The sequence below is a fragment of the Thermobia domestica genome, chromosome 18, assembly GCF_964235325.1.
Source record: "Thermobia domestica chromosome 18, izTheDome1.hap1.1, whole genome shotgun sequence".
Classification (NCBI taxonomy): domain Eukaryota; kingdom Metazoa; phylum Arthropoda; class Insecta; order Zygentoma; family Lepismatidae; genus Thermobia; species Thermobia domestica.
This window is the reverse complement of record NC_137471.1, coordinates 53,448,853-53,591,180: the sequence shown is the minus strand read 5'-3', so window position 1 is coordinate 53,591,180 and position 142,328 is coordinate 53,448,853. Positions and strand designations below refer to the sequence as shown.

The 142,328-nt window shown below is 35.1% G+C and overlaps 1 protein-coding gene across 3 annotated transcripts; it reads left to right on the top strand.

Moving 5' to 3' along the window:
• The first annotated feature begins 56,853 nt into the window (after positions 1-56,853).
• Positions 56,854-139,843, top strand: LOC145675595 (jouberin-like). Of its 3 annotated transcripts, none has more exons than XM_081746126.1 (13): positions 56,854-57,115; positions 75,810-75,983; positions 78,918-78,991; positions 84,476-85,288; positions 89,157-89,302; positions 92,487-92,638; positions 95,818-96,039; positions 97,100-97,288; positions 100,796-100,951; positions 103,537-103,665; positions 104,408-104,568; positions 120,024-120,185; positions 122,246-126,310. In XM_081746126.1, the coding sequence occupies exons 2-13, from the start codon at positions 75,849-75,851 to the stop codon at positions 122,298-122,300; spliced, it is 2,394 nt and encodes a 797-aa protein (XP_081602252.1). In that variant the 5' UTR covers positions 56,854-57,115; positions 75,810-75,848; the 3' UTR covers positions 122,301-126,310. The 3 variants fall into 3 exon arrangements, with proteins under 3 accessions (XP_081602252.1, XP_081602251.1, XP_081602250.1); XM_081746125.1 differs by lacking the exon at positions 122,246-126,310 and adding an exon at positions 136,815-139,843 and having other exon boundaries at positions 56,861-57,080; XM_081746124.1 differs by lacking the exon at positions 122,246-126,310 and adding an exon at positions 136,815-139,843 and having other exon boundaries at positions 56,862-57,115.
• Positions 139,844-142,328: the final 2,485 nt, after the last annotated feature.

Genomic DNA, 142,328 nt, shown 5'->3' with positions numbered 1-142,328 from the left:
GTGTTCATAGACTTTGCGTTTAAAATTACGATTGTAGAGGGTTACGATGAAGGAAATTCACAGACCTTGCGTTTAAAATTACGATTGTAACGTCGATGTGTAGTATTTTTTACCTTGATTATTTTTCAATTATAAATATATATATGTAGTAAACTTCCTTTGTGGATTTGCGGTGATTTACGCAAATTGCACTGCAACGCACCCAGGTACGTCTATGGATTTGCGATGGTTTACGCAAAGTGTAATGTAGCTCAGTCCCTCTATGCATTTGCGGTGGTTTACGCAAATTGCAATGCAGCCCTTATGGACTTGCGTTGAACAATTCATTCTTTCGCTTCATTAGAACCTCATTTTTATTTGCATTCTCCTAATAAATTAGTCGGAGCAAATTGTATTTGCGAACATTTAAATTCCTATGAAAACTGAACAAATTCATTTGTGATTTTATAAAAAAGCGCCCCACCGCAACCATCCATAGATGAACGTAATATTTTTTAAAAAGAAATGCAAGCCATCTTAAATAATTTTAGTAAGCAAGATTTGTTAATTATAAATTACTCATAGACAAGTTAGGGGGAGAATGGGAATCTTTTTGGTATACTTTAACTAGAATTAGGCATGAAGAATGTTGTTAACATTGCAATAGCGTTGAAAATATAGGATTTTTTAACAATTGCAAAAGATTTTTTGACTCGGAAAATATTTTTATGATTTTAATATTGAAAACTGTTTTAACCTATGTTTGAGGGGCTCCTTGACGACTACAGTATTCGGGAAGGAAGTGGGTTGTAACCTATACTAGATAGGAAGGTAAGCAATACTTGTAAATTGAATTTTGGTTCGGTCGCGACACTTTGCACTGGAAGTTGAAGCTGGTACCGTCGGAGCAAAGGCGAGTACGTTACGCGAACCCCCTGAGAATTGAACCCGGGACCGTCGTAACAAAAGACAAGAGCCTTAGCGACGCGGAACCATCGGGAATTGAACCCGGGTTTGCTACAATGGAGAGCGGAAATAATAATTGTAGATTAATCCTGTTTTTAGTGAGGGTAAAGATTACAGTTTTGTATTGAAGCACACATTGCTACGAACGATTTATTATCGGTACATGGGAGCTTAATTTCAATTTAACCAAGCGTTCAGCAGTGTGGTTATACGAGACTAGTACTCTACCACCACCGGAAATTAAAGCCGCGACAGTTTGTACCAATAGCATGATTATTAGCGTTAAGGACTATGATAGGCTTCGCAGGACTGCTAGACTTTATTTAAGAGTGATATTTTTCTTATAGATTTTCAGAAAAAAATACTGAAAATTAAGCATATGTCTCACACAGCTTTAGAACTTTACTCGTGGAAATTTTAGCGCTAATTTGACCCATAAAATTCCTACCGGGAATCAAGCATAACTTCTTACATGTCGGTGAAATTTTTTGTGACGTTTACCCCTATAAAATTATACATAAGTTGTCCAAGTTAAACAATGTGATTGAGTTTGTGGTTAGAATTTTATTAGTGCGGATTATGATTTGTACTATTTTGCTGAAAATATGTACTAATAATACTTTTTATTTCTTTTATTTACAGAAGAATGGAGCCACACCCAAGCACATCGTCCGCCCGCACCTCCTCATCGTTGAATCAGTTTAACTGGTTCGACAAAATAGACTATTTATTGGATGTAGCGAAGGGAAAGATGAATTAAAAACGGAGATGAATTAAAAAATAAAAGAAAGAAATATTTTCCAATTGTAAAAATAATAAAACCGAGAGTAGCAGCACCACTGATGGAACCGGTAGTACCAGAACCACCGATGGAACCGGCAGTACCAGCACCACCGATGGAACCAGCAGTACTGACACCAGTCGGGGTGAGGGGAAATGGTGATTTATTACTTTTAGAAGACGGGGAGGACAAACTGTTGGTGAAATCGTATGAAAAATGTTAAAGGTTAGAGACGGTCAAAAAACTTAAAGAAAAATATTTGAAACAAAAAAGAAAAATGTAAATATTGTAAAATAAATGGGTGTTTTTTGGGTAAAAGGGAAAATTTGAGTTTTGTTTCAGAATTTTTATACCTCTTTTTTAAAACCCCCATTAGTATTATCATTATTCAGGTTTTATTATTATACAAGTACTTAACAGTGATGAGGTATTCTGATAATAGTGTGATGAATATACATGAGACATACAGTTGTCTTTTATCAACTTCAAAGTATACTTGAAAATTATGGTGAGTATGATTGAAGGAAAAAATTTCAACACCGAGGGTCTATGAGACATTTTCGTGAAGAACCTTCCACTGGAAAATGCAAAAAACTGATGCGCTAACCATTAGACACTTAGTCCACTAGAATGCATACGGATAGAATAAATATTTACCATTTTCTTTTCTATTGTAATAAAGTAATTTGAGTTTAACCCATTCATACCTGTTTAGTACAAGCAAAGTGAAAATTTGATTTCTCATATTTAAAAGAAAGAAAAAATGAAATCTGTGTTTTTAACATTGATTTTTAAAATTTACACTTGACCTCAGTATCCTATAGAATTGAAAGAGGCTAAAGGAGACGGCGATGTTTTTAAATGTAGTTTCGCTTTTATATGTATAGCTCTTGAAAAGTATATAAAGTGGGAGGAAACGGGAGAATTTCGAGAAAAATTAAGCAACCAATTTAAAGAATTTGAAAACTTCTTCTGTGAACGCTAAAATTACTTGGTAGCAAGGAACATGCAATGAGATCAATTTTTCTCATTCCTTGAATAAATAATTAGCTATTTCTTTTGGGTTTGAAGTTGTGGATTTGCGTTTATGTCCCCAGGCTATTTTATATGAAATCACTTTAATATTAAATCTGGTGCAAAAACACTATAATAGCTATCTAAGGTAAAGTATGGATGTCATACATGAAGGGTTTCAGTGTAGGACAAACTATAACTTGTATGTTAATTGACATACCATTTGTGCAGTTGGATTAAAGAAAAACTTTCAAAATGAAATGAAATCTTTGAGTCCCACGGTTACGCTAATGGAGACGGTGATTTGTTGTACCATCGGTTTTATAAGGGCTCTCAAAACATTAATAGAAAGTGACGGGAAAACGCTGAGAAACCACAGGCACACGGTGTTTGACCACCACAAAATACGAACTTGATATTTGTCATAAAAATGTTCAAATAATTGGCGTGAGGTGAAATCGAATCAGTAAGCCCAAGCATCAGTGCTGAACGCACGACCACTTTTTCCACTGAGCCACCGCGGCCCCAAAGAAGAACTTCAGTTCATATACTTAATGATAGTATTAATGCTGATGCTCACCACCGCGGTTATTTTTTTAAAAAAATTCACAATATTTTCTTCGTGAAAAATAATAACTGCACCCGGGAATCGAACTCTCAATAATTGTAAAGATGGAATAGAAACTGTCTCTTACAAATAAAAATTACTTACTAAGGTGTGTGTGTGCGCTTAACTATGGACAAAGTCTGATAGTGTATGGAATTATCTTAAATATTCTAACACTTAACTGTCATTCAGTTTCTTGGAATATGATTATGTTTTAAAAGCTAAGACAAATGGATAATGCCAATCCAAAACAATGGGTGACAACTACACTCTGCAAATTTACTAAACTTTATGGTTCTTACCGCCTATTTTTTCTCTATAACAATTTGATAGCTTACACTATTTATATTTCGAGAATTAATCGAAACTGAATTCCTGAAAGCAGTACCGAGTTATAGCTAACATAATGATAATTCTTTAGAAACCCTTTTCTCTTTTGAACAATGCACCACAAAGTTAGAGTTGACGGATATTGTAGGCCATATAGCTAAATCCATTACATGTTAGCAAGATGAATGGTCCCAAGAACTTAAAGTCAGAAAGTATACATAAACTAGATTGAAATTTTGTACCTACTGGGTATAAAGAATGAGTTTTAAGACAAGTGTAGGAGGAGGAGAATCACATTAGAGTACCAGTATTATATATACACATATATGTTCGAAAATACAGATCCACACGAATAAATTCCAATTTCATGAAAGAGTAATGCAGACATGAAAAGTAAGGAAGGTTGGGCGTGGGCTACAGTTATGGAAAACTTGATTATTTAAATATTATACTGTATCCTTTTCTAGGAGACTTGGATAGCGGATGAACATTTCAGTTTGCATATGGTGAGAAAATTAATTAATTGAAACATATTTAATATACAAACTTTCCTTCCAAGTTTTTAAATCATCGTAATAAAAATTACATGGAACGTTCCATGTTTGAAAAGAGCTAAGAAACCAAATGTACTACCATATTGAAAGCAGATATATAATTCGACTAACATATACTAACAGTAGTAAATTGTATTTAAAATAAATGCTGTACTTGGATACGTTGGCACAAACACGTGCCACCCACGAAGCGTGACATTGAGATGCGTCAGCTTCCGTTGCCATATTGTGGAGTAACAAGTAAGGCGCTTGACTGATGCACTAAAGGTCCGGTGTTCGATCCTCGGTCAAGATGTGATAAAAAGTTTTATTTTTATTTTTTGTTCCGTTGAAGTTTATTCATAAATAATTTTCATGGCTATTATAACATATAGATGACGGAAGTAAATTACAAGAGATGTCGCAAGACAAGAAATTCTGCATGATCACATAATTGGAAGACATAGTGGTAGTGATGAACGCCACCCCACATTGTACGTACGTCATAATATAGAACTTAGTACGTTTTTCGGAACATTCATAATTTACTTATATTATGAGGGAAATAATAATAAGAAAAAAACACTAGTATATCACCTTTAAAATAAATGCTGAAATTAAATACGTTGGCAAAAACACGTGCTACCAGTAAGCGTGGCATTGAGATCGCGTAATTATCCCGTGCTACTCAGAAAGCGTGGTTTTGAGATCACGTCATGACGTGTCCTAGTGAGTAAAGCGCTGGACTCATGCACTAAAGGTCCGGGCTTAGATCCTGGACTAAGCTGTAGCAAAAGATTTTTTCTTTCGTATTTTTACTATTTTGTAACGTGAACTGAATTCATTTATTTATTTACTTATTTATTCGATAGTTTATTATAAGTAATATGTTAAAATTATGAATTTTCATGGATAGAAGTAAAATAGAAAGAGTGCAAAAATATAAGTCATTTGGAATGGAATAAGATACTAAATGAACACTGTGTTTGTGACAACATGATTGTGCGTCATGAACATTAGAACGTGGAAAACTAATTTTACGGAGGTACATTTCTTGGAAGACACTTATAATTTACTTATATATTATGAGGTTAATAATAAGAAAAACATTAGTAAATTACATTTAAAATATTTGTTGAAACGATAATTACCTGCTAACACGCTTCGCTATTAGATTACGCTATCTTCCGTTGTGGCGTAACGAGTAAGACGCTGGGCTCATACACTAAAAGTCCGGGGTTCGGTCCTTGGGCAAGCCGTGATAGTATTTTTATATTTTTGTAACGTAAATCGATTTTAATTATTTTGCAATTTATATATATATTATTTATTTTTCCGTGGATAAATAATTTCAAAAGATTAAAATTCTTAGTTACGAGATTGTAAAAACTAATTTTTATGGACATTATTACGAACCATATCTTTAAGCTTACCGTTGGCAGAAGTAATTACAGGGGCGTCGCAAGATAAGAAACAGTGGGGGTATAAAACAGGTTTACTAACGTATGTAATAAGGAATTGTGACTTGGCAGTGGTTTTGTTTTAGAATTGGTTGAGCGAGTACAGTTACATGGGTGATATTTAATAATCTTTTGCAGAAGACATATTTGTCAAGATTATAGGGACTCAACTCTCTCCAACGGTTTTATCCTATGGGTTGGATAATCTGTAGTGCGGGATTACATACCATCAAGGAACTGAAGTACAATTCTTATGGGACTATTAAACAGGTGACAGTGTTTAAAAAGAATAGCAAATATGAACTAAGTATGGAAAGCAACACTGTAGAACACGAAAACTATCAATTGACCACAATTGTGAGCCAATATGTAATGGTGAAACGTAATTTCCTGCCTTCGTCTTTATTATTATACTATTACGATATTGTCTCAGTCTGTGTGATCACACAAGTCATAGTGGCAATATTTTTTAGCCTTTTCACTGGATTAGAACAAATTTTTGGATATTTTTACGTCCCTGAAAATATCTATCTATCTCTACGTATATGTATTGTGTTTATTCCCCATCTATGTAAGTCTCTCTACGCATATCTATGCTATTATTTCCCTTTGTATGTCTCGGTTATTTCATTCTATATATGTCTCTGTTGTTATAGCCCTCTATGTAAGTTTCTGTCTATTTCCCTCTATGTATGTCTGTGTTATTTTCCTTTGTATGTCTCTGTTATTTCTCTCTATGTATGTCTCTGTTATTTCCCTCTATGTATGCCTCTGTTACTTTCCTTTATGTATATCTATTTAGCTATCTGTCTATTTCTTTCTCATAAGCTGTATGTATTTAGCTATATCTTTCTCTCTTAAGCTATATGTATTTAGCTATTTGTCTATTTCTTTCTCTCTACATTTATCTATTTTAAGTCTATTTAGCTATTTGCTGGTATTTGTTTATTATGCTTTGTCTCTCTCTTTCTCTCTCTCCCTTCTCTTTTTCTTCATTTATTTCGTAACATTAATCGGTTCATTTACTTTGTAAATTCGGAACACTTACAGCGTAAATATATTAAAAGCTCGTTCTTAACCTAACCTAACCTAACCGTGCTCTGTATTTTCTGCTATTTGTCTCAAGGGGTAATGAAAACTCTTTCGATTTGTGTTTCTCTCTTATCTTTTTTTTAAAATTAGAATATATCCTTAGTATCATACGAACTTCTAACTCTATTATATATGTTGCGTGCAATACCGCGAATTATGGTGCGGAGACTTGTTTTCATATCTCCCACAGCACTTACTGTTAAGAATCTTTCAGTGAGTTTGATCCAAATTTAAATTCTTTTTTTTCAATAAAGCAAGTCGATGTAATTTAACAAAAATTAAGTCAGCTCGATGCAATGTTTCATACAGTTAGTTTTTCAAAAAACTCTCGTAATTTAAGGCTGCCAATTTATTATTATTATTTGTAATAGAAGTAGTAGTAGTAGTGTGAGCTTACAAAGAAAAAAACTAGGTGCTATAAAATTTTCGTAAACTGATATTGCTAAAATGCATTTCCATAACCATTTGAATAATAATTTTAAAATGTTACAGACTTCTAACAAGAGAGTTCTTGAAGAAAAAAACGTCAGATTACATTCTAAAACGGGGTCATAAAAGAGAATGAAAGCTATTGGTTACATGTTTTAAGTGGGCGTTTCCGTTAAAACCTGCTGAATGACGTCATAACAAGGTATATAAATACCGCGTTATAAAAATGAACAAATCAGTGTCTAATCTAGTCATTTACTTAGTTTTTGTGCTTGTGTATATGTATGTAAATATAAAGAAAAAGACTTTATTTGAAAACTGTTTCTACGTATTGCTGAATAGAAGACAAATCATGTCGGATGAAACGTTTTGCGTGTGTGAATGCCATAATAATAATGATATTAATATTCAATGTTTAATAAAAACGTTCCATTTGTGGCAGCCTAAGAGAAGAAGTTTGTTAGTGTTTGATGTGTGTTCAGATAATTATAAACAAAGTGCAGCGCATAAATGCTTGGTAATTCATAAAGACATTTTAAAAACAAAAGTGATATGTTTAATTACCGATATCGACATCCAGGCTGAAATTCTACAACAGTTTCAGAAATCCCATGGAGAAACATTCACAACATTACAATTTTCAATACATATGAAAAAGCAATTAAAATGATGAATTTATTAATGAACTAATAAAAATATTCATAGAAAAAGATTTTAAAAGATATATACTTGAAAACGTCGTATGTTTATAATTAGAACTTAATTTTTATCAACTTTTTTTATTATGTTCACACAATTTTTAAGCACCAGCACCGCTCTTGGATGTCTACATTCACGTCAGTGATTATTTTTTCTGCTTGCTTCAGTGGTCGTTCAGGATGATTTTTAGTTGATACGTTTGTTCATATTTATTATTGACCTACCAAGAACAGTATATGTTATTGTTCAGCGGGATGTGTAGTGAGATCAATGTACTTGCTTACTAGTAATGGTCCTCTTTTATTGCGGTGATTTAGAATGTGTACTCTAAAAATTAGTGAATCCATTAAAATGATGTGTTCATTAGTATTTAAGACGGTATGAAGCTAAATGTTGGACGGTATGTCATGTATATTGAAGTGTTTAATTTTGACGTAGAACTTTCAATAGTTATACCGATATACATATCATCATCGACGTCATCTAGCGTATGCTCTTATACAAATTCAAATAACGAGTGAATATATACTTGATGGTCTTCAATTTCAGTAGTGCGTATGCATCTTATTGTAATTTCCTTTCAACGCAGATCAAAGTATGGATAGTGTCTAGTTCTACTATTGACAATGCAAAAGCAATTCCCTTTGCCTGCACCATACAATGTAGGTTCAGGTGTAGAACATGTACTATGTTCTGGCGCAAAACTCGTACTAACCACCGGAAGAACACCCAATAACTCAACAGTTAAACCATTAGTTTCTCTGCAGATACAAAATCCCTAAATATTTCACGCGCCAATTCCCATATGTTATAAATCAATATTATCCTTTGCGGACTTACAACTTGTCAAAATAACAAGCGGGTCATAACTAAAATGCACCAATAATGCATGTAGTAACTTAAAATAACTATCATTACTTACTCGCACCCCTAACGCATGACACTGCGTTACAACCTCCCAGGTAAAGGAAACTGCTCCCGCATCATTGTATCTCCGCTTTTCCAACATGTTAGCAATTACAGATTATGACAAGTCCGTTCTTTGTCTTCATTTTCCATAAAGCGAATTGAGGAATATTATAGCTACGTACATTAGTCCTAGGTTCATTCCAATATTTTCTCATTTAATTGTATGTCCTCGTGGGAAGATACTCTTTAATGTATTTTTCTTTGTCTCCTTCATTGTGGCATGAATCAGGAAACCCTGAAGATTCGTACTGCATTTGGAGGAAGGAGCTCACATAGTCTTTAAACAGACTATAAGAGTTTTTCCTTCGCACAACCGAGTAGTTAGAATTTCCACATTTCTTTAATTTGCAGAATTTTATATCCAACTTGTATTCCTTTATGAAGTTCAGGGGTACAGAATGTGTCAGTAATGGCACGATCACTTCCGCAATGCGAACAATTGCTGATATTTTCCTCATCTAAATCTATAAACATATTCCTTGGAGTTTCTAATGATGTGATTTAAGTAAATTTCGTTGCAAGTTGTATCTTGACGGAGTTGAACTTAATAACAATATATGGTTTACATTCTTTAGTGTATTATAAGTACAATATTTATGTTACTAAAATAGTAAAATTGTTTCTAAAAACAGTATCATGTAATTTATTACAAATTGTCTATTTTCACACAAAAATCTTCATAAAGTTCATTGATAATAAAAGGTGATGTACCTGGAAAATTAAATATCGTAATGTACAGTCTTGTGCGCAGGTTTGTGAGTATAAATCAGCTCATGGGGTGATACTAATATAAAGCGGATTCTAAGTGTAGACTAAGTATATTTCACCACGTGAAAAACGTTTTGAACTTGAAAAACAAAAGAAAATTATTCTTGTTTATCCAAATGATTGATATTCCTGAAGAAAATGATACATGTAAAATTATTTTTCCTAAGCAGGAGGTCATGAAACATATTGTGTTTAGAAGAAGTTTCGGATATCCAAATGAAATACCCTTTGAAGAGGAAGTAGCAGATAAAAATACAATTTCTAAAGACATTTTAATATTCAACGAGCTAAAGTGTGAATGTTCTCCTAATGAAGTAACTGAAGTTTGTGTAAAACAACTACTAGAAAATTATAAGCTTTCTGAACCTTTACTTTGAAAAGTTGTGCAATTCGTAGTAAAAACGAAATTGTGCATAAATGTGTAAGTGAAACTGATGAAGAATTAAATACTGTTGTATGGAATTTCGTAATCAGAAAATCAACGAGTGATCTAATATTAAAACAATACCTAAAAATTCATTTGAAATATATAGATACCAATATTATTCCATATCTTATAAACAAATTTAACTATACATATAAGGAAATTACATTTAATGATTATCACATTTCTGATTTAAGAGAAACATATCTTGAGCATGATAAATATGTGTATGGACAGTCGTCAGTGGATCAGTGTATTTCCCTAAATATATACGACCATTGCGAATATAATTGTAATTCTTTCTCTGTAAATGAACAATATGTGTTAATGTCTATTACAAGATGGAAACCAGAACATAAACTTTTGTGTTACGGATGTTTTCAAAATCACAGTAATGTAGATGAGCATGAATGTATTACTTTAGACTATGATAAACTATGTTATAATGCATGGTGCGTCTTATAATGCAAACATTTCATGCATTATATGAAGAATTTACAACAGTGCATAGTAATATCGAAAGTAAAAACTAGGAATTTACATATGCATTATATAACATATTGTTAAACAAGGACAACATTCAATTAATTACTGAATTATTCTTACAAAAAGATTTACAATATAATATGCATTTTTAAAAAGTTGAAATGCAAAATGAAAACTCTTGTGTTTATTAATTACAAACCATTTTGTGTAAATTAACAAAAAAGAAAAGTAAAAGACTTTCAGCATTAAATTGGCCAATATGAAATTGTGCATATAATAATGTAAATATTGAATGTATTAAACAATATTTTAAGGAATATGTTAATGAAACATGTTATGTTATAAGGAATATGTTATGTTAAATATGTTGTATATATATATTTCTTGTTTCGTTACATAACTTTTATTCTTTCCCATCATTATCAAATTTTTAAACGTTCACATATTTTAGTGTTTTTGCATATTTTAGTATTTCGAAACATTTTTTAACAACGAGAGTTATTCTAAATAACACGAAACAATACAAAAGCTGAGTATGTATAGCACACGAACCGTAAAAATAAGAGCTTCCTACGGATTTTTTAATACGATCACAGTATTACGGTTCTATCTGAATAAATAATTAACAATGAATATGCTATGCATAATTAAAAATTAACAACGAATATGTGTAATAATTGACAAATCATACTGTTCAAGTGTTCTGCTAAATACTTAAGCTGAATGCACTATGTAATTATTTTACTGCAAGTTGGTCTTTTAAGGAAATGATTAAGTTAAAATAAAAAAGTGAAGTTCAACTAAAAAGCAAAATTAAAGTTCAAATCATAAATTTAACAACTTTCTTATTATGTTCACACAAAAAATTAACACCGAGCTTCTGATGAAACGAACCATCAAAAATGCAAGTGCAAATGATCCAATTAAAATTAACAAGGAACTTTTTAAATATTTTCACAATCAAAAATAGTTCAGTTTCCATAGGAAACGAAACGTGGAAAAAAGATACAATCGAGTTTAAAATAATTATGTTCACACATATATTAAAGAATGCATTTGCACAATAATTTTAATATACTCATGACTATGTTGTTCGTTAAGCTTCTAATGAAGCGATCCAATTAAAAATTATTATTATGTTCACATATTTTAGTATTTTCAAATTTTTCAAAGTTCACAATTTTTTAAATATTTTCGAAATTTTAACAAGTAGTTTGCATAGCAAACGATCCAATAAATAATTGAAATCGATACGTAAAAATACGTTGCTATGCAATTTTAATATACTCACAACTATGTTGTTTGTAGAGTTTCTAATGAAGCGATTGAATAAAAAATGCACAGCAAACGATTCATCAAAATATAAGTTGCAAGAGTAAATGTTACAATTTAAAATTAATGAAAACGATCCATAAAAATATTAAGAAAATTATGAAATATAAATCAAAAATAAAATTTTGTGTATATATTTATTTCGATTACATACAAACAATAACATATAATCATAGAAATAATACATATTCAAAACATAATAATACATACAAATAATAACACATAATCATAGAAATAATACATACAAATAACACATAATCATACAAATAATATATTTATACAAAACGTAATAATAATACAAATAATACACACACAAAAAAAGGAAAGTATATACAAAATTACATGTTTGAGATTAAACTTCGGTCTTTACGAAGTAATATATTGACCAACTCCTCAATATATTCCGGTGATTTTAATAATTGTTAATATTCATAATGAAACAATTGTACTACCATGAGCAAAATAAATGACGCGTCTCTTTATTTTGAAGTTTTTTGAAAATATCTTTGTTTTCTTTATATGTTCGAAATTTCGGAAGGTTTCCCCAACAGGATAGGTTAATAACAAACCCGTTTTTAATATTTGTGTTAGATATTAGCTTAAAATAAAGAAATTAGAAGCAAAAAACATTAAATCGACAGAAATCTCGAGAATTACCAACTCTGTTAAAGTGGGAAATTTTCAAGAACACGAGGGAATTCTGCATTTCAACACGAAGCAGCGACATCTATGTCATTGAGAGAAATGTGGATTAAATCTACAAACTAAACTTTTAACGAATATTTCTAGTATGTCTTATTATATGCATTATCTGCAAACTCCAAATATATGAATATATGCTAAATATTAACATAAAGATAGAGCAAATAGTGAAAATTATCTATGGAAAAGGACGAATTGGTAGGACGATCGTAATGAAATATCGTCTTTACCGGAACAGGCTCAGTTCACGTAAAAAAACAAATAGCTCAGTTAGTTAAAGCAACGAGTCTGTATGCTGAAGGTAGCGGGTTCGATCCCGTGGAAGTGTCGTTATCATTTTTATCACTACACTACGGTTATTTTTTATTTTTTTATTTGGGAAAGAATCAAATTGTAACGTATGTGTAAAACTCATGGCGATACCAAAAAAAGAAAAAATGCTGTTGTCGCACTTGCATTAGCGTCCCTAATTTTGTTTGCAAACAGTTTCGTAATTATTTCCCCTGTGCTCACTGCTCACCATATGCTCGCTGGCGCATAACGAATGTTTCCCAGTAAATGTTAATTCTAATTTGGAGAATTTTATAAAGTTTCACAATATTTCTCACTAGATAGTCTTCTATCTACGTGTTTGGATATTTTGATAACAGATTTCCCTATTAAATGTTTAATTTTCCCTAGATGTTTAATTACGGAAAAGTTTTACAATGTATTTGTATTGAATTGAAATTGTTTTGAATTTACTACATAAGGTAAGTAGACCGAAGGAGGAGAACTCATGTAATTGATATTCTACGTAAAAGCAACCTATTGTAGAATGATGATGCTTCTTACCTTCAGCACATAATCTTTACGTTAGAGAGTCAGACAGAGAAAAATCCTGGTTTTTCCTCCTCTATGACCACCCATCTTAAACCTCTACATATCATTGTTCGTCTCACAAAATTTCGGTGCTCCAAAAACATTCAAATAATAATAATAATAATAATAATAATAATAATAATAATAATAATAATAATCCTGAATATGCCATCCTTACATAATGTAGGATATCTTAGTTTCCTGGTTTAAATCTTAAATATCTTAGTTTAAAATGCTTTCTTTAGTACTTATTTGAGCAACCATGTAGGAGGGGGTACGACTTTTTATTTTGCCCCTCTCATTTCAGTAGCCTTCCAACAGAAATTAATTTTTGATAAGCAGGACAGACAAAATGAATAAGAAATATATTTACAGCATCCTCTCCCCTTTCATGATTGGAATATCACGTAATATTTTTATTCTACGAAAGATGTCCCTGTGCGGTTAGGGGTAGGTAACTAAAAAAATACCTAATATATAGCGCCCCTTGATTGTAATATTACCGCTTCTTTATTTGTACGAGGGAGCCCCTACACAATCAAGGATGACAAAAAGAATAGGAAGAGTGTCTATTGATTCCAGTGGTGGATCCAGCACGAACTCCTGGGGGAGGGGAGGGGAAGTGAAACATTCTTTTGATGATGTGAAGCTGTCACAAATTACCAGTTAACTAAACTAAACAATAGTGGGGGGAACTGAAACCCAGTCAGTTTAAATTGATGTAAAAGTTTAATTTTTGGATTCATATTAAAGTTTTGGTTTCAAATGAGAATTTCAGTCCAAGTGGTCAATGATCAAATCTCGTGGGGCTCTTCAGTGTAGGCTAATACGGCCCCCTTATGAGAAAAGGCAAAATTATTAACATGTTTATACCTTTCGAATTTTTCGTCTATTTTAAAGAAATATTTTGGTTCGTATTAAAGTGTTGGTTCCAAATGACAAACTGAGTCCGAGTGGACAATGATCAAATCTCCGGGGGGGTCTTCAGTATAGGGGGCTACGGCTCCCTTATGGGAAAAGGCAAAAATATGAAAATGCTTATAACTTCCGAATTTTCCGTCTATTTAAAGAAATTATTGGCTTCATATTAAAGTCCTGGCTTCAAATGACAATTTCAGTCCGTGTGGACAATGATCAAATCTCGGAGGGCTCTTCGGTGTAGGGGTTTCGGCTTCTTTATGGGACAAGATTCACGTAGTTGATATTGCAAAATTGTTTTGTATATATAAGTGGAAACTTGCACCATTTGGTTAATTTTATATCTTATGTTTTGCAGATTCATATTCCAAGCAATAGTTACTTCGCAGAGCTAAAAGAAGGCACTTACTAGTTTCATTAAAATGAAATGTCTTTTATGAGAGGAGCAGACGAACGAAGAGACGAATGAGTCGTACGGTTGAAACTCGTTAAGCTCGCTTCAATTATTATTATTATTATTATTATTATTATTATTATTATTATTATTATTATTATTATTATTATTATTAATAATAATAATAATAATAATAATAATAATAATAAAGCATTGCAGGGACCTTTGGTGCAGGGGGTCCGTGGCTCGATTCCACTTCGTGCCAAGTGAAATTTGAGGTGGACAAATACCGTGTGCATGGGTATGTGTTTTCTTGAGATTTTCCATTTTCCTCCCACTTTCTTCATTTCACCATTTCATTCATCATCATTCTCCCTTAGCGTAGGTGCATAATCGTCCAATGTTAAACTGGATATTGCAATTTCAATAATAATAATAATAATAAAAATTAATTCAACTGAAAGGACTGTAATTTATGTGGACAGCAATTATCATAAATATGCAACCATTATAAAAACAATGCTTTGAGTAGAAAGATAATCCTTCCCAAGTGTTAACGAATGCGCACGAGATAAGACATGTCTCGAGAAAGAGACAAGACGCGCTTTGTGACATCCAAGATAATACGAGGCAAATGCTTTTCGATACGAGATAGCTTGTAAAATGTCTCGTCTTGTCTGGAATGTCTCGAAAACAAAAGTCTAAGTTTTAAAATTATTTTTCAAGATCTATTCTCTCAGAAGTAGTTCTCTGCCTTAAAATTAATAACGACATTTGTGATTTAAAAAAAGATAAACAATGCCTAAAGTTAATAGTTAACTTTTCGAAAAGAAGCTTCATTAAGGGTGAACCTGTAAGATGTCCACAAACTTCGGGAGGTGATTCGTGACATCAAAAGGAGACAAATGGTCCTCTTGCAGTTTTCGAATTCAGCTTCGTTGTCGAGATACAGGGTTGCCAAGTGGTCGTGTTTGAGAAACTCACTGGGAATAAATTCAAGTCCAAGAATAAACTACTACTCATATATTTTTCAGGACAATTGACTTATACCATGTTGTAAGGTCAAATATTTTTTTGAAGTGTGTACAAAATTCGCCAGGGTCTTTTCTGAGAAAATCGTCGAGAAAAAGTCACCTCCAAGAATAAACTACCCCTCGTAATTTTTTCTAAGAGAAATATCTGATACTGCAATATAGGGTTGTTAATTAAATATTGATTAATGAAAAATAAACAAAATTGTTAAAACCATTTTTGAGAAAATAGCGTTTTTCGATTTTCGGCTGTTTGTAAACCACACTTATTTTAGGTGGTAGGAAAAATTGAAAAGCTCCTGTAAGAATACTAAGTAAACCCTAAGTTTAAAATTTGGTGTAGATAAGTTGAACGGTATGGCCTCTAGGCGAGTGCATATAAAAGTGTGCCGAACGGACGGACAGGAAGGACGGGTGTCGAAAAGTTACATTTTCGGTATGTAGACGCCATGAAACATGTAAATCCGTTGAAATCTGAATTTGATATTATTTTCACAATCACTATATTTTCTTCTCTCTTTTGTCGCTCGAAAAAGAAAAGCCTGAGTTTACCACAAAAAGCTAGGGAGTTTCTCAAAAAATATTCAATTACAGGGCCACCGCACTAAACTTTTTCAATTCAATTTCTTAATTGTGTTAGGCCGCAGTTGTTACTGAAGTGTGTATTTGGATAATACGAATAAAATTATCGTATTATTCAAATACATCGAATGTCAGATTATCGAATAAAAAACTTCGATTGAAGAAAATCCATACTACAAAACTAACTCACACTTTGAGCACATTTTCATTAGACATATAATAGACCAATTAATGCAATCATTGTTTATGAAATATGAAAAAAATCAAATGAGTCACTTTGGGAAAGTCGTTCAAAAAGAACACGTCAGGAGTAACCTACCTCTTGTGAATTGTTTCGAACAATGAGTTAAGATATACTTTTGGTTATTAATGAAATATTTATTTGCGAAATTTGAACAAAATCGCCTGTCGTTCGAGAAAATTGTCGGGGAAAAAACCTTGACCCCAAAAATAAACTATCCGTTGTAATTGTTTTTCATAGAAATGACTTATACTAAAATGTAGGGTTATTAATAAAATACTTCTTTATGAATTATCAATAAAATTGTCCGAGTAATTTTTGAGAAAATCGTGAGGGAAAAATAACTCCCCGAATAAACTATCTCTTGAGGATTCTTTCAGGGTAAGCGAGTTATTCCATATTACTAGGTTTTTAATGAAATATTTATTTCTGAGTACGAACAAAATTGCTTGACTCATTTTTGAGAAAACCGTGGAGGAAAAACACCCCCAAGAGTAAACTACCCCTCGCATATTTTTTCAGGACAAACGAGTTTTGCCATATTGTTCGGTTATTAACGAAATATTTATTTTTGAAATATGAATAAACTCTTTTGAGTCGTTTTTGAGAAAATCGCCCAGACAACACTCCACCAAGAATAAACTACCCCTCGCATTTTTTTAGGACAAACGAGTTATGCTATATTGAAAAGTTATTAATGAAATCTTTATTTATGAAATATGAACGAAAACATTTGAGTCCATTTTGAGAAAATCACTGAGAAAAAACTCACCCCCTTAGTATAAACTACCCTTTGTAGATTTTTCTCAGATAAATGCCTTATACCACAAAATAGGGTTGCTAATTAAATATTGATTTATAAAAAAAGAAAGAAAACAAGATCGTTAGAGCCAGTTATGAGAAAATATATTTTTTTATTTTCATCGTACAGGAAACTACCCTTGTTTTGGGAGTAGGAGGGAAATAAAACTATAGGAAATACTACGAAAATCTTAAACTAAAATTTGGTGCAGATAAGTTGAACATACGGTAAATTTTTCAACTAATTTACGGTATGTTCAAGTATGGCTTCTAGGCGAGGTATGGCTTCAGGTATGGCTTCTAGGCGAGTGCACAGAAAAGTGTAGCGAACGGACGGACGAACTGATGGATATGTATCGAAAAATAACTTTTTCGGTGTTAGGGGCTAGGCCTATAATACGTGTAAACTCGTTGAAATCTCAAATTTGATTTTTTTTCGAACACCATACTTTCTTCTCTCATTTGTCACTTCAAAGTAAAAGGAACTCAGAACTACAGATAAAAGACACCTACTTTTACACATAGACATTTATTGATTTAAAACTGTTTTAGTTTGTGTCATTTCACTTCCAATGGAAAGGTTTTACAATGATTAACGGCATACCAATGACGAGACGGAAGTTTTCAGGAAGTAAATGCATTCAGAAGTCTAGACTGCATTACAGCCTGTTTTTATTTCTGCAATTGTTAACAGCTGTAATTTCGTCCAAACGCTACATGAAATAATTTTTGGTTGACGTCATTGTATTACTATTTTAGTATTGTTCTCTTCAGACTTGGTTGAAGTTTTGTCTTAACGGTTATACATTTTTTCTTTCTTATTTCATCGTTACACATAAGAACAAAATGTTATGGTGAGTGGATAGATTCGAACCTACGAACATTGAGTTTATATTCTTCCAACACTTTACCAATGGACCAAGCTTTGTCTTCACGTTAACGCCCGGTTACAGGGTTTACTACGATTTAAATAAAATGGCTGGCTGTTAGAATTCGCTGCTCACATATTTCGATAAATAATTTTCATTGCTTCGTAGATACGTAGAGCAATGTTTAGATACATATTTTAGGAGAGTGAATTTTGGTGTATATAATAATTTCATGCCAGGTAAAAGCTAGATAAGTTTTGATAAAATGTTCCATATGTAGTTCTCAATAATAAGCTTGCTGTTCGGAGTGAAGTTCCAAGGTTCAGCATTGCCTAGCAGTTTTTGCTATTAATAACACTTCTAACAATATTGGCAGTGGACAAAAGTTAGCCCGTGTTGAAGCTTTTTGCTCCTAATTTAGTTATTTTACTTATTTCAGGAATATATTGAAAATTGTCAGCAGGCACGTATGCAGTAATTTATTTCGGGAGAAGTCCGACTTCAATATTAGGATAAATTATAATAAAATTTAAAAGATAATCCTTAAATTTAGGCTAAATTTACAGAGAAGGTGGGATTTCAGAGGGGAGTCCGGACCACCTGGACCCACCCCTAAATGCGTCCTTGTTTGTCAGTAACGTTTCCTCATTTTGAAACCCTCAAAAACTTCGGATATATAAAGGAAAACGAGTTATTTTCGATAAAATATCACTTCAGAAGACGCGACAGTTTTATTGCACATGGTGGTATCCCAAGTTCACAAGGGCAAGAATTCATTAATTTTTATTCTCTGTCATTGTGCTCTATCGAAAGGTTAGGTTTGTAGCATATTACTCCTACGAACAAGCATGACTGGCAGATAGGAATACTGAACACAACTCCAGAGAAATGCATGCTGAACTTACGTTTATAGTTACGCTTTGGTGATTTGCCCTCAAGGTCAATCGAGTGGTAATTCAGTTCCGTCCCTGTTCTTAAGCCATGTTCGTATTACTTCGAACAGTTTTGATAATGAAAAGCATGCCTCTTAATATAACATACTTCTTTCGCGTAAGAAATCGAAACTCAGCTGGTCAGAGCAACTAGTCTGTAAGAATTAGGTTGTTAGTTAGTTAGGAGCCCAGTACGAGTAAGGGTTTTTATTACTATTGTTTTTATCTTTTTTATGTGAGGAAAAATCAAATTGTGACATCGCGATATCAAATGTATTTGATTAGGTAGCTTTGTCTTAGCTAAACTTTAAACATCAGTAACCGTCGAAATTATTTCACCAACTGATCACTTACTGAACATTTCAAACACGTCAAACCAGTGGCATAACATGAAGGTTAACCTCTCCTCCGCAGTCCTTAGTTATGCGTCCGTACTTTCAAGGGCGGACTAAGGGCCGGGCGACTGCCCGGAGCGCCAGAGAAAGAGGGGCACCAAAACGAGCCTCAAAAAGTAAATTTTATAATGTGCTTTCTACTGACGTTTTTGGTTTATATTCTTGTAAAGTAGTGGCAATTATATGATCTTTTTCCATTTCACTATGGAAGAAGAGATTTTCATAGTACTAAGGGGGCTGTATCGAAAAATTGAGAGATGGCATGTAGAATAAGGAATTAAGTATTGTTTGTTTGTTTGCTTGAGTTTAGCGTTCCACGGTTATGCCTTAATGGGCAAGGGAGATGTGGATACTAATTATAGTGGAATCCGAACCACTTTTATCGTTCAACAGTAATCCACCGGGAATTGGACCCGGTTCCACAGAAGGCAGGCGTGCTAGCCACTAGACCAGGGGGGGTGGAGTTGGTATTGTTTATAGCGGGCCATATTCTTTGTGAACTTTTCCTAGGTAATGGATTTCTTTTTGAAAATGGGTTTAAAACAGGGGCGTCATTTAGGGAGGGCAGGGAGGGGCATTTGCCCCCCGTGAGTTTGAGATGTATATAGATTTTATCATTAGAATAGTAGTAAATCAGTGAAAAACGCGAAATTTTACTTATATCAAGAGGTCTTGCCCCCCAAAAGCAAAATCTGAAATGACGCTCCTGGTTTAAACTATTAAACACACTATGATAAAATGTAAAATATAGGCTACTACTAGGGGAAGGGCGCCAAAAAGTCACTTTGCCCGTGTGAAAATTTGGCCTGCTCCGCCCCTGCGTACTTTCTGTATATTTTTTGGCCTTGCAGCTTGTGCGGTCCCCACGCCACATTGTTGCGGGGGCGCTATTTACGCCTACCCTTCGAACGTAATTCAATAACTGTTTAAGAAATTCTACCATCAGCGTGGAAACGGGATTATATTTTTCTAATAGTCCCATAGAACTTTCACTCAGAATGCCAGATGCAATTTTTCAGAGTGGGCTCTGGCTAAGTAGAAGGAAGATCTGTTTCCTAAGTAAGTTCCTTTCAGAAAGTTTGATATTTCTTTAACAGTGATGTAAATAAATATACTTATCGTTATTAGCTCGACACCAAACCATCGTGGACAAATCCCTCTAGAACAATGATCGGCAAAAGTTATTCTGCATATTTTTATAAGCGACTCAAGGGTGAAACACTTGTTAACGAAAGCAATGTTGTGTATATACTGCCTTGTTTCTGACAAAATATAAAGTCTTTTGTTATCTTTAGACACTTTTCCTATTCTTTTTGTAACCCTTGGTTGTGTAAGGAAGCCTCGAACAAATAAAGAAGAGGTAATATTACAGATAAGGGGCGCTATAAATATATTAGGTATTTGTTTTGTTACCTAACCATAACGGCCTAGGGTCGTCTTCAGTAGAATAAAAAATGCTACGTGATATTACATTCACGAAGGAGGAAAGGATGCTCTAAATATATTTCTTATTCATTTTGTCTGCCCTGCTTCTCAGAAATTATATACCTTCTGTTGGAGGGTGCTGAAAAGAGAGGAGGGGAAATAAAACGTCGTGCCCCCTCATACATTTTAAATTTTGTGACGTGGTTGCTCAAATTATTACTAAAGAAAGCACTTTAAACTAAGATGTGTAAAGTTACAACATTATCTAAAGGTGGCATATTCATTAATAATAATAATAATAATAATAATAATAATAATAATAATAATAATAAATATGAATGTCTTTGGAGAGCCGAAATTATGTGAGACGAACAATGATATGTAGAGGTTTAAGATGGGTGGTCATAGAGGAGGAAAAACCAGGATTTTTCTCTCTCTAACTCTCTAACGTTAAGATTATGTGCTGAAGGTAAGAAGCATCATCATTCTACAATAGGTTGATTTTACGTAGAATATCTATTACTTGAGCTCCCCTCCTTCGGGCAACTTTGCTTATGTAGTAAATTCAAAACAATTTCAATTTAAGACAAATATTTATAGAGAAAATTAAACATTTAATAGGGAAATCTGTTATCAAAATATCCAAACACGTAGATAGAAGACTATGTAGTGAGAAACATTGTGAAACTATAAAATTCTCCGAATTAGAATTAACATTTACTGGAAAACATTCGTTATGCATCAGTGAGCACAGGGGAAATAATTACAAATCTGTTTGCAAACAAAAATTAGAGACACTAATGCAAATGCGACGATATTTTCTCTTTTTTTTGGTATCGTCATGAGTTTTACACATATGTTACAATTTGATTCTTTCCCAAATAAAAAAGAAATAAAATAACCTTAGTGATAAAAATGACAACAGTACTTCCACGGGATTCGAACCGTCTACCTTCGGTATACAAACTCGTTGCTTTACCTAACTGAGCTATTTGCTCTCTTACGTAAGCTGAACCTGTTCTACAGTAAAGACGATTTTTCATTACGATTGGGCTAACAATTCGTCTTTTTCCATAGGTAATTTCCACTATTTGCACTATCTATACGTTAATACTTAGCATAGATTCATATATTTGGAGTTCGCTGATAATGCATATAATAAGACATACTAGAAATATTTCGCTAAAATTTTCGTTTGTAGATCTAATCCACGCTTCTCTGAATGACATAGATGTCGCTGCTTCGTGTTGAACTGCAGAATTCCCTCGCGTTCTTGAAAATTTTCCAGTTTAGCAGAGTTGGTAATTCTCGAGATTTCTGTTGATTTAATGTTTTTTGCTTCTAATTTCTTTATTTTAAGCTAATATCTAACACAAATATTAAAAACGGGTTTGTTGTTAACCTATCCTGCTGGGGAAACCTTCCAAAATTTCGAACATATAAAGAAAACGGAGATATTTTCAAAAAACTTCAAAATAAAGAGACGCGTCATTTATTTTGCTCATGGTAGTACGTTCACTTTACTATTGAAATGTTCTTTCATATAAGCATCAAGCACTTCACCACTTGCACTATTATTAATCATCACGTACCATTCTTCCGCTTCAAGTGTAAATTCATTGAATAAACACCTATGTCCCAGTTGATTAAAATGGTTTAAGATACACCCTTCACAAAGTAGTACCCTCTTTGGTTTCCACTTTACGGTACTTTTTTCATCACACTTTTTGTCCACATTATCACATTTACACTTACACTTTTCCAATTTCGAACGTAATGACAAATCCAATGGTTCCTTCTGTTCTACTGATGGACAATCCATTGGTGAAGCACTCAGTGAAGGTGTGAGTTGTTTAGATTCGTCTAATTCATCGAATAAACGAAGAATTTCTTCTTCTTCATCATCCTGGAATAAATCTGTCGATCCATCCAATTCAGGGAATACATCTTGTGATGCTGCTACCTCCACGTCTGGTGATGATGCTAGTCCATCCAATTCAGGAAATAAATCAGGAGATGGTACTACCTCCACGCCTGGTGATGATGCTAGTCCATCTAATTCTGGGAATAAATCGGGAGATGGTGCTACCTCCACGTCTGGAAATAAATGTGGTGATCCATCCAGTTCAGGGAATAAATCAGGTGATGGTGCTGGTCCCTCCATTAAGCTCCATTTTAATGCTGGTACTTTTACTGCTGTACCATGTAAGGAAGCTGGTGATCCCACTGGAGATGTGGGAATTATTACTGGATCGTCCCGTAAATCAATAACCTCCTTTTCGATAATAATATCTGGTGATTCCAGAGAATCCTCTGAAAACTTGAACTTCTTTTTCGAAGGTTCAATACTATTAACCGATGAATCCCAATCCAGCTCGATTTGTCTCTCTGCTTGACTCTTAAACGCGTCCATGATGATACTATGATCAACTTCTCTTCAACCCCATATATAAACAAAATTTTATCATATCACATTGTACTTTAAACAGTTCTATTACTACATTTTTCAAATATTATTTCGAAAACAACCAACATTCATAAGGAAAACATGTAATTTCTTAAACAATAGCATGATATCATGTTCCGGTCATTCACATTGCCGATGATATCATATCATTTGATATTTTAAACCATTTTATTACTACAATTGCAAATATTATTTCGAAAACAACAAGTTTTCATCAGGAAAACACGTGATTACTTAAAACACCACGATAACGCCATGTTCCAGTCATTCACATCTTCTCTATGTCTTATATTGTTTGTAGACGATCCAAGAAAGCTTGAACAAGAGTCTTGTTAAGCCCATTCAAGACTATTTGATGAAAAAGACGTCAGCACTGACGTCATTTTTGTCTTGAATTCAATAGTTTCGTTCAAGAAATTTCGTTTCGGTCCTGTTCTAAACAATCCAAGGCAAGAACGTTCAATAGACAATCAGCGCTCTAGTTGAGTGCAGGAAAATACGAAAGAACTATGATGGCGTTGTGACAGAACGGAAGTTGTTGAATAAATATCTTTTCATTATACTCTTCCATAATTATCTGATGTTCAAAGTGTGAAAGTCTAATATCTACGCTGGAAGATATTGTTAGTATTTTTGTTGATAATATATACGATTTATTAGTTACAGAGCTTGCATGCCCATAACAATTGTTAAATTTTGTGGCAATGATATAAGTATTAATTTGAGAATTTAATATATAAGAATATCGGGTGTAGATTAAGAAAGAAGAGTCCAACAAATAAAATACATATATCTGACTTTTCTTGCTTTAATCAGACGTTTTATGCTGTTATTAATCTGGGATAATTAAAAAAATAATTGCGTACAGATTGAATATATGCTCGCAAACTGAAGTACCGTGGAAATGATTACATGTTATCCTATTATAAGATTACAATTATTTTATTACGGAATTCACACGTAGCATTTCAGAAGTTGTTTCTTAAGATAGGATTTGCTTTCATGCGTGCAGGTTAATTTTACGAGGACTTTCCCGTAAGGTACAAATGCGCATCCAGACGTATGCCACATATACAAAAGTGAAAAAAACACTAAAATCGAGAATGCTGTTTAACAGAACAAAGGGAAGCAACATAGAAAGGGGCCCACGCGAGAATACGATCGTAGGGAACAGGCGCGTCATCGACGGATGTTATACTGCAATAAACATAAGAATAAGAATAGTGCAACAAACCCTTCACATCGTATTCACTCATTTGAACTTAACTATAGCCCTTGTAATGATTTGATACTGGTAACATTAAACTTCTAAACATTAAATACTTTTGTCCTACATTATACAGGCATGTTCCGACAGTGGAAATTATTATCCCAAATTATTAGTCCTCTTTCATACGCACTTACACATTTTAACAGTAAAATTACTATTTCTTTGACGGGTTATTCTTAACCACTACTAAATATGGGATAGGTTTGTGAAGAAAGTGTGATGCAGATATGGGCGGTAAGTTCAGTGGCTGAAAAAATTATGTTATCATTGCACCGTTTGGTTTTTGTGCTTTTTCAGCCTTTTCTCTAAACAGTCTTCGATGCCATAGCACAAATAATATCTAAAGGTAGTCATTGCCTCGTTATACAATTTTGGGAAACAGTTTGATTCTTTCTTTTTGAGTGTGGTTCTTCCATCAGTACGCCATTTGAAGAATCAGATTTTTAAAAGCTTAGTACAGGGATTTTATCTCTAAGCAGCACTTTACTCTTTTAACTTAAGCTAACCTAACTCGCATTTAATGTAAAAGGAGGAAAATACTTAGTAAAAATTCGAAGGGGTTTGCTATAAAATCAATTGACCTGTTTTCTAAATGATTTAATATACTGGTAATCTATTAAATTCCAAATGCTTGCAGAAAGTTAGGAAAGATATGCTAATGTTATAGCTATTCATGCGTAGGTATGAACTACATCAAAACGCAGTTTCGCTTTCATTTGTTTTCATAGTTTCAGTCACTTGTTTTGAACTGCCACCTATCAACAAGTATATAAAACATGATTCGATACCTCTATGATCGTGTAAAAGTTGTTTCAAGACCATTTGAGACTCTCGTTCAAGTGTCTTGAACAATACTCCTTTGAACGTGTAAATTTGAGATATTGAATGGTCTTGTTCAAGCCTTCTTGGATCGTCTACAAGCAGCATTAAGCAAAAACAATAATGTTGTTTACTTCATCAAATAGATATCATCCATTTAGAACATATTAATTTCAAAATAAATCTACGACCTACATTAGATTGTTCTTGTTCACGTAGAGAAACTACGTTTCGAAAATACTAAAAATTGTCATTCGTATTCTCTGTCAGCAGAGCTTCCTACGGAATTATTTAATACGCATTACTGTTCTATTTTAATAAAAATTACATCATAATAATGTTTAACTTCTCACACAATGTTCGAGTAATTATTACGAGGTATTAAAAGATACAAAAGAATAAATAATATGCTCACACAATGTTTGTATGTCTTATTTTAACAAGGAGCTTCTAATGAAGCAAAAGAATGAAAAAGATACAAAAGAATAAAAGTTACAATGAACTTCTAATGAAAAAAGATACGAACCAATTAAAAACATTACAAAAAAATAAATAATTATCAACGAGTATTATTATAAATAATACGAAAGAATAAATAATTATCAACGAGTATTATTATAAATAATACGAAAGAATAGAAAAGGTCAATACCCTAGCACTCTTGTTTAGTAATGCAGCGATGGTTTTCTTTTGATAATTACTCATCATGACGTCAACGAATTTCTCTAATGGTCACATGTTGTTTAGTCATGTATCAACGGTCATGATTACTTATCGTTGTGTCATCAGGTTTCTCTAATCATACTAAGGTCAATACCCTAACAATCTTATTTACTCATCGTGGCGTCAAAATATTTCTCTAATGATCACATTTTGTTTAGTCATACGTTGGCGTTCATGATTAGTTATCGCATCAACAAATTTATCTAATGGTACTAAGGTCACTTCATCCGGGTTCCAAAAGCGCGCAAAAACATCATTTCGTTCCTTCAATTCGTTGGAGACGGATGTGCCAGCGTTTTACTCTGCATTTTTAACATTTAAATGTCTCGGAATTATTAATAGGTTCACAGCGTAGCTGTTCTTACGAGTTTTTAATATTTCGGAACTCTTCATCACTTCACACAAAGTGTTCGAATAATTATGAGGGAAATAATTTAATAAGCGAGAGAATAAAAGATACGATCCAATTGAGAAAAGAAAACGAAAGAATAAAAGATTCAATCGACTATGCTATGCATCGAAGTTAATTAAATTTAATAAACTCGCAATTGCTCGAAGAGCTTTTAATGATGTAAATGAATGAACAAATAAATGAATGAAAAATAAATGAAATACACCTATTCCTTTTTCTCCCCTACCAATCCTTTTCCTATACACTGGGGTCCATATATGGGTTGTCATTTTAATATTTTCATAATCATTGGAAGGGATTAATTTTTTTATTGTTTCACACAATGTGTTCAAGCTTTTCTTTACTACACTCACATATTGTTCGAACATGTTATTTTAACAAGAAGCTTTTCTTTACTACACTCGCATATTGTTTGAATATATTATTTTAACAAGGGGCTTCTAATGAAGCGAAAGAATGAAAAAGATACAAAAGAATAAAAGTTACGAGGGATTAAAAATAAAGAAGGGGTCCTGCACGGGGGCTATCCGTTGTGTACGTGGAAACCAGGGGCAATCTTCAAAGGTCATATTAGGAAAGAATAAAAGTTACAATTTATTTACAAGATCGGAATATAATTCCTCTGTATAGCTGGGGGGCAGGGGGCATATTTTAAACAAAGAGTAATATTTTACATATTACGAACCATTAAAAAAGCTGGGGGTCATCCGGTGTGTCCCTGGAAACCAGGTGCACTCTTAAAGCACCACAAAGTTCATTCAACTACCTCGAGGAAAAAACCTTCTCCTATCCTAACACAATTTCATCATCCTCTTTCATCAGCTTCCTGGTTGTGAAATACACTACGTATCAACCTTATCCATATTCAAACAATAGATTACTTATCTTATCAAAGCGCGGTCTCTTTTGTAGGATACAAAACTAAATGTATCTACTTCAGTTTTGTAAGTTTAACAAAAAGTCCAAAATAAGCCTCTTGAAAACAGGTTTTATTTGTAAAATAATAGACAATGATCATTTTTGGCTGTTGCAATAGTCTGTTCAAGCAGCATAATAAAAATTCAACGTAGCATATCAACAGCGGTTTCTCTTATTTGTAAAAAAAAATATGTTTGATAAGGTGAGTGTAGGGGCGCCAAATTCTACTTCGCCCCTGGCGCCGAAATCCCTCGCTACGGCTCTGTTTTTCATCTACTTTCTAAACATTTGTATTGTTTACTAACGCTTATCGATTCGACTGTGATATTCCTCATTGTTGTAATATATATATATATATATATATATATATATATATATATATATATATATATATAATTTTTCGAACTTTTAATATTCCCCTTCACCGGACGCAAATTCTTATTAATTAATACACTGAGAAAAATCCGTTATCCGGACAGCGGTATATGCTACAAATATACGGAATCATTATGTTTACTACAGAAATCTGTACGGAACATACGTTTTCCATATGCTACAGACTTTCCCTTCTTAGATGTTACATCATGCCGTTGCAGGATGTATGACATATAATAGTCTTCCATATATCACATACGTATACGTATGTTACATACGCCAGTTGTATGTTACATGCGTATATCTGTATGTGAGATCCTGATCACCTATATACAGTTCTTTCGTTCGTACAGAAAGTACGTCTATTCGAAACATGTATGCGAAAAGTATGTATAAAATATACTTTTTTCACTTATACTTTTGCTGTACGTTGTCCTAAAACTACATGATTTACACATGTAATCTACGTTTTTACGTACGCCATATACATTTTTTTCAGTGTATAATTTCACAATACGCCCTCTGTCCGCCTCTAATATTAATGTATAAGATATAAGAAATTTACAGCATTCAATGTAGGGTCTACTGAAAACCTTGTGACACAGTAAGCAGACACTTTTGATCGATGAAACCAACTTTTAAATTTAAAAAAATGATTGATTCTAATGACTGGACCAAACCATATGTTCAAATTAAATATAACAAATTTGGTGTTTTTTTAAAAAAATCATTTAGTTAATTGTAAACAAATTAATTTAAGTTGTTGGCCAATGTAATGACTATTAGTGAATATTCTACGTTTGAACGCATCGTTGGATGATTAACAGTTAATGAAAATATAATGAAACTAATTGTAGATCTGAAATGAAGTGATTCAAATAAGAGCGTATAGATCTAATTAAATACTACTAAAACTATTCCTCAACATTTTTTTAAAATTCACTTAAATTGGAAATATTATTAACAAGTGTGCTGTCCATCGGCGATTAGGGGCGTGGAGGTAATTGCTGCCCCCACTTTTTTTGGCTTCACACTATAACCTAATTACATGCCCTCTTACTATTAGTAGTGTTTTGTCCCCCTTTTTAGTGTTCATACCCAATTGCCTTCACTGGTACTTTCCATTATAAGCGAATAGATCTATGTTTTTGCGAGACTACAATTGATTACGGAAAGTAGGATAAATTTAACGCTTTATTAAAATGATTATAATTATTTAGTATACTAGGTATTAAATTTGTCTAAATAAAGATTTGCACGTGTATGTTATATGGGAATATAAGAAACTGCAAATAATAAAATGTAGGGTTGTTACAAATGATTGTAGCTGTTTCATGAATTTGGCGTAGCTATGATATTTGGCATATTATCACGAAGTTTTACCATAATATAGACCTTAATTTATTTAATTTTGAACTTATAGTAGTCAAATTCAGTCCAAACATTAGCTATTCACAACTCTATATTCTCCAATTCAACTCAGACTAGGTTATTTTCAAACAAAGTTAACCTATTCTGAACGACTAGTTTGTTTAAATTTTACTACATGTTGGTACAAACATCCAACTGCTTATTAAAATTAACTGAGAGTACCCAATCTTACTCTAGATTTCAGCGTTATAGACCCCTGTGTTTAAAGCCTTGTTATGCTAAAATGGCTGTCAACTATTCTTTACATTATACCTTGTTTTAATCGTTAAGGTATTTGCTACAAATTGGTGTATATTTAAGAGCTTTACGTGTAACTAGGAAAAAGTTATGAGTAAAAATGTACTCAAAACTGTGTATTTTTTAGCCATTTTCATAAACTAACCAGTTTCACATTATATATTTCAGAAACGACGGTCCTCTTAAAAGCTCCATTCACACAGTTCAACATGTGATTATTACTAATTGCAATGAGCAAGTTTGGTTATGTTTACTCCTTTCATCTCTATACAAATACCGATATTGTGATCCCATGCGATTTCCGAATCTAACAAAGCTGCAGGCATATTAAAACGATTTAGATAAAATATGTTATATCTATAAAACAGAAGTTAGTGTAATGTTGTAATATCGCAAATAATAAATTATATATTTAATCAGAAAGTTCCGAGCTCTTTCGCGGAAAAAAAAATCACACTGCCAGCTGATTCCCTTTGTTCGACGTTGTTACAGAATTCGCCTACGCAGAAGGCTAACGCATAACCAGTATGGGAGAGGGGCTCTCTCCGACTTCGCTGTGGCAATGCTACAGACCCTCTGTTACCGGACATTCTGCCTCTTGTGAGAAGGCTAGCGTGATTTAACAGGAGAAAAAATATGTAACAAATTCTACTTTAATAAAGCGCTGTGCATAATTCTATAAACATTTTTTTCAAGAGAATTGCACACATATAATCGAGCATACATTTTTAAATAATTGCTTTAAATACTTGTTTATTCGTCCGAATCCGAATCCAGGATTTCACTGTCACTACTACTGCTTGAAGCTTCATCCGAATCTTGTGTGTTGATTATAAAGGGTTCCAAGGCAACGTCCAAATACTCTTGCGTACTGTAATAGTGATCTATTTTACGTGCGTGACTAACTGCAATTCTCCATACACAGACGGGAACATTTTTAAAGGCATCTTTGCAAAGAACACACACATCATCGACACGAAACGTTTTATTTTTCTTTGCAACCTCATTCTTTATATAAGACCATATCAACTCTATAGGCTCAATTCGCAATGTGCCACAGGGAGCCACAAAAGTTTGTTTGTTTTTTTGCAGTATTTCGCACAACTGTTTCTAGAAGACGTTCCTGCTCTTTGAAATAAGGCCTGCCGATATTCAATAGCACACTTTTGTGAAGTTCACTGAAAGTTTGAACGTAGTACGGAATAGGAACTTGATTTTTCTCCAGCCATTTAATTATATCGTCTTTTTAACATCGCATAGTTGGATTTCGAGTTTCAGGATTCAGCATAGTATGATATGGTGCTTGATCTAAAACCACTACTGATTTGTCCGGCAAAAGCTGAATGATGCGTTGAAACCATTCTGTATAGTGCTTGGCGTTCGTCTCGGAATGGTAATCCTGAGTTCCCTTTTTTTCCAACAAAACACACTTCAGCTCCATCAAGAAATCCCTCCTCGTTGCCAATATGCAGCATAATTATTCTCTTCCCAGCACCGGAAGGAGTACGAATGCCCCCTCTCCAACCCGAAACCTGTTGAACAGCACTTCGGTAGTAGTCATTCACTGGTGTGTCTTCTTCTGGCAGAATTTGCTCTTGCCATCCATACTTGGCAGAATGGTTCGCACCGCACCAAGACTCATCGGTGTAAAAGACACTAAAATTATTACGTCTGTAAAATTTCAACAGCCGTAGAAACTGATCCCTTTGCCCAGCAATCTTATCACTTTCCATTAGAACTGTTTTTTTGTTAAACTTTGTTTGACGGCGAACCTGTTTTTTTTTTTTTTTTTTTTTTTTCAGAGATTCTAGGACACTATTATTAAGAAACTCACTTGAAACACGCTTCACAGTTTTCTCAGACACCCTTAAGCATTCGGCAGTTCTTTCGACAGATTAGGAGAACGAAAATTGTGGAGCATTGTTTTGTTTCTCCAAATCAAAAAATGACTGTTTCTCGAAACTTCGAAAATGATGCTTTTCCATTGTTTATATTACAACCTAACCAAAAAACACACAAAGATAAAAAAAGAAACCACACGAGAACAAACAACGACACGAGAACAAACACAGCCACAATTTCTGCTTCCCGCGCGGCGCGCAACGCTGACTCATGAAGTTCCATGCGGCAACGTCGCAACAGATGAGTGGTAACTGATCGTAAAAAATATGACTATTTTCATATTGTAATTTCGGACCTTTTGTCTGTATCTGAACTAAAACTGTATACGTTGTTAATATTGCCATTCAATGGAGCGTACTTCAGTGCTTTCCGTTCTTCGCTAATAGAGTTACGGGCAGAGATCGGTACATGTAACAAAATAACTTATTGTACATTAACTATAAAATTAATTTTAAAAATACTACTGCACTTTTGTTTAGTATACTTTCGTTCATATATATTCAGTAAAAATTTCATTCTTGTATTGCAAAAAATAACTAAGATATTTTTCTTTAAACTTCAAGGAAACCAATTTATTGCAAAAAAAATACATTTTTTATTTTATAACCTAAAGTATTAAGCAGAGAGTTGCAAGCAAATAACCTGTTAAAGTAAACACTTCAGTGAGTAAAATGGTGCATATCTCATGTCTCTACCTTAACTGGGCTCGAAGATATACTTGTTTGAACCCAGGGGTCTATAACGCTGAAATGGAGAGTTCAGATTTTTTTTCAAATGAAGTTTAAACTGTTAACTCATTAAAGACACTTTGAACCAAATCCATTCGTTCGTTCGTTTAAATTTATTATTATTATTATTATTATTATTATTATTATTATTATTATTATTATTATTATTATTATTATTATTATTATTATTATTATTTTACTACATTTGTTTCACAACTTATGAACCAATGATTTGAAGCAATCTAAGTCGGAAGAGTTCCCATTTACTGATTCAGAAAATAAACGCATTTGTTTTATTTTAAATTTTCATTTTTTCTCAGTGTAAAGATCCCGTAGAATTGTATGTTTTTAATATTCATAATTCTTGTATTCATTGAATAAGATATATTTCACTGTAAGAAAGCGTAGTTATAAGGAATTAAGCAGAAAGTAAAAAGAAAAATGTAAACAAACTTGTATGTTATACGAAACTGAAAACAATTAAATATCAATTAATTTCGAAGCTCTAGTAGTAAAAATGACACTAAAATAACACACTATTAAGTAAGAAGTTGTGTCAATTATTATATAAATTCTCCTGACAGTGATGAACATGCTACTTATAAACATAGTAAAGCGATTGAGTTGATTTTGAGTTTAACGTCCCTTTCAGCAGCGAGGCTATATGAGACGAGGCCTACTGATTAACGTGGAATCCGAACCATATGAGCTCCCACCGGGAAGCGAACCCGGATCTCCCACGCCAAAGACACGTACGCTAACTGTTTAGCCACAGATGAGCTCAGTAAAATGGTTGAGTTGTTCGTGAAAGAAATTATTTAAATGTCAGATATTCATTGTTATTTAATATTTTGTGGTAATAGACCTTATGTTAACATTTATCTGGGAAGAATTGATAGTAACCACACCACAAAGGTTGAGAAATGCTTTAATGGCATACTACAAGTTAACATGGACTATTATGAGTGTAATCCTGTTTCCTGCAAATGGGTGTCATTTCAATTTTGGTGTTAGGGTATGTTCTGTTTTGAGTCTACATAAGCTTTTCAAATAAGTGTTGGAACAGTCCCCATCATGACGAGATATAATAAAATGTTGAAAAATATTCAACATAGCTGGTACCCTGGATTGAACTTGAACTTTTAAGTCTGAAAAGCAAGCACACTAAAACGAGCAGTACAATGATTGTGCTATTTAGACTTAGTATGTGAGCATTAATGACGAAATAGGATTATTAGGTCTATTAAATGTAAATATATGTACAACCTGAGGTTTGAAATAATTCACAAAGAAAGAAACATTAAGCTATGTATTGTGGTTTATCACATTTTCTTTTTCACGAGTAAAGATCACGTGAAAAAAATAGTGACTTTCTGAACCTATTTTGTTACAATTTCTTGTAAAATCTAGAAGGTACTTGAAATAGCAAGCAGCATGTGGTCGAAATAGCAAAAAATTTTCAGCAAATTTCGATAGTCAAACGCAATTTTTTGCTGTTTTATCAGGCAGATATCGAGATAGTATCTTGTTGAAGGTCAGGATTACTACTTTTATTCTTAAATATATCTAGTAGGTACCTGTAGTTTCTATGCTGGTAATGATTTCTTCTAAACATATTGTACGGATAGTGTGGGACAAAACAAAATATCAGAGAGGTGCATTTGAACATTATTTTGTGAAGGAATGTTCTTCATAAGAGTGAAATGTAATTTATCTTTGCTACTGGGGACATTTTTATTCATATTCGACCGGAAAGAACCAAGTTAACGAAAGTATGTCTGAAAGTAACATTGCTGTTGGTTGCCCTAACCTTCCTTCTTTCCCTTCTCTTGCTTTTTCACTCTTTTCTAAATAGCATGACATTTTTAGTTTGGTGGGAATTGGTCACATGCTATTAAAAGTCATGTTATACTTCTTTTTTTAATATCAGAACATGGGCGACTCTAAAGGCGTGACTTCATTTTTATAACCATCTTGACCTCCATGTGTGTGGGGGGACTAATATGCAAATATTAAATTTAATGTTAAATTCATAGTCGAAAGACATCTTGTTCGATTGGATTGGGTTTGAATTTAGCGATCTCTTAGACAGCGAGGTTGTATAAGGAGTGAGATCCAAACTGCGTGAGCTTCTGCCGAGAATCGAACAGGATGTCCTGCGCCGGAGAAGCTTACGCTGACCATATAGCCACGGAGGAGCTCTCATCATTTGCGAATTCTGATTAGGAAGTATTGGATTTAAATACCTTTTTCTCTATGCACTGAAAATTAATTACGAATTTTAATTAGGAAATAATGTCTCGTTTTGTGCAATAGAAAATATTAATTTAGCCGAAATCATGTATTGTAGAGAAAGATTGAAACGAGATTGGAGTGATGATTTCTGGTGAGTCTACCAGCAAACCTCAGCAACGATTCGCGAGGACAACTCAAGAACAGGTTCTCTCTTCTGAAAACAATAAGATCTGACCAGGGAGAAGGCCGTGGAAAGGGCAAGAGACCACCTGCTGCTCGAAAACCCTTTCATCTGAGCCGTTTTTACGCGCCGCATTTACGCTCGAAGTTAAAAGCAGCCAGATATTTCCAGCATATAAAAATTCGGTGCGTAAACTTACGCCAGGTCCCATACACTAACGTATTGACAGCTGCTGACAAGACTAACGCATTAAATTTCATGGCTACGTCGGAAAAATACGTCTATGTATGGCGCACTCAACAGTGGCCTACTTACTAGCTAACATAAAGTAACTAGTTCTTTATCATCTGTTACATAGTGAAAAACTATGATTTATAATGTGGTCAAGTGTTCTCTTTATTCATAGCAGCCTGTGGTGTATATAGTGTCAACGCCATAGTTAGTGTCCCACCTGAAGTGATTTATTCCATTGTGTTTTCGCATTTCATTCCCGGATTCATCCTGGACAATAATCTCTAAATGAATAATCCCCATTTTATCGCTTGAATTGCTCGCTCAGTGGCCGTATTCCTCGAGCATCACGAAATTGAGATAGAGAGAAGAAGGAGGGACTTTTGATTTAGCTTCGGTTGGAAGCACACCTGTGATTGGCATACGGAAGATTACGAGTGCTTCAAAGTGTTAATCAAGTGGTGTTATTGTGTTCTAGACCAGCGGTTCTCAAACTTATTGTTACCGCGACCCACATTAAATAATAAAATGTATTTTGTGGCCCACTTACTTTTATTCAAATACACATGAACATTCTACGTAATGGGAATGTATTTCAAACTAATTAAATTTTGTAAATCTTATCTCTAATTTGTTATTTCCTAGACTAAGAAAATAAAAATTCACATGATATACAAAACGTAATCGGAAAGCAAAATCTCCGAACAACTATTCATAATGAGTCACATGCGATGAATGTGCTTGTTTTCGATATTTATTAATAACTGTATTGATATCCACGCTGACGAATTAGGCTACTATCAGGTGCAACGAATTGGACACTTGCAGTCGATTTCTGTATTTAGTCTTGATACCCACCTTCGCTGTTGCTTACATTTTTCTATGTCTTTAAGGAAGTAACCAGGGCTCTGAGTAACCACTTACTGTATTGTTCACCTCATTAACAAACGCTTCCATTTTTTATTTTCTGAACAGTACTTCACAACATCAAAATAAAATTTCCATAATTAGAAGGAAAAACTTCTAGCGACCCACCGAAAAAACGACCCGCGACCCACACTTTGAGAAACGCTGTTCTAGACTAGTGTTGTGTTCTTCAACTTTTCTTTTCTTCGTGTGCTGTGCTCTAGTTCAAGTTTTTTTCCCTTTCTTCGCTGCCTAACATGGCAGCCTCATCTGACAGACACGTGCTCAGGCCAACCAATATGGATACGTCTGCGCCTTCCAATTCTACAACTTTCCATCCATCCAATGTGCCCTATGTATCCTCGTCGCCATAAGTGCCTTTACATCGCAGTGACGGGTATGTGACCGCGCAGTACTCCAAGGAAGGGATGGTTGTATAAGAATTTGTGATTAATTTTGAAGAGTTTTTATTTTGACTAGGGAATTAATATAGGTGAAGGGAGTAAAGACACAGATTTGAAGCATCAGTTCACTGTTATTGAAGCATCAGTGCACGAAAAGATTCGTATTCTCAGTTTTTCTATTTATTGTTTTATATGTTAAGTTAAACACCACAATATGCATCACTGATATCGCAAATCGTATTATTTTTTTAAAATCGTGTTTGTAACCTATTGTCAAAACATTCATCTCCAGACATGATGTAGAGAGAAGAGAAAGAGATACGACATCTGTAATATATGTATATGTGTTTCACTAAGTAACTGTAGAAATTAATTAAAGGACACATAAGAGAGCGAAAGGGAGCTCTAGAAGTCTGAACTTTTTAGAAACGTCCTAGATAGGTGAAAATATAATTAAAAATTGCAAAAGGAATCATGTAAATTACCTCTCTTTTCTTATATTCTAGTATACTTTTTCTTTCACATCCAAACATCTCTATTCAGAATTACGAGATAAAGGTGGAGAATGAAACATTCCCATTTCAAGAATTATATCAGGAAAAAAATCTTTTGACTTAGACTAGATTCGAACTCGCAACCCTTGAATCCATGGCTCAGCGCTCTACCGATTGAGCTAACAACTACTGTTGGAAAAGCGAAATTTCTACAACTACCGGTTGCTGAATGGTGTGTATTAACCAAGTTTGCCGAGATAATTGCTTCATATAGCTATAATAATAATAATAATAATAATAATAATAATAATAATAATAATAATTATTATTATTATTATTATTATTATTATTATTATTATTATTATTATTATTATTATTATTATAATAAAGCAGAAGAAGAACAGAATCTAAAAGTCACATATGTTAAAAGTTTGACGTGCAGAGTAAGTCCTAATATGAGATTTTATTAATTATATATAATAAATGTAAGCGTGGTTTATTCGTGTGTGCTACTCAAACTGCGCAACTCACTACCTAGTCCCATAAGGGTTGTACGCTTATGGTACAGTAGCCTTGCGTCCTCCAACCGTGAAGAATGTTTCTGTTTGAACCTATGCGTGTCCTAAGAGGAAGGAGGAGATTGAAAGAAAGAAAAGTGGTTTAGAAATTATGCAAACGTAGAATATGTCACGAGGTGAGGTGATATAGAATTCAGCGTGTCTTTCAGCTACTACTCTATACAAGACGTGCAGGGGCGTCATTTCAGACTTCGCTTGAGGGGGGCAAGAGCACCACTGACGTAAGACTTTCACATTTTGTACTAATACATTAGTAGGCAATCGATTAAAGTATATGTAAACCTCAAACTCTTGGGGGGCAATTGCCCCCTCCTGCCCTTCCTAAATGACGCCCCTGAAGACGTGCATCTACGACTTAACGTGGAACCCGAACCACACGACTCCTGACGGGAATCGAAACCCGTATCACCTCTAGTTCTATCATGGGAGACACAGGATCATGTAAAAATAATCGAAAATTTCTTCTATTTGTCTGATAAAGAAAACAAAGTTGATACCAGATATAAATAACGAAAAAACATATGAATTTAAATGTAAAATTTGAGTCCAAAATACCCACTTATAAACAACTGCTGAATTTTAGAAAATAAAGACATGTAAATTGAAGTTATGTGATTAACTTGGAGCTTCAAAAACCAACACCCAGAAACCGCCGTGTAAAGTCTAACTGATGCAAATTTTTTTATTGCATAACTTGCTTTCGGGGAGTCCGCCCCCAGACGCTTGCATTTGCTCTTTCTCCGACCTCTCACTTCTCATATCCCTAAGACCTCTGATCTTAAGTGGTTTCGAGATATGGCTATCTTATTGTAACAATTTCAACTCCCAACTTTGACTTCCTGCTGTTTTTCTTCTAACCGTAATATATATATATATATATATATATATATATATATATATATATATATATATATATATATATATATATATATATATATATATATATATATATATATATATATAAACGCTGAAATACATCTTTAATCAAGATGTTTCTACTCTTAAGGGATTTTGGAATATGGCCATTCTATTTTACCAATTACAATTTAAACCTTTTTTTTTCTAAGGAAAAATGAAAAAACGCAGAAACATGTCTTTAATTGTTTTAATTGCAAAACCTAAACACCAATTTTCATTTTCGAAAAATGAAATGAAATCTTTAAGTTTTACGTCCCACGGTTATGCCGGTTAGGCTAAAGGAGACGGTGATGATGAGAGATGAGTGAAATGGTAGAATGAAGAAAGTGGGAGGAAACGGGAGAACCCCGAGAAAACCCACGAACACAGTGTTTGTCCACCACAAAGTTCACATGGCGGGGGCTGGGATCGAACCCGGGACCCCAAGCACCAGAGGTGAACGCTCTACCACTGAGCCACCGTGCCCCCTCATGTATTTCGAATTCCACGTTAATCAGTAGGTTAACGTTTCATATAGCTTCGCTACTGAATGGGACGTTAAACTCAAAATCAACTCAACCAATTTTCATGTCAATAACCTTAACGATTTTCAAGTTATGACCATCCAATTATAACAATTGTAACTTTACCCTATTTTCTTCCTTTCTAGGGCAAATATCATAAAAACGCTTACATACATATCTAATTATTTTAAATGAGAAGTCCATATACCAAATTTCATGTCGTTAACACTCAAAGATTCCAACGTATGGGCATTTTAAGATAATTGCCACTCCTCTTTCTCCCTTTTCCCTTCAAATTTCCAAATATTCTTCTTTTAGTGGAACCTTACATTACAAATCATATGCCCTTTCTAAACTTCAAGTTTCTAGCTTAAGCGGTTTGGCCTAGTGTTGATCAATCAGCCAGCCAGAACTTGTTATTTTATATAGAAAGATACATAATAAGCAAATTAATGACAAAAATATTACTACAAAAGCAATATAGCAAAGAACTCATATACTGTGTTAAAATATGTAGATATTCATTCATTTGGTAAAATTCATAAAACTAAGGGCACAAGCTTAGCGTACGCGCGTTTGGCGTGGGAGACCCAGGTTCGATTCCCGGTGGAAGCTCATGTGATTCGGATTCCACGTTAACCAGTAGGTCTACATATCATATAGCCTCGCTGCTGAACGGAATGTTAAACTCAAAATCAGCTCAGCTCTGCTAAGAGCATAAGCAGCGTGGACCTACGGCTTTTTGGGTCCAACCACAGATGACAAAATTACACCCCTATTGCTTTACAATTGCTGTAAATCTCCCTGCTTTGGAAATGAACGGAACTTAATATTCTCTTCACCAACTTTTCTATTTCGTGTGTTCATTTTAAAGCCGTACACAGAGCATGAGGGCATTGCTAAAGTTTTCAAAGTCAATGTAAGAAATACAGATGAGTTCTATTTACACAATGTGTACAGTAGAAAATATTCAATAATATTCCACATAGAAAATATCATACACAACAGTGTGTAAGAAATTCATCAAATGTTTAAAAATCAAAGTAAACGTACTTCAACACAAATGCATTTAAAACCTGACTCTGAGAGCGCAATAATGTTATCTTGTTCGAAGGGTCAGTGATTTTGTGTCGAACAGGCTAAGCGTGGGCTTACCCTGCCTTATTTTTCGCAACATTGCTCTTGGTCAAGTGGTTTATTGCTTGTGCCTTTAGGTATTTGCCCTAAAGCTATACAGCGAGTTGTGTGCTTTCTTCCTTCCCTGTCCCTGGCTGGCGAAAATATTATTTGCTTTTCATGCATTAGGATAAAGGGCAAGACCTTGGAAGGGAGTAACATATAAAATGATCGAAAACGACAACGATGTTCATGTAGAGTTCATAGTTTCGAGGTCGCTGAGATGGTTAGGCGTAAAGCTATCAGCTATTTTCTGTTAGTGATTTCTTCATATAACCAAGTTAACGAATCAGTGATAGAACGTTCACCTCTGGTGCTTGGGGTCACGGGTTCGATCCCAGTCCCCACCAAGTGAACTTTGTGGTGGATAAACACCGTGTGCATGGGTTTTCTCGGAGTTCTCCCGTTTCCTCCCACTTTCTTCATTCCACCATTTCATTCATTATTCATCATCACCGTCTCCTTTAGCCTAACCGGCATAACCGCGGGACGTAAAACTCAAAGATTTCATTTCATTTCATTTTCAAGTTAACGAACCTTGACTTACCTGCGTACAGTGGTTGGTTAGTGTGTCCTCGATGGCTATTTTTACTTTTTCCATGATCATCCCATACCATACAGTATTTTTTATGTTTTGAAAAAGTTTGATTCCATCAATTCGTTAAACAACAATGTTTCTTTTTTTTCTAATCATGTTTCTTAGTATTATCCTCTTCATTCTAACTAATTTAAATATTTTCAATAATTCAGAATTTAGACTAAAAAATGTTACAATGATCAAGAATTGTATAAGAAGAGGACTCTTCATTCTAATCATTGTCATAACCGGAAGGGAAAACTTTAAAAAAAATTGAAATATCTTAGCAGACGTAGAAAATCGACGGAAATAATAAACATCAACTATTAGTTGACTCTTAGAAGTATAGTATATAGTTCTCAACCCAAGTAGAAGATGCACTCTTTGCTTCATGAAAATAATAAACATTTTCCAAAAATAATTACAGAAAAGTAATTTCATGACATTTACTGAGCGAACATAGGTTACTGGTTAGCGTTGACCTTTGTAATTGGAAGTCTCCAGGTTCAAATTTCGATACGAGGCATCCTGACTAGTGATTTTGCAGTACCACTGGGCGAATACCGGGATACTTTTAATACATAAGCTTTGGCAAATTTTCTTGAAAACTTTGTTCTTATGTTGTTAATGTTTCAGTGTGAAATGGCATTTTGCTGCATGGAAAATATTTTTAGTAAACAAAATATAGTAGATGAATGGTTAGTATAAGGGACTCGTACTTGTTTTCTTTAGGTTCAAATCCCGACTGTTCTTATTGATTTTTTCTTTTAGTTACGCTCATATGTTGCGCTCCAGAAGTTCAATTTTGAATTAAATGTAGTCGCAGCTAGTTTAAACTGAAATTATTTTCAAAACTTTTTGCTATTATATGTTTTTGCTTTACTTGCGATGTTTCAATTTTGATATTAGATCTTAGACCTTAATGTAACTCATTTTCCTACGTCATATTATGATGAATGTTTTCACAACAACGATAGTCGGGCGGTAATACAGAATTCCATTGTTACTGCGGGGCCGGATCTTGAATCCTGCGAACTACGCGTTCGCAGGAGGCGCCAGGTGAACAGGGCACCAAATTAGAAAAATGAATTTTGTTTTAAATGTAAATATTCATTTTAAAAATGTTATGATGAAAAATTTTCCTCATATAGCTTCGAATAAATATTGTACAGACTGAGATACAGATAAAATACATCAAAAGGACAATAAAGTCGAATCTTCGCTTGGTTGGCTGTAAAACACCCCTTTACAAATGAAATGGACTCGCACATCAATTTCTTGCTGTACTGTACTGTGGAGTTACAACCACAGTTATTTGCTCAATTATCAGTTCTTTACTGAAAGAATGTGGGGATAGTACTTTGCATGGCAAGAGAGAAAGTACGTGGGGATCTGAGCAGTACAGCGCTGAAGTAATTAATTGGGGATGAATGAAATGAAATGCATGTTTTCTAATAGAAGAAATCACAGAGACACAAAGGTTAGGAAAGGAAAGGGTTTTACTGTACCTCAGCCATTTCGATATGATGAGCCTCTTCAAATATCGGGTGAAGCCTTATCCTCCAATTCGTTGAGTGTTTCCGTCTGGTATCGATCCCGGACCTCACGTTCGAGAGTGAAGAACCTCTCGATCTCAGGGCAACAGCTCCCAGATGTCCTGGCCTCTTCAGAATGACACCTCTGTCATGCAATGGTTGGTGAGGGCCCAGGCGTGCCGACCGTCTTTCAATTGCTGCTACGACGACTCTTCTGAATAGGGATCCAAAGTGTGTTTCTGGCGGCTTCTGTCACACTTCTCACCTCGAGGGTCCCGTGTCCCCTGGTTTTGTTCTACTTCTTTGCTTTCGCTTCTTCCTGGTGCTCCACACGTGGATGACTAGCTCATCACAATTATACTGGTCAATAGGGAAGTTTGTTAATTGCTGAAACGGCGTGGCTGAGCTTGTTTTGATGAAGTTACGGAAACTAGGAAGAGAATGGTAAGCATGAATTTGTATTGGGATGAGGTGACAACATAGGGAAGTCTCTTCTTTATTATTTAATAATTACAATTTCTTGTTTGAAGAACAATAACAACATACAGGGAGAATTCAAAATAGGCGCTATGCCTGATATCCTCTAGAAATTGATGCCAATGCCACACTCACAAGAGATGTTAGTTTGAGGAAAATTTCCATGGCACAGGATAGACCTTTTAAAGAGGGAAAAGGGATATTTTACGAATATGAGATAAAATCAATGTAAATTTAGCTTTCCAATAGATGTTGTATTAAGTACTATGACCGTAGAGCTAAAGACTGGTATTCTTTCCACAATCCCACCATATGCACAAAATACAAATATAACAGACTCTTCATTCCTTTCTCAACAGTTAAGGGTTGAGAAAGATCACCGTAAATGAAATGCACATTATCAAAGTTGAAGCAAGCATGGGCACCCAAAAGGGGACGAAAGGGCCAGGCCCCACCTGGCTTACGACAAGTATAATGTATATGTAAAATTTCTTAAGATTTTCTTAATACAAATAAAAATACCAAACGTAATATAGTAACGAGGGAGATGACCACCCTAAAAACATTCTTCGGGCCCCCATGCAAGCAAGTAGGCTTTCTTGTCCATTCGTCCAGGGAGTGGAGCGAATACTAAGAAAAGACGGGCGGTACAAATGGGTTCTTTAAAAATCATTTCTGAGGGAAATTTTAACTTAAGTTCCTAATGACTCACAATCGCTGTCCAGTGCTTAATGCTCACTTTGTTAATGTCTATTAGTCATTTGTCATTCGTCAACATTTTCATTTCTATCCTAAGTCATTTCGTCTTTGTTTATATTTTTAATTTATAATGATGTGTGCTTTCATTTTTTAATAGTACTTTGTTTTTCATGCAATAATAATGACCAACGATATAAAACCAAGTGAGCATTTTATCGGAAAAGAAAGCTACAAAACGTGAAAGAAGATAAGAGGCAACCGAAGGCTCTAAACAAGTTTCTTTCGAGTGCTGGACAAAATTAGACAAATATTGAGGTGGAGAGTTGTCAATATCAGTCACTGTTAACGAAGCATTTGCAGGTCGACATTCTTTTGAAGCTGACAAATTTATTTTAACCTGATTGCAGTAATTTAATTGTTGAATTAAAATGGAACGATACGGTCATTTCGGTTACGGGTCTGAATTAAATTTCATGTATTTCAAAATTTGTTTGAATACAATTAGTTTTCACGTGGCATATAAGTATAGAACTTGAAAGGATATAATCGAAAGCGACGAAAGGTTATTTGGATGACAAGTATTTTTTTCAGTACTCTCACTTTCAATCACAGCAGCGTATACAGATGCTCGTTTTATTATGACAGATAACAATAATTATTAATCCATTCTCTGCTAATAAATTTAGATGGAGCGATATTTTAAATTAGTAATAATTCTAATGCAAAGTAGAATTTTGATTATTAGTTACTTGTGTTCAGGGATGTAACGACATAGGTGCTACGGATGCGCAAGGGCCAGGTCGAGACAGAATTTTCCAGACAAAATTCGAGTCGAGACACGGCTCTTCCAATAGAGAAATATACATTTTTCGAGTCGAGCCATCACTTTTACAGCACATTTTCGAGACGAGACAGCCACAAATCTTGTATCGTGCGCATCCCTAATAGGTGCAGTTTTCTATTCAGAAAACATCTTCCGGGGGGCACACTTAGTAGGGCCACTGCTGGTACTCTTTTATTTATTATTATATTATAGACGTATTATTTTGAACTTCTCCCGGGGGGAGTGGCCCCCTAAAATATGTGTGGACGAAACACTGAACAGGCAGTCTGAGAGTCTGGATCCCCCAATTAGCATAATTTCAGGGGGCAAATTATTTGCATTTTGTAGGCTCTTCCGAAAAAATCTTCGGACCTCAATGGGTGCATCATTACTTGTGTTTACATTGTGTTACTGCCTGATTTCGAACGTGTATGTTGGAAAGAAACATGAAAGAATTGAAACGAAATGAAATGAAATCTTTAAGTTTTACGTCCCACGGTTATGCCGGTTAGGCTAAAGGAGACGGTGATGATGAGTAATGAATGAAATGGTGGAATGAAGAAAGTGGGAAGAAACGGGAGAACCCCGAGAAAACCCACGCACACGGTGTTTGTCCACCACAAAGTTCACTTGGCGGGGGCTGGGACCCCAAGCACCAGAGGTGAACGCTCTACCACTGAGCCACCGCGGCCCCATGAAAGAATTGAATTGTTCTATAGGCATAAGGGGCCCTGAAAAGAATTTTTGCGGAGAAACATGATTTTAAAGTTCTGCCACTGATCGGGGACAAATTACATATAAATTAAGACACACTTTTGTCATTTGTTGTGTATTGAACTAGTTTAACTAAAATTAATAAAGAATTATTTGAAATCAAGTATATCTCAAGAACGATTAAATGGACTAGCTTTGATGGCCATTGAAGATGACATTCTGAATGAAATTGATATGGAATTTGCCAAATTGAAAGATTTTGCCAAATTGAAAGCCAGAAAAGTGTCTTTATAACATGAACTTTACAGTAACAAAGAAAACGAGAAATTAAGCTAATTACCATATTTGTATCACTAGAAAACACTATTTAAATATGCTTTTAATGAAGTGTAAGAGCATATCTCTTTGTCAAAATCAAACCTGTGATAATGTTAGACTTGAAGCTCATTAGTTTTATTCTATTTCGACTTTTATGTTTCAACTGTATTTTTCAAAATACATCTTAGGTATACATTTTAGTTGTTTGCTGTGCTTATTTAATAATAATAATAATAATAATAATAATAAAAAGATATAAATTATTAAAACTGGAACTTTGGTCATGATTCATCCACAGTTAATTAGGTTTAATTTTGCCATTTTCCTTTAATACTCACTGGAAGACTGAATTATTATGTATTGAAGAAATTTGTAATTGTCTGAAGAAATTTTGTCCATTACAGCATTCAATTCTTTTATTATCATATAGGCGGGGCGCCTAAATATTATTTGCTTACAGTTACGAAATGTCTACAACCGCCTCTGTTACTGTTATCTATCTATCTATCTATCTATCTATCTATATCTATCTATCTATCTATCTATCTATCTATATATATATATATATATATATATATATATATATAGAGAGAGAGAGAGAGAGAGAGAGAGAGAGACAAAGTTTTGACTCAGAAAAAGTACTGTTGAACGTACGATTCTACATGGCTCCTGGAGGGTGCACAATTTACCCCTAAAAATCCGGATGTGACACCAGTATTTGTGTGTTACCACTCTTCCCTCTCAGTGTACTGAAACTTAAGTCAAAGGAACTGTTCTGAAATCTTCACCGATTCTCTCCTCTGAAACCACATGCGAATGGGGCCGACCTTGGTCATATACCACATCTGGAATATTACTATTTATGTCAGAGATACCGAAAAATATATATTCGACACAAATATAGGATGTTTCGATTTTATTTTATTTATTTTTTGCCTGTCACCCTCCCACTCTGACCTCCATGCCAACCAAGGCTTAACTTCTACCTAAGCAACATCGACAGCGTCACTATTCATCTTCGACCACGAAAACTATGATTTCGATACTAATATTGTTCATATTTGACTACTTTTACATGTCCCTTTCCCCTTATTACGAATGACTTCAGTGTCTCGCCTCACTGGAGCAATTGCAACAAACTTAAGTATAACTATAAAACACCACCTGTAAAATAAATGTGCGGGTGATCTTTTTCGGAGAGGAATTCATTAGCTGCTTTTCCAATGTGGTGGCTTTATTCGCTTCCCATGCTAAAGATTGCCAAAGAGCTCAACTTTATTTCACCACTGTGCTATGAATATAGATTTTAATGGCATTTACTTTACTGAATGCTCGCTTAGGTGTTGCTCCCGTCACAGGAAAAGTGAGATACTGTTATAAATGAGTAGGGATATAAACAAATACGGAAAACTATTAGCAATGACACCACTCGAAATGAGTTTTTGCAATATAATGAGGCAGTATTTTATTCGAATGTGAAGGAAATCATTGCGTAAATTGTCCCTTCCCCTCCTTAGAAGTCTAAGCTACAATACGTATCTAATAATTTTGAATTAGAAATATATGCATCGAGTTTCATATCCTTAACTTTAAGGTGTCCTGAGTTAAGTAAATGAATAAACTTCCTGTTAACGAAAGAGTAAAGCTTTGGGCTTTAATAGTATCGGGAGTGTAATTATTCATTTCAGTGACCCCGAAAGCTATTGAACAGACACTCATATATTTCAATTAGGAATTTTTAATCATCACCCCTCCTATTAAACCTCCATGCAGATAATGCTAAAATTTGATGTGAACGATATAGAGGGTATCATACATAATTCATGCACTCAAAAGCTATGGATTTAACATTAATATCGTTCATTTTCGATTATTTTTACATGTTCCTGTGTCTCCCATGATAGAACTAGAGATGATACGGGTTTCGATTCCCGTCAGGAGTCGTGTGGTTCGGGTTCCACGTTAAGTCGTAGATGCACGTCTTGTATAGAGTAGTAGCTGAAAGACACGCTGAACTCTATATCACCTCGCCTCGTGCGATATTCTACGTTTGCATAATTTCTAAACCACTTTTCTTTCTTTCAATCTCCTCCTTCCTCTTAGGACACGCATAGGTTCAAACAGAAACATTCTTCACGGTTGGAGGACGCAAGGCTACTGTACCGTAAGCGTACAACCCTTATGGGACTAGGTAGTGAGTTGCGCAGTTTGAGTAGCACACACGAATAAACCACGCTTACATTTATTATATATAATTAATAAAATCTCATATTAGGACTTACTCTGCACGTCAAACTTTTAACATATGTGACTTTTTAGATTCTGTTCTTCTTCTACTTTATTATTATTGTTATTATTATTATTATTATTATTATTATTATTATTATTATTATTATTATTATTATTATTATAGCTATATGAAGCAATTATCTCGGCAAACTTGGTTAATACACACCATTCAGCAACCGGTAGTTGTAGAAATCTGGCTATTCCAACAGTAGTTGTTAGCTCAATCGGTAGAGCGCTGAGCCAGGGATTCAAGGGTTGCGAGTTCGAATCTAGTCTAAGTCAAAAGATTTTTTTCCTGATATAATTCTTGAAATGGGAATGTTTCTCTCTCCACCTTTATCTCGTAATTCTGAATAGAGATGTTTGGATGTGAAAGAAAAAGTATACTAGAATATAAGAAAAGAGAGGTAATTTACATGATTCCTTTTGCAATTTTTAACTATATTTTCACCTATCTAGGACGTTTCTAAAAAGTTCAGACTTCTAGAGCTCCCTTTCGCTCTCTTATGTGTCCTTTAATTAATTTCTACAGTTACTTAGTGAAACACATATACATATACTAGCAGCGTTCACCCCGCTTCGCTGCGGTCACCCCGGAACGCAATAAACTTTGTTACTTAGATAATTTTTACTTTTTCGCTTTCATATGATAAAAACCATAGAAGATTGCAGTAAATCTTAACATTATATCGCCTGTCATTTATGTTAACCCGCCCCGCTTCGCTGCGTTCATCCCGGTGCTGGCATATTGTAAAAGTGTCTCTAAAAATAAGCAAATCAATTAAAAAATTTTAAACAGAAGATTCAAGCTATTTTCCGCTGTATATCGCCTGTCATTTATGTTAACCCGCCGAGTGACACGGTCATGCGGGTTGCATATAAATACGTTTATTTTTACCTATGATGAACTAACAAAGGATTTGTGGACACCTGAATGGTCAATTATCTCAAGACACTGGTAATTAAAAATTAAAGTGATATGATAAAAACCATCTACGGTCCAAATCCTAATAACCCCCCAAAAATGAAAGAAATTGGTTCAGCCGTATTAGCGTGATGAGCGGACAAAGAATTGTACGTTCTCTTTTATATATATAGATTACAGATGTCGTATCTCTTTCTCTTCTCTCTACATCATGTCTGGAGATGAATGTTTTGACAATAGGTTACAAACACGATTTTAAAAAAATAATACGATTTGCGATATCAGTGATGCATATTGTGGTGTTTAACTTAACATATAAAACAATAAATAGAAAAACTGAGAATACGAATCTTTTCGTGCACTGATGCTTCAATAACAGTGAACTGATGCTTCAAATCTGTGTCTTTACTCCCTTCACCTATGTTAATTCCCTAGTCAAAATAAAAACTCTTCAAAATTAATCACAAATTCTTATACAACCATCCCTTCCTTGGAGTACTGCGCGGTCACATACCCGTCACTGCGATGTAAAGGCACTTATGGCGACGAGGATACATACTAACTCCAATACATATAAGGACCACCACCACCTTGGACCTTTTGTCGTGCACGTTACATCTACTTCTTCTCTGGGCAAACAACATCCCATGAAACTTGGTAGGCTTCTATATAATAATAATCTAACTGATGTTACCGTCATTCGTACTCTTAGCCCCCAGTGCTTAAAGGTATTTTTTCGTACCGGCAAAGCCGCTAACGATTTTCTTCAATACCCATTATTGATGGCACATAATTGGCGTGCCTATATTCCCAATTATGCCGTTTCTTATCAGGGCATTTTATGTGGAGTGGATCCGTCCTTAACGGACGAACTTCTTACTGTGTTGCGATGTAGTGCTCCTATTTTACATGTTCGCCGCATATTTCGTAAACGTTCTTCCTCTGATAATTCTCCTGTTAACCATTCATCTGACAAGGGAACCTTCCGAAAATGATAGTTACAGTGAAGGATGTGACCTATGCCAATTGAAAGAGCTGTAATAGAGATGAGCATTCCCAAAAAATTAGCTGCCCATAGCAATAGGTTCAAGAAATATAAGGGGTGGAATTTCGGGAAACAACAAGGTTGGACAAGGGAAGGAAAGTACAAATCCCGCAAAAAAGGGGGCACGGCAAAATACAATGCTTTCAAGTGATGTATAGAAAGAGACTTGCCAAAATAGGGAACAAATGAAGGCCACCAGTGATGTTAACAGTGTTGCCAACTGCAATGAAAAGTACATGTTTTGCAAAGAGCACTATATGAAGTGAGTGCAATATTAAGTCAAGTATAAGATATGACGTGTATAATCAGTGGTACAATCTAACAAAAGAAACCAGTAAAGAACAGAAGCACGAAAAATACGGAAAAGACGGAGTTGGCCATAATGCGCCACATTTGATCACGAGCTGTGCATATTAGAATGAACAAAACAAGAAAGCACCAACTATGCAGGAAACCGACGTACCTAGAGTCGAAAAGAAAAGCGAGTTCCAAAGTTGACAACACTGGCCATGAAAATCCAGACAATTCTAACATAGTTAGGCCATTCGCTTCACAAAAGGAAAATTCCGGCAATAGGCATTAGCCTTCGCATCATTTGTGCATGCTCGTCAACATTGTGCATGCTTGTCCAAACAGAAGATTCATTTGCAGTGAGCACAGCGGAATACTGCCAATCCGCGGAATACACATGGTACGATGATCGCCTGTGAATGTCTGGAAACAGTACTCTAGAGGTGTCGGAACCTTTGGTGATCTTTCTATCACATATCCAGACCTGTAGAAAGCAAACATAATTAAAGGCTTGAATAAACATGCCGTAAACTGGTAATGGGTTAAGGCTTGAAGTTTCAGAAAATTCTCACGGGACCAAATATTAAAGTGAGTATCTGATAACACAAGCTCTGTAACGTAGCTTAGAAAGTTCTTGTATGGTCTAAAAACATAAACATCAAGTGGTTGTATCAGACCCGTACAACCAGGATTAATCAGCTCAACTTTGAAATTCACTCCGGATGGTACATGTCGTAGAGCAAGTTGGTGTCTTTGTTCGCTGCCCATGAATCAACAAGTTGCACAACATCAGTTAGGTTTCTTTCGTCATCACGTCTTCATCAGATTCGTATATAATGCCTGTCATCTCTGCTGATGGTACTCTCTTGTCACCAATGTATGTGCAAGTAGCAGGAGGCAAAGGAACATTTCCCCACAAGACCAAAGACTTTCTGAGAAGTTCCGAATATTAAGGCCTTCCCAACTACAACCACAAACACGCGGAATAGTGATTTAAGTGTGTTTTATGCCAACGTGTTTTGGCAAAGTTTGGCAGAAAGAAATCTAATTGATGTTGTGCAGCTTGTTTATTCTTGGACAGCGTACGTGCATGTACCATCCGGATTGAATTTCGAAGTTCAGCTGATTCCTCCTGGTTGTAGGGTCTGATACAACCACTTGATGTTTATGTTTTTAGACCATACAAGAACTTTCTAAGCTACGTTACAGAGCTTGTGTTATCAGATACTCACTTTATCATTTTGTCCCGCGAGAATTTTCTGAAACTTCAAGCCTTAACCCATTACCAGTTTACGGCATGTTTATTCAAGCCTTTAATTATGTTTGCTTTCTACAGGTGTGGATATGTGATAGAAAGATCACCAAAGGTTCCGACACCTCTAGAGTACTGTTTCAAGACATTCACAGGCGATCATTGTACCATGTGTGACGGATTGGCAGTATTCCGCTGTGTTCACTGCAAATGTATCTTCTGTTTGACCATTGTCTCATCGAACAATTGCGCGTACAATGTTGACGAGCATGCACAAATGATGCGAAGGCTAATGCCTATTGCCGGAATTTTCCTTTTGTGAAGCGAATGGCCTAACTATATTAGAATTGTCTGGATTTTCATGGCCAGTGTTGTCAACTTTGGAACTCGCTTTTCTTTTCGACTCTAGGTACGTCGGTTTCCTGCATAGTTGGTGCTTTCTTGTTTTGTTCATTCTAATATGCACAGCTCGTGATCAAATGTGGCGCATTATGGCCAACTCCGTCTTTTCCGTATTTTTCGTGCTTCTGTTTTTTACTGGTTTCTTTTGTTAGATTGTACCACTGATTATACACGTCATATCTTATGTTCTACATGACAGGTTGAGACTGAATATTGCATTCACTTCATATAGTGCACTTTGCAAAACATGTACTTTTCATTGCAGTTGGCAACACTGTTAACCCCACTGGTGGCCTTCATTTGTTCCCTATTTTGGCAAGTCTCTTTCTATGCATAACTTGTCAGCATTGTATTTTGCCGTGCCCCCTTTTTTTTTGCGGGATTTGTACTTTCCCTCCCTTGTCCCACCTTGTTGTTTCCCGAAATTCCACCCCTTATGTTTCTTGAACCTATTGCTATGGGCAGCTAATTTTTTGGGAATGCTCATCTCTATTACAGCTCTTTCAATTGGCACAGGTCACATCTTTCACTGCTACTATCATTTTCGGAAGGTTCCCTTGTGAGTCTTCTTTACACCAACTCCAACCCTAACCCTTCGGTTGCGGATTCTACTTCCTCTTCAATTCCCACCGGAACAATCGTTGTTACTTTTGATGCCAACACTCTTCCCTCCTTTTTAGGGATGCGCTCGAGTCAAGACATGTCTCGAATCTCGACTCGACTCGACTCGAATTCGAGTCGAGATTCGAGTCGAGGCACACTTTGTAAAATTCGAGACGAGTCGAGACGAACGTATTTCTCGACTCGAGTCGAGTCGAGACAGCTGGTACAAATCTCGACTCGACTCGAATGTCTCGAAAATCTTTCTATAACTTTAATATTATTTTGTAGAAAGTACTCACTCAGAAACACTCGGCACGAGAATTTCGGAAACTGCAGGACTTGTCAGGTGTTCGAAGAGTGCTGTGGTGATTGTTTTCAACAAGTGGCGAAACCAAGGGGAAAAGACGTTCAAATGTCGAGGGGTTGGGCGCCCCCCACCTCATTATACATGTCGGACGTCGTAGGCTGGGCAGGCTGGTAAAACAGAACAGGCAGCGAACTGCGTCGGAACTAAGATCGGAGTTTAATGCTGGGCAAAGTTCACTAGAAGTACTGAAATTTTTTAAAAAGTAAAGCATCATACCATACGAGTTATATATTACAACATCACATAGTTGTATATAAAAGTTGTATATCTGTCAGGCGCGTGTTTCATGGCCAAATGATAATGAAAACGAAGGATAACCATTTCTCCAGTTTAAGATTAATCTTCATTGTTTGGGGAGTTCTTTTGCCCAATAAACACCGTTTATCACTGACATAATTAATTGTGTGTAATTTATTTACTTATTAAATAATGCATGCAAATGCATGCATACACGATATGGGTATTCAGTAAATGGATACTTGAAAATTTGAATTCAATTATCTATACAAGCCGGCTACGAGTAGCTAGATCTAGCATAATTCACTCCCATTTAGCATCTAGCATCTTGACTTTAGCATCTTGGGAAAATCTCATTCTTCCCTCTGGAGAACAGAAAATGAACGAAAATTTAGATAGTTCACTGACCGTAGTTGAAGTGGTTGGAGTAATAAAACCAGTTAGTATTTCCGCTGTTGTATTGTTGAATTCACAGAAGTGTTCAAAAATAAGCAAAACGTGACTCTGCACAAGATGTTTACTTACACATAGTTTTATTATTGTCAACTGAACCCTGAGTGTGAGGTTATTTGGGATGTTTCTGTCCCTTCTAACTTTACAACTGGAGAGGGGAGGGGGTATGATCGTCAAGGAGACCATTAGTAATACACCGCTAAAAGAAATGCTTCAGTGCTGCTTTGGAAGCGGCATGTTTTGTATATATTTCTTAAAATGTTATCCATTCATAAAGTATAAATTTCCCCTTCCTCCCCTGATTCTCTTTCCAATACAGACAACCGACTCTTTAAATGAAGAAAGAACCCTGAACCCTCCTGAAAATGATAAAATGAATGATGCGTACAAATAACTAATCTGTGGATGAATCAAATAATGCAGTTACATGAGAAGATGATGACGAAGATAACAGTGCTTGATGCAGCGCAGTCCACCACATGTAAATAGATTTGAAGTGTTCATATTTGTGTATGAGTACGTGTGTATGTGCTTGTTTCTGAGTATTTATATGCGCGTGATCCACTGGGTTAAGTGAAAGTATAAAATGGATTTGATGACTGCCAAATTGACGTCACCTTGGTAAGTCATTATTTTTTAATATTTAGTAATATTAAATTAGATTATAGTTTAGCGTCGTTTTCAGGAGCAAAGTTCTACAAGATGTGAACCTACAATTTAACGTCGGATTTGAAACACATGAGCTCCTACCATGAATCAAACCTCGTTCGAGAAAGGCGCATACGCTAACCACATAGCAACGGGGAGCTCAACATTTAGTAATGTGTATATTAAGTTGTAAAATTATATTCGTTTAATTTTCACTAATATAATCTTCACAATGTAAAGCCTTCGCTAGGCACGTTATCTTGTTTAAAAACAAAAAGCCTATCCCTTGAAATTCGAAAGAGATGTTTTTATTATATTTTGTACAGTAGATCTGCTCCTTCAAAATCTCCGTGTTTGATAAGAATGAACCTCCCTGACTCACGAAAATGTATACGTAATATAACAAACCATGCATATTAAATGCCAGACTAATATAGCAAACATTGAAGATGCACCCCTAGAAAATTTTCTTCGGCCGCCCATGTCTGGAGGTACACAATTTCTCAACTCAGTGGATACGATGTGGATGTATTCAAAGTCCACTGATTTACCCATCAAATTTAAATTTTATAAAAATATTCTCAGTGAATACTAACCTGAGGAGAACTATTTTTTTTAATTCGATCGCTAGAGGAATTTTTTTGTTCATCAGGTCTCGGTAATCGTTCGGCACGAAAACTGAACTTTCTACAAGTGTTTCCACAGCAAAATTTTTGAGAAAGGGGTCCTCCAGGAGCGTTATTTAGGGGGTAATTCCTGCGTTTGTTATATAAATATATAGATATAGATAGATATAAATATACAGTGACTCACATTAATATTCGGACACCATAGATATTACACATAATTTGCTTGCTGAACATGAAAAAAAAAACAATAAATGGGAAACCAACGGACAACAAGCAAAGAGGCAATGGTTTGGTCGAGCAAATATGCTATCAGTTAATTAAATTATGCAAATTAAATCAACTTTATGAGCACGTAATTGCAATATACCGTATTTTGGACGCCACTTTAATATTCGGACAGTTGTTTTGACGTTTGTTTACCAATAGTAAGCGAGACAGCGGAAGAGTTCCAGTTGCAGTTTAAGTTGTCCCGAGACAGGACATGTGTATCTGCTTAGTTTACAAGTGATTAATGTGACCGAGAGAAAGCATAGAAGGAAAATGGGGCGGGAGGGACCAAATCCAACGTTTAAGCAACGGCATTTGGTAATTTTTCACCATGCGGAAGGTCTATCATACAGGGAAATTGCAGATTTACTCAATATTTGCAAAAGCATCATTTTGACATTGTACAAAGATTTAATAGAGATTTTAAATCGAGTCAGTGCCTCAAAACGGTCGACCTGTGAAATTGAATGATGGAGAGAAAAGCAAATTGATTCAGAAAGTGAAGACAAATTCCAGAATAAGTGCGCTGAAATGAACAGTAGAGCTGTATGAAGAAACGGGGAAGACGGTGCATCCTGAAACTGTGCGGCGAGTGTTGTGAAGTGAGGGGTTTAATGGGAGAATAGCTAGGAAAAATCCTTTTATTAGTGGGGGGCGCGGTGGCTCAGTGGTAGAGCGTTCACCTCTAGTGCTTGGGGTCCCGGGTTCGATCCCAGCCCCCGCCAAGTGAACTTTGTGGTGGACAAACACCGTGCTCGTGGGTTTTCTCGGGGCTCTCCCGTTTCCTCCCACTTTCTTCATTCCACCATTTCACTCATCTCTCATCATCACCGTCTCCTTTAGCCTAACCGGCATAACCGTGGGACGTAAAACTTAAAGATTTCATTTCATTTTTTCCTTTTATTAGTAAAATTAACAAAGATAAAAGAGTTAAGTTCGCTAAAGTTCATATTGAGAAGCCCGCAACTTGATGGAATGGCGTGTTATTCACGGACGAATCAAAATTAAACCTCCATGAGTCCGATGCCAAGATAATTGTGTGGCAGAAGCCAAATACAGAGTTAGATCCTGCAAATCTTCAATCTAACGTAAAGCATGGGGGAGGAAGTGTGATGGTATGGGGTATATTTTTGCATCGGGAGTGTGAGAACTGGTGTTTGTTGAAGGGATTATGACAAAGGAGGTTTATTTGAATATTCTGCGGCAAAATCTCTACCAAAGTGCTGAAAAATTAGGAATTATGGAGATGCTTAAATTTTACCAGGATAATGACCCGAAGCATAAAGCGCATGTGGTGCGCGAATGGTTGCTGTATAATTGTCCGAAAGTGCTTGAAACACCACCGCAGAGTCTCGACCTTAACCCTAGAGAGCATATCTGGGATGAGCTACAGCATAAGGTCAAACGGGTACAAGTAACGTCACGAGACGATTTGAAAAGGGCTCTCCGCGCAGCATGGGATGACATATCGCCCCATTCTACCAATAAACTTGTTGGAAGCATGTTTAACCGTTTACAGGAAGTCAGGAAACGTCGTAGGTTTCCCACTAAGTACTAGTGAAACGTTTGTGAGCAAGCAACAACACACACAGAACATCTATGTAGTAGGTGTCCGAATATTAAAGTGACGTTGCAAATACACAATGTCATCAGTATTTGTAAGTTCTTTCTGCTTCTTTCGTTCAAGACACCGTATTTGTACTTCTTTTCTTTCTATAAGTATATGAATATCTAAATACCTAATTTTTTCACTCACACGGCTCTCATTTATTTCATAATCCTTCCTACTTTTAACAAAATGCAAGTGTCCGAATATTAATGTGAGTCACTGTAGATATACTGTATATATATAAGATAAGTAGGAGCGGGTCTTTAAAATTAGTTCGGAAAGATAATATGAAAAGCTGGCATAATTTGCAAGAATCCATCTAGTCTAATATAAATAAAATAAATTGTTTGTGTGTTTGTCTGTCTGTATGCGGCCTGGGGACCAGACGAGTGGACCGAGAGTTACTCCAGACATGGGCCAAGGTCCCAAATCAAGACGAATCTTTTTTAAACAAGAACAGAACCCAACCAACTCCTGCGGGGCTTCTAACCCGTTCCTACTACTACTACTATTGCTACTAACTACCACTACTACTACTACTATTGCTACTTACTACTACTAGTGCTACTACTACTACTACTACTACCACCGCTACTACTACCACTACTACTTATACTAAAAGAGCTTCCTTACCGCAAGATTTACATGTTAAATCTTTATAACATGCGATTCCGATTCATTATGAACTAGTATGAATCGTTAGAATCACTATGATTCGTTAAAAATAACTGGGGGAAGCGGGCTATACTCAATCCTTCACGTTATCTTCACCTGTTCTTAATGCCTATTATCTATATTTACAATGATCTATGTTATTTCGCATCTTATAAGCATCTCTAAAGACTTATCTCATTTTTCCATCTTTTTCTTTTGAATTTACCGTCTATAAGTGCCGGGAGTGTGATCTACTTTACGAATAAAAAAACACCCGAAGAAGAAGAAGAAGAAAATGTTTTGATTGTGTGTGTTAGTAAACAACTGCAAGAATTAAGGTATAAAGTAATAGTATAGTAATCAGTGAATTAAGGTATGCTTTTTTTCTTACACTCCATCCTACTACTGTCCGTTTGACCAAGTATTTATTGTTTTCGTTTCTTATATTTTCCCTATTTTTGTTTACTTAATTCCGCTTCCTATCATAGGAATTTGAGGTAACTTGCAGTAAGATGTTTGGCAGTGACAGAAACTTAATGTTCTGAATAGATTGTTGCGATATCCTAGTAGAACGAAGGGATGGCATTTAGGGCCTATGTTTAGCAGAAGGGGTCCAGTTTTTTTCTCTAAAAAATGTTACTATTTTGGTAATTTCTGCTCACATTCGGTTAGTTTAGGATAGAGTTGGTTAGTTTAAGTTAGGTTAGGCTAGTTTAGGTTACGTTAGGTTAGTTTAGTTTATGTTATATTAGTGTAGGAGTCCCGCATAATTTTCCAAAAAATGATAGAATTTCGCTTATTTCTACTAATATTACGTTAGTTTAGGTTAGTTCAGGTTAGCTTACGTTAGTTTATGTTAGGTTAGCTAAGATTTGGTTACGTTATGTTACGTCTAAGTACTTGCATCACTCATTTCTCCTGTAAATTTTGTGTTTTTTACGTGCTTCTGGACCCCTTGTACTAAACATACTCCGCATTTAGTTTCTTCCCCAAATCTATTAATGTCTCCGGGTTTAAAGTGAGCTGTTGTAAACGACCTCGTTTATGCGCATGCATATCATCGCTTAGGTGCCTGCTCCCTACGGATGCACCTGCACGCTGCCGCTCGGGCCTCATGCTGCGTTCCTGCACTGACTCGGTTAGAAAGTATTCGTGCTGGCTTTTTAGTGGCCTCCTCCCACAAGTTGGGGCTTAAGTTTAGAGTTGCCCCTCCAGTCTGAAGGTGCCCTTGGACTTTGCAACATACAAAAACAGTGCTTAAAGTATTCGAAATAGTTACATTTCATTTAACTTCAGTACTCCGTGGGCTTCACAAAAATTAAAAAGGTTTTCGGTCGGGTATGGACTTTTGGGTTTCGGGTAGAACAACGATGAATTTCGAAAAAGTACTTATTGAGGCTTAACAACAATTGAAAATGTATTATTATGCAAAATTTGATAGGTACCCCAATGGGGTTCGGGGGTACCATGGGGTACCTAATTTATGAATTTTTAAATATTTTGAAACATATGTCTACGAAATCTCACAAAGAACGTTACAAATACTAAATAATCGAAAACCACATCTCGCTACACCTCTTCGTTACCGAAATATAGGGGAAATAAACAGTGATACCATAGATGTGTGGGGTTTGCGTACTAGATGGAACAACTTCGAAGCACGAATTACTAATTCCTAATAACAATCTCAAAAGACGTTTAGATAGGAAACAAACACACACAGCTGTGGGGTTTTGGGGTTACCATGGGGTCGCAAACCATCCATTTCTAAACATTGACAAAGATGTCTTAACACACTTTTAAAGAACATTACAAAGATGTGTTTACCGAAAATCCCTAGTCAGTACACCTAACTGTTACCGAAATATGGGGAAATAAAAAAACGGCACCATAGATTAGTGGGGTTGAGGTGCTTAAAGGTACACTTTTGAAAAACTAATTATTGAGGCCTAACAATAATACCATGAATAATCACAATCAATAAAAACAACACATACTAATGGGGTTTATGGGTACCATGGGGTTCGTGACCCCCCACATCTACTTCAGTTTTCATTTTTTTTCAGCTAGCTTAACCACTACCCTCAGCTGGGAAGAATACCAAAAAATTGCGTGTTAATATCTTAGAAAGTAACCGAGATTTTAAGATTTGTATTTTTGATGACGTCATAAATATATAGATTCTTATGGATATGGACTTTTGGGTTTCTACTAGAAGGAAGAAAAATTTCACAAAACTAATATATGTGCACTAATATACAACATAATAGACGTCCTATAGTAAAATATGATGGTACCTCTATGGGTTAAGTGAGAACCCCACTATATTTTCTACAAATTCATTACCGGTACCTCATTTATTAATTTCTTTCGGTTACCTTAAACAGTACACTCAGCTGAGTCGAGTGCTGAAAACTGCATGTCAATATCTAAAAAAGTAACCGAGAGTGTAAGATTTGTATTTTTATGACGTTATAAATATAGATTCTTATGGATATGGACTTTTGGGTTTCTACTAGAAGGAGGAGAAATTTCACAAAACTAATATATGTGCATTAATATACAACCTAATAGACGCTCTGTAGTAAAATATGATGGTACCCCTATGGGTTAAGTGAGAACCCCACTATATTTTCTACAAATTCATTACTTTATATATTAATTTCTTTCGGTTACCTTAAACAATACACCCAGCTGAGTCGAGTACTGAAAACTGCATGTCAATATCTAAAAAAGTAACCGAGATTTTAAGATTTGTATTTTTATGACGTCATAAATATAGATTCTTATGGATATGGACTTTTGGGTTTCTACTAGAAGGAGGAGAAATTTACAAAACTAATATATGTGCATTAATACACAATCTAATAGACATTCTGTAGTAAAATATGATGGTACCCCTATAGGTTAAGTGAGAACCCCACTATATTTTCTACAAATTCGTTACTTTATTTATTAATTTCTTTCGGGTACCTTAAACAATACACCGAGCTGAGTTGAGTACTGAAAACTGCATGTCAATATCTAAAAAAGTAACCGAGATTTTAAGATTTGTATATTTGATGACGTCATAAATATAAAGATTCTTATGGATATGGACTTTTGGGTTTCTACTAGAAGGAGGAGAAATTTCACAAAACTAATATATGTGCATTAATATACAATCTAATAGACATTCTGTAGTAAAATATGATGGTACCCCTATGGGTTAAGTGAGAACCCCACTATATTTTCTACAAATTCATTACCGGTACCTCATTTATTAATTTCTTTCGGTTACCTTAAACAGTACACTCAGCTGAGTCGAGTGCTGAAAACTGCATGTCAATATCTAAAAAAGTAACCGAGAGTGTAAGATTTGTATTTTTATGACGTCATAAATATAGATTCTTATGGATATGGACTTTTAGGTGTCTACTAGAAGGAGGAGAAATTTACAAAACTAATATATGTGCATTAATATACAATGTAATAGACATTCTGTAGTAAAATATGATGGTACCCCTATGGGTTAAGTGAGAACCCCACTATATTTCTACAAATTCATTACTTTATTTATTAATTTCTTTCGGTTACCTTAAACAATACACCCAGCTAAGTCGAGTACTGAAAACTGCATGTCAATATCTAAAAAAGTAACCGAGATTTTAAGATTTGTATTTTTGATGACGTCATAAATATAGATTCTTATGGATATGGACTTTTGGGTTTCTACTAGAAGGAGGAGAAATTTCACAAAACTAATATATGTGCATTAATACACAATCTAATAGACATTCTGTAGTAAAATATGATGGTACCCCTATGGGTTAGGTGAGAACCCCACTATATTTTCTACAAATTCATTACCTCATTTATTAATTTCTTTCGGTTACCTTAAACAATACACCCAGCTGAGTCGAGTACTGAAAACTGCATGTCAATATCTAAAAAAGTAACCGAGATTTTAAGATTTGTATTTTTATGACGTCATAAATATAGATTCTTATGGAAATGGACTTTTGGGTTTCTACTGTAAGGAGGAGAAATTTACAAAACTAATATATGTGCATTAATATACAATCTAATAGACATTCTGTAGTAAAATATGATGGTACCCCTATGGGTTAAGTGAGAACCCACTATATTTTCTACAAATTCGTTACTTTATTTATTAATTTCTTTCGGGTACCTTAAACAATGCACTTAGCTGAGTCGAGTACTGAAAACTGCATGTCAATATCTAAAAAAGTAACCGAGATTTTAAGATTTGTATATTTGATGACGTCATAAATATAAAGATTCTTATGGATATGGACTTTTCGGTTTCTACTAGAAGGAGGAAAAATTTCACAAAACCAATATATATACATTAATATACTATCTAATAGACGTTCTGTAGTAAAATATGATGGTACCCCTATAGGTTAAGTGAGAACCCCACTATAGTTTTATGAAAAGATTACTTTATTTATTAATTTATTTCGGGTACCTTAAACAGTGCACTCAGTGTGTCTAGTACTGAAAATTGCATATCAATATCTAAGAAAGTAAGTTAAATTGTATGAATTATGTATTTTTGATGATGTCAGCATTATGGAGAGGCTGATAAATTTTGAATTTTGGCTGTTATGTAGAAGAATAAAATTTCCAGATAAGTAAGAAATATACGTGGGTTAAATGAATACAACAATCGAATGTTTTCCCGAAGTTCTTAAGTTTTAAGTTTTACTTTAAGGCAATTTTAGGAATACATGGGTTGGTGTACAAGGGGCGAAAACTCCACATGAAGATCAAATAGAGCGACCAAGATATAAATTAATTAACTTTTTGATGACATGTTCAGAATATAAACTCATATGAGTTTTAAAATATTCTTGTAGGGAAAAGAAAGTCGAGAGAAGAACTAAATGCCTAATTCAGTTTTAGGGAAGTCCTATGTTCAAGGCAGGCCTGTATCCACGGGGGGCCGGGCCCCCCTAAATTTTTGCTGGCCCCCTAAATATTTTACAGTAGGCTTGCAAAAGAACTATAATATGATGAGGAACTATCATATGGTTGGATCGCCCCCCACTATCTTCAGCTGGGCCCCCGCCCTAAGTTTTTGGGCTGGCTACGGTTCTAGTACATAATTCTGATTAACATTTGCCCAGACCTATCCAGCTTCTGTATAACTTTAGTTCGTTTAAAGAAAGTGAATATTCTTGTTCATATACTTATAATTGCATTGCAGTTTTGCAGTGGAAATCAAAATCTATACTCATTACAGTAGGCATTTATTTTATATATCTTTTAGTGGCCGTGTCACACGGTAGTAATATTTTGGTTATTTTTGCTTATTTTTGCCTTAAAAGTACTTTTGGATATCAATATCAAATCCAGAGTTACAAATTATAATTTAAAATAAAGTGGGTTTTAAGCTTTGGTCAGTGTCTCTTTTGTTAAAATGAACATCAAAGTACTTGTCGACCTGTACTATGTTTTTAAATATTTCAGTTAGGAGGATCATTGCCATTACTGTAAAAGGTGAACAACTGTTAAGGGACAAGTTTCTGTGTAAGGAACTTGCCCGCCGGATTGACCTAATGCTCTGCCACTGGATTGGAAACTATGGAAAATAAGAGGCTCAAAGAAGTTAAATATCATCCATTTTGAAAGTTAGGACATGTATGTGTTATCTTTCGCAATTAAAAATGTATGTTTTCAAAGGGTAGTATCTTTCTACTTACTATGAAAATGAAATCAGTACGCGTATCTTTTTATCACTTCGCGATTTAATCAAATCTTAACCCTAGGTTATAAAGCTTTCGTAATTTTTTCGACGCTTTATAATTTTTTTGAAAACGGTGGCCCAAATCGAAAATTGTTTCCTACAAAAGTTCTTTTGTTTTTCCAAGTACTATTGAATGAGGTATGATTCAATATGTGTTCCCATTTGAAAATTTGAAGTTATCCCCTGGGCCCCCTTGAAGGAGGCTCCTGGGGGACTCCACAACAACACCATGTGATGTGCCCTATGACATTTTCCTAATATATACCCTATATATATATACTAATTGTTGTATATTTTCAAAATTTAAAAAATTATGTAGGATTCAGTTATATGCCTATATTACAAACATATATAATTGTTTATCTTCAGAGCGGGGAAAATAAAACAATATTTTTGTGTGATGTGTATTTCTAGTTCTAGCGTTTTTGCAAATGGCGCGTCGTAAAATTTACGAAGGCTTTGCAATCCAGGATTTTAAAGGCCCAGTCCCTAACAAAATGGATTAATGCATTATTTTTCTCTTTGCAATTTACCCAAGATACCAGGGATGTAAATGAGCGCGCTCATCTGAGCTAGCTCACATGAGCGTGCTCGTTTATCGTAAGTTTTATCATGAGCCAACTCCTTTTGAAAGCGTGAGTTCAGTTTAACTCGAAATGTAGGGGAGTTTGATCGTAAAATCCCGCTCAACGCCACATAGTTTGATTTTCACAAAATAATGTAATTGTCCCTTTGTAGGTTTGCTGTTATCCGATCTCTGAGAAGATACTTTAAATACTAATTTGTAATTATATAAATTATGTAGGTTACGGACTTTAGGACTAGAAATAGCTCGAGGCGACTGTGGTCTGAAAGTGCATCTATTTCAAATGACAGTATTAGTTAAGTTGGCGGAATTTATCATATTCTTTTTAATGTTTGTCCAAAATTATAACCCGATAGTTATGTATGAACCAAAGACAGAGAAAATATCTTGCCTTGTTTATAGTTGATCAGTTATTTTATTTTTAATCAAATCAACGGAAATAGATATTGTTCTATCCTACAAATTTTGAGGAGAGAATCATCTTATTAAAAAGATCATCTAGGTATTTTTAAAAATCAGTTACTTCTTGAATTTCTCAATGCAATAACAAAACGTAGTAGTCCCAGATTTATGACATTTTAGGTTACGTTTTAGGCTTCCGGGCTGAAGCCTCGCAAATTTTATTTACTATGTTAAAGTAAATGAAATATCTTGCAGAATTTTCACATTTCCAGGACTAAAGTTAGCAAAGACCCCCGAAACAAAATCGTAAATACACCACTGCGTATCATTGTAAATATTTTTTTATTATTAAATCATCAGTGTGTGTTTTCATTATGTTGAGCATGAATTTGAGCGTAACTTAAAAAAAAAAAAAAAACGTGAGTAGAGCTCGCTTCTAAAAAGCTTGAGTGTGAATGTGAATTAACTCCCTTTTTACACTCTGAGTTTGAGCTGAGCTAAGCTCGTTTCAAAAGTGAGAGTTTACAACCCTGCAGGATACTATAGACATATCATGAAACAGTGAAAAGAAGAAAATAAAACTATCAATACTACCTGCCTCATTGGATCCGTACAAGACTCACGGCCCGTGTTCGATTCTGTGTTGTGTCTAGCTTTTGATTTTTCATTGATCAGGTAGAACAACAGAAAAAAAAATTAAAATTTTAGTTGGGATTCAATATTCTGTAGTCTTTTTTTTTTTTTTTTTTTTTTTAATAATGAGGATGAAATAGGATTCTCGATGTTCTCCACCTTTATTCCTCTGAAGATTACCCACTTCATTTGGAGCTTCCTTGTACAATCTGATGACATGGCGATTGTTTCACATTTGTTTTTCGTACTAAAAGTAGTGTAGAAAATACTCGGAGCTTTAACCCGTTTTGTACTGTTTTTACTGTTGTTTTTTTTATTGTTTAGGATGTCTCAGTGGCACATAACACAATTGTTTTTATATTCATTATACCGTAATGCGCACAGTGTTTGTTTCCTATTTTTTAACTGTGACGGAATCCAAGCTGTAGTAGGGCATGGAAACTTCTATTTTTCGTACCGTGATGTAACCCATGTGGAATAGTAGATCTTGCAGTGTTACTTTCACATTTTTCGAGTGTCTCGCGGTGTCTTAGCAGTATTGGAACATGAATACAATTGTGTTACTTTTACTTCTCTTACCACAATGTGAACCATATGCCAAAACAGATTTTGCAGTGCTATTGTCTTATTTTCCGTGTGCTAAGGTATTCCAGCTATAGTGGGATATGTGAGCATTCATCATCATTCTTTTACTGCTTACATTCGGATTTCATTATAATGTGGAACATAGTCTTCAGTTTCCTGTATTTTCCGTAAGAAGACTCCCCAGTTTCTGTGAAAGTCCCATTGCGCACTTCAAATTGGGCCTCAATTGCAGCACCATTGTATTCGTCAGGTACGACTTCCTTTATCTTCTCTTAACCTGACATTGCTATCTCAATTTCTTCTTGCGTTATTGTGTTTCAAACATGGTATGTGGCGATTTTCGGACACCTTTCACCCGCAAACTATACCACTTCACCTTTTTTCATATAATATTTTGTCCTTGTTTTACTTGAAAATCACCTTCCAAGCGTTGTAACGTGTATTTTAAAATGTCCTGTATATATAGGGTGTATCAAAACTACACCAACAGGGGCGTATGCACACGGTGGTCCACAGGATCCGACCCCCCCAAAAAAACTTCCTAACTCAACATACACTTTTATATTTTCTTAATAAAACTATACTTGTCTAACATTGAAATGATTAATGTAGCATGAATATTTGATCTTACTCTTCATCCGTACTCTCTCATAAAACAATCTAGTTCTATCATTTTTTTACAATTACTTATCATTTTTTTCTGGTGCAGAATAATATTCGTTCAATAGTACGTAAATGTAGTGGCTTGGAACATTGGACCCTTCCCTACAAATTCTGGGGGAGCGCTGGAACACCAACAACGTATGAGAGTTGATTCATGATACGAGATAAAGACAGAAAGCACAAACTTACCTGGATATAGAAATGCCTCGATTCAGCACTATAACTTGCCGAAAATTTGTCCGAAAAATACAAAAGCAGCCTTAACGCAAGAACAAAATGTCGGATCGAAGTTGGGTAAAAAGGAATGTCCATTATGTTTAGTCGTAGATTCCACTTATACACAATTGGAAGTGGTGCAGGGGCGGCACAATAGTGACCCCAAAGAAACTGGAGAAGTATTTTATCAAAAGTTGAACGACGAAAATAAACGCAATACACAAAATGAAGTTGAGTGACCACATACAATATCTCAACGAGTAAAAATTAAGCTAAAAGACGGCAAATTTGAAAGAAAAAGAAGAGATACACGTGTTTGATTGCTCTACTTTGTCTCAGTGCAGAACAAACTCTCGGAAGATCTGTCTTCTCCTTGGACATATCTTTTGAATGTATTATATACTTTAAAAACTATTAAGATATGTATTTTGTTGGAGTTAGCAGGTTGTACTGCACGAACAATCCAGCACTTGAAGTTCCCTCTAGTTCGTTTTTTGTAGAATCTGTCCTTGGTGTATTTATATTCTTGAGTTAATGCACTGTCGAGCTGCCGACTATAGGATATTTTTATCTTCCCTATTACGTTATTGGACAATCCCTTTAACTCTTACTCTTGAAGTACTCCTAGTTGAAGTTTCATAGTCGTATTTCCATCACAACGTCATTCTACTTTTTTACGTTTGCGATGCATTGAATTATGTAAAAGTGAAGTATCAGTGACTTCGTCAGACGAGCTCCCTCACTGATGACGACGCCTGCTCCCTGGACACGTTGTATTGTAATGTGTCAAAAACTACCCTTTCGTGTATATAAAAATATGTTGTCTCCCAATTTTCTCTCCACTACACTTACTTCCCCCCGACCTGCAAGAAATTAATGATTGCGCAGTCAGTTCATTGTATCAATTTCCTCAAAATTAAGAAATAAAAACTTCTTGTGAATGATTTACAGGTTATGAAATTGTTATTCTGATGCGATGAGGCAGTCTGTAGAAATTAGTTTCCTATTGTTGACTACGTAGGTCTTGCAGAATCGATGTTCAAATGTCTACTAAATGGCGCACATTGTAATATCGAATACCCTTATATGAAGGATGTCCAATAAATATCCTCAATTATTAAACATTGGCCTTATCCTATATGATTTGAAGTTATTTGCACTATTTCTTGGCGTATTTCCATTCGCTTACAAAATGATTTTCCCATTTGGCTATGAGTTTCTTTGTACTACAGTATCCTAGAACAATATTTTCCAGTCCATTCAGCAATAGAAAACTGTCTGAATTATTTAAGTAACCATGATAGGACTAATAATGCGTAAGAGTCATGAACAAAATCTGCTTGATGTCTCTCTCTACGCTATTCAGGCAATTTGCATTTTCTTACAACTAATCTAGAGCTGTAGTTCTCAGCCTTTTGAACATGGTCCTCTTTCTTGGTAGGCCTTCTTCCTTACAAATAATAACAACCGTAATGAAACTATTAGAAACCACCTTAACCAGCAACCATTAAATATTCGTGAGCCCTGGAGGACCAGTTGAGAATAAGTTACCTAGAATAACGTATTTCCCTATTAGGACAAAGAAAACTCTACGAATTCCATATTTGTGAGCATCAGTACTTTCTGTACATTATTTTATCTCATGTGGGATATAATCGACAAATACATCTCTCATCTTCCTCCAAAGTGGGAAAACAGTGGAATAGTGATAGAGGAGCAACTTCTAGTATCAGACCATAGGTGCTAGTGGATAACATCTATCCCTGAGTTTTGTAAGAGTTTTCCTGTTTTCTTTTTCCTAAGATAATTTTGTGGTTAGGAAAGTAGGATCGATTTATCTATATTGTAGATACATGTTAAATGATTATAATATTTTATTAGGTGATTGGGATAAGTATAATTTAAAAGTCAAACATAAAGCTCAGAATATTACAACGATGTTAAATTGTGACATGTATGGCAAGTGCTGCAATGTAAGGTTGAGAGTATATTTTTCACGCTATATATCAACATGAATTGAAACTGAAAAATACAATTTTTCGTCTAATTGATTATATTTTTTAACTATATAGGAACAATATCGGATCTCATTTTTATCTTGCGTTTTATTTACAGTCTCAGAATGCTTCAGTGTGAATGCCATGCAGTTTTCAGTATTCGACAAAGCTGAGTGCGTTGTTTAAGGTAACCGAAAGAAATTAATAAATGAAATAATCTTTTTACAGAAACTATAGTGGAGTTCTCACTTAACCCATAAGGGTACCATCATATTTTACTACAGAACATCTATTAGATTGTATATTAATGCACATATATTAGTTTTGTAAATTTCTCCTCCTCATAGTAGAAACCTAAAAGTCCATATCCATAAGAATCTATATTTATGACGTCATCAAAAATACAACTCTTAAAATCTCGGTTACTTTTTTAGATATTGACATGCAGTTTTCAGTACTCGACTCAGCTGGGTGTATTGCTTAAGGTAACCGAAAGAAATTAATAAATGAGGTAATGAATTTGTAGAAAATATAGTGGGGTTCTCACTTAACCCATAGGGGTACCATCATATTTTACTACAGAATGTCTATTAAATTGTATATTAATGCACATATATTAGTTTTGTGAAATTTCTCCTCCTTCTAGTAGAAACCCAAAAGTCCATATCCATAAGAATCTATATTTATGACGTCATAAAAATACAAATCTTAAAATCTCGGTTACTTTTTTAGATATTGACATGCAGTTTTCAGTACTCGACTCAGCTGGGTGTATTGTTTAAGGTAACCGAAAAAAATTAATAAATAAAGTAATGAATTTGTAGAAATATAGTGGGGTTCTCACTTAACCCATAGGGGTACCATCATACTTTACTACAGAACATCTATTAGATTGTATATTAATGCACATATATTAGTTTTGTAAATTTCTCCTCCTTCTAGTAGAAACCCAAAAGTCCATATCCATAAGAATCTATATTTATGACGTCATAAAAATACAAATCTTAAAATCTCAGTTACTTTTTTAGATATTGACATGCAGTTTCCAGTACTCGACTCAGCTGGGTGTATTGTTTAAGGTAACCGAAAGTAATTAATAAATGAGGTAATGAATTGGTAGAAAATATAGTGGGGTTCTCACTTAACCCATAGGGGTACCATCATATTTTACTACAGAATGTCTATTAGATTGTATATTAATGCACATATATTAGTTTTGTGAAATTTCTCCTCCTTCTAGTAGAAACCCAAAAGTCCATATCCATAAGAATCTATACTTATGACGTCATAAAAATACAACTCTTACACTCTCGGTTACTTTTTTAGATATTGACATGCAGTTTTCAGTACTCAACTCAGCTCGGTGTATTGTTTAAGGTAACCGAAAAAAATTAATAAATAAAGTAATGAATTTGTAGAAATATAGTGGGGTTCTCACCTAACCCATAGGGGTACCATCATATTTTACTACAGAACATCTATTAGATTGTATATTAATGCACATATATTAGTTTTGTAAATTTCTCCTCCTTATAGTAGAAACCCAAAAGTCCATATCCATAAGAATCTATATTTATGACGTCATCAAAAATACAACTCTTAAAATCTCGGTTACTTTTTTACATATTGACATGCAGTTTTCAGTACTCGACTCAGCTGGGTGTATTGCTTAAGGTAACCGAAAGAAATTAATAAATGAGGTAATGAATTTGTAGAAAATATAGTGGGTTCTCACTTAACCCATAGGGGTACCATCATATTTTACTACAGAATGTCTATTAGATTGTATATTAATGCACATATAATAGTTTTGTGAAATTTCTCCTCCTTCTAGTAGAAACCCAAAAGTCCATATCCATAAGAATCTATATTTATGACGTCATCAAAAATACAAATCTTAAAATCTTGGTTACTTTTTTAGATATTGATGTGCAGTTTTCAGTACTCGACTCAGCTGGGTGTATTGTTTAAGGTAACCGAAAGAAATTAATAAATGAGGTACCGGTAATGAATTTGTAGAAAATATAGTGGGGTTCTCACTTAACCCATAGGGGTACCATCATATTTTACTACAGAATGTCTATTAGATTGTATAATACTGTACATATATTAGTTTTGTGAAATTTCTCCTTCTTCTAGTAGAAACCCAAAAGTCCATATCCACAAGAATCTATATTTATGACGTCATCAAAAATACAAATCTTACAATCTTGGTTACTTTTTTAGATATTGACGTGCAGTTTTCAGTACTCGACTCAGCTGGGTGTATTGTTTAAGGTAAGCGAAAGAAATTAATAAATGAGGTAATGAATTTGTAGAAAATATAGTGGGGTTCTCACTTAACCCATAGGGTACCATCATATTTTACTACAGAATGTCTATTAGATTGTATATTAATGCACATATATTAGTTTTGTAAATTTCTCCTCCTTATAGTTGAAACCCAAAAGTCCATATCCTTAAGAATCTATATTTATGACGTCATCAAAAATACAAATCTTAAAATCTTGGTTACTTTTTTAGATATTGACGTGCAGTTTTCAGTACTCGACTCAGCTGGGTGTATTGTTTAAGGTAACCGAAAGAAATTAATAAATGAGGTAATGAATTTGTAGAAAATATAGTGGGGTTCTCACTTAACCCATATGGGTACCGTCATATTTTACTACAGAATGTCTATTAGATTGTGTATTAATGCACATATATTAGTTTTGTGAAATTTCTCCTCCTTCTAGTAGAAACCCAAAAGTCCATATCCATAAGAATCTATATTTATGACGTCGTAAAAATACAAATCTTAAAATCTCGGTTACTTTTTTAGATATTGACATGCAGTTTTCAGTTCTCGACTCAGCTGGGTGTATTGTTTAAGGTAACCGAAAGAAATTAATAAACGAGGTAATGAATTTGTAGAAAATATAGTGGGGTTCTCACTTAACCCATAGGGGTACCATCATATTTTACTACAGAATGTCTATTAGATTGTGTATTAATGCACATATATTAGTTTTGTGAAATTTCTCCTCCTTCTAGTAGAAACCCAAAAGTCCATATCCATAAGAATCTATATTTATGACGTCATCTAAAATACAAATCTTAAAATCTTGGTTACTTTTTTAGATATTGACATGCAGTTTTCAGTACTTGACTCAGCTGAGTGTACTGTTTAAAGTAACCGAAAGAAATTAATATATAAAGTAATGAATTTGTAGAAAATATAGTGGGGTTCTCACTTAACCCATAGGGGTACCATCATATTTTACTACAGAGCGTCTATTAGGTTGTATATTAATGCACATATATTAGTTTTGTGAAATTTCTCCTCCTTCTAGTAGAAACCCAAAAGTCCATATCCATAAGAATCTATATAGGCCTATTTATGACGTCATCAAAAATACAAATCTTAAAATCTCGGTTACTTTCTAAGATATTAACATGCAGTTTTCGGTATTCGACCCAGCTGAGGGTAGTGGTTAAGGTAGCTGAAAAAAAATGAAAACTGAAGTAGATGTGGGGGGTCACGAACCCCATGGTACCCATAAACCCCATTAGTATGTGTTGTTTTTATTGATTATGATTATTCATGGTATTATTGTTAGGCCTCAATAATTAGTTTTTCAAAAGTGTACCTTTAAGCACCTGAACTCCACTAAACTATGGTGCCGTTTTTTTATTTCCCCATTTTTCGGTAACAGTTAGGTGTACTGACTTGAGATTTTCGGTAAACACATCTTTGTAATGTTCTTTAAAAGTGTATTAAGACGTTTTTTCAATGTTTAGAAATGGATGGTTTGCGACCCCATGGTAACCCCAAAACCCCACAGCTGTGTGTGTTTGTTTCCTATTTAAACGTCTTTTGAGATTGTTATTAGGAATTAGTAATTCGTATTTCAAAGTTGTTCCATCTAGTACGCAAACCCCACACATCTATGGTATCACTGTTTATTTCCCCTATATTTCGGTAACGAAGAGGTGTAGCGAGATGTGGTTTTCGATTATTTAGTATTTGTAACGTTCTTTGTAAGATTTCGTAGACATGTGTTTCAAAATATTTAAAAATTCATAAATTAGGTACCCCATGGTACCCCCGAACCCCATTGGGGTACCTATCAAATTTTGCATAATAATACATTTTCAATTGTTGTTAAGCCTCAATAAGTACTTTTTCGAAATTCATCGTTGTTCTACCCGAAACCCAAAAGTCCATACCCGACCAGGTTTTCTTCATTATTTTTGCGCATTCGTTACACCTGTTCGCCATATTCGACATATTTTAAAAGTACCATGCTGCTGAAACCTTCCGCGAATGCTTCCGCATCCGGCAAATAGTACTAACTTCCACATATCTTTTCTCGTATTAAACATAAACTCTCCTGCCGAACTTACATTCCTAAACATTAAATAAAGAGTTCAAATTATCATTTCTTACCTCATTTCTACTGTAAATTTTCCTGATTTTTATAAAAAGTGGAGGGGTAACTCTAAACTTAACCCCAAGTTAGTTCGTGTTTTATTACTGTAGTTTTTATGATATACGTCCACACTGTATTTATGCTCATCATAGTTACAAGTAACGAACCGTAATCAGTAGTAAGTGAGCTAGAGTCACTATCAAGTGATTTGGGTAGAAACTAAATAATATCCGAGTGGAGACTGCGACGAGCACTAGGACTTTCACTGCAGATGCCAAAACATCTATAATTGTGTTGATTGAGTTGATTTTAGTTTAGCGCCCCTAAACGAGGCTATATGAGACGTGGACCTACTGATTAACGTGGAATCCGAACCACATGAGCTTCCGCCGGGAATCAAACCCAGGTCTCCCACGCCAAAGGCGCGTATGCTAACCGCGAGGGAGCTCAACATCTATAATTGTTTGTGGTTGCAGGTAGTGATGGGCGTGCAGTTTTACTATACGGATCCATTGTATAAGTAGTAGAAGTAGGAGTAGGAGCAGGAACGGGTTAGAAGCCCCGCAGGGGTTCGTTGGGTTCTGTTCTCGACATAAAATAGGCAAATTAAAGACTTCCCCAAATTTGTCCGTACATTTCACAATCTGTGGATCCGTATAGTAAAACTGCACCGTGATAGGAAAAATGGTTTAGCTTTCAGAACGCCACTCAACGGTTCGCTCACTAAAAAGAGCCGGTTCATTTGAATGGCTCAGTGCAGCGGCTCATATTTTTACAACGACGAGAAAGGCATGGCTTTTAACAAGCACAATTTCAATTTTAGAATAAAACATACTATTACTAATAAATTCAACTAAAATAAGATCTTCAATTTTAGATTAATGCAAATCATAATTAACAATTGTAACGTTTCTTCTGTTGGATAAGGTTCCTTAGATGTCCACCCGTGATCAGAGGAACATAAGCTGTTTTGGACTTATTTACATAGTTATTTATGGTCTGTTAATGTACTTTACAATTACTCATCTTTCATTTCTCTACTTCAGTTGTAATCCGGGTGAATTCACGAAGAACAGTGGTTCAGTAAACTCGGACCCCACAAGACTTTCGGGAGTTCACACATATTTTTGAGCTTTCTCACCAATAAATGGTTTGCAAACGTGTCTTCGGTGCAGATACCAAGGTTCGATTCCCAGTAGAAACACATTTTAATCAGATTCTATGGTAAGTTGCCGGTTTACGTCTTGATGCTGAAAACAGACAAAATTTCATCATACTTGCAGAGTTCTTCTCTCGGACAACCCACACGAGAGATTTTAACCCAACCACCAAATATCCCAGGTCGCGCCAAGTGAATTTTGTGGTGGAGAAACACTATGTGCGTGCGGTTTTTCGGGGTGCTTCAGTTTCCTCCCACTTTCTTCATTCCATTATTTCATTTATTTCTCATCATCACCGTCTCCTTTAACTTAGCCGGCCTAACCATAGGACGTAAAACTTAAAGATTTCATTTCATTTCTACCCACCAAATACAACTAATTAAATTGAATTATTATCGGGAGAGGTGGGCTGATTGTTCCAACAGAAAATTATTGATCTACCGTACTGGTGAGTTTGAAGTACTTTTCGCTGCTTTTCATGGAAATAAAATCAGTTAGAACCCAAGAGTGATTAAAACCTTTTGTAAAATATACTCATTTATATCCGAGCAAAATAGTAACATGTGTCTGCAGCAGAACACTTATTCATTCATATACGGCATGTAAATGTATAAGCAATGACCCAAGAACAAATCAGTATCACGAAGCGAGGGTGCACATATGGATTGCATCTTAAATTCCAAATCTAAAAATAAGGCGAGTGTGGTTTTCTTATCTGTCTTATATATTTTTCTTCATACATGAAATAAATAATTTAAATATTTATTTTTTGACGTCTTGCGTTTCTCTGCTTATTGCTAGTCCTATTTTATAACTATTTATTTTAGTTACAAATTACTGTAACATTTACATACTTATTTGCGACTTGGCAGACTTTCATTCCGATACAATTTCAGAGATAAATCGATTTAAAATTACTTCTAAATAATTGTAATTAGGTTGTTAACCACTAACTTTTTTTTATATACCGTATCCTGGAAATCCTTATCAAATGAATGCTTTCCTGAGGTTATTTCGGCAACCAACCCTGTTACTATTAGTGCTGTTAAAATTATTCGTTATTCGAATAATCTCTCCCATTATTCGAATATCCGAATATTCGAGCAGTTATTCGAATAACGAATTTTGTTCGAGTAATTATTGGAATAACGAATTTTGTTCGAGCAGTTATTGGAATAACGAATTTTGTACGAGCAATTATGCGAATAACGAATTTTGTTCGAACAGTTATTCGACTAACGAATTTTGTTCGAGTAATTATTGGAATAACGAATTTTGTTCGAGCAATTATTCGAATAATGAATTTTGTTCGAGCAATTATTCGAATAACGAATTTTGTTCGAATATTCGAAAAATGAGTTATTCGAATTGTAACAGCAGTAGTTAACATCGATTGCCAAACACCAATTAAAGAATATAGGCTTTAGGAGGAGTATTGTATATTATTTAACTTAATCGTTTTCAAAGAAACCACTAATATCAACCTTATTTTTTTTAAAATCATTGTGATTTACACAATTAGCCGAGAGACACCATACCCTAATGGTTAGAGCGTTGGACTCACATCCGCGTGGTCCCGGATCCGATTCCCGACTGGTGCTTCACAATTTTTGACGTCCACCCAACGTCGTGAGGCAAACTGGGGAGTCATATGAATAAAAGACATGACGGTCTAGAAAGCTCCTGATACGCCCTCTCTGTCAGGACGACGCAACGCACTGACCACGTGTTCGTCGGTAGGCCGGACATACTTCAGCTTGTCACTAACAGATGGCGTTGGAGCGGTTCAGGCCCACAAGAAGTTGTTAACGCCAAATGGTTTGGTTTGGTTCTACATACAGTAGCTCAAAATTTGCAGGTAAGAGTTATACATAAATGATACACTCTTAGACGCAATTACTTTCTCACACTATTTATTATTTCGCTTTACTTGTATTTTATTATATTTTTAATACTCTATAAATTGTTGCGTATAGAAATGATTGGATGCATATTAACTCGATAAGATCACCATAAACCTTACCTCAGGCATCCAAGATAACATTTTTTCGTAGACAGTTCCGATATTGGACTAAGATAATCCTCACTGTTACGCTGTTTAACATAATACATTTCGTTGTTAGATGATTTTTTTTTCTCTACTAATGTGTATGCTTTTCTTTCTTCTGGAATTCTAAATTTGAAATCGATATATTATTCACTTGAGAATAATATACACAATGAACTATACACAAACGGTTCTAATCGTGCGTCAACAGAAATAATAATAAAATAAATTGAAAATTACATTATCAGAAGCAAAGGATACCCAGTAGAGGAGCGTCATTTAGAGGGGAAAATTCCCCCCCCCCCAAGAGTTTGAGGAATACATATACTTTAATCGATTATCTGCTAATATACTAGTACAAAGCCTGAAAGCCATATGTCGGTGATGCTGAAGTCTGAAATGACGCCGCTGATCCAGTATCAGTCAGTATCCCGATGCAATATAGTGTGTGGTTTTTGTGCGGCATGGTCGAAGACAAATCTTTGCTTTAGAAGCAAATGATCTTTTTGCTACAGAACTCCTTTTGTTTGTGATTGAAAAATGTCTTTGTGTGTGTGTGTGTGTGTGTGTGTGTGTGTGTGTGTGTTATTTCTTATTCTTCCATTTTATTACAGGAATGGCTTTCTTTGAGGCATTGCGTAGCCTACAATGACATGGATAACGAAGAACTTCTTGCTCGCAGTGTTTCGAGGATCACAGAGAAAACACGATCTCGATTTAATTCGTTATTATTGAATGCTGTTCGTAAAGAAGAGGAAGCAAAGGAGAGTACAGAGAGCCATAAAAAGGTAAATATTGTTGTAAAAAGAGTATAAAAATCATGTGTGTTAATGTATGATAATAATAATAATAATAATAATAATAATAATAATAATAATAATAATAATAATAATAATAATAATAATAATAATGGTAATAATAATAATAGAAAAAGAGGATCCATTGTGAATACCTTCTGAAATTTCACTTGCTTTTGAGAATGAGCGCGCGTAGTGACAACGCGATGAGTGAGTAAATGACGAAAACGGATCAGATTGTTCAAGGAAGATCAGGAAAACGCCTATTGCAAGTCTGGACTGGGGAAAAATCGATCGTACGCCGCAGTCCAGACTTACTCCTACCGACCACAAAAACTACCTCTATTTGGAAACATTTCTGGACAGCAAGCATTTACACACTAATGAAAAAAGTGAGAACGACCATGAGTAACTGGTTCTCATCACATACGGCAAAATTCTATGAGAAGGAACTTCCTAGAACATAGAGATTTTAGAACCACGCGCTTGCTCCATCTTGATTGCTTAAATGACTATTTGCGCAATAATCAATAAACGCGTATACATTGGGATATACAGTAATTGTACGAAGAAAGTCACAAAATTTTTACACTGCAGTACGTGTGCGTAAATTGCAATAATATATGTTTTCCAGGGTTCCTACAGGTCAGGGAAGCCCAGGGAAAAAGACTAGAAATCAGGGAAAGTCAGGGAAATTTTATAAAATATATTTTTTCTAACATTAATTGTACGCCAATTCCAGCTTAGCCAACCATTATAATACTTTTTTTTTTTTTTTTTTTTTTTGCAATTTTTTTATTGCTGTACGTATGATTAATTAATTACTATTTGTCTCTGTAGAATAAATATTCTCATATATAAATATTCACCGTTATTTATTCCTTATTTATATGTCAACGTCATCCGACACCTGTTATTAAAGTCAGGGAATATCCTGCCAAAGGTCAGGAAAAATCAGGGAAATAGATTTCTCTAGATCAGAAGGAACCCTGTTTACGGAAGTAAATTTATATTCAATTGAAGAACATTTCAGAGATTATTTAAAATATATATTATAGGGTATTTAAGTTGAAACTAAAAATAGTAGAAGCCAAGCATCGATACTGACAATATAATAAGCTCTGACATAAATAACACAAAACAAACGTGAAATGTATAACTGACAAATAAATTACTAGAAATTAACGAACAATAGAATTATATTATAGCGCCGTTTCTCAAACAGGATCAATGACGTATATTCTGGAACGATCAGAAATTGGGTCGTTGCAGTCTACAGATCCAAGTGAAATCAGAACCACCATAAACTTTCCTACCAGGAATGGAACCCAGGGCCACGTGCACCAAAGGCGCACATGCACTAGCCACTAGACCAGCAATGAGAGGGTATGTAAGTTGTATTTTGTCCCTAGTCCCTAATTTCTCAATTATTTGTATCGATTATGCACATAGGAGCGAAGAATTGAGTCTCAGGATATAAAGACAATTTTCATCTCTCTGTAAAAGAATTACTTACTAATTCAGCTTCTCCTTCAACGTTTATTTTTATATCTTGTTAACATCCTGAACGAAGTTACGTGACAAATGAAGAGCTTAGCTGTAGTAATATGTCTTCAGGGAACAGAAAATCTAAGAAACATTATTAAGAACTAGCTGAAATACCCATTATTCGCGTGGATCAGATAAAATATCTATGTAAACAAACCGAACAACCAAAGGAAAAAAAATGTCGATCATTTTCTACTACTTTTACATATCCCGGTAAACGCCCCCTGAGACCACCTGTTTCGAATTTAAAAAAGATAAAACGCCTCAGGCCCCTGGCCGATGGGGGCTGTATTTGGAAGTCAACGCCTGTGTGAGTATCACCATGCATCTCAGCGGCCGCGAAAACTATGGATTTGACACTAATATTGGTCATTTTGGATTATTTTTACATGTCTTGGTAAGTCTCCACCCCACGCAGGTGACCCCCGGTCCGCATACAATGGTAGCTGAATTTGAAAGTCATCGCTAATGGAAGTGTCACCACTGATCTCAGCGACCGCGGAAACTATGAATTTGACACAAATATCGGTCATTTACTACTACTTTTACATGTCCCGGTAAACTCCCCCAACTCCCACCCGAGACATCCTTGGTTTGAAAAAAAGCGCTTCGTCCTAATCTGGGGCCTGGACCAAGGTACCCCGTGACCAAAATTTGGTAATTCTCGGTCCCCTCGTCTGATCCCCAGGCCGCACAGAGACAGAAGACACACAAACAAATTCTTCATTTTATTTATATTAAATTACATGTGGTGCATTTTTTTTTTTTTTTTTTACATCACTCAAATAATGTTATTTTTCTACTTTTCCTGTCTGCAAAAAGGTTTTTTTTTTTTTTTTTTTTTTTCTACGAATATCTAAAGACACCCGCTGAAAATCACAGTTTATAACCGTGAATGTCATTTCTTACGTTTGTAACATATACAGAGTTTTGCCCTATTAGAAATGCAAATTAAATTAAAGCTATCAGTAAACTTTTGTGCGTCTGTCAATTGCTCTGGATTCAAACGCTGGTCGTAGTTGGGAGCCCTCGTTAATAGTAGGTTTTGTCCATAACGTTTGTTGTCGTAAAACAAAAACTCAACTTCTTAAAACTTAGCTACAGGAAAATACAGAAGAGTATTCAACTTCTTTATTAATGAAACGGTAATACTATACTAATCTGTAATTTTAAACATAATTCGTCTGTAGAATTGAACCTAAATGACGTTCGAAAATTTATTGAAGGTTATGAATTTTTATTTTCTATATGTATTGTAAAAGGCAAGTTAATCATTAGTGAAAAATTGGTAACATCTTACATTGAGCATTCATAAAATAATTTGAACATAAAATTTGCATAGAGTAGGTAATTAAAAATTGTATATCATAATTTCAGAGAGAGAAAGGTAGAAGTAGACGTTCGAAGTCTCGTGACGTCTTCAGTGTTACAGAAGATGAACCTTCATGCAGGTAAGTCCTAGGTTATTTTTTTTCTAAGTAGTAATGATTTAATTATAGAAGATAAAATATTGTGGATAGCAATATATATATATATATATATTTCATATAGTCTTAGTGTATTTTAAAATCTCATGCATTTGTTTATTTGCTTTACTATCGTTAAATGAAAACTTGAAAGTATAATGATACTTGTATATATACTATAAAAAATTAAACTGATGTCGGTAATCAAATCATGGAAAAACGACTGAACTGCTTGAAGCGATTTTTTTGAATATGTTTATCACCTACCTGGGACTGACTTTTTATAATCTACTTTGTTTAAAATCCGTATCTTACCGTGAAACTGGGGGGAGGGGAAATCATGATTTTTTGCGAACAATTGAGTATCTCGCAAAGCTCTCAAATTAGGGACCTGAAACTCGGTATATAAACTCGTCTTTAAAGATCAACAGCCAGTCACGTGCCTCAGCGTTTTTGAATTTTTTGGGGGGAGGGGGGAGGGGAGAGCAAATTCACTTTATATCTATGTTATATATAAATGTATGTATGTTTCAGCATAACTTCGTAACGCCAAGAGCAATTGCCCAAACTTGGAGCATATATGACACAATCTAGAAACAGATAGTGTGGAATAAGACAACCCTAACACCCGTACTACCCGAGGAAATAGGTGACAGGTAAAAATAATCGAATATGGCCGATATTAGTGTCTAATATATAGCTTTAGGGGTCGCTGAAATGAATCGTGAACTCCGGATGCCGTTTTAGTGGAGGTTCTGCTCCCAGTGGGATAAAACACCCCTAGCACGCTTATAGTAGTGGGAAGGCGTGATATGTAAAAGTAAACGAAAAGGACCGATATTAGTTCGAATCCATATGTATATTGGGGAAGGGGGGGGGAGTCCCTGAGATGAATGGTCAAATTTCAATGCCTTTTAATTCCAGGTTCATCTTCCATCACCATCGGAGTAATAAATAAAATGTTTAAAATTACCGAGGTTAGTGTCGAATAAATAATAATTCTTGGTCGCTAAGCTGATTAGTGAGAGTTCAGATTATTTTTAAGTCCAAGTTTAGGCAAGAATAGACATATGAAATGAAATGAAATATTTCAGTTTTACGTCCCACGATTATGCCAGTTAGGCTAAAGGAGACGGTGATTATGAGAAATGAAGAAAGTGGGAGGAGAATGGACATGCCGACTGTCCCGGGAATTGACAAGATTAAGCGTTTGCTCGTCGTTATTTGTTCTACTCAGTTTTTTACTTTTTGACATAACGCCAAAGACGTTGCTCGTACATAAAAGAATGTATATATATGTGGCTGTGTATGTATTTCCCTTCGTAACCGTGGAAAGCCTGAAGCTATTGCAACCAAACTTAATACACATATGATTTACAATCTGTAAAAAATGCTATGGGTGTAGGAGCTCACTACCCTCCTGAAGGGTGGAGTTGGAAAGAGATAATATGTGAAAATAATCGAAAATGACCGATATTAGTGTCAAATCCACATTTCTTGGGATCGCTGAAATGAATGGTGACACTCCCGATCTCGTTTAAGTTCAAATTCAGCACTTAATGGGGTGAAATATCCTCAGCACCCGTAGGGGACGTGAATGGAGTGGCATGTAAAGGTCAGTGGCGGCCGGTGGATTGTGGTTTCGGGTGTTGCAGTACGAACGATCGGAGACAGAATATATAAAGTGGACTCATTGACTAATCAGCATAACTTTAGGTGCAAATGCTATGTGACATGTTAAATTAAATAAAATTCTGTTTTTAAAAAATAAAAAATGCAGAACATTTAATCCGATTAATCACCTTATTTAATTAGTAAGTTCATTCTTTTCTCTTTGATTGGAACAAATCTGCCTAATACATGCTGGTTGAACTCTAGTATTCTTATTGCCAGGTCTTTTTCGATGGAAAGCATAACCAATGGTGATAACCTTTCTTGGGACATTCAATTTCTAGAAAGTGTCAATTCTTTTTGATGTGAAAAAAAAAAAAAAAAAACTTTTCTTTTACTGAAGCCATAGGTACGGTTAATATTAATTTCAGAAGCTTTGTAGATTCACTAAATATTTTTTTCTAGATTATTGTGAACAATTCATTCTAGCAAACTCAGTCCCTGAGAGTGATCCGAATTCCTCTTCAGACTAGACTGAAGAGAGTTCGTAGCAGAGATTAATGTTATAAAAAAATGTACATTGAACATGCTTTATTCACAATTTATCTAGGAAAATTTAAAATAAATTGTGGAAATGTATCTAGTGCATACAACATTACTGCCATAAGATGTCCTGTAAATTTAAACCTTTTTTTTTTTTTTTTTTTTTTAAACACTCTCCTGAATTGCACTTTGCTTGTTTTGTCTAAACCTTAATTGTAAGTTTTTCCTCAGTTGAAAGCTGGGAAGTATTTTTTTTTTCTAAGTTATTTACAGAAATCATGGTATGCAATTCATTCAGAATTTGTAGGTTATGTACAGAATTAAAGCACACACAATAAAATTAAATCTAATAACTAATAACCAAAACAGCTGATACTAAAGAGATACTGGTATATGAATTGCGAATGTCACATATTCATACATAGGGCTGTCAACTGGCCGGCTTTTCATTTGCCTGGGCGGAAAAATTGCTGTTATTTTGATTAAAGCCGGTGACGGGTACAAACTTCTCACCAGCTCCTTTATAACTTTTTTTTTTTTTTTTTTTTCCAAATTTATTTCTAGTTCGATGTATAGATAATGAAAAGTAGCTGTCATTCTGTAAACTCAAAACTGTTACCTTTCACCATCTATCAACGATTAATATATTTTATTCGCCTGTTTAGAAAATTTTAGAGAGATGACAGGGACTGTATCAGGGAAAATTTGAAATTTACTTTCAAGGAATTTTATACATTTCTTAAGAGTGGAATAGGACTTCTTAAAGTAATTTCCTATAGTTGAAGTAGAGACTATATGTTTAAAGAGTGAATTTCATTTTCCATGCCGATTGATCAATTTCAGTTTCTCATTTATAGCACAATGTATCTATTAAGCTTATTGGTGAATTTTCTAAGGACATACAGAGTATATGTGTTAATGCACTTTTGTTCACGATAGTACATTTCCTTTCCATGGATAGGTCCGAACAGAGATACTTCACGCTGAGACCTATATCATAGAGAATTTTGAGGAAGTGCCGGGTTTTTTTTTTATTTTACAGAGTTGGCAACCCTATTCATATATTAACACACAGACACACACACACATGTGCGTGAAAGAAAAAAACTACATTCCAAATCATCCGTTTTGGTTGCTACGCAATGCACGATGAACACAGTATACTTCCACATGAGGCGAAACAATGTTCATGAATGTCATACGTTCTGGAAAGCAACCTTGAAACCCGCAAGACATAGGAACAACATGTTAGCTGGGAGGGGTCCAAAGTATTTGAGGAAGGTCCAATACGTCTACGTAATAACGAACCAGTCTTATACTGTACCCGAAAAGATAAGTAATTCTTAATTACTGTCACCTATATTTTTAGAAAAAATGATAGAACGATTATTTCTATAAGAAAAGAAAGAGTACATGATGAGACTCAAAATAAAATATTTAGCGTACATCAATCATTTCTCTGTTAAACAAGTATAGTTCGTTAGGAAAGTCTACAAATGTTAGTCGTTTCGAAAGTTTTTTTTTTTCTGTTCTTTACTACTATTGCTAATAATATTTTTTTCCTGAAATACTTTGGTCGTTGCGCAACGCTGCAACATTAACATTAGTCGCCACTGGTAAAGGTAATCATAAACGACCGATGGTAAGTGTGGAATCCATAGGTTTCGGGGACACTGAGATGAATAGTAGCACATCAGGTGTTTTTTCGGTTAAGTGCAAGCTCAGCTCCTTTCGGCATTGAGATTGAGGAGAGATGCAGAATAAAATGTTCAGAATGACTGAGGTTAGTGTCGAAACCATAGTTTTTACGGTCGGGAAAACGGTTGATCTGTTTGAAATGGCTTTTAGATCATAGTAAGTACCCGTCTCAAGTTGAGTTTTTATCATGCCACTTTGATTAAAAGGCGTATTTTACAGGTGTAAATTGTTCCAAAATGTATACTACATACAGAGTATTTTGCGAATTATTATTATTACGCTTTCAGTGAAATGCATATTCTAAAGGGAAAAGGGATTCAAATACTTTCTCCTTGCGGAAAAGGGGCATTTCAGCTAGTTTCAGTTGTTAATCTTAACAAAATGTGCCAGGTTGTGTCAGCATGTAATTAGTGCTCTCACTGCAATGAAGAGAAACTGAAAGGAGACAGATAGATTTAGAGTTTCAAACAAAGCATGTAGTAAGGATCTTGATTAAGGAACATTTCTTTTAGAACGTCCTTAAAATAAATCATTTTTTATGTAAAAAGCTAAAATGAAAGAAGTTTCTTTTAATTTGGTAAAATAAGGGGAATATCTATTATAATAATATAGGTTACGACCAATATTAACAATCACAATAGTAAACGAAAGTAAATGCATCATATTTACCACACTGATTATCGAAACTAAGAAACGTTTTCGAGAGGATACTGTCCTCATCATCAACATTTTTTTTTTTTTTTTTAAGTCCGAATAATTTTTTAACTCGAGTAGTGATTCGGATCCCACTTGAAACAGCATAACCGTTTTCAGACTTAAATATAAGCTGATGATGAGGACCGTAACTATCAAAAATGTTACTTAGTTTAAATAACTATTGTGGTGAGTATGAAGCATTTTCTTTTCTTTACCATTTTCTTTTTTCTATTACTTTATTTGAAAAATAAGTAAATTGTCTGTAAAATGGGTGAAATTTCTTCTAAATTATAAAGTAAGAGAGATTCTATATTAATTATCTGTAGAGTTTGCTGACTTTCGTTAAAAGAGTGTAAAATAAGAAAAATACGTGGAGTGAAATATGTTTTAAATTGATTGTAATTATCGAAATTTCTTGTAGTAGGTGACAAGGGAGATGCGTATCTATCTACAAAATAAACTGAATTATTTTTTAAATAGTGTAAAATAATAAAAGGAAAGTTGTTTACGTAATTTTGTAACGACTTATTTGGTTGGTTTGAATTTAACGTTCCTTTCCAGTGCTGAGGCTATATGAGACAAAATCTACTTTTTAAACTGGGATCCAAATCGCTACTCCGGTTTGAAGTAGAGACAAATATTTCCTTCAGAAATTGAACTCAGGACTAAGGGCACAGAAGGCACCTGCCTTAGCCACCAACAAACACATCGCCTTTAGTGCGGGAGAAGAAGTCGCCTTGTAGTGGGAGTTCATGTTCTTTGAATGTCATGTAAGTTGTAGGTCCATGTCTCATGTAACCTCGGTGGTGAAAGGAGACACTAAATTTCAGTCAAACTAACGAAAGACTAATTCCAAATTTGAAGTATTTTTGCTCTTCCAGTGAGATTTTTAGTACTAATTGTCGGTTTGTTTTCTTTTAGGGATGAAACAGGTAGCTCTGCTGATGACACGCTGCAGAGCGATATCAGCGGTAAAGGAAAGAAAATTCCCAAATCGAGCAAGAAAACGAAAAATCTGGAATACAAAACGGTAGTACAAACTGTAGATGTGCATAGGAGACGTACAAGTGAAGCACGAGTTAATGTATCAAGAACACAAAATGAAAACTTAAGCCCGAAATCCATTTCGCACAGCGAGGATAGTGGAAGTTCATATAGTCATGGGACACTTTCTCCTAGTCATAAGCCAACTCGTATCTATAGTACAAAGTCTGGCTCTAAATCTAGAGAAACAGAGGATAGTCAGCGTGGCGAATCGAATAGCGGTCACGATTATGATGATGACGATGATGTTGATTTTAAGGAAATTAAAAAACCCTCAAACCTTGGCGAATCATCTAAAGATGCCGATGATGATTCAACATCTAAAAGGAAACAGAGAATATCTGAAGACATAGAAATGAAAGAACTGAAACGAGAAAGTTCGTCGTCTGTTAGTGGTAGACGGAGACGAAGAAAAAGCAAAGCAGAAACTAAGATTGAATCTTCGGAACAGCCAGATATGGTGTTTTCTTACGAGTCAATTTTTGCTGTTCATATCCATAAAAGTGATTTCCTCGATGGAGATTTTCTGTTGTCTCACCCTGTAGTGAAAGTACATGTTGTGAATAGTGAAACTGGTTTATATCTCAGGAAAAGTAACAAAGAACGTTCTGTGTCATTTTATTACGAGAACAGTTGTGTTGATTACATATTGCCACTTATGACACAGGTCTTCGATTTCAAGGAAAGACGGTGAGTCAACTATTTTAATAATGTTTTTGTTGTTTCCATTTTCATTTTATGTGTTAACAAGTTGTTTACCACAGTAAAGATTTATACCCTTTATACTCTATCATGCATACATTTTCATTTGATTATTTCTTGCCTGCTTATCATCAAGCATGTATAGTTGAATTTTCGTTTCGCAACCGAAGTACGTGGATTCGAATTACACGACTAATCAGTAGATTGAGATATTCTCACTTTATCTGACGTTGTCTTTAAATACAGACCTTGCCGGACTTCTTTCCAAAATTATATTCTAAATTGTTAATAAGTGAAGGTTTATTTGAATAAGGACTCAAGAAGCAATTTTGCATTTTTTTTTTCTTTTTAGCTTTTGTATCTCGTTTTATAGATTGCCGTGCCTCCATATATTTGATTTAAATTTGTAATAAAATATATAAAACATAACACGAAAACATAATAAAAATAATAATAATAAAAAGAACCTCTTCTGTAAAATTTAAAATTTGTTACATGAGCCCTTATGCAAATCAATCCTTCAAATAACTAAACATCGATATCATTTTTCAGAATCTAAAGCTTTGATCTTAAAGTAACATGCTTGATTTACTTAGAATTGAGAGTCTTACGCAAGCGTAAGCAGCAGCTCCATAATACACTTAAAAACTGAAATCTTTAATTTAACGTTTTGCGCGGGGGAGGGAAGGCACGGTGGCTCAGTGGTAGAGCGCTTACATCTGGTGCGTGGGGTCCATGGTTCAATCCCCGGTCAAGTAAGCTTGTGTTAGACGACATGGATTTTCTCGGGTACTCTCCTCTCCTTCCACATTCTCATCCCGCCAATTATTCCGTCATCATTCACTTGCCTTAATTATCCGTCTCCCTTAGCCTAAAAGGGATAACGTGAGACGATAAACTGAAAAAAAAAAATCATTTTTCATTTCACTTCAGTTATGTTCTGCAGGCTAAAGAAAACGGTGGATTAATAAAAATTAATTGTTATGAAAGAATTGGTGGAATGAGAAAGTGGAAGAAAATGGGATAACCATGAGAAACCCCACGGACACAATATTGTCGATTTGGTTTGAGATCGAGCAATAGGTTCTAACACTAAAGGTAAGCGCTCTACCACTGAACCATTATACCATCAACAGTCTATAAACATAATGAACAGAATTAAATTTTAAATTTGAGTTCTTAAGTTTTGGCTTAAATGAAATGACGATAAGTATAAATTAGATGTGAGTCAATACTACTACAAACGGTTCCGTATTTGGTTTCGATATTTTATTGTTGGCTTCTCATACTTGACTCCGATAATCTTATTTCTTAACAGCTCATAGTTGACACACAAACACAAAGAAGAAGAAAATGTAACTGATCCGTGTCCAAAATCATTTATTTATAGATGCTAACGAGTTCTATACGATCTCGCTTCAACATTTTTTTTTTCGAGATATTCCAAAACCACGAAAGAACATAACTGGTGAATAAGACTATAGATAACATCTGCCGACATTTTAACTTGCACTGCTTCGCCCGAACCAATTGTTAAAATTTCTTATTTTGCCGGAACCGTTGTCCGTGGAAATTGTCCCTCCACATTCTACAGGGTGTTTCAAAACAACACCGAGAATGTTTGGGAAGTAATTCCTGACACTAAGATATGACAAAATATATAGACCAACTTGGGGCACAAATGCTTCCTTTCAGAGTTATAGACTGCCGAAAACATGAAAAAATGAACTTTAAATTCCCATAGCTCCAAAACTATGGGACCTAGCGTAGTCGGGTCAAGATTCACTTCGGAACTAGTATGTGCCCTATCCAAATATCTAAGTTTCAGAATCCTGCGGTACTTCTGCAACAGTTTTTATGGAGGTAGTTCTGAGTACTTCACATTAAATGCCCGTAACCAAACTCCCTCAATAAAAATCGTTGCGTGTTTACCTTAGGATTCTCAAACATGTATTTTAGCATAGTTCACGTATTAATTCCTAAGTGAAGTCTTGACCGACTACGGTAGGTCCCATAGTTTCGGAGTTATGATCCTTTAAAGTTAAGTTTTTCATATTTTCGACAACCTATAACTCCAAAAGGAAGCATTTATGCACCCAGGTCTTTCACTTTTCGTCTTATCTTGGTGTCAGGAATCACCTCCCAAACGTTGTCGGCGTTGTTTTGAAACACCCTGTATATCCAGTGCATACGAAAGCTTTTAAAGAGACAACAAAGACATGCTGCAGTTGAGACATGCTACTTGAATTTTATACAGCATTTCGTCAATGGAAATCTAATCTTGCCAATGCGCAGATGCAGTTTGTTTCTGTAACATGTCTTGAGTTTCTTGTCAGAAATATGAATTTTGCTTTGCGAAGACACAAACCGATGCGAATTAGGGCCGCTGATATTTTTGTTTCAACACTCACACAGATGTTGCTATTATATTTTAGCAAACAAAAGAAATATGTTTCAGTTGGCGGGAAATTAAGCATATAATCGGGAAATTCGTTGTTACGAAACTGACAGTACTTGTGCTACAGTTTCGTCATATCGTTTAGGTACACTGGTCTTTCCATACCGCAGTATAAGAGGCCTTCATGTGTACTTTTACTTTCGGTACATTAATGTAGGAAGCTTATTTCTGAATTAATAATAATAATAATAATAATAATAATAATAATAATAATAATAATAATAATAATAATACACAAATTCATAATAATGTAATTATATAGTAATATTAATACTAAGTCAATTTACTACACTAATCATAGAACGAGTTGTTAAACAATTTCAGAGATAACACTGAGTATCTCTGTAAGCTATGGTAAAAGAAGAAAAAGTCCTAAAAAAGTCCGAATTAACTCAGAATGTGTAATCAGACTTCAATAACAGAAAAATAGAGGAGTTCTTGTCCCTTTGTAGTTTCTAGAGCAGGGGTTTTCAAACTTTTTGCAGCTGAGGCTCCCCTTAACCACCAAAATCTGAACGCGCCTCCCCTGTCAAAAATGAAATTTGTCAATAACATACATACATGTGTCCGTAAAAGAAAGACTATCACTATGATAAAGTATATTTCATTTATTAATCACTAATGGAAATGTATTATTAACACAGGTGATCTACATTGTCACCTGTAGCAATTGTGCAAAATCACACTGTACATACTGATTACATCTTTTAATGCTATAATCCGGTGTTAATAATTATAAATTTTGGCAAGTCAGATATTTATGTTAAAACTGAAAAATACGAGCAGAGAGGGAATTTAAATAATAAAAACCGGACATTTAAATGTTGAGCAAAGTTAATGGGATGTATGAGCTTGTTTTGAGTCACACAATTTTGTTAAATCTCGGTACATATTTTGAAATGTGCTCTTTCTGGAGATTTATTTTAGAAAAGATTAAAATTCAAGAATCGTCCCAAAAATAATAATAGAAAATTAAGAGAAAGAAAATTCAGGCGTCGTGCGAAAGTTCAAAGACATTTAAGAAGACATAACTATTTTCTACAGAGATGAAGTAGAAGATAATTAGTGGCCATCTAACAAGCATTACACACGTTTAAGCCAAAGGATAAAGGTTCATCCGTGATCGCATCTCGCAAGTGGAACAGAGCGATACAAAGGCTTAGTCCACTATGTATTACTAACAAGGAAGGATGCAGATTTATTATAAGTATGCGTGTTGCATTATAAATATATTCCTTTGTAGGATCTTCTTTTAAAAGTCCTCGGGCCTCCCCTGAGAACCTTCGGCGCCACCCCACTGAGGCGCGCCGCACAGTTTGAAAACCCCTGTTCTAGAGTGATTTTTCTTTTCTTTTTTTCTTCATCGTAATGAAAATCTGTTCCTTTATTTTCTTATAGATCTATCATTCCTCACTGGGAAGAATTACTTGTCTTCAATGAAGACGTCAATTACATTGTACAGCACGATCCTCCGGTAATTTTATTTTTTGAAGTATTAGATTTTGTATCGTTCAGTGTTGCAAGCTCCCAGTACAGAAGACTAGGTAAGGAAAAAGAATTATATTTATTTGTAAGAATTTTGATTGAGTTCGAACATACTTAAGGTTTTTTCAAGTAATAAAGATTGTTAGGATATAAACTTTTTTTTTTTTTTTTTTTTTTTTTTTTTTTTTTTTTTTTGGCAGAGGAGGGATCTATTCTACAATATTGTTAGCGTTTAGCAAGAAAATAATATCCAAAAATAAAACAGAGACCAATCGATAGATCTGATCAAGCTAAACAAAATGACATAAGTGAGTGTAAATCTCTGTGCGTAGTTTTCGAGATATTAGAGTTTTTTATGCAAATCTGAAATTTAGATGTTCCAAGAAGAAAAGAGCAAAATCCCCACAGATAGGTTATTAGAATTAATATTATCTGTGATCAGTATTTCAATAAAAACGTTCATTTGCCAGTATACCTAATGTGGTTAATCACAGAGATGATCTTAGCAGATTCGTCCTTATATTATTTATAGACAAGAAATCTTTGAACGTTAATAGTTGGAAAGATAAGTTTATCTCTTCTCTTCCGGAACGCCTCAATTAATATCTTAACGATGACCATGCCACCTGTTAACATAAAACTGATACGAAATTGTACCCTGATCCAGCTTTTCATTGTGACAGTAACAGGACGACAGTATACAATATCAGGGTTCCTACTGGTCAGGAAATTCAGGAAAAACTCAGAGAAAATGGTGCAAGTCAGGGAAGCTCGGGGGAAAAAGACTGGAAATCAGGGAAAGTCAACGAAATTTTATAAAATATATTTTTTCTAACCTTAATTGTACACCAATTTCACCTACTTTAGATACTTTAAAAGACCGTGTCATTATTGAATGAATGTATTGTATAAGAAGTATCGTTTCTTCAGATAAATTGATTGCCAAGAGCTTGTGGGTAGATATTAATGATCACCGTATGGGACGTTGCTCAGATTTTTATGGAAGGTAAGTGAAATGTACATTTTTCTCTAGAATAAATGTTCTCATATATAAATATTCACCGTTATTTATTCCTTATTTATATGTCAACGTCATCCGACACCTGCCATGAAAATCAGGGAAAGTAAGGAAAATAGCTTTCTCCAGATCAATAGGAACCCAGAATAGGGTTATTGAGATACAGCCGAAAATTAACATAAACTGTTATATTTTATTTTATTTATTTATTTATTTATTTATTTATTTTGTTTAACTGTAATATTGTTAAAAGATAAGGCATATATCAATCGATAGGTCACTTCCAGCTAAACAAATTTAGATACTTGAGGGTAAATTTTCATGCGTGGTTTTCGAAAATCATTTTGTGGTTATACAAAGTATCTGCTCGCTCGTTACCAATAATAATTGATAGCTTTTGTTCTACTGAAACATTTAAATACTGTATATGAAAAAAAAAAGTTAACCCTTTCAGCAGATACCCTCACAATTGTGAATGCTACTTTCAGTTGTCAAAAAGTGCCAATCAAAGGATTTTAGTACACAAACTAGCTACAAGCACATTTATGAGTGTCGGAATGATAAGTTGTCAGGTACTGAATTGCCATCTTTTGAGTATATTGGAAATCACAGAGTTTATAAGTAATGTTTTCTGCATTCACAATTGTGAGGGTATCTGCTGAAAGAGTTAAGTAGCAGATTTTATCTATTGTTTGTCTTCTAGCAGTGATGCACATACTCCTAACAAATGGCATGTATATTTTTGTTGTTTTTAAAGTTAACTAATTCAGTAACTCGTCAACAAGCGTAGGCACCATGTATTTATTGGTGTAAGCAAGCAACTCATCACGATTTTATCTAAACATAACAACAATGATTGGCGTTCTCTTTTTCTACTGCTCTTTTCTAAACATTATCTGAAATGTAAAGCATTTTTTTTTTTCTGCGCAACAACTTTTCCTCTTCCTCCGTTAGTAAACAAAATAGATTTATGCTCATAACTTCATCATTCAGTTGTTCTTCAAACTTTTTCTAATCTAATTTCTACCGTACCGACTGTCCTCTTCTCCTCCATTATTCACTTCTTTCCAGGCCCATTTCCTGTGCAGGTCCTTAACTTCTTTTCTTATTCAATTACGAAAATATTCCTGTTTGAATTATTCTCTCTGGTTCGTTGATGTAACATAAAGCAACAGCTTTGCGCTTCAAATTTCCCTTCTTTGACATCCATTTTCTTTATTTTCGAGCATCTTTGACCTTTAAACCATTTTATTTGTAGCCTGTGAAGAGACTTAATTTGTGGTTGGGCGTCTACTAAGTACAGATATTGACCTATTTTTCTAAGAAACCACCCCTTAATAAATTTAAGCAATGTTTTCTTTACATTTTTTATCAAAATTATTTTACCTTTGACCGATTCACTTTCGTTATTCTTAAATTTAAGTTCGGTGCTATCTATGTTACTAAGTATCAGAGTGTTAAACCACAACTTGGACTTGAAATTGAAAATCTTGCGCCGGCGATCTCTTATCTTTACTAGACGGTGTGTGTAATGTAATAAGTGTAGTTCAGTTCGGATAACCATTGTTTGAACAAAACCGTAGATCGTCCTAATTTTTTATAGATATTTTCAAACAATACTTTTTTTTAACAGTCTGTACCGACTTCTGTGCAACCTGTTGCTCTAGGGATGATAAGGTGGTGCATAAATATGTTTAATGACCCTATTTAATACAATACTTCTCCAAGGCGGCACTTTGAAAAGGAGGTCTATTATCGGAAACCAAAGCACTAGAACATCCTGTGAACTGAAATAATTTTTCTAGAGCGGTAATCGGTGAAGCTTGAAAATCCGTGCCTCTGTTCTTTTCCTTATAATTAAATACAAATCCTGTTGTTAGCAACTTAAACATTTTTAATAATATCTGGTAAATTTTCTTTATCGTGTTTCTCGCAAATATATATATATATATATAATCTTGAAAATATTTTCATTAACAAATTCTTTGTGTAATATATAAACACCGTGTGCGTGGGTTTTCTCGGGGTTCTCCCGTTTCCTCCCACTTTCTTCATTCCACCATTTCATTCATTACTCATCATCACCGTCTCCTTTAGCCTAACCGGCATAATCGTGGGACGTAAAACTCAAAGATTTCATTTCATTTTTTCTTTGTGTAATATACTACTAGATAATGATGTATTTAGTATATTTCTATAGCTTGTGTTCCTTCTGTATGTTTTAGGGCCAGAAGGTGGATGGCACAAAGTTGCGTGGGCTTTCTTGAAACTTGCTGGTGTTAATGGTGTTAAAAATACAGAGAAAAAATTGCGTTTGCAATTATATAAGCCTGTACGTTCAGCAAAAGCTGTTAGTAATAGCAGTAATTTCTGTACGGTATGTTGAATTACTTAAATTTTTTATATGCATTAACAGTTTACTGAAAGACACTGTAACTAATGATAGAGAGCCCAAGAAGCCGCGTTGGCTCAGTGATAGAGCGTTCACCTCTGGTGCATGGGGTCCTTGGTTCGATTCCAGCTCGCGCCAAGTGAGCTTTGTGGTGGATAAACACTGTGTACAGGGTTTTCTCGGGGCTTTCCCGTTTCCTCTCACTTTCTTTAATCATTTTTCATCATCCTTTAGCCTAGCCGACATAATCGTGGGACGTAAAACTTAAGATATCATTTCATTTTTAATGATAGAGAACTCATCTTTGGGACGAAGTCCCTTTATCGATTCCGTATATGAATTTTTGATGGACAGCATTGGTTTTCATGGATACTTCTTGTTTTCGCCCAGTATATTGTAATAAATGCTCTAATTATTGAGTTTATAGGTCGTTCATCTCGTTTAACCTTGATGGCATAATCATTGTAAAACATTAAAAATAAGTTTTATTTCATTTCTTTCGTTTTAAAAAATTATAGTATATTAAAGTAAATAAATGTTAGTGTAATGAGATACAGGGTGATTCAAAGAAACGGGAAATTCTGAAAGTTGTATTGGCAAGAGTGGGCGTTTGGTAACACTGAATATTGTACGCCAGCCTCTCAATGACATCCTACCATTTAGTTTTCATGAATGTTTGAAGTGGTGTGCAATGTGCTTTCGCAATCAAAACGTTTTACAAGAACAATGGCATGTGGAGGGGACATGTAGAGAATTCCGCCGCCATTTTAATTTAGGACGCCACGATCTGCACATGCAATTAAAACATGGATATGTAATTTCGAGCAAACTGGTTAGGCAATGAAAAAGAAACCTCCAGGCTTTGTGCGAACCATTCATATACCAAACAATATCCAAGCTGTTCGAGATGTCATAGAAAGTTCACGTCGGTCAATCCGTCGTCACTCAGCATCTTTACAGGTGCATAGTTCAAGTGTTCGAAGAAGAGGTAAGCTAAAATCCGAGAAGTAATTGCCGAAATTCCAGTTGAGATGGTACGTCAAACCATGAACAATGTAACGAAGAGACTGCGGGAATGTTTGCGTAGAGAAGGAGTTCACCTGCAAGATGTCATCTTTAAAAAATAAATTGTACTGTATATATTCTAAAATTGCATTATATTTACTATTAAATGAGATGAATATTTACTTAAAAATTGTTTTTATGAAATTATTTAATTTTCAAAATTTTCTGTTTTTTTTTTTTTTAATCACCGTGTATTAATATATATCTTTTAAAATCCTGAGTTGACAAGGTGTACAAATCTGGAAAACAAAAATGAAATTAAATCTTCAGTTTAGTATCCTTCTATTATACCCTGTATGCTAAACAAGACGGATAATCGATAAAAGTGAACGATGATAGAGGAACTAACGAAATAAAAATAGGAAAAGAAAACGGGGAATTGTATGGTGGAACTCCTATGTATAAAGAAATTTAGGAGTAAAAGCCACATTAACCAATTACGGAGATTGGTAGAAATCTGGAAAGCTACAGTTTACCATCAAATTGCTATACCAAGTAAAGCGAAGGAGATTGTAAATGACAAAATACATTTTTAACTTTACGGGACCTTTGAAATGAAATCTTTCAGTTTACGTCCCACGTTTATGCCAGCTATGCTAAAGGAGACGGTGATGATGAGAAATGAATGCAATGGTGGAATGAATGAAGTGAGAGAAAACGAGAAAATCCCTAGAAAACCCATGCACACGGTGTTTGTCCACCACAAAGTCTACTTGGCGCAAGTGGAATCGAACCAGGGACCCCAAGCATTAGAGATGAACGCTACCACTGAGCCACTGCGCCCCATTTACGGGACCTTTGTAGATTCATGATTTTAGATTCGATCTTCGTTTACTTCAGTTTCCTCTTTAACTGGAAGTCCTGGATCATATTACTCAAATGCTAAAAAGAAATGTTAAATTCCAATCTACCAATTTAACGTACATGAATGTCCTTGTAATTCCAGTTTACGAGAAACTAGTGTTTGTAAAATTCTCTTTATTTATGATAAGTGGTTCATCGCCACAGAATATGAATCATTACTTATACTTCATTTCTTGACATTGGAGAACTTTTTCGAACACTAATTCTTTCTGTAAGCAATATTAAGTATCAGAAAAGTTTGCAGAGAAGTTGTAAAATTTTACAGTATTTTAAAAAAAACATGTATTAGATGGTGGGACTCTGACAACCCTTTTTACTAATACGCTAAATTGTTTCTAAATAAAAATCTATGTCATAATGTAGAACCAGGTTAAAATTCATGTCCATCTTCGTAAGAAAAGGTTTATACTCTGCTTATTCATTCTCGTTCTTGATTATACTCTGTTTACTGTTGGACAGTTGTTAGGAGTTGGCGGACTAGGCAGAAAATGTTTAAGGTTGAGACACTTCAACTCAAATGTTAGTTTATTCATTTATTTATTTTAATGTTTCTTGGAAGATTATAATAAATGTAAATAATGATTGTTTAGTGATTTAGTCCCAGTAAAGTTGATGTTTGACGATTTAGATATATTTAGAGTGGTGTAATATTATTGTGGAAGTAAAGAGAACTCGACCAATTTGGATTTGGATAATTGTTATTCAAATAAAGCGTAAAACAGACGAGATAGCTGTTGATTTGTATTGGTTAGTCCTAATGCAAAAATTTGGAGGAGTTTGTGTATGCTAGTTCTACCAAAAGAATTGAGAGGATTTAAAAATTTAAAATCAACTTTGTTTGGTGAAGACAAAAATCTTAAGAATCACATACCAAAGATTGATATCGAAATACACTATCTCACTGATCTAGGTACTACAAGTGCGTTTGGTGCATGCTATCCGGGTTTTGATTTAAGAGAGAAGTCCATTGACTATCTCTAATCATCTTTAGTTTGTATAGTACATGTGTGTAGCTTGTCCTTCCATATACCTCTTATTGATTTAAGTTTAGTATACGTATTATTTTTTAAGTTCGCTAAATCTCCAGCAAGTTTATTTTCATTAAGTCTATAAATAATATTTTTGTACCTTTTTGTCTATATTTAATTTTTATAATTAAATTTAAAACCCAAATTTAATGAACATTAAACAATATTAATAGTATATTATTTTTTATCGTTTTTTTTTCTTTGAAGGTTTTTAGTTGGTGGTCCCATGGATCATGGGTAAAGTACCCAGCTACACTATATGTTACAGTGAAGGGTATTATACCTCCAGAAGATCTTCCGCCTACCTTAAGATCTAAGGTGGCAATGCAAAGAGAACACGGCTATAATCCCAGTCGAATGGCCAGTGAGGAAACAAATGAAGAAAAGGAAGAAGTAACAGAGGATGTGCCGGCGTCCTCATTGTGTAAGGTAGAGAATTCTCCTTCCTGATAAAACAGAGTGATCAAAATATCACTGTACATCTTATAGATCAGACCATATCTCGAAAATCAGTGTGAAGATGGTCGGAACAAGCTAAATTTTTATATGGTATGGCTATGGAAAGACCTTAAAATAAAAGAAATTACAGTTACTGACTCTAATTGCGCATGGAGGAGTATAGTGGAATTTTGATCATCCTATACTTAAAATGGTCTATAGGTAGTTACAAACAAGCGGCATTTGGTAGTGTTTTCCTCGTTTTGTCAGTAGTTGAATAATTCTTTGTTTTGTGTTGATGTAGTCTTCAGGTTTCCATGAAATATGATACAAATTTCGTTTCATTCGTACTAACACCTTTAAATTAGAATTATTTACCTTGGAAGCGTTGATTTATTCCTTTTTCTAATAAATATGTATAATTTGCAATGTGGCGGACTGGCCAAGATGTCTCAATGGTTTCGTTCTTGGAAGTTTCTTGATATATTTTTAGCTCCTTCCTTTCTTAAGTGCTGCTGATGGAGAAACGGAAAGTTTCCAGTTTTCTGTACAATAGATGAAATCTACAGAGTGTAAAACTAGCAGTCAACTAGCTATTCTCAACACAACTACCTGAAGATATTTCCAATGTAATGTAATAGGAAACAAATTGTAGTAGAAATAGAAAAGAAAATAATTCAACGCTTCAAAGATAAGTTATTGTATTATACATGTTATTCACTTCAACTACTGTTATTGTCAAATAAAATCATATTTGATAAACCTTCCAAATTTGTGAGTGAAATAAAATTTGCCCAAACCCTAAAGCTCTCATAAACCCTGAATTTCATTTCATTATTGGAAACATCTAATTCTGTATTAAAATTTGTGAAGTAGGATGGGACAAAATGGCTCATGGAATGCTTTCCTACCGTTCAAATAATTTTTAAACACGCTATATAAATATATGAATGCGTGCCGTCAAGGTAAAGACATGAAGAGTTTATTGTCTAAAATTGTACCTTACGCATATCAATATTCATATGTTTGTTACTGCTTCTTTCATTCACAGATCGTACCTCCAGGCTCTATAAAACAGTGGTCGAGATCACCGATCCAGTCTTGTAAAGTACCAAATCGTCTAAGTTTATCTCTGCCATCGTCCTCAGGTGGATGTTCAGTACTAAAATTCAGTAACTCTGGTTTTAAACTTGCATGTGCAGTATTAGGAGAGGGCCACAGCTTTGTTATTGTATATGAGGTAAGCAAGAAAAGAAAGTTGTATTAATTATTTCGTAATAGTAATGGCATTGCATATGAACAGTAGGGACACTTCTGGATGGTACATTTTTGCTGTAAATTTCCGTATGGGTGTACCATCTAGAAGTGTCCCTTACTGTACAATACTCTGTTGTGATCTATTGTACAAAAGTTGTTCTTTAAATTCCTGTAAGCTATAAAGGAAGTAACAAAAATGGTAGTGAGTCAAAAGTTACATATATTTAAATGTTTTGTTTTCTTTTTTCTTTTTTTTTTATTTATTTATTTATTTATTTTTTTTATTTAAGTAGTCGCCATATACATATAGGCACTCGTCGTAATGAGACACCAATAACTATACTCCACGTACCTGAGTGGTTATGTCAGCTTTTCACGTTAGTCCTTAGCTTCCCGTCAGTTTCAAAGTTGAATATGTAAGTACTTCATGATGCGTGCTAAGTGAAAAAGAAATATGGAAATTAGTTGTACCAAGTGCAGGGTGCACTTGGTTGTTTCCTACTAAGAACTTTTAAAGAACTACATTGGGCGTGTCTAATGAGCTTCATATATCAAGAATTCTGGTAGGTGACAACAATGGATATAACCAGCTTCAAACTAAAAGTACATATTCATTGTTTTCGTAGTGGCGGTTAAACAGCGGATCACGTTATAAATTTAAAACTGATGTGCAAATTAATTATACCTCTGAAAATTTAAGCTTGTATCTAACAAGTTTATCCATCAAGAAATGTTAGTAGCTGGCAACAGTGGCTATAACATACATTAAACGATAAACATATTTTACTTGTAGCCATAGTGGTAGTCAGTAATATTTTTCAGTGTTTTCGCAACAAAGTTATGTTTTTACATAATTTTAGGTCTAATTGAAATAGAAAATATACTTATCTGCATAAGTAATCTATTTCTCAGGTGAAGCAATAACAAGAAAGGTGGTCGAAATATCAGGAGAAATAAAACAATCCACGCAACAGCAAAGTAAATCTTTCTATTTAATTATATGAACAAATTGAACGAAAACTTTGTAACATTTTATACTTCTCTGTTACTTTGTAGAGGAAAATGACAACACCAGATGAATAGAAATCTCGCATGTTATATAGTCAAATCGACTTGCTTTGAGTTTGTTAACTGCAAAGCTGTCTAAACCGACTGTCACCGAATTTTGCGTCTTTACAGTGGTCGCTGAAATAATAATTTCTATAGATGACGATTTGTGTTGAAGAAACTCATTTGGGGAGGGTCTGACGATTTTAATGAAATGGGACGAGCCTACAGTTTTCAGATGCGGGAAAGTGATTTAGTTAATCCTCGATTTTGGAAAACTTATTTAGAAGTGAATTTCAGGGTAGGTGGGGTGATTCGTTTAAATTTTATATCGAAAATGACCCAAACAATTTTATCATTTTCGAGTGCGGAAGGTGGTTCAGGTAGTCTTCACTGTGATCTCACTTAGAAATGACTGTAAACCTACATGAAACATGTTGATAGACTCGCTCAGCTCAGTTTTGTATCTCAGTAGCCGAGAAGTAGTGTAAAAGATTGCATACCATTCAAGCGTCAACTTAGTGGTTCCGCGTAGCATAGTCGCTAATGCTCTCGCTTTTGTTGCGAGCAGTTACGGGTTCGATTCCCAGTGGGGACACTCGGTCGAAAAAGTATAAAAGCCTTTTTAGGCCATTCATCCTCAGTGAGATTTCCCTGGGTTTTCCTCGTTTACACTAGTGAAATGTCGAGATGGTACCCCACATAATGATCCCAGACCTCTTCTTTCCTTCCCCATTCCTTTCTTCCTCCCAGTTCTCCGGGCAGTGTGATCGCCGAGAGACGTCATCACTCATACGTGATGGAATAACATGTCCATAATTGCCAAAAACCCAGTAATGTAATTCCTAATCCTAATTCTAATCAAGCGTCAACTTTTTGAGACGGGAGTGGCCCCGCTTAGCGTAGTCGCTAACGCTCTCACCTTTGGTGCGAGCGGTCTCGGGTTCGATTCCTGGTGAGGGCATTCGGTAGTAAAAGTGTAAAAAGCTTTTTCAGGCCAGCCATCCTGAATGAGGTTTTCCATTCACACCAGGCAAATGCCGGGATGGTACCTAACTTATAGGTCCCAGGCTACTTCCTTCCTTTCCTTTCCCCGGATAGTGTGCTTGCCGAGGGACGTCTTCCCTAATACGTGACGGGCTAAATGGCCATAGCTGCCGAAAGCCCAGAAGTCTATATCCTAAATCCCCTTTCTGAGACGGGGATACAGACTACTCGTACCTGTGTCCACGTATTTTAATTCATGTGGCGACTACGTGTTGAAATAGCTTAAATCTTATATGTCTTGTCTAAATTCGACAATAATTGCATAGTAAAAGTTGTACAAGTTAGACAAATCAATAGAGACAATAAGAAATCTTAATTATTCATTGACATAAATTTGTTTCTCAAAATTGTGTGTTCTGGTTTATATGTCATAATTTTAAAATATTCAAGTAACTGTCAATTTTCAATTCAGGCTATTAATCAACTTGTAAATTTACTAAAACGTAGATCAAAACAAGTAATAACATTTTTCAACAGTTATAAAATGTTGCCTTTTACGAGAAGTGTAACAATACAAAATAGTATATTATACTATATCTGTGGAGATTCTTAGTATATTTTAGATTCCATTTGAATGTAAAACACTCTCTCTTGGATCGAATTTACTAATAAATATCCATTGTTTATAGGTAGCTCGTAAGCCATAATTTTGAATATATCACTCTACTCGTAAACGATCTTCTTCGTCTTCTACCTTTTCATACGTGGGGTATTGTCATTATATGAATCTGATAAATGTGATAAGTTTTACTGTAGTCTTTGTATTGTAAACTAGTCACGAGTTTTGTGCATTGTTTCTGCTCTGTAATTCATGAATTTTATGATAATCAGTTCATATATAAAATAATATACTTAACTCAAATGTTCATTGTTTTTATTTCTTATTTTCGAGGCACAGTGACTCGATTGTAGATCGCTAATACATAGTTAGAAGGATCCTGGTTCAATCTGACGTTATATAAGCTTGTGGTGGACAGCAATATGTTAGTGGATTTTCTAGAGTTTCTCCCGTTTCCTCCCACATTGGCGAGGGAGTTTTCTCATTATCATTCACTTCCATTAACCATCCTTCTCCTTAGGGTGCATAAATGTGGGATGAAAAATCAGAAATTTCATTTTATTCATTTTTTGTTTAGCCTAGGCAACCATACACGTGAAACCAAAAATTTATTTTTCTTTGTTTTATAATAATAATAATAATAATAATAATAATAATAATAATAATAATAATAATAATAATAATAATAATAATAATAATAATAATAATAATAAATTATTAATATTATTATTATTATTATTATTATTATTATTATTATTATTATTATTATTATTATTATTATTATTATTATTATTATTATTATTATTATTATTATTTCTATTTCTATTTCAATTTCAGATTCCAAGTGGAAAAGAATATGCTAAATTCTCAGGTCACCAGGGTATTATTTATGATGTGAATTGGTCCGTCAAAGATACTTTTGTAGTATCTGCTTCCTCTGATTGCACTGCCTGCATTTGGGATGTAGAATTTAATAGAGATTGTCCAGTACAAGTGAGTTAATTTTACATTTTTATCTTTCATATTTATGTTTTCCATTTTCGTGAGGTAAATTGCATTTGAATATAAAATTTTATTATATTAAGCTAGACATTTCACGAAAACAGTAGATCTTCAAACTTTCCACATAAATCGAGCGAAAAACTTTAATTTTTACTGCTGCCAGTCCTAATGGTAAATATTTCACCCGAAATGAAATCTTAAAAGTTTTAGCAGTAATATTACCAACTATTATACTTCGATGTATCGATATTATCATTATACATGTAAGGAAAATCGAAACGCATGCATTTTTAGTTTTGTTATTGGAATAATAATCAAACTTTGTTAGCAAATAGTACTCAATCAAAATTCCATATATTTATTGTAATACCCATCTACATAGAACAAGGAAGATTTTTCTCTTTATGTCTCTTTCCTTTAAATGTTTGTATGGCCAGCAAAAATGGAAAATAGCTCAGTCTTGGAGCAATTTGAGGATGTGTATCGAAAGTGAGCTCCTAGCGAGCGCAATCTGTCTAAGTGAACCTTGGTGAATTCACAATTTAACTGTTTTTCCGAATATGTCTAATACAAGCAGAAAGTGTAATACGTGATTAATTTTCAAGTTTGTACTTCAAGATTTGCATGTGTTTTCCTTTTTCTTAAAAAAAAGTAAAACATCAGCTTCTCTCAACTTTGAGTTACGATGAAATGTTTCAATGTAAAAGCATTCTCTCCTCATACCATAGAGTGGGACTTAAAATCTAATATGACTGTCAACTCTTCTGCTTCAAATTCTTCACTGGCAGATTTTTTTTTTTTTTTTTTTTTTTTTCGTATGTGACGAAGATAAACAAATGTGAAGCCACATCCTTCTGGGAAAGGAGAGCTTCGTCATACTCCCGAATTACACGAGTCATTGGTTCTGATAGTGGACGTGGTACTTCAGCCGGAAACTGACTTAAGTAGGCCAGGGACTAGCCTCACTCTGGTTTCCAGAAAGCTCTCAGATCATGAATTGGACTCTGCTGGGTTGTGGTCATACCATTTAATTCGGCACCGTATTGTGTTGCAAGGCTTCGTGATTTACTTTAACGTTCCGGTGCCAACACAGGAAATACTGGTAGATTCCCACTCACTAGTTCCCGCCTCCGTTGAGTATAACTGCAAGGTGGGTTTCGGCCCATAGCGCTAATGGGCATGTTCCATTTCCCTTCTACGGAAGGGTTTAGTTGTAACGTTATTTCGAACGTTGAACCAAGCAATTACTGTCCAGGCTACAGCTATTGGCTAGATTAAAATGTAAGAAGCTAGTATTTAGTGTATAGGGTACCCACCGAACTTCCAGCAGGTAAACGGTTGTTGTACTATGGATGCCAACGTTTGGGCATCAAATGATGTTAATCATTAAATAGATTAGGTAGACAATGAAACACTTCGAAAATAATTAAGGACGTTTTGTTATGAAGATAACTTTCTTATCTCCCACTTTTATGTTTTGATGAAAATCGTTTTTACGAGTACGATAATTATTGTTTTGTTTTTTTGAATTTATTTATTTAAGTAAGCCCAACAAGCCTTACGAGGTGCATTCAAATGTAACACCTCCCTTTTTTTATTCTCAGAACTGGTGAGTACTCATTCTCAATTTTTGACGGAGATGACAACACCGTACGGCATACAGAACTAGCGGTAGCGGTGAGAGTAATGACTTTTTGATACGTTATTTGTGAAATGGCGATGTTTTCATTACAAAAACAGCGTGTAATCACTCGTTTTCTCCATTTGCATGACGTGACACCGCTTGAAATTCATCACCAGTTGAGTGGGACATGTGGTAATGGTGTCGTGGATGTGTCTAATATGCGTTCGTGGGTGCGACAGTTCAAAAAGGCAGAACGTCGTGTGACAAGAAACCAAGACAATCTTGGTCTTGCACAAGCCGTCTGACGACACGATCGAAGTTAGTTTGGAGAATTGCCGAATGAGTGTGCAACACATCGCATCACTTCCAAAGTTGGCATTTCCGTGGGATCTGTGCACACAATCTCGCAAAAAGACCTGAAAATGCGAAATATGTCATCCAGACGGGTGCCCCTTGATGGGTGACCACAAAACTGCATGTTATCAGGCAATGTTGACGCGTGATGACGGCATGAATGGGACTTGCTTTTCATCGAGTGTGACAATGGATGAAACATGGATGCCGTTTATCAATCCTGCAAGACAGTCTCCGTGGTCGCACAGTCATTAGCCGTGTTTCTATTGTATCACCGATTTTCCAGTGGTCAAAACAGACTCCTAAAGAAGCATTCGCTGCGACCATAGAATCAGGGCGTCGACATTGCGAAAATGTGTACGGCTGTAATGAGATTACGTCTAGAAGTGACACAAGTTTCATAGTTTTCGCGTAATTAGTTAGCGAGAAAAAAAAAAAAAAGTGTTATATAAAGTTAAAAGTGTATGCACATCGCAAATAAAGATTAAAATCTCTCTGTGATGAATTAAATTGTATTGAAAGAAAGGATCTAGTCAGTGCGAGTTGTTTAACACACAAGAGTGATGTAATTTTTTCCTCTTGTTTCGTTATTTTTCAGATGCTTCCTCATCCGTCCTTCGTATATTGTGCCTTGTTTCATCCAACTGATCCTTGCATTATCGCGACTGGTTGCTATGATCATGTGCTCCGGGTGTGGAGGAAAGGATCTAAAAAATTAACTTACGAGGTTAGTTCAATTTCTGATTAAGGTATACATTTTAATTCATTAATATATGCATTTTAACGCACTAATTTATCTAAAAATACAAATATTGTTACTTGTAGTGTGTGTCGTGGAATTACATTTGCTGCTATATTTCACATCCTTGCTGTTCGGTAATCCAGAGAAAAGGCTTGCTAAAAAACTAAGGTTTTTGAAATATCGCCACAAAATATAATTTCACGAAGCACCACAAATAACAATATTTGCCCTTTTATACGTGTCAATTATTAATTAATGTGATCATTACGTGTTTATTAATATAATTATCATTAGTTAATTACGTATTGTAACTTAAGTATTATTTAATACTACTTTTTTTATGAGTGTAGATATTTAAAAGAATTTTTTTTTATTGTTTCTCAATAACTTAACTTATTTCGTTTCTGTTTCAATAACAGTATGGAGTTCTGTTTTGTTACTGTACATTTAAATCCGTACCTAAGAAGGTCATATTGAAGATCAGAATGACTCCCCCCTCCCTCCTGTAAGTATCCAGGCATAGTAAAATGTAACTTCGGTATTAATTAAATACCATGGCTTAAAAACTGTCTTGGAAAACTTTCAAGAACTGATTTGTTTTAAACATCAAAAGCTTAAAATACATAAGGATTGGTTAAATAAACAAGATTATTATAAAATATAATTAAATAAAAATGGTGTTGGTGTTATACTACCTTAAAAAATAATTATTTATTTATTTTTTCAGCTTCTTGAGGAGTTAGAAGGACATACAGGGTTTGTAAACACCATCTGCTTCGACAAAAACGGGACGTTATTTTCAGCTGATAGCGTTGGTCGCATTTTAATCTGGAGCGAAAGTGGAAATAATTCTAGTCGTAATCATCACAAAGGATGGAGTTTGCTCAGGTAATAGTTCTTTCCTCTCTATACCGTTGTATTGTAGTTTTGTAAGAAGTGTGATCTTGAATTATTTTAACGTTAATATTCTGTTTAAATATTTTATGTTTGAAATTAATGAGTGTGTCGTTAGATCAAGGAAAGAGAAAACAAAACAGCGCAAACTGATATTAATCTAAATAATAGAATTTTGATGTACTAATCATGAAATAATAATAATATTAATAACAGTGCATATTAATCTTGCTAAAAGTTAGAAAATTAGTTCGATTAAACACATTAAAATAATTCTATTATGTAGGCCAATACTTTATGTTACTTTAGACCTTTTCGTATGATATTTACATAGTATTACTCCTATTGATTGCCATGTATTTTTTTCTTTATTTCTAATACCATCAGGCAAGTATCTATAAATGTTTAGTATCGTACACAGAACATAAAAGAGTACAGTGGAGTCTCGTTAATTCGAACTTGGATAATTCGAAATATTGGATAATTCGAACAAAAGTCCATTCCCCTTGAAAACTGTATTGAAAACAATAATAAAAAATCGTGGATAAATCGAACTTTTGAACCTATGTTTTGGATAATTCGAAGTAAACACAGTTGAAAATTTTTAATGTTGGACAGATGTAAACAAAGAAATACAGTTTTAACGTGTTTTAAGTTATCCAGATGTAGCCAAGAGTAATACAAAAAATAAATAGAAAATCTATGTAATGATAAAGATGAATGTGAGTTGGGAAAGAAGTAAAGATAGAGAACGTGTGCCAATTCATCTTGTTTCAGAATTGGTTGAAAATTTAAGATGAATTATTGATAAAGTCAACCAAATGTTATGAGTATCGTATTCCACGCAATACATGAAATTCAAGATTTATTGACCGTACAAAAACAATCAAATTTAAGCAAATGAGGTTTACGACTTCTTAAAAGTGAGAACAGAATATTCAAATTGTTACTAGTGTTTAATTGTTTGGGCTATTCAATGTATGTTGTAGTGTTGTACGTAAATATATTTTCCATTGTACACGTAGTTGAATTATGTGGAGTCAATGTCGTTTGTTAGTTTGCGGTATTCGATCACGCTGCTTTAAAGGTAAAGTCTACACCATATGAATATGTTTTGGATGCACAGTACTTTGGTTTGTTTGTTGTTATATATGTGAAAATGAATGTTGTTGGATAATTCGAATTTTGGATAATTCGAAGTTTTTTCGTGTCCCCTTGGACTTCGAATTAAAAAGAGTCCACTGTATAATCAGTTTAAAGAGATTACCATATTGACCGGATTGTGAACCGATTTTACACACACACACACACACATATATATATATATATATATATACACTAGTATATGCTTGTTTTTTGATTGAAAAAAAAATGTCCTTCAGCTTCGAATCGGTGAAAGTAGACAACACCGCCCCGGTGTTGCCAAATCGATGGATTTTCATCTAACCAAAAGAGAAATGCAAATTTTATATTGTTATCTTTGGATATTACAGATATTTTTTAAGTATTCACATCAAGAAAAAATAAATTTCCTTACATAAGAAGCATATTGATTAGCAGAATTCATTATCATTTTGGAACCATGCATGAGTTTGTATTTACAGCATTGGTAAGGATATTACATTGAGTTTTCCGCAAATTTTGTATCCATTGTTGAATGTGGAAGATTGGCGAGAAGTTGTTTTATAAAATTCGAGTTTTGGCTGTTTAATTATACAGCGTTGCCATTACCATGGCGATTTGATAAGAAAAGTGATTTGTTTTGCTGAGGAAACATCGAATCTTTGCGCAGCAACGGTACAGAATTGACGAAAGCAACATCAGACTGTGAAAGCAGAAGGAGCAAACTATACCTTATACTTTGTATGCTTCATTAGTATTAAAAAAAAAAAAAAAAATGATTAGTGGGAAGTCGATTGACAATCAGTTTTAGCTTATGATCTAATAACTACGTTACTTCGATTTTTTTTTCGTCGTTAAATTAAATTACAATGGTCTCATTTACCATGGATCCCATATATATATATCTCCATCCATCCATCTACCCATCATCCACCCATATATATATATCCATCCATCCACCCATCATCCATCCATATATATACACTATATCGGGTGATTCCGTTAGTCCGTACCAGACCTTTAAATCGAAAACTGACCGAGATATGTACAAACTGAAAAACTCGTATCCCATTAGTTGCAAAGGACAACAGAGCGAGATAAAAAGTTACGTCCCAGGGTCCCAGATGGGGTCCAACTCAAAATTGTCAAATGGAAAGAGGGGTCAAGTGGTATATCGCTTAAAAGCTCTTGTAAAAAGAAAGAAGCTACAACAAATCCCGATTCGCTACGATCACCCTATGCAACATGGCGGCGGGTCAAAATGTCATCAAAAGTTGCATTGAAATGAATGTGAAAAAACACATATTCCAGTGGAATTGGCGGTAAAATTGCTGGACAGTGCCCAATAGCCCTGGAGAGTTGTGGTGTTCATCATAAAAACACATCAGCGAGTGGTGCACACAGCCGAAATATTGAGTCAATGACACTAGTCGGTCGGGAGAAAACAACTGTTTTCACTTTGCTTGCACAGAATTCTTCGAAATGTGGAACGAGGCAAGCATGCTCTACCAATGTTTCCTGCATCTGTATTGTAAGAGGTCTGGGGCTCTTCCCAGATCTTGACCTTGGTGTCCGCAAGCCCTTTGTCGGTAGTTGTGATGATGCTTCTTAGGGTGGCCTCCCCCTCCCAGACCTCCGACACTATGGGATCAAGGAAATTGAACACTGTATCCTCCCGACTGGCTAGTGCAACGGACGAAATATTTCGGCTGTGTGCACTACGCGATGACTTGTTTCCATGATGCACACCATAACTCTCCAGGGTACAGCAATTATACGGAACATTCCCCTGGGACATGTTTTGCACCATATGCCCGCATTCAGCCCAGAACCCAAAACGGCGGTATAAATAGATTTGTATTCTGGACTTGCCGTGTGCTATCCAACGACGTATAAATCTTGCCAATCCCCGAGTGTCACGTTGCGACCCTCTCCGCGTTAGTGTTATTTCCGTTCGAGAATGCATTCCCCCCCCCCCCCAATTCCCGACCTAGGTTTGAATGATGTCACAGCCTGGTTCGTCTGTATACCTATCTTATGCTCAGTGTTCCTCAGTAACAACAGGCGAATAATGGGATTGACGCAAGGTTCCAGCCCTGTCCTTACCTGCTCTTTTCTTCCCTATGCGTCGTGTAAAAGTGAAATTCATGAGACATTAATGTCGTGAAACGTATAACTTCAAATGAAATACCGAAATGAATAAACATACACATCTTTGATAACGATAACTGTAACTGGATTGTGGTGTTTGCTGGTTTATGTTTGTTGTACAAAACATACGCCTTTCGAGAGAAACAATCGCAGACAACCTTGAATTAAAAGGCATGAACGTGAGGTACGCTGGAACACAGTTTGTTCCACAGTAAGGTGAACAGGCTTTGCTGAAGGGTCGTTAGTACGAATTGTAGTGAAGTACTTGTGCTGTGCAAAAGTAATACACGCTACGAATTGAGTGTGTGTGTGTGTGTGTCAGAAGGCTTCCAATTCATTGTAGAAGGTGGCACGTACTACCCTAATATCGTGTGTTAGTGCAGTGTCGGCTAAAGATAGCATTGTATTGGAACAATGCCATATACGAACGGGAAGGCATTTGACATGTTAATGGTGTTAGGGGAATGTAGGCAAAACTATAGAGCTGCAGCCTGAATTTATAACGCAAGGTTCCACAGCGACAATCAATTTCCCATATTGTACTTCGACGGTTAGCAAATTGTCTTAAACAAACAGGGCGCATACCTCTTCAATATGGGGGTCACAAACATGCTCCAATTGTAGATGACAACGATGTCTTTATTGATGTTTTGGCTGCTGCCGACGTACGTCCTAATGCATCCTCAAGAGATAATTGCCCGGGATCGCCGAATTAGTCAAACAAGTGTACTGCGTATACTGTGGAAGCATAAACGCCACCCATATCATATCTCCTTGTGCCAGGTGCTAACAGATGCCGACCGTAATAAGTGCCTCCAGTTTTGTAATTGGGCCCGTCAGAAATTGAGGACAAACCCAACGTTTTTCAGTATGTACGTGCTGTAGACAGACGAAGAAATATTTACAAGTGATGGTCATGTCAACCTACACAATGCGCATTATTGGGCTGTGGAGAATCCGCACTGGACACTACAGATCGACCGACAAAGACGTTGGAGCATCAATGTGTGGGGTGGTATCATTGGAACACATGTAATTGGGCCCTGGTTTATTGATGAAAATTTAACGTCGGCTCTGTTCCATCAATTCTTGACAGAACATCTACCGCAACTGCTGGAAAACATCCCACTTCATGTGCGGCGTAATATGTGGATGCAATTGGATGGTTGTCCAGCACATGCTGCTCGTATATGCAGAGGTGCATTAAATACTTTATTTCCGCACCGTTGGTTAGGAAGAGGGTCCAATACTCCTTTCCCTCCTCGCTTTCCAGACCTTACGTGCATGGACTATTATTTCTGGGGTCGACTCAAGGAGCTTCTTTACACGAATAGACCAACTACACCAAAAGATATGAGGCAACGTATAATCGCATTTCGAAGCATAGGAGAGGCAGAGCTTGAAGCTGTGGGCTATAATTATTATCCCCGTCTGGACTGTTGTCTTGCTGTACATGGACGACAATTTCGGTAAAACGTGCTGTGTGAAGTGCACATCTGTTACATAACGGACAGCAGCCGTCTCCAAGGTAAATATGATATATCCTTTGTACGTTATGCGATGGTAAATTAATTCTTAGAACAACGTTAGACGTTTCAATATAATATGCTTACCTGTCCATCATAACGCTTCCATTTCCATACTGTGTATGTTACCAGTGTTGACTACGAGACGAGACAAGACAACACTTTTCAGTAGTGTCACGAAAGAGGACTGAACAGTCTCTGTAGTATTGTACCCGGATAACGTATGTTACCAAGGAAATATAGCTATTCAAAATGTTCAGGGTCTTCCCTCCAGCACAATCAAACAACTGCTAATTTGGAGGTGGACCCTGCCTGGATATCTAGAACTGGTTACCGTAATATGTTGTACTTTTGAAATAATGAGACACTTGTTTTTCAGTTTTTTCGTTTGGCTGCCCGTTTCAGATTTATAGTAGTGGCCGTATTGTTTTCAATGCAACTTTTGATGACATTTTGACCCGCTGCCATGTTGCATAGGATGATCGTAGAGAATCGGGACTTGTTGTAGCTTCTTTCTTTTTACAAGAGCTTTCAAGCGATATACCACTTGACCCCTCTTTCCATTTGACAATTTTGAGTTGGACCCCGTCTGGGACCCTGGGGCGTAACTTTTTACTTCGATCTGTTGTCCTTTGAACATCATGTGACACTTGTTTTTCAGTTTTTCCGTCTGGCTGCCCGTTTCAGATTTATAGGGGTGCCCATATTGTTTTCAATGCAAATTTTGATGACATTTTGACTCGCCGCCATTTTGCATAGGGGGATCGTAGAGACTGGGGACTTGTTGTAGCTTCTTTCTTTTTACAAGAGCTTTCAAGCGATATACCACTTGACCCCTCTTTCCATTTGACAATTTTGAGTTGGACCCCGTCTGGGACCCTGGGACGAAACTTTTTACCTCGCTCTGTTGTCCTTTGCAACTAATGGGATACGTGTTTTTCAGTTTGTACATATCTCGGACAGTTTTCGATTTAAAAGCCTGGTACGGACTAACGGAATCACCCGATATATACACACTCATTCATTCATCCATCCACCCATCATCCATCCATATATATATCCAGTTATCCATCATCCATCCATATGATCAGCTTTTTATATAACATATTGATAGCTCTGCGAGATTATTTGCCTGTTCCCTCTCTATAAGAACTCGTGGATAACACTGGAAATAGTGTGCTTCGGACCTGGGATCATTCTCGCTGAAGGCATGCAAACTGACAAATCGGTTACACGAAATACATTCCGATAATGATACTTTGTAAATTGCGCTCAGATTACTTTGAAAATTGCAATACATCCCCGAAATGAAATCCTCATACAATGTTAGACATTTTTTTCTCTGAAATAGGTGAGAAGTCCTAAAAATATGGGCACTAGACCTGAATTTTAGGACTTCTGCCTCGGTATAATTTTTAGGACTTCTGCCTCGGTATGATTTTTAGGACTTCTGCCGTTTAGGACTTCTACCGCGATATGATTTTTAGGACTTGTGCCTTTTAGGACTTCTGCCATTTAGGACTTGTGCCTTTTTCATTCACTTGCTTTAGTTCTGAAATTCGCCACCACCACACGAAATTGGGACGATGCAGCAACTAGTTGGCAATAATGTTACGAACGTATCTAATTCCAACAGTAACAGCTATATTTGTACTACTAAGATTATTATTATCACTGTCTGTTCTGCACTTATACACGAATTACATAATACAACCTATTTCATTCTAAGAATTAATTACATAATTAGTTAATAAAATTCGTTTCTTTCGAATGGAGATACGAGAATCCCAAGACAAATTCCTAAAACAAAAATAAACAAATAAATAAATAAATAATAAAAAAATGTTTAAAAAGCATATTTTACCAGACTTCTGAAACCAAGCAAACATTCAGAATTGCAATATATACTGTGCGGAGCGTATTTTATTAAGAGTAGGACAAAAATCCACCGAAGTTTACTTAATTAGGACAAAAGCTCACTAGACATTTCACGAGTGAACATTAAATACCAACTGTATACACAAAGAACGCAGTAAATTTAAAATTGAGCAAAGAACATTTATTATGCAATACAGTGGGTGACATTCATAAGTCTTAAACGGCACAAGTCCTAAAAATATAGGCACTAGACCTAAATTTTAGGTCCTGTGCCAGTTTTGCAGAAATTACTACATAGTCATTTAGGGGTGTAGCCTGCAAATTTTTCTAGGGGAGCATGATTTTTATATATTAAAAGCAAATCAAAAGTTTATTTCCAGATTACGAAAGCTTCAATAAGACAATAAATTTATACATATTACACATGTACACAAATACATAATATTATTATATTTCCAGTTAGTTCCTTTTTGAAACCTGGACCTTGACAGAGCGTAAATTTAAAATCACAGCTTGTGGGAAATGTACAAATCAGGTAGTTATAAGAAATCGGAAACTGTTCATGGAAATCCATTTGTTTGACTGTATTTATCTTCTGTACTCTTATATAAAAGAGTAAAGATGAGTAATTTTTTGGGCATACTACTACAAGTAGAGTCGTTAAATTTTAATTATAAAATATAATTTTCTTATGAAAGCAGGACATAAGAAAGGATTTTTGGAAATAAGTATCGTAAAAAGGGTGGGGCAAGATTTTTTTTAAAGGGTAGTGTATCTCGCAAGTTTCTGAAGCTAGTAAAATGAAACTTGGCATATAAATTTCCTGTTAAAAAAATACTGAAAATTGAACACATAAAAAGGAAAGAGCAAAGGGAGCACTTTTTTTATGTTCGAATTCCCCATTACTTACTCAGAAAATATGTAAATAAATTAAGGAAGGATTTGTTTAAGCTAGATGCGTGAAACTCGGTATTTGAACTTTTAACTAAAAGTAATAAAATACTATATGTTTCAGCATCTTGAAAATTACACTTCTAAGGAGAAGGAGGGTCAATTTCTATAATATTAAAATATCCCACTGCTTATAAGATTTGGGCAGAAAACTCTTTTCCTTTAGGCCTCGGTCCATCCAGTTAAGCAAACGAGAGTACAAAGTGGCTAATTAATTAGGTTCTTTTAATTATTTTAACATGTTGACGTAGTGTAATTCTTTTAAAACTGTATTCTTTCACATTCTATTATAAACATCCTTCATTTGCTGTAATTATTAAACACGTTTAGTAAACATGAAACAGACTAGCCGCTGGTCCCGGCCAGGAATGTGTTTTTGGTGTTAAGCCATCATTTGCCGTCCGTAACATAACCTTTGATTTTAACTTCACGTACTCTCAAGACTCAAGTCTCAGAAATGTAGCATATATAAAATATACTACTACTACTTCTACTACTACTACTACCATTACTACTACTATTACTATACTAATACTATTACTACTACTACTACTACTACTACTAATAATAATAATAATAATAATATGCACTTCTGAAATACGTATGTATCTATGCGTTATTAATTCTTTCATAATCTTGAAAGAAACTTTGGATTTGTTTTTAGTTTGTAAAAATCAAGGCCCTCTAGAATAACTTGCTGGCTACTCCCTGAATGACTATGTATTGGTTTCTGTACACGTATTCTGTTATCACTTGCTAGTCTAGTGTTATTTGTAGAACAAGACATTGGTTCTTGTCTTGGAATATTATAGTTTGGTGTGGTAGTACAGTGATAGAGTGTGACCTATAATTTAATTTCCCTGTAGGGTATGCTATCTGCAATGCAATAAACTGTATATGCTTCTTCTTCCTAACAAGGATGGGCGATAAGCCCCTGCAATTCCATTACAAATAAGGACGAAATTATTTTATAAACTACTTGGTGAACCTTTGTTAATATAACGCTATTAGTTCTTACAAACTTTTGTTAATCTTATTTAACAATTGCAAAATGGAATGAGAGAGAAAATATATAATGATGATGATTGTTTATTTACATAAGATATACATACAACAAAAGGGAATCTGTTGGTCACTACTGCGTATCTGCTAAACCAGGGTCAAACTCTGTGTGTCACAAAAGTTAGTTTAACAGAGTTTGAAATAATATATATTTTGTTCCAAAGCAAAATAGGCTTTGGAAGAGTGGGTGAGATCCAAAGCTATTGCTAAGAGGTATCAAAAAACTAAAAAAGATTGGCTCTGAGAAACAGAAACGCAACTTCTAGAGACTTAAACATTAAAATGGCTGAGTATCGTGTAGACATTTCGTCTGAAAATGTTCGAAGGGTTCTTTGTGTTAAGGGAATAAAAGCACTCAGGCCAAGAAAGAAAGCAAAAATTACTCCAATCATTACAAAGGAGCGCCTCGAATGGGCACGTGGCAAAGAACATTGGACTGCTGATGATTGGAGAATAGGAGTTTCAGTGATGAATCATATCTTCGTGTCTGATGAATGTTCACAATATGTGCGACTAGTGTTGCAAAGGCTAGAAAAAACAAAAAGGAAATTTTGGGTAAAAAAAAGTTTTTTTACCGTTTTTCCCAAACCTGAAAAAAACGAAAAGATTGGGAAAAATTGAAATATTAGAATGTTTCACACATTATGCTTTTAAAATGAAAACTACACTATTTTATATTTACTGCTTTACAGTTAAGGTCATTGAGTAGTTATGTTTCTTGTATTAGAATAGGTAAATTTAATGGCAATAAATATATTTACACCATTCCTTTAAAGTTAGCACCGTGATAGAATGGAGTTATGGCTACAAAAAATTCTGAAATATAATCGAAGTTAGATTTCATGGCAGGGAAGTGTTAAAATAACAGGGCCAGAATCCTTTTAGTTAATACCAGTATGTTAAAATCAAATATCTATTTTATGGATACACGTATCTTCCTTGTGCTGTGTAAATTTTTGTAAATTTTGAACTAATTAGAAAAAAAATCTTTTGTTCGGAAATATTGACAAAATCCGGATAATGTAATTTAAAAACTATTTATTCGCCTGATGCTAATCTTATTTGCTGTAACGTGTCTGCAGCATCTATACATACAACGTATTTCGCTAGCAGGAAAAATAGTTAAAGCAACATCTTTTAATTTTACTTTTTAATTTTCTGATAAAAAATACCTCTTTATTATTTGTATACTTTTCGAAGAACTCAAAAAGAGAAAGGATTTTCTTTACATATACACACATACACCGCATAAGTGCGTAAATTTGAGCAGCGACAAATATATTAAAGAATTTAACATGTAAAACTTCCGTTCGTTATTCTTAAAGACCAGCAGAATGCCCGTTCTTCATACGGGGAGAATATTTCATTTTCGGTACAAGGAGCATCAAAACTGTCACCAGTGAACTTAGGGACCCCAAAACTATGAGTTTGACACTAGTATCAGTCATTTTCACTTACTATTACATGTCATCCTCTCCCTTTAGGAGTAATAATGGGGGCTGAATTTGGATTTAAACGGAATCGGAAGTGTTACTGTTCATCTCAGCCACCCAGAAAAGTATGGATTCGACACTGATATCGACAATTTTCGACCATTTTTATATACCCACATCTTCTCCCCCCACAAGTTGCGGTGCTGAATTTGGATTTAGATGTCATCGGAAGTGTCACTGTTCATCTCAGGACCCCCAAAACCATGAATTCAACACTAGTATCGATCATTTTGGATTATATATATATCCGTCTCCAAGTTGCGGGGATGCATTTGGATTTAAAGTGCATCGGAAGTGTTACTGTTCATTTCACCGACTCTAGAAACTATGGATTCGACACTAATATCGGTCATTTTCGATCATTTTTATGTATCTCTCCGCCTCCAAGTTGCGGAGATGAATTTGGATGTAAACGGCATCGGAAGTGTTACTGTTCATCAAAGCAACCCCAAATATGATGTATTCGACTATAATATCGGTCACACACACACACACACACACACATATATATATATACTATTTCATATATATACATACATATATATATACCCCTCTCCTCTGTCCCCAGGTCACGGCGCTTAATTTGGGTTTAAACGGCATTAGAAGCGTCACTGCTCATCTCAGCAACCCCAAAAACTATAGATTCAACACTAATATCAGTCATTTTCTATCATTTTTTTATATATCACCCCCTTCCCCCTCCCTAAAGTTTCGGCGTTGAATTTGCATTTAAACTGCATCGGAAATGTTATTGTTCATCTCAGTGGCCCTGAAAACTATGGATTCACACTAATATCGATTATTTTCCAACATTTTAATATACCTCCCCCTCCCTCAATTTGCGGGGACAAATTTAAATTTTTTAAACAGCATCGAAAGTGTCACTGTTCACCTCAGCGACCTCGAAAACTATGGATTCACACTAATATGGATTATTTTTCATCATTTTTATATACCTCCCTCAATTTGCGGGAGTAAATTTGAATTTAAACGGCATCGAAAGTGTAACTGTTCACCTCAGCGACCCCAAAAACTATGGATTCACACTAATATCAATTATTTTGCATCATTTTTATGTACCTCCCTCAATTTGCGGGAGTAAATTTGAATTTAAACGGCATCGAAAGTCTAACTGTTCATCTCAGCGACCGCAAAAACTATGGATTCGACACTTATAGCGGTCATTTTCGATCATTTTATACATCTTCCTCTCCTTCCCCCAAGTTGTAGTGCTGAATTAGAATTTAAGCTTCATCGGAGATGTCAGTGTTCATCTCAGCAACCCCGAAAACTATGGGTTCGAACCTCATCAGGCCCGAACCTCATCTATGTTGAAAGTTTTTGTCGAGATCAGTCTGGTGGTTCAAGTGTTGTTAAGTTACAAATATAGTTACTTTCATATATATATATGTTTATAAAAAAACTCAGCTATTGCTTCTGCACTATTTCAATGGTTCGTACTTTAATACATCCTTTCCTCAACCATGGTTGCGGAATTGATTAAACGTAATGTTCTTGTATTAAATAAATGTATTTTAAATATATATTTCTCATTAATTTCAATTAAGTTGCTTTTCAAAGATCCTCTAAAATTTCAGTGACGCACTATGGGCTATAAGCCATTAACTTCTATGGCCACCCTGCTACAAACTACAGACTTAAATATTCGATAAAACATTTCAGTACTAAGTAGTTGCCACAATACCAATATGAACGTATTTAATTCCAACGGTAACAACTATGTTAGTAACACTAAAATTATTATTAATAATGATAACGAGTAAGGGTTTAGTATGTTTCGGTGTAGGACGTTTCGGTGTAGGATGTTTCGCTGTAGGATGTTTCGGTGTAGGACGTTTCGGTGTACGGACGCTACGGTGTAAGGACGGTTCGGTGTAAGGACGCTTGCTGTAAAGGACGTTTCGGTGTATAGCCTAATATTTGATTGCATTAATCATATGCTTGTAATGAACAGGCATGAAGTATCATAGTGTAGCCACTCTGGAATAGTGTAAGCTGATTAACATTGTTTTTGAGACAGGATGATAATACAACACCAATCCATTCGCAACAATAATTTCTATTCAGAGATATCCATAAGCGAGTTTTATAGAATAATAATCAAATTTACTGCAAAATATTCAGCATTATTTCTAAATTGAAATAAATATATTGTACAAAGTTCCTGAGACACAGTAATAATATATACAAACTGAATAATACCTCAAAGGAATTTTTGGCGTGGGAGACCCGGGTTCGATTTCCGGTGAGAGCTCATGTGGTTCGGATTCCACGTTAATCAGTATGTGGACGTCTCATATAGCCTCGCTGCTGAACGGGACGTTAAACTCAGAATCAACTCATCTCAACTCAAAGGAATTTTGTTGAAAAAAATATAATTACATAGAATCACTCAACTAAGAATCTAAAATTGTACACAATTCCTTTTAAGACTGTAATCACATCGTCAGATTTGTAATTTTCACAAACGTTGTTCAGTCTCTTCGTAACATCGGCGTATTTTTTCTTTGTTCTGACTTCATATCCGCCAATTAACTTATTTTTTCCATTTGAACAGCACTAACAAGGAAACTTACGGAAGTGTAATTTACTGATTTGAATGAAACTTTGCATACTTGTAGAATACCAAAAAATAATCGTCACTTTTTTTTTTTAATTTTATTTTTGGCAATGGTGCGGGTTTAAGGGTAGAAACCACTCTTTGAACGTTAGAGATGGCCTCCAAGCATAAACAGAAAGTAATCATTAAAATAGAAGATTAAATGATACGACCAGCTTACTGTCAAGGAGGTTTTAGGACAGGTGATTCAGAACCTGACGTTGAAATTACAAAATTCAAATTGGCGGATCCAATATGATGATTACAATTACAAATAGTCTTCTGGTTTGAAATGTTCTGCAGTTAGCCAAGAACAATTATAATTGGCAGGGGCTACTGAGAGAAGGTGCAAACTGATTTGAAACCCCTTTTTGTACTTATTTTAACAGGACGTTTGATTAAATCTATAGCCAAAAAGTTAGAAGCCAATGCCAATGCATTTGTCGCGAATGTGAAGCAACACATATTGGAAAATTAAATATTTGTAACTCTGATCAATAGGTTTAATTTTTAAATGCAGACGGGACGTACTCTAGTGTTTACAGGGACACAAACAGTAGAAAGTGTGGTACAGTCAGTAAATTCTATGATTCGTAGCTACATCATACAGCCTTTAATTTCTGCAAATAGTGTTTTGTTATCACTACTTTTAATTCTTTTGTAGGAAAACAATGGAACATTTGGTCTTATAGTCCAACACAACCTCTTTAAATTTGAAGATATCCTTGTAAAAGCATCAAATCCGGAAAAATTAACATCAAGTCTTGTGAGATCATGGTTCCAAGAGATTTTTCTTCAAGCGTCTAATGCAAAGTCCATTTTGTTATTAGTTTCGTGGAGTGGTCACAATTCAACTTTGACCTATTTTAAGAACAAAAGAGTAACTCATAATAGAAACAATTTCTGCAGGAACAACTGGTAGGATTCAGCCTCTTGTTGTGTTCTTTAGGCCGTTAAATTTTTTCTTGAGACATTTTTCTGACACTGTCCTTCTCTACAACTATAACATGAATTTACATCTCCGTAATAATATAATTAAGATCTCATCACTGATTCATAATCAGTTTTCTTTTCCTAGATTTGCTAATCTTATTGGGTATGCATGATATAAAAGCGGTTATTGGAAGAAAAACCACCTGTGTTTGAAAATTTTCTTTCAAAGATTGTGCAGCATTTTGCGATTTGTGCACAGTTATTGCCGTAACAAGGTGTGTGTGGTGTACACAATGTTTATGCATCACACACTTTTTTTACTATATATCATTACCGTAAAACGTTTTCCAAATCAATTAATAATTATAAAATTTGAGGATATAAGAAGTTCTGACATAGAGTGAAGCGAGGGGACTCACTATAAATAAGTAACCCTTGCCAATTACAGAAACATTTAATTTTTATTTTATTTATTAATTTATATATTCTACTTCGTGAATTTATTTCTCCCTAACGAATAATTTTCATTTTGAAGAGTGGACGTTTCGGTGTAAACATTAGAACTTTTACACCGAACCAGCCTCACACCTAAACGTCCTTACACCGAGCAATCCGTACACCGAAACGCCCTGCACCAAAACGTCCTACACCGAAACAGCCGTATCCCAGGAGTAGTTAATTACGAGTATGACAATTATTTGCTACAGAAAGACTTCTGTACAAGAAATATATGTGTAAAAATAATTTACTTCAAAACAACCCAAGGAAAGCAAAATTTATGACGTACATAACTAAAACACAATATTATGTTACTAATATGAAGTCAATGGTGTGGAAATAGAGAAAAACAGACATTATGAAAGATCTGGGAATCACATTTGATAGAAAGTTAAAATTTTGTCAACATAGAAATATATCAAGGGAAGACTAAGAAAGGACAATAGGCTTCATTTATTTATTTATTTATTATTTCAGAACGATACAATATGTATTTATACAAATAACTTCTAAGAACTAAGGCTCTGTAATATGAAACAGTATATCTAAAACTTTGACTAACAGATTGACAGTATTCTTCTTACGGACGCGATGGTAGCGCCACAAGAGATTTTTAGGACTTCTGCAGTTTAGGACTTCTGCCGTTTAGGACTTCTGCCTTTTAGGACTTCTGCCTCGGTATGATTTTTAGGATTTCTGCTGCGATATGATTTTTAGGACTTGTGCCTTTTAGGACTTCTGCCTTTTAGGACTTCTGCCATTTAGGACTTGTGCCGCGAAATAATTTTTAGGACTTGTGCATTTTAGGTCTAATGCCGTTTAGGACTTCTGCCGCGTCCCCGAATATTTAGGGGTCATCAAGGTTGAAGGAATCCAAAAGTTGATGCTGAATTTGAAGAAAATCTTACCTTGGTGTAGATATTTTAGGAATAAAAATGAAAGATCTATTTAAACTTCTCCAAAAGAAGCACTTTCTTTAATAATAATAATAATAATAATAATAATAATAATAATAATAATAATAATAATAATAATAATAATAATAATAATAAAAAGGTGATGAAATTAATGTGAGTTCTTATTAAAAATACAGTTTTTTAAAAAATATTTAGTTTTTTTTATACAGTGTAACTATTATGTGTGATAGACTTTTTAATGTCAGTGTAACAGACCACTTGAGTTATAAAATATAAAATGCTGTGTTTTTAATTCCAGGGAACTAGTAATACGAGATACGAAAGGATGTATTGTAAATAAGATTCAGTTGCATCCAAGTGGACGCCGCCTGTTACTTCATGTACGGGATAGTTTTCTGCGAATGGTTGATCTCGGAGCGGATGTTGTCATTCGGTGGTTCAAAGGAGCTGTCAATTACAGGTTAGTTCAATTTACAGATAACAGATAAATAGGCTTTACCTTGTATTCTGGCAAAAAGAATTTTTACAGGCAGTTTCGTTACTCTTTGACAATTTTCTCCATGACACGCTCCTTCATTTTAACTTTAGTCCTGTCGAAACATTTGCATCAAAATAGAGATCGAAGTACTGGATCGTACATCCGTCTTCTTCCATTATCGGTAGGGAGCTTATGGGAGTCATTTTGTATAGAATTGAAGACCTTGATTTGAATCTGGCAAAAGTAAATTTAGATCCCAGATGAGTTGACATAAGCTTTAATTCAAGGAGACACTGATTAAATGGATAAAACTACTGTCTATTGCTCTTCTGCGCATCGTCATATAAATCAATTTGTACAAATCACCTAGTTCTTCGTATGTATAGAAATACTAAATAGAATCGGCCACATAAATACTGACTGATTTTCTTGTGTTATCAAACACAGCCTTCATTATTTATGCCTTAACCGAAAGAAAAAGGTTCTATTTTACGAATACGTGGAAAAGTACAATTCAACACCAAGAAAGTGAACTTTGCAAAATATCTATGGTTTTTCTGTTGTAAGTATTAGTGTGTTATGCTAAAATATTTTGCGAATGTATATTACTGATAACCTGAAAGAAGTGTGTTTTATCTTCATCCTTGTCTCACATGCTAGTTTCCTATACTCTCGACCGACCTCTATCATAGGTCATTAATCTTTGGGAATCGATTCTGATGTACTTTCCTGTTTCATTTTCATGCTCTACGCCATCGTTTCTGTGATTGGGAATGCATGCAGCATTTTATGCAGTGTTGCAACCCCAAGACAGTTCGTTTTATAGCTCTCGGGAATCGATTCGAGATATCGATTCCGCACAAATGTCATTGGAATTGCTGGGCTACAGGAAGACTTGCTGTTTACATTTTTGCATTATGTCACATGGAATTTCTTCCTTCTACAGCTACTCTAACATGTGTCGTATTTTGAGTGAATTGTGTATCAAACCCGTTAGTCACTGGATGCTGTACATGCTGTAGTTTTCCCCTACTGTATATTTTGTTCTTCTGCAGTCTTGTTGTTGTTGTGCATTTTTTCTTTTTTTGTGTACGGACCCCATACATTATCAACTTTAGAGCCTCATATCTCACCTATTTGGCAACACTGATAGCCCATCTTTTGCTAATTTTCTTTTACGTTTTACGCCAATTGATTTAATGCCATAACATGTTATACGTTATATTTGAAAAACTATAAGTTTTTGTGAGGACAGCAACACTGCTTGTTACAGTACTGCCTTGCTCTGAGTCACGTGTCCGTCCATCTCCTGTAGGTACATGGTCCCCTGGATTTTTTCTTTTTCTGCCTTTTCCATCGTATTTGAGTTTAACTGGGTACAGCCTCACCTGGCCATTGCTTGGTATATGTATTCTACATAGCGGGTAAACAAGGCATTTCCGCACCGAGTAGTTATTACCACGATGATTAGCGATACACAATTAGTCAGGGTACAAATTTTCATTTATGTATAGCTGTCATGATTTGCATACGTCCCTTGTAAGTAACAATGATAAAAAATAGAGAATAGAATGCAGTGTACTAGCAATGCTGATGCGGAAACGGTCCGTTGATAGTGATATTAAACATTTCCATGAGCTCCACACATACTAGAAGTCATTTGATAAACACCACACTCTGCGTACCTTCACTTCGTCGGTATTCTCATGAATGTACTTACAATAGGTTCATTGTATTCCTAAGCCGTACTTTGAAAAGGGTTGGAAAAGCGAATAAATACAACCCAGAACATACTTATCGCATTTGGATATGTACTATTTACCGGAAACACTATCAGGACTGACGATATTAGTAACTTACCATTACATACTTAATATACAGAATTCTTTGTTGTAGCTCTTACTTTAGTTACTTTTCTGTGCACAAGTAATGTTTTATTGTATTGTAATGACGCAACAACTTGTGATGTTTGTTAATGTACTGAATTAATTTATGTGATGTTAATACATATATAAAATTAATTTTACTTTTTTTATTTTTAGACAACGACCTGAGTCTAACCGGGGAAAAATCACATTATTCAGTGGTAAACGTTGAGGATATATACTATTATCTTGCAACTGGAAAATATCCTTCATATGCAACTTCTACGAGAGACAAACGTTCTTTCTGTCGGAAATGTGATCCCTAAACGTTACAAAACAAAGACCTATATTATAAGAAGAAACAAAGAGACCCTTCAAGAGAGAAGGATGTTATTACATTGTTGAGAGTCGTAATTAATATTAACGAAAGAAAGGAAATAATAAAACTCGTACATGAGTTTTCTACAAGTATCCAGTCGGCTGCGATGTCAGGGCATCGGGGACGAATATCAACACTAAGCATAATAAGTAAAAGATATTTTTGGCCTCGACTAAGCATCGACATTACGGAATATATAAAGACTTGCGATGCATGCCAGCGTAAGAACCCTTCAAAAATGAAAGTTACACCAGAACTTCATCCGGTAGGCATTCCATCGCAGGTTATGTCCCAAATTGGAGTCGACATTATAACATTACCTCGTGTAGAAGATTATAGATATGTTGTTGCAGCCATCGATTATTTTTCAAAATGGTCAGAGGCCAAAGCATTAAAGAACAAAAGTGCTGTTGAGATGTCCTTGTTCCTCTACGAAATAATGTGTAGGCATGGCTGCATAAAAGTTCCAATAAATGATCAAGGCCGCGAATTTGTTAACAAAATTTCAAATGAGCTACACCGATTGACAGGTGTTCAGCAACGTATCACCTCTGCGTATCATCCCCAATCGAATGGGTTAGTTGAAAGACATAACCAAACAATAAAAAATATGTTGTTGAAAGTCCTAAAAAACAGAGTAAATGACTGGCCTTATGCCTTAGATGGTGTGCTTTTCGCACATAGAACAACAAAGCATTTTTCAACTGGATATTCACCTTTTTTTTATTATATCAGCGTGAGCCAATATTGCCAATAGACCTGTATGCAACAGCGGAGAGTTGCAATGTGGAAACTGACGTGTCACCTGAAAGTCCATTTGACATAGCAGAATTTGAGAAGAATTTGCAAACTATGCTGAAAATAAAGAAAACTGTGGTGGAGCAAGTAATGAATAATATTAAAAATGCACAGGATAGAGACTAAAAACAATATGCCCAAAGAAAAGAAATTAATGTTCCCATGCACGTTGGCGACAAAGTTCTCATGAGGAACATGAGAAGACGAAAAAGAAAAGACGGCTGGTCAGAGTCACTGTGGTTAGGGCCATACATTATAGACAATATAAGCAAAAATACATGCAAATTGAGAAATCTAAAGGGAGAAATTTTAAAAAGTGAAATCAACATATGTAATTTAAAAGCATATGTTGAAAGGGTAGATGTTGTCTGATGTATTCAATAACCAAGATAAAATAAAAGAGGAAGAAACAAGTTCTAATGCAGATAATGATGTGGAAATCGTTGGTCAATATAAAGAGGAGTTTGGTTTTAAACCAGTGACTGCAATTTGGCAAAACGAAAAATGTAAATAACGTAATTTAAAGTATAGAAGGAAATCTATGTCAGGAGGTAGAAATATAGAGATCGGTAAACCAGACAACTTAGAGAAAATGATTGCCGATAATAATTGTTTTTTCAGAGCTGTCTCATACAGTCTAACGGGAGAACAAGATGATTATCATAAATTCCGATCACTCTTGTGCAATTTTATGAGTAATCCGAGAGTAAAAAAAGTTTTGAAAAACCTTACTGGTGATGATAACTATCTCCAGAACTGTGGAATGGAGAAGGATAAGACCTGGGCAACCGAAATAGAAATTATGGCGACAGCGTCTCTTTTACAGACAGACATATATGTCTATTCATTCATTGGAAGTAAAGGAAAAAGCGTGTGGCAGAAATTTAAAATGGACTCGTTTTTATAGTCTAAATAAGTGTAAGAAATATGGCCATGCGCTGTATTTCGACAATTCAACAGGTATGCATTATGATGTAGTGAAAAGCGTCAGCAATTGAGAAGGATGTAATACATACAGGGAAATAATTCGAAAATTCGCCTTTGGTTTTCTTTAAAATTTTGCGCCCCCGCCAAGTGAACTTTGCGGTGGACAAACACCGTGTGCGTGGGTTTTCTCGGGGTTCTCCCGTTTCCTCCCACTTTCTTCATTCCACCATTTCATTCATTACTCATCATCACCGTCTCCATTAGGCTAACCGGCATAACCGTGGGACGTAAAACTCAAAGATTTCATTTTTTTTAAATTTTGCATCAACTGACCAAAACAATATTATTTATATTCAATATTTATTTATGGCATCGTAATAATTTATTTTTTCATTATTGTTATTATTTTGGTCTGTATTACTTGACCTATCTTCATTTGTAGTTAATTGGCAACGTGTTGAAGCCGCAAAAACATTAATCTAATAATGAAGATTATTTTCAGTTGCTCTGAAATTTACACGTTGTGATATTTGTGACTATAAACACGCATTTGTTTTTGGCTTTTGTAGGCTTCTTTTAGAAAGCAGAAGAAATATGATCCCGCTGATTCTTTGTCGATCTGAATATCATTGTTAAAACAAATACTCTGCCTATTGGTATATATTTAGATGTTTCATAAAAGGATTATAGTTAATTAAGTAGCGGATTTTCTAGTTCCCAGTGTATTCGTAAGTTTCAATGTAAATTACCACCGCTGACAGTTTTCGTTACATCATAGTGTATACAAGATCCATTGTCAAGGAACAAGCCATGAGTAAATTTCTTAGTTTTTAGGTAAAAATGGGTTTCTGTAACATCAGGAAATTTTTCTTGCCTTTTTTTAAATGAATGTACTACATGCAAGTTTGTACAGATAAAACAAGCATTTTATGTGTTGTTTGTACAAGGTACACCACAAATTACTTTCCTTAAAGAACAATTAAAAGTATGAACTGACTTATTTGCCACCCAGTATTTTGCATCGTAAACGTTGACAAATTGAACACAGTTATCATCGCAGTTAAGCTCTTCAAACATCTTTTACACAAAAATTAATCATGTAATTGTAAGGAGAGCGGAAAAACATGAATAAACATGCCATTTTTGAATAGTTAATCCATCCAAAGTAATGAACAACATGACTGTAAACAGAATATATGAGGTAGAATTTCTATTCAAAAGAGTTTAATTAATTATATTTTTTCGTGTCAAACACTTATGTGAATAGATTAAATATAAATGGAAGGTTTGTCTACAGAAAAAAAATCATTACAAATGCAACTTTCGCTTACGAACACGTTTCCCATGTAGCACTTATCGTAATGGATTTTGACATTATTCTCTTGTACTCCAATTAAACTGTAAAAAACAACTCTAAACGAATCGTTTAGTTTGTTTCTCCTTCATTAACGTATCTGGTTTACTAATGTTTATAAGTGACTAGTTATTGTGTGTGATTTTTATGAATATTTTGTTTAATTTTGTAATGATGTGTCTAGCCAAAGTGAATGTTACTTCGTGAACGTTAAGGGTCGATGTGTGATAAATATTTTTATTATTACTGCATTTCTGTAATTTACGCGCCGTAAAGGTATTGGCGTCCTATTAAAAACTATCGTTGTCGGTTTGCTAAGAAACTTGGCCAAAATTTTCTTGTTCGCTACGCTCGCAACCCAAACGTTACAATAACAGTCACAAGTTTTTACTTACTACTTAAAAAATCTAATTATATATGATTTATTAATGAAGATGTGATACACAAGGGGCCGAGTTATCACTTATAATGTACGAGAAGCGTTTTTAAAACCAGAAATTATCAAAGTCTGAAATACATGTTCAAACGATGATGAGTTTGGTTAATTAATCACTCTTATCTACCCAATCGGATTAATCACGACGGTGAGAATGAAGATATGAAAATGAGAGGGGTGAAAAGACACGCGCAAGCTGCTGTTTGTTTGAGAATATTAATAATGAAGGTAAACAAGGGGAATAATAACATTTTCAAACTTGAAGCAGTTGTAGAATAGGGGCTTAAGGAGTCAGAACTTAACCCAACGAATTTCGCCTTCTTCAAACTGATCAGTAACAGTTTTTTTTTTTTTTTTTTTTTTTTTTTATCCCATTGATATATTGGGGCCACAGTGGTTCAGTGGTAGAGCGTTCACCTCTGGTGCATGGGGTCCCGGTTCAATCCCAGCTCCCGCTAAGTGAACCTTGTGGTGGACTAACATCGTGTGCGTGGGTTTCCTCGGGATTCTCCCGTTTCCTCCCACTTTCTTCATTCCATCATTTCATTCATTTCTTACCATCACTGTCTCCATTAGCTTAGCTGGCATAACTGTGGGACGTAAAACTCAAAGATTTCATTTCATTTTCCATAGATATATTAAATGCTTCCAAATTGAAGGATTTGGATCATTACTCCATCAACTATATCCTTTTACCGCCAGGATTCTTTTGTACTCGTATCTAGATAATTTTATCGATCTGCATACATATACCCGGTAAAACATATACACAGACATTATGGGTCTACATTAGTATGTGTGTTAGTGTATTTTTAATATGTTAATTAATAATAAGTAACCTTATTTCAAAACTCATTCTTTAAGAAATTAAGTAATTACTGTAATTTCAAAGATATGTAGTAGCCAAAGTATATTTTGGATTTTAAATCCATTCTTCAGCTCTACCGGTCAATATTTTAAAAATTTGCAAACTAGGCTCCCTCTGAATTTTCGTTACATTTCACAAAATATTTTTTACTGTAAAATAATTAAATTAAAATGCTATTTGTGCCGTCACCCACTTGGAACATTTTAAAAACACAGTTTGTAACGACTGAAATTGCATTTCTTATCGATAGTACGAAATGTAAATAGTTGTAAAAACCCTTAACTGTTCTCCAAGTGGATCTGTATGAACCAAAGGTAGTTTTTGTCGAGTTTAACAAACAAAAGAAAAAAAAAAGGCCTCTTTACACCGGCTCTTGGTTGTATAAGAATACGGAATGATCGCCTTTCGGTGTTGCAATGGTCTAAAAAAAAAAGGCATACGGGACACCGAATTCTACTTCACCCCGTGCGCCGAAATCTCTAGCTACGGCTCAAGTTCTGGGCTGGGATGTTTCCAGCGATTACACACTTGCAACATATATATATATAAATTCATCTTGACGGAAGAAAGCGATCAGTATCGGAACTGAGCTATTTCGGTCAACGGTACACGGTACCTAATACATTTACCAGAGGGTGGGATATTTCCATTAATTACACACATGCAATACAGTATGGCGCTAAATTCGTTGTACAAAAGCAGAGGGGTGATTCCTGAGAGTAAAACAAACAAAGAAGTTCCAATAAACAGGGCGAAAACCCCATCGTTTACGTGTTATAGGCCGCCGAAATCATGAAAAAATGAATTTTAAAGGTTCATAGCTCCAAAAATATGGGACCTGCTTTGTCGGGTCAAGACTTCACTTAGGAAGTAGTATGTGCCCTATCCAAAAACGCCTGTTTCAGAATCATGAGGTGTTTCCACAACAATTGTTATATAGGGAGTTTGACTACGGGCCTATGATATAAAGTAGTCTCCAACTACCTCCATAAAAATTGTTGCGTGAGTACCTTAGGATTCTAAAACATGTATTTTTGGATAGAGCACATACTAGTTCCTAAGTGAAGTCTTGACCCGACTACAGTAGGTCCCATAGTTTTGGAGCTATGGACCTTTAGAATTCATTTTTTCATGATTTCGGCAGCCTATAACACGTAAACGATGGGGTGTTCGCCCTATGTTTATTAGAACTTTTTTGTTTGTTTTACTCTCAGGAATCACTCCTCTGCTTTTGTACAACGAATTTAGCGCCATACTGTATATACAATCCAATGGTTTGACGAAAGGAAGCGATCGGTACAGAAATTGATAACTTACGGTCCTACTGTTTCCAGGGCTGGGATTTTTTCTGCGATTGCACACCTACAATATACATATCGATTAACTCGAACCGGAGTTGTCACTTACGGTACAGTCTACCTAGCAAAGTTTCCAGGAATGTTTTTTTTTTTTTTTTTTTTTTTTTTTTTTCAGCGGTTGCACACATGCAATATATACTATCTAGCATTCAACTTGACTTGGCAAAAGAAGCAGTGACAGCCGGAATTTGTCCCTTCCAGTCAAAGACTCACGGAACAAAGGGTTGCAAGGCCCACGATGCTGTTCTTTTTTCCCTTTTATTCCATAAATATAGTTTAAAATAATAGATGCAATTTAGGTTAGTATAAATATAGCAGGCCTGGTTTTAAATTCAGAGGGTATATATATTCCCTCTGCAGATTTTGGAAAAATAATTTTACCGTTAGATTTTTCTTCGTGCGAGGATGTTGTTTAATATGATACACGATCATGTTGCTATCTAAAATAAAGAAATTGAACCCAGTATGGTGGCCACGAAGGTGTTGGACGACAACCGTAACCACGTTAAAATGATTCCCCTCCCACAAACACTTATCCTAATTTATTTCCGATGGATTATATTTACAGTTTCTCAAATATTTAACCCGGTCCACACTTTTGGACAGATCCTGTATATGTTGCAAGTGTGCAATCGCTGGGAATACTGCTGGGAATAACTTTTTCTCAAGAGTCCATAACACAATTTTCAAAGCAAGGATCAAATTTACTTATTTCTCATAAAAGCACTTCACAGAAATGAAGGAACCCTTCTAAAGGTTGTTACCAATTTAGCATCAAGAAAATTGCCAGAAAGCAACGAAACTGTCTGAAAAAGTTCTTATTTTTCCGGATGGAATGCAAGATCTCTTAAGTTATTCAATATGAATCCCATAGCTACTGTTGGCAAATATATAAGTTAGTTTGTTGTTCGTAAATAGTCTGGTTATGTATATTACTGATTAACCAATTTAATACATACTACATATATATATATATATATATATATATATATAACTAACTAACTAACTCTATGGCCTATGGAACCCGGAGGTTCAGTGCCGCGTTCACAAAAGCTCTCCAATGACTTCTATCCTTAGCTAATTGCATCCAGTTTCTACTTTGTATTCCTATCTCTGTGAGATCCATCTTAATATTGTCCTCCAATCTGCGCCTAGGTCTTCCTAATGGTCGTTTTCCTATGGGTCTACCAGTCAAGACTTTGAAAGCGTTTCTACTTTCTTCCATTCTAGCTACATGACCCGCCCACCTAAGCCTCCTAGACTTGACGACCCTAACAATGTTGGGTAAACCGTATAAACTATGTAACTCCTCGTTATGAAGCTTCCGCCATTCCCCATTCTCGTTCCTCTTGGGTCCGAATATTCTTCTCAGGATCCTGTTCTCAAATACTTTCAGTCTATGTTCTTCCCTCAGAGTAAGCGACCATGTTTCACAACCATACAGAACAACAGGCATGATTATCGTTTTATATATTTTAAGCTTCAAATTCCTCGATAGAATTCGCGACGACAACAGATTTACTATTTAATACTATTTACTTAATACTAACCTATTTAATACTTACAATAATACTTACTTTTTAAAGCTGTATCTGATCGCAGTTTACTACACAAAACCACAGAATTGCGATGTAAACGAAACATTGCGTCACAAATTGCGATACATATATGATCATAATTTATTACCGAAGTAGGCTAATTTTGCAAGAAAAGAGCATAATATAGTTTTTCCTTCCTGATAGAAAGTTCTAAAGAGATCTCATAAAGTTTAAATAAATTTCCTTTCGAAAATCGATGTTTCCTTTTAGGTGCCTCTTGATTCTCAATATACATACCAATCCATTATGGACTAGACACTACACAGATTGGCATAGAATTGACGACAAAGAAATGAAATCTTTTAGTTTTGTGCCGTGTAGGCTAAATGATGTGAATGATAGTGTATGAGAATGAATGAAATGGTAGAATGCAGAAAATGACAAGAAATGAGTGAACCTCGTAAAAGGTACACACACGGTGTTTATCCACCTCAAAGTCCCCTTGGCGTGAGCTGAGATTGACGACAAAGAGACCATGTGCACTTCGACATTTTATGACATGGAAATAAAGTGTGACTTCATGGATTTTTGAAATGCGTGACCAAAAATCACTTTTCGGAAATTACATAACTAGCGAAAACACTGGACTTCAGGAGTACTCCCTTTTCTGTTCTGTTATTTCCAGTACCTGCAGAAGTTTATCTGGTATAATTGTTTAGAATCATTGGCATCTCTAGAGGCTTATAACTGGGAAATCATATCGGCAATGGGAGTGAAACTGATTGTGCACCCCCACCCCCTTCCGTCTTCAAATCATTCCTGACTTTGTGCCCTCCAGTGATGTTTTACTTTGAAAGCATTCTTTAAATTCTAATATTAGGTACACATATTGCAGGAAAAAATTGCTATTATTTAATCATAATGATTATGTGATGATCGTATGATTGAGAACTGCTGGAAGGAAATAAGAGCTTAACTGAAGGAGGAAGGGAAGTAATTATTCATTACAATTTACTGTATTATTACTATGTTTATTGCTCTTGTTATTGCAGTTTCCCTTTTGCTTAAGGCCTACTGTTTATTATAATGCAGAGGATTATTTCAAAAACGTCTCTCTCACATTTTTAGCTGCATTACAGGGTGTAAATATGGATATGAATACCAGAGGCTTTTTGGATTTTAATGCGGCAGTATCAAGAAGGGAACCACTCATCCGACGAGCTAGTCAACTTTCATGTAACTAGCTGGTTTTCCCTGCCCTGCCATACACTTTTATGTCAATAGACGGCGCAGACCCGCAGAGATAGACACCCCTGCTGCTTCCTTTGTGTACGTACGCTATGCATGTCAATCCCAAAGCGTAGATTGAAAGGAGTGCTGCAAAGAACCAACATTAACTAATTGATTGATTTGTTTGTGTTTAACCAACATTTAATGTGGATACAATAAGATGTAGTAATATAATGTTATAAAATTTTATAAAGATCACCATCAGTAATGTAACTAAGTTAAGATTCTCTTTATCACAATAATCGAACCTTAGCTAATGGTAATAGTGATAGGACAGAAACCAAATTGAAGATGGCGGCATAAAAAGGTGTTTTTTCAAAATATCAACCAAAATGTTTATGTATGAAATAAAGTTTATTTTCTTTCTACATTTAATCCCCCTGTCCCCGTCCACCCAATCTCTTTTTGCCTTAAAAATAACCTCGTCGAAGATTGCACAACCGAAACTTTAATAATCGGTTCGAACTTGAAAAGAAAGTTTGTTGTAAGTGATTTTTTTTTAAATTACGTTATGCCTTTTTGTTGTGGTCATTTACATATTAGACATTTATTGTACGCGTATATGATAAATCGATATAATAACTAATTTTATATTATACCAGTTCCTCTTTAGGTGCAAATTCAGTGATGTACGAGGGGGAGTCAAATGAAAACCATAATTATTTTTTTAAATATGATTTATTGGTCACACAGGGTACAGAAGTAAATCACTTTTCAACATAGTCCCCTCCTCGTTCAATGCAAGTCCGCCAGCGCTTCGGAAGAGCCTGAATATCTGCAGAAAAAAAGTCTTTTGGGCGACGGCGCAACCACTCGTGCACCGCGTTATGATGTGCCGATCCATGACTCATGTGTACACATGCTGCAATTTCGTCTATTGTCACATGGCGGTTTTCCAAAACGATGGCTTCAACGGCTGCAATGGTCTCTGGAGTCACTACGCGCCGAGCCTGGCCGGGGCGTGGAGCATCGGCCACAGACGTAACACCATTTGCAAATTTCCGGCACCATTCATAGATTTGTGGCTGTGACAAACACGCATCTCCATACTGAACCTTCATTCGCCTAAAAATGTCAATCGGTTTCACACCTTCACTTCGCAAAAACCGAATCACAGAACGCTGCTCCTCGCTGGTGCATGTGACTAGTAGGGCTGCCATTTTGGAACTGTTGTTGCGCCGGTGTTTGTGCATCTGCCGGCTGCTGCCACCTAGGAGACATCCGGCATACTATCGTAAACAGGCATGCCAACTTACAGCTCATTGGCGCCATATGCGGATTTTTATTTCTACTTTTATGGTTTTCAGTTGACTTACCCTCGTACAAAGAGTGAAGAAATGCACTACTGAATCAGGATTCAAACCCGGGGTTCTGGTTTACCATGGATATGTGTCAACCTCTACACTACTCAATCCGCATCCTGAGCAGCCAATCATTCAATCACTCTTAACAGAAATTGTGGTACTGTCCATATGCTGTTGTTGTTGAGCACGTACTTCAAGAGTGACCGAGTGTATAGCTGCTCAGGAAGCGGACTGGGTAGCGTATTGATTAATACATTTATACGGTAAGCTAGAGGGCCCCGTTCGAATCTACATCCGATCGTACATTTTTCACTCTTTGCATATCATAGGTATGTTCGTATTGATAAGTTTTTTTTTCTTATTTAAAAAAGTCAGTTCTTAGCAATATATTCTATGGACTACGGAATTCTGGAAGTTAATCACCGCAGAAACAAGATTTCATATATTGGGCCTACCCCGTGCCAGTCCAGCTAGTCACGATTGTAATATCTCACCTTTCTAAAGGCGAAGTTTATTCTCCCAACTAAAACTCCATACTACCTCAACACGTTATATGTTCCCTTACACGTCTCAGTCGTATAATTTGAATTCCGTTCGACGGCTTGTAATATTGTGGAGTTCCGCGTTTTGAATTTTCTTCATTTACCCATTTATGTGCCCCTTTTTGTTTCAAATGCTTCTGTCGAGAATGTTTTCCACAGAGTCCCAACTTTTCATTCATACAAGAGAGTGAACAAAGTTAAGGTTTTATATATTTTCAGTTTTAATTTCATCGATATTAGTGATGACTAGAGAACTGATGCTTAGGGATTAATTAATGAAAATACCTAGGTTAAATAGGCACTTATAATTCAAGAAATAGGTACTAAATCTAACTCGAAATGATGAACGTAAACATTCAATGGCATACAAAATCTGAAATTACTTTATAAATAGTGTTCAGATGTTCGACAAATATCTTCTCGTTGTTTGTAGAGAACGTCTTTTAAAGGAATAAAAAGAAAATGAAATCCTAAGCGTGTACATCTAATAAATAAGTTATATTCATCACATTACTTCGTTCAGCACTCTAAACTTCCTCGATATTTCACACACAGTAGTCCAAAAAAAGGAATTATTAATTGCGAGTTGTTGGCTATATTTCTAATTTATGCCTTTGTTCGTACAACAAATATTATTATTTATTTATTTATTGAACAAATTCCCAGATACAGCATAACTTTGCCATTTTACACAGGGACATGCTAACAAAAGAAAGAATAAAACAAGACAACAATAGCAACAACATAGAGAAAAGAGTGTAAGAGTAAAACTATTCCGTCAAAACTCGTTTAATTGCTATTTCAAACACTGGGTAGCTCGAAAAAATGTCCACATCAGTTGTTACTTGATTATAACAGTTTGGTATTCTATAAAAAAGAGACCTCTGTATAATAGCCAACCTAGGACGGGCAAGATGGAATAGGTGGGTATTCCGGGTGATGCGGGAAAGGACACGTAAGGATAGTTCCTGAAGTAATATTTCCGATCTTAAGTTTCCATTAACTATTTTATGTAGATACTTCAGGTCAGAGATAATTCTGCGTACTTCAGGAGTCTGAATATTAAGATCTCACAAGAGTTCATTCTTAGATAATATTCGAAGTGCAGGAACACGAAAACGGACTATAGCGATGAAGAAATTGAGAACAGAATCAAGTCTGGAGAGATGTGTAGGTGCTGCCATGGCCCATATGGGAGAGCAGTATTCGATCTTGGGCGCTATTAAAGTCTTATAAAAAGTTGCCAATGAAGAAACAGTGCGTAGTTCGGTGAATCGATAAAGAAGTACCAACAAGCGCATTGAATTCTTTAGTATTGAGGAGATGTGATCAGAGAAGGTGAGTTTTGAATCAAAGATGACACCAAGATCGTTATGACTAGCAGAATGTGTGATAGGGGAATCGTTGATATAGTATGTGGAGGGAACAGGAGACTTTTTCAAAGTAATAGTAAACTGTCACATTTCTTACTGTTGAGTTTCAAGTGCCACATTTCACACCATCCTATAAGGTAATTTATGTCTTCCTGTAGAGCAATTGTGTCATGGAGACACGATATTTCTCTGTATAACTTACAATCGTCAGCAAAAAGCAGAAGGCCACTAGGTTAAACTGATGAGTGCGTGTAGAGATCATCCATATACATCCATTATTATTATTATTATTACAATCACCACTACCATCATCATCATCTAAAACCATCCTTCTATTTCCAGCGATATACTTGGTGCATATTTAAGCAGAAAAGAGCATGTGGATCAAACTAGCTTGGTATACTTTCATCTATGAGCGTTGTACTTCGCTGTTACTTTATTCCTGTTCTCAGTGGTAGAGCGTTCACCTCTGGTGCTTGGGGTCCCGGGTTCGATCCCAGCCCCCGCCAAGTGAACTTTGTGGTTGACAAATACCGTGTGCGTGGGTTTTCTCGGGGATCTCCCACTTTCTTCATTCCACCATTTCATTCATTACTCATCATCACCGTCTCCTTTCGCGTAACCGGCGTAACCGTGGGACGTAAAATTCAAAGATTTCATTTCATTTTTTTTTATTCCTGTTAGTGGCAACAACTCATTCACACTTCACGCGGTGATATTGTTTTTATGTGTCGAAAAAGAAAAATGACCTTAACCTTGGTATAAGTTATTTTCAGTTCAGGCCGGTAACCAGCCCAAAAATGTAGGGGGGGGCGGCTGAAGTTAGGGGGGCCGATCCAACCATATATTTCATCACCATATTATAGTTCATTTACAAGCCTACCGTGAAAATTGTAGGGGGTAGCAAAAATTTAGGGGGGCCCGGCCCCCTAGACCCCCCTGGATACGGGCCTGTTTCAGTTGTTTTAAATTTTGTGAGAAATCATAGAAACCTTTCTGCAAAGATATATAATAGTTATCCCCAAAATGTACTGATCAAAAAAAAAAAAAAAAAGCATTTCATGCAGTAATATAGGCAATATAAAGTGAAATAGGCAGACTTCGACTGTAGCACGTTCATTTTTATGGTACCTCTGACATTCAGAAATAGGCATTTTACCTAACATCCAATCTCTAGTCTTAACATTAAAAGACGTTAGAAAAGCTAAACCGTGAATTTATCGCCATCGTTTTCGTATTCATTACCCTTCGCGTAGGTATAGGGCGATTATAAATTATTCATCGGGTTTGAAAGGTGTGTATTTAAAAGTGTATAACACATAAAATAATGAATAATATAAGAAAATAAACAGAAATTGTCCAAGTTTAAGACATACTGTTAGAAATGTTCGATGTGGCTTTCTTCCGTCTACAACACGCATTTATGCGGTAGTGTAGTACACCGCACACGCACTCTAGCATATCCCTACTAATGGTCGTACATGGATCTAATGCGATTTTGGAGCTCACCCAAAGTTGTTGGTAGTGGAGGTACATCACTGTCTTTCACATGTTACCCAAAATACAAATATCACAAACTCTTGAGTTCGGGAGATCTAGGAGGCCACGGGAAAGCGCTAAGGGCCCATTCCAGCGGTGTGGGAGTTCGTTCGGGTAGCAACGCCCTGTTCTTTTATCTTTATACAGATAGCCAATGTCCTCAAACTGTTGATATTATCTCAGAATGCTTTGGTAATCAAGCGGTGCGTTGCAGACAGACTGTGGAATGCACACTGTACGGTAAACAACGGAGAAGCACTTTGCTTGTGCTACTGTCTGTCGCCACAAGCCAAGATTACGAACAGGGCTTGCACCTGTGTTCTTCCGTTTCATCATTAGCACAAACATATTGTATTAACAGTTTTTAACGTATTTCATTTTGTAACCCGATGAATCATGTATAATCTTCCAGTTCTTATATTTATTCGACTCTAATATATTTACAGGGTGGCTCAAAAGCCCCCTGACATATTGTAACTGTTATAATCAGAGTTGCAATAAAATGTAAGAGGGGAAACCGCCTCCAAATATAAAGTTTTCAGTCTAATGTGAACTTTTTATTTTAAATTGGACAAGCCGTTTGAGCTGTACACTCTTTATGCACCCAATGTTAAATGAAAATTCAACATTGCCATTTACCTGGGACTGGGGGAGGGAAGGACGGGACGGGAGGTGGACAAATTTTATAAGAGTATGGTGAATGGGGCATGTTTGAAATGGAGGCTGGCCATCAACACGTTAGCATAACAGACAGTAACTTCACTCACGTTGTGGATCCAGGTAAATGGCAACGTTTCATTTTCATTTAACATAAACGTCATATTTGGAGACGGTTTCCTCTCTTACATTTTGTTGTAGCTCTGATAATAACAGTTACCGTGTGTCAGGGGATTTTTGAGACACCCATATATATATATATATATATATATATATATATATATATATATATATATATATATATATATATATATATAATTAGATACATTATTTCAGTTGTTTACGCATTATAGTGTGAATTTTTATGCTTACGTATTTTACAGATATCAAACTTCTGCCTGCCTAACTCCGTGTGGGGGATTGATATTTTCTGCTAGTGAAGATGGTGCTGTGTATGTGTGGAATGCTGATACAGGAGATCAGGTTGCAATGTACTCTAATTTAAGTTACGCTCGTGGTTCAAGTGGTGTCGACTATCATCCGTTTGAACATATGGTAGCCGTGAGCTCCAATGATGCATTCTCTCCAGTTCAAGTGTTTGTGTATGAGAAGGGTGCTCAGGAAAAGGAAATAGGTCTTCAATTTATGCCTCAGTATGTCGTTCAAGTTGGATCTGAATTGAACGGTTCTGGAGATTTTGTTGAACACACAGCCACCCCTAAAAAACATCATAGTAAAATTAAGTTTACTGTGAATAGTAATGGTGCGTCTCCAGCGTCATCTGTGGCGTTAACGTCGAATGAACAGGTGAAAGTAGTTAGTTCTGAACGGAGAGTAAATAGTGAAAAAATATTACAGTCTCCAAAGAAATCAACTGAAATTAGTGAAAATAAAGAAGGTGGACAACAACGTTTGATAAATATTATTGAGAAAATGGATTTGATTTTGTCAGTAACACATCGTCCTTCATCTTGACGAACAAGCTATATATTTAATCAGGTCCGTTTTTATATAATGTGCGCCCCTATACTCTAAATAATTTGCATCTCCCTCGCACAAACTTATGTCTCAAACAAGGAAACAAGCAGTGATTGTGCAGACATACCAGCTCTTGTTGAGTAGCAGTTCTAGTATCAGAAGTTATAAAAGTTACAACGTAATTTTAAATAAGGGGGTGCAAAGTCCCCATAGGAATAACACTGGGCATTTTTAAAATAATCGAAAACGACCAATATTAGAGCTGAATTCATAGTTTTGGGGTCGTTGAGATGAATAGTGACAGTTTTAATCACTTCAAGGTCATATTCCACTCCCCAGGGAGGGGGTGAGATTTTAAAAGTAATCGAAAACTACAGATATTACTGTTGAATTCAAGTTTAACAGTATTAGTTTTCATGATGTTGAAGTTAATCTTCACTCGATGTTGAAGTTCATCTTCACTCGTGGGGTGGAAGAGGATACTGTTTAAAAATAATCAGATAAGCTAGCTAATTAGTAACTATTGTAATTAGAGCGAATTAAGCACGTTAACATGTTTTCAAGCGCTTTCACGGGACTCAGTGGGTTGCTAGTTTTAAATATATTTTATTGTGTATCTTGAAAATAGTCCAAAATTTTGACGCCGTGTGCTCGAGCGCAGAATAGCACTTACCTAAAAACGGGCCTGTTTAAGATATGAAACGAAATTGCTGTTCGAAGATTATTGCAGTATAAATTGGTAATCATATAAAAGTAGACAAATAAAATAAACAGACTTCTGTACTTTTTATTGTGTTTCATTCACTTCAACGAGGGGGCGAGGTATAGGGGCCCATGAGACTTGCGATGGATGAAGAAATAAAATTTAATTTTTACAATAATGTTTTCTAATGACAATTTCTTTATGACCACAAATTGCAATGTAAATAAATCCACTTGCAAATTTGCAGTATTATATACTGTAGCTTCTTAGCCGCCAAAATTTTCCTGTTCCAGAAAAAAAAAAAAAAGCAAAAAAGCACCTGACAGAAACAAGTGCTTCGAACTTTGACCTAGAATTTATGTTAAGAAATTTTTTTGTCCCTCGGAGATTTCCATCCCTTTTGGCCTTTGGGACCGCTCATTGACAAAAAGTGCACACATAACCACTATATGCAGACACGCTCTTAGCCAGAATCAGAGATTTTGGAAAGGAACCGAGTCTTTTATAATAATAATTATTATTATTATTATTATAACAATTGGGTCTACAATTAGGGGATCCCATCTGTTTATCTTGCATGTGAGGGCCGCAAGTCCGCTACGCCACTAGTGTCCCTTATTCTGTGTTTTGTCTCTCTTTCCGTTTAGTGTGGATGTTTATTTTTGTGCTGTTAGGCTTTTATATTAAGCCTTTACATTATGTAAATTTTTCGTTTTTTACGATTTTTTTTTTTTTTTGGAAAAATTAGAGAAATTGCTTTCCTCTAATATCTATTTCTTATCATTCATCTTGTTTGAACTGCTTAAGTAAGAACATTTTGTAACTTCTTATGTCATCCATTGCCCTCATGATAAAAAAAGCGTCATTAACAATTTATTTTATTCTCTTATTTGCAGTTTGCCACACTGCTATATTTGTAACAAAATTGAGGTTTGGTCCAATGCCTTTGTAATTCTCAACCACGCCAACGACCGTGTTTTGGGTTGCCTACTATTGCACCATTGCAGGTGGTAATGCACTTGGTGGTAATGAAAGGTAGAATTGCAGGTGGTAATGCACTTTTAGAGTTGTCCATACATTCACTACTTCAAACGCTGTCGAAGGTGAGATCTGGAGGATATAGCTCTCCACGAACAACATCCGAAGAAATTTATCAGGAATGTTTGAAGATGTGCAAAGAAAATGGTCTTGAAATTCCAGAGCCGGAAACAGATATAGGGTGTTCCTCGTGGAAACAAACTAGATACTTGCCATCGAAATATGACAAATTCATTTTGGATGAATCTATTGCTTCATTGGAAATAGAAAACGAATTTTCTAAAGATAATATACTAACCAGTAAGAAACAGTTTTTGTGCCTACTATTGATAGGGCAATCACTGAAATGGAAAACCGCTTTGGATCATTTAGGAAAATCATTAGATCAATCGCCACTCTACACCCAAAAACTGAAAACATTTAAGTGAACTCAATTTCATAAGATAATATGATGAAGCGCTGTTACTAAAATTTATAATCTTCCACCTGTTTTGAAATAATACTGTCCGTTCCGCTGTTTTCAGAACACAAAATAGTTTCTATTCTCATGTAATAATTACAATACTTGTACATTAAAAGTTTTTGAAAGGTCATGAAAGTGTGTAGTTTATAAAAGTGTTTGAAGTGTTACATTTATTGCTTTTATTTGTTGTGAGAATGAGGAAAATCATTTAGAATAAAATAATTTCTGCAGATGAGCATTAGTTTCATTTTCATTAAGATAACTACTAAGTGTTCTCTATTATAATAAATAGAATAAGTGCTCTCTATTATAATAAATAGAATAAGCTCAGTTTACTTTTAATGGAATGTTGTCATTAATCTGTTTGTGGAAACTTAATTGAGCTGAGCGAGCGAAGCTCTTGTACTCGGGTTAGCCGTTTGGTTGTCCGCGAACTCCTCCTAGACCGTTTGGCCGATCTCAACCAAACTTAGCACGCTGATAGAGTATGTCGTGCTGAGTGACAACATAGGTCGAAATCAAAAATCCGATGTACCATCGAGGAATAATGACCGAAAAACGCTTCCTCCTAGACCGTTTGGCCGATCTCAACCAAACTTAGCACGCTGATAGAGTATGTCGTGCTGAGTGACAACATAGGTCGAAATCAAAAATCCGATGTACCATCGAGGAATAATGACCGAAAAACGCTTCCTCCTAGACCGTTTGGCCGATCTCAACCAAACTTAGCACGCTGATACAGTATGTCGTGCTGAGTGAGAACATAGGTCGAAATCAAAAATCCGATGTACCATCGAGGAATAATCACCGAAAAACGCTTCCATAGACTTAACATGGGGAAAAGTTTTCACGTGATTTTTTTTGTCAACAATTAAAATCTGCGCGTGATTTTCAAAAATTCCGGCGAAGCCCTTTTATTTTTGTAGCGTAAAAATTTACAATTTTAATCACAATTTAAAAACAAATTAACGATTTTTTAAACTTTTTTTAGCCGGAACAAAAGGTCAAGACGAAGAATTGTGCGATTGTTATGAAAAATACTGATTGTTTTAAAAAGTAACAATAAACTGATTACGTTGCTTAAGCTCGCTCAGCTCATTTCATTGCAATCGAGTATATCCATTGCATTCCTAGTATAGCAGTATGCATATCCGCTGCTAATTTCACCGAGGCACTTTGTTCCATTTTGACTGTGTGTGTGTCTGTAAGTATTTCTCTGCTTCCACTTAAATCAATCAGCCACACATATTCGAAACGCCGTGATAACTACTTACTTATATTAGAAAATAAGTAGTTATCATTATATATTAATGTATCCTAGTTGTTCGAGGTAGATAAATTCTTACATTTTCACTGTTTTGAAAAGAGTAAAATCATGAGCAAAAAGGATGGAAACAATCACCTTCAACACACACACACACATATATATATATATATATATATATATATATATATATATATATATATATATATATATATATATATATATATAATGTAATTTGTGTAAATCAAGTTTTTCATACATTGGAGATGGCCCCTTAAAAATTTTTCTTGGGCCCGTCATTGTCCTCTCTCCCTGAAAAAATTCTAGCTACGTTACTGCATGGAATATGACATGAAAACAACACCCGCTCACGGCGTGTTGATGCTTCTATGCTACTCACCCGTCTTTGCCCGCCCAGATTATAATACTCGACACTGGGTTTTGAAACAAAATTCATTGGTAGAAGAGTATCTATAAAGGTAACTAAGAAAGTTCTGTCGTTTTTTCACCTATCACTTTCGAACATCAATATATCACCTAAGACGTACCTGGAAGATCAAAACTAGTTCCCATCAGCATCGACGACCTTCTACCAATGTTCTGGAAGGCCATGTATTCAATCGCGGTAGAACATGGGGCCGTGAAGCAAAGAAGCTATCAAGTGCATTTTGCACCCCTACTAGGGATTTGAACTAGCGTCCTCTAAGGTGATTGTCCAAGGAATAGAACTGGTGATAATCGGACAGTGCAGCATGGCAGACGGTCCGGGGAATATAGCGGAAGCAATAGTGTCCATCCAAGCCGTAGAATGGTGTCCCGGGTCATCCTACCCACGTGGTGCATTGTTCTGTAACAGGAGGACCCCTTTGCGATTCAGAAGTGTTTTGAGAAGGCTCCAAAGTTTGGAGTTTTTTCTTGAAGATGGGTCAACTGCTGACAGTACACATTACATTGATGCTCTGACCAACTGATAGCAGTTCCCATTGCATAATGCCGCAAGTAGTCCACCAAACGCACAGGAGAACCTTCTTCTGGTGCAGTGCTGGTTTCGGCTGCTTTGGAACCGGTTCATGGGATGCTAACGAATAATAACGGCGCCGTGGAGCTTCGTACAGGACCCACTTCTTATCACATATCAACACCCTGTCCAGAAATGGCTCCTTCCTCAGACTGGGCAGCGAAGAAACGCAGGTGTGTGCTCGTGTTGCCTTCTGGCCCGGACTCAAATCATGTGGAACCCGTCTACCCAACTTGTAAAGCTTTCCAAGTTGATGGAGGTGCTGCCGAATGGTTTTTCCACTCACACTGAATTGTAGTCCCAGTCCCTCACATTTCTGGCCACTGTTTGCATCAATTGCTACCTCAAGAACTTTATTTTGTACATGTGTTCGTCTTCCGGTACGTGGTGCATCTTCGAGTGTTTCGTCACCGTCCTTAAACTTGTCAAACCA

Coding starts and splice junctions, on each gene's coding strand:
- LOC145675595 (XM_081746125.1), top strand. CDS start 75,849: ATGGATAACGAAGAACTTCTTGCTCGCAGTGTTTCGAGGATCACAGAG. Junction 89,303..92,486: donor CTCCCAGTACAGAAGACTAG/GTAAGGAAAAAG, acceptor TGTATGTTTTAG/GGCCAGAAGGTGGATGGCAC. Junction 92,639..95,817: donor ATAGCAGTAATTTCTGTACG/GTATGTTGAATT, acceptor TTTTCTTTGAAG/GTTTTTAGTTGGTGGTCCCA.